The sequence below is a fragment of the Trichosurus vulpecula genome, chromosome 1, assembly GCF_011100635.1.
Source record: "Trichosurus vulpecula isolate mTriVul1 chromosome 1, mTriVul1.pri, whole genome shotgun sequence".
NCBI lineage: Eukaryota > Metazoa > Chordata > Mammalia > Diprotodontia > Phalangeridae > Trichosurus > Trichosurus vulpecula.
Window position 1 is genome coordinate 195,688,882 of NC_050573.1, and position 138,329 is coordinate 195,827,210.

The 138,329-nt window shown below is 37.7% G+C and overlaps 2 protein-coding genes, 1 long non-coding RNA gene and 1 other non-coding gene across 5 annotated transcripts; 2 read left to right on the plus strand and 2 right to left on the minus strand.

Annotated features, from left to right (window-relative positions):
• Positions 1-2,117: 2,117 nt before the first annotated feature.
• On the plus strand, positions 2,118-11,140 carry BLOC1S4 (biogenesis of lysosomal organelles complex 1 subunit 4). 2 transcript variants are annotated; one of them, XM_036741116.1, is made up of 5 exons: positions 2,118-2,562; positions 6,065-6,136; positions 6,790-6,891; positions 9,116-9,250; positions 9,620-11,140. In XM_036741116.1, exons 1-5 carry the CDS (start codon positions 2,248-2,250, stop codon positions 9,719-9,721), a joined length of 726 nt encoding a protein of 241 aa, XP_036597011.1. In that variant the 5' UTR covers positions 2,118-2,247; the 3' UTR covers positions 9,722-11,140. The 2 variants fall into 2 exon arrangements, with proteins under 2 accessions (XP_036597011.1, XP_036597012.1); XM_036741117.1 differs by lacking the exon at positions 6,065-6,136 and having other exon boundaries at positions 2,181-2,562.
• Positions 11,141-14,675: 3,535 nt separating this feature from the next.
• On the minus strand, positions 14,676-77,355 carry ADNP2 (ADNP homeobox 2). Its single transcript, XM_036741597.1, has 4 exons — positions 77,271-77,355; positions 66,603-66,720; positions 25,851-25,940; positions 14,676-19,301 (listed from the first exon to the last, which is right to left on the minus strand). Exons 2-4 carry the CDS (start codon positions 66,708-66,710, stop codon positions 16,239-16,241), a joined length of 3,261 nt encoding a protein of 1,086 aa, XP_036597492.1. The 5' UTR covers positions 66,711-66,720; positions 77,271-77,355; the 3' UTR covers positions 14,676-16,238.
• LOC118835126 lies at positions 63,857-64,018 on the minus strand. The gene has a single exon (XR_005009468.1). It is a non-coding gene; the product is annotated as a U1 spliceosomal RNA (small nuclear RNA).
• A 20,392-nt stretch (positions 77,356-97,747) lies between the features above and the next one.
• LOC118834071 lies at positions 97,748-133,637 on the plus strand. Its single transcript, XR_005009340.1, has 3 exons — positions 97,748-97,801; positions 122,306-122,351; positions 133,527-133,637. It is a non-coding gene; the product is annotated as an uncharacterized LOC118834071 (long non-coding RNA).
• Positions 133,638-138,329: the final 4,692 nt, after the last annotated feature.

Here is a 138,329-nt window from a genome sequence, read left to right on the forward strand (position 1 = left end):
CCCCCGCCCCCGCCCCATTTTCCCCCTATTCACTCTGCTTGTGGTTTCGTGGGGGTGGGAGTGGGGGGTAGATCTCAAAGATCTTGGCTTTCTCCTACACTGTACAAGGCATAGTTCACCAACCTAGGTCTCTGCCCCAAATCACTTTTGAGTGGTCAGAACTGGCCCCCATCTAGATGCTGTGCTCTTTTCCCAGGTCTCAGCGCAGAGTTGCACAGACAACTCCCAGATACGGTGTTGTGTCCTGGTGTCCTTTTTGATTCCCTCTGTTCCTTAGTTCACTGGCCCCACAATGGAGTTACTACAATATAGTCCATTCCAACAGTGCCAGCCACACTGAGAAGTTACTAATCTGGTTCTTTTGTCAAAGGATGTATAGAGTTTCCAATACACATCTGAGAGGATGGCTCTGAAATCAATGAAAAAATCCTTGAAGTATTGAAAAAGATAAAGGAAAGTCATGGGAATTGGATATTTGCATAGATGTTGCCAGGAGCTAGGAAATATTAATTTCTTACAATTAATGGAAGGAAGACTCTCTGGAGAGGCTATGCATACCTAAAGCTCCTCTCACCTTGGTGTATACAAATGCTATTCTTTCTCTCTTCTTAAATTTTGTTGTGGCACTATTAGGATTTCTAAAGTTGTTCAGTTCTTGGCAGAGATACTGGAGTGGTTTGTTATTTCCTTCTCCAACTCACTTTACAGATGAAGTACTCAGGGAAACAGGGTTAAGTGACTTGCCCAGGGTCACACAGCTAAGGTCTAAGGCCAGATGTGACCTCAGAAAGATGAGTCTTCCTGACTCCAGGTCCAGCACTCTATTTTGTGACCTAGCTACCTTTATTAGGAGCCGTATCTTTATTTGAATTCTCCCTCATATTGTATTTAATATAGTATATATTAATATATTAATATCCTATTTAATATACATTTTAACTCACCTGGTTAAGAGCTCCAAAAACTTTGACGACAAGGATTGTGCCAATTTTTTTCAGATTTGAATCCCTCAGGGCCATTACAATGCCATGTGCATGGCATTTAATCAACTCAGGAAAAGTTTAATTAAACTAAAGAGCTCTTCAACATTCCTGACAGGAAAAACAGACTTCTCCTACACTGCAGGGTAGTGATCAAATAAAATAATTTAGGAATTTCCTGAATTTAAGGGTCAGCTATTGTAATGGTTATCATTCTAGGGGGAAAATCTCATCCCTGACACTTACTAGCTGTATAACCTTCCTTTTTCCAAGCCTGTTTTTTCACCCATGAATAATATTTGCATTAGGTCCTCTTAAGACTAGTGTGAGAAAAGTATTTTGTGAACCTAAAATGTTAGCCAAATAGATAAATATTCATTAAGCACCCACTCTGTGCAAGGCACCGTGGGGATACAATTAATAAAAAGAAAAATGAGTGAGGACAACTCACAGCAGATGCATGTACTGAGCTGAAAGGCTATTTCTACCCTCTATAAGGGAAGGCATTGGGAGGAGTTTGGTGCTCCACCCTACATTCCTCTAATCAGAGGGTCAGTGGCATCGGTCGGGACTTGAGTTAGCAGTGTGGTGGTGTTCAGAAGTGATGAACTTATGCTGGCAGGGGTATCTTGTTTCACGGAGCTGAAATCCAGGCAGGGCAGCAGATGCCGGTGGAGGGAGCTTCCATAAAGAAAGGCATTGGGTGGAGTGGAGTGCTCCACTCCCTAGCCCTTCCATCAGTGGAAAGAAGAGGCGCAGGGAGGTGGAAGCCGAACGTAGGCTATTAAAGTCATTATGATTTCTTTCTCGGGGATTGCCAGCGCTGGTGGGCAAGGAAAGGTGGGTGCAAGAAATTTCCTCCTTACAGCTTCTCCACCTCTGGATGCAAACTCATCCACAAGGGCCCAGGCTTCAGCCCCGAAGCCTCTCAGCAGCCAATTAGCATTCTCCGGCCCAACGTGGTTACCCTCCTGGCATTTATAGCCTGTGGGACCGGTCCAAACTAAGAGCCCAGGCTGGTTTCCAAAGGCCCTCGCGTTGGCCCCTCCCCAGCACGTGACACGCCTCGGCTGAGAGGGGCGGGGAGGCTGGGGGGAGGGGCAGACGGAGCTCCCTGGGCGCGTCCGAACTCCAGGTGGGTGTGGCCAATAACGGGGGGGCGGGGGAAGAGGATTCCGGTGCGCGCGCCCACGAGCTCCAGCGCTGGAGCCGCGGGTGGGCGTGAAAGGGAGGGAGCGGCGTCGCGAGAGCCGACTGCTGCCAGGCCATGGAGAGGGGTCACGCGGGTCTGGGGCCGCGGGAGGGCTTGGCGCCGGAGGAGGAGCTCGAGCCCCCGGGAGCTGCGTGGAGCGGAGACAGCGGGAATGTCTCCCAGAGCCACAGCAGCGCCTCCGGGCTCTGGGAGGAGGAAGAGGAGGAAGCAGCGACGACCGAGGAGGAGGATGGCGGGCGGCGGCGGCCCGGGCGGGACCGCGAAGTCTCCGGCGACGCCGTCGGCTCGGACCTGCCTCTGCTCCGCCGCGCGGCCGCCGGCTACGCCGCCTACCTGCTGCCGGCGGCCGGAGAGGGAGGCGGCCCGGAGGTGAGCGGGCCCGGGGAGGGATGTCCTCCTCTCTGGGCCTCCCCCCCCACGTCCCACCGGACGCTGTCCGCAGCCTCCCGTCCCTTCCCGTCCCGCTCCGCTCGGGCCTCCGCCCTTTATTGCCCGACGTCTCCGCCATGAACCGCTCCCTCCGCCCCCAGGGAGGGGAGGCAGCCCGGTTATCCGATCCCGGATAGCGTAACCGAGCGGTCCACCCACCTGCGCCGGGGCTGAGTGCCCACTCTGTGAGTGCACGCCGCCCCTGTGGGCATCGTCTGTTTGTGTAGCCGCAGAACAGGCGCCTGTTCATGCCTTCTTAGGCCGTAGAGTCAGAGTTCATCCAGATTCTTGGGTTGAGAGAGTTGTATACTTAAATGTGTGTGTGTGTAATTGTATAATATAGTTAATATATACTATGTAATAATAATATATAATTAATTATATACAAAATCAATCTGCGGTGGGAGGCGCTAGAGGGTGACGAGATCAATAAAGGCGTCATCGAGGGGTTGTTAGCCGAGCGGTGCCTTGTAGACAAGTAGCCATTCCAAGAGGTAGGGGCGAGGTGGAAAAAAAAAAGATAATAAACATTTATTAAGCTCCTGTTATGTGCCAGGCACTGTGTCCCAAAAGTCCCGGTGCAGCTTTAAGCTAGTAAGGCTTAACATTTCTCGCATACTTCAGGCCAGGGGAGCAGCCCGTGCAAAAGCCCCAGCATGCTAACAGGCAGGGCTGCCTCGTTGGACTTTATAGAGAGCGTGAAGGGAGATAATGTATAACAAGCCTGGCGATTTGGCACTGCTTCCAATCCCACCTCCCCCATTCATCTAAAGGGAGGAAGTACACAAGCCTATATGAAAAGCATCCCCATTTCTCAGGACGTCCTAGTGGCGCCCGTGACCCAGCAGAAGTTTTTTTTAGATGTAAATGTGGTGCATTTTGAAACGCAGCACTTTGGTACCTAAGTAGGAGAGATGGAAGTGGGAAACGAAAAACAGAAGTGGAAGGAGTTCGCAGGGACTGTTAAAGTACGAGTGCCTAGAATTTAACAAGCTGTTTCTGTGTTCATGTATTGTATTCTTGTATTATTGTATTCTTATGGGTATTAAGTTTATAATAAAATATTCCCCCAAAACAGACTTAAACAGCTGAAGGATGATTGTGCTATTCAATTAAGTTGTTGTGTTTTCCTTTTAATTCCAACTAAATATTTCGTAAAATGTTTATGCCTTAAGTCTCAGAACTCGGGAGGCACATAGTGGAAGGAATACTGGATTTGAAGAGAGAATAAGGCTTGAATCTGGACTCCTATCATTTTACCACCTATATGACCTTGAACAAGTTCCTTCCTGAGCTTTTACTATGAAAAATGAGGGACTCGGGAGATGACACTAAAGTCGATTCTGTCCCTATGAGTCATTGAGCATTTTGTGGATAACCATACATAGATATGACTTTATATTTTTGTTACTACAGAGAGAAGTTAACACTAAACTGTAAATGCTGTCCGTTGATTTTTTTTTTTTACAAAATATAAAAATGCTTATCTCTACCAAGATGATTCCCATATATAGAAATTGAAGGTTTAACATTCCGAAATTCTGCTTGATCCCTCATGAACAAGTGCCTGCTGGTCAAATCTAGTCAACAGCTTAAACTCAACATGTTCGTAATAGGAACGTCACCCCTACCCTTCAATCTCTACCCTCCTTCAAATTTTATGTCTGTTGAAATAAGAGTTATACCATCATCGTCGCACTTTTGCAAAGTCTTAATATACTTCTGCATGTCTTACATAGTACCTTTCTCTCAGCTGGACTATTGTCACAGTGTCCTAGTCTTCCTGGGTTTTGAAGTTCAAATGAGATAACCTGCGTAAAGCCAAAATGTTTCATAGATGCTAGCTATCATTTCCAGACTCTGCATCTCTAATTCCTCTTCCACTTAGCTGCTAGAATAATTTTTCTAAGGTCTGACCTCTTGATACCTAAGGAATGTATCGATCAAAGGATTTAGAACTGGTAAGGAGAAGTTAAGCAAGGCATATTGCTAGAGTCAAGAGAAACAAAGGCAAACGTTTAACAATGTTTTGTCCACAGAGGGCCTAGATTTCTCTGGGCCTAGATATTTAGCAAAGTTTGATCTGTCATCTTCAATCAAAGATAATTTTCCATTCCTACCTTTTGCCCTTGAAGGGATTTTTTTCCCCTGTACTGAAAACCGGGCACTAACTTCTCATTACTACCCTTCTGTATCAGGTTCAGATCCTGAATTGTGGTTTTAAAGTTGTCAGCTCACCTATCTCTAGTTAGTGCTATTTTGGGGCATCTTGCATGTATTTTGAGAGGGACTAGAATAGGCTGTAATACAGGCCCCCCCTTCATTATTTGTCACACCCTGCTTTCCTCCTTTTGTGCCGTGTCTTACTTGCTTTCTGTCTTTCTTAGGACATATCTAATTTGTTGTTGAGTTGTCTTTTTTTCAGTTGTGTCCGAGTCTTTGTGACCCCATTTGGGGTTTTCTTGGCAAAGGCGCTGGAGTGGTTTGCCGTTTCCTTCTCCAGCCCATTTTACGGATGAGGAATTGAGGCAAACAAGGTTAAGTGACTTGGCCAGGTTCACACAGCTAGTAAGTGTCTGAGGTCAGATTTGAACTCAAGAAAATGAGTCTTCTTGACTCCAAGTTCAGTGTTCTGTCCACCATGCCACCTAGCTGCCCTCCCCATCTTACATGCATGCAATTTTCCCATACTTAGAAAAAGACTTATTTTCTAAAGTATATCCTCTTTAAAGGTCACATCTTCTGTAAATTTTCTCATTGAAGTAGGGTCCCGTTTGCTTAATAACCCAAGATAAATTTATATTTATAGCTGTATAGTGACTATTATCAACTAAATACCCATTTTCTAACACTCCATGACCTAAGTATCCTTTTTGTACCATACAAACTATACTGGCGTTTTACTCTATAGCCTCTTTGTAATATTGATGTCTCAATATCAATAGTCCAGTATGCTTGTAAGCAGAGAGAGAGAGATTGTTTTTGGTCCTTAATATTTTTGGAATCCTAAAAATACACTAATTTACCATATCAGAAAGCTAAATACAATTTAATAAACTGAGAAACATACTAATTAAGTTTTAAAAAATAATACAGTGATTATTTTTGTTAATATGTGAAATATAGAATTGGTTTTAATTTCATCAGCATAGTACCCACGATGAATTTTCTTTTTTAATCACTTAAAGCACAGAGGAGTTGTGATCTGTTGGTGAAGGGCACTCCACATTAATGAAAAACAAATCACTTGAAATAGAGTAATATAGTATTAAAAATCAGTATAAATAAACTATGGAAAAATAAGTCATTTTTACTGTATTTTCTATCCAGATATTCACTTGATGTTTAGAAAGTTGTCCCAAAAGTTTATTGATCCTTCAGTATGCTCATGTATGTCAATTGGAAACACATCACAGTTAAACGTTGTATTTTTGTGTTATAGATAGAAGCTTTAGACAGGAGTCTTGAGGACCTACTAACAAGAGTTGATGAATTTGTTGGGATGCTAGATATGGTATGTTTTGACTGAACTCATTTTGCTGTTCTTTAAATGTTTATAAATATACACTTGTATTGAAACAATCATGATGCTCTCAATTTCTATTCCATTTTCCAAGGCATTGTTCAGTGCTTTAAGTGCTCTGTTTCTACTAAAGTTACCTTGTTTACTTAGGTGATAACTCTCCAGTGGAATATAAACTTTTGAGAGCAAGAATTGTCTCTTTTGTCTTTGTGTCACCGGGACCCAGTACAGTGCCTTATAAAGAGTGGGAAATTGAGATTTTAAAATGGCATCAAGGAAATACATAAATGAAAAGGAACAGGCAGGCCAACCGCGTAATAAGAGCAAAGGATAGATAACAGTCTGTATGCTGGATTGGTACCTATATAACATAGAGACCTAAAGAAAAGTGTTGGCTCTCCACTTCCACCAGCACATTGGAGGTGTACTGCCTAAGAAATACTGCTGGGATGTCGCAGTATGAGGTGTGGATAGGTTGTAATATGTGTCATTGGTGAGGAATAGCCATACTAACAAAATCACAGATTAACTCAAGTAATGGAAACTCAGCACATATATTCAGTTTAGTAATGGTGTGTATATTTTTCTCTTATATTTATGGTAAAATAAAATGTGTCATTTATGTCATTTATATTTCGTTTTAGATCCGAAGTGACTCCTCACAAGTAGTCAATGAAAGTGTACCTCATATTCACACCAAAGCCACTGAAATGAGTGAGATATATAGAAAGATTGACAAATTGGAGGTAGGTAGTGACTTTTAAAAGTATGTATGATACAAATTAATTTTTGAAGGCGGTATGAACTTTCCATTATTTTGCTGTATTTATAGGCTTGCATTTTATTGAAAATTTATTTAGTTGTCTATTTTGTTTTAAAACTACCTTTTATCACCAACGTTTATGTAAGCATTATTTGAATACAGGAGGATTTTAAGCTCAGAATACAAAACATGAGGAGAGGAAATAAATAAAATTAGTTTTTACTAATGAAAACTAAACACTTTTCTAAAAGCTTGGAGCTTTTACTTCTGAGTTCATCACAAGAATTGGAGCTACTGTTGTTCAACTAATTCACTGTGGTAAAATGTTCACTTTTTAAAGGGCTAGCGTGATACAGAACAGGCATAATCAACTGTTCAAAGGATCTTTGAAGCCCAGTGAAAGGTTAACCAGGTCCTTTGGGGTTATTAGCAAAGCGAAATACAAATTTTGGGTCTATTTGTACTGCAGAATAGTGGTGGGATTGTTGGAATGGAATAGTAGGATGTGGCTTTGGCTGAATGCTTTTCCTGAATTAACAAGCCAAAAGCAATGTGACTATTAGGTGCCCTTTCAATGCTAGGTAGCCAGTGTTAAGTTTCCACTTACAGTATATGTCCTACTAGTGCTGCTCACGAATATGATCCAGTGATAGTATGTTAAGCAAATAAGTTGCAACATAATGAAAGAGGCTCTAGAATGATACCTGTTAATTAATTACTGATAAACTCACTGCTTCAAGACCTATGAGTGTATACGTGGGGAGGAGAGAGTCATACAACTTAATCTAAGGAGGATCGAAATCTGTGGGAATCAGTATCCAAGTAGATATGAAGTAGTGCTAATATGCGGTAAACACAAGCAGTCATGGTAGAGGACTCAATTGCGCTATGATCTCGTTGAGTAATGTGCATTGGAATTTCTGTTTCTTTTTAATGTGTAAGTGAGTGTGCGTGTGATCTGTGTGTTTGCATAAACTGGTTTAAAATTGAATTTAAGTGCAGATTTCAGAAATCTTTCTACTGAAATCAATTGCTTAAAATTTAAGAAAAAAATCTACCTTTCATTTATCTTTATGTTGGTACAAACTTCGTCTCAGCTAAGACAAATAGTATATAGCATCAGTATACAACCAGTAATAATCGGTAAACAGATTTAAACTTTGACATATAGGTAAAATGAATGATAATAAACTTCAAAGGGACATTGCATTATGTTTAGAAACTTCACTATCCTAGTACTTATCCAGAATGTATATTGTTCGTATTCTGACAGCAGTTAGCTGTTACTTTAAGCAGTTACTTTAAGACAATACTTATAACTAGCAGTATAGGCAGCATATTTATAATTTGTAAAAAATGTGTATTGACTGAAAAGACTGGTGGGCAATTATATTGCAGAGGTTCTGAATTTAACTATAGGAATTATATTAAGGACAACATCCTTGAGATGTTAATGGTGGGAATAACCAAATTTGGTGATTGCCTGAAAACAAATGGAAAATAAGATGGTTTTCTACTCTCAGAAGAAATCGATGAGAAACAATGGTTTAGGGCTTAACTTTTACCAGGTTCTTTATGACATGGTGGCTAAGCATTTAGAGATCCTGGAAAACAGTGAGATGGGGGCAGAAAATAGTTTGGGGCTTAAAAAATGTTGAGGATTGATTTTCTTAATTGGATATGAGATAAAATCTCACAGGCTATACACAGTCAAACTACAGACTCCAAAATCATCAATGCCAGTTTAATTTCACTTGTTTTATGGGTGACTTAATGTTCTTTTTTGGATTTCATCAAAACTAATTTTTAGTATTAATCAATTTTTTAGGTATATTTGTAAGAACCAGAGAAATGTATAGGTGAAATTAGGCAAAGCAGGACCTCATTTTGTCAAAAAAAAAAATCAGGTTTTAGCTTTCAAAAATGTTTAACTTAAGATATGAATTAGTTATTATAATCAGTGCCACTTATTAAACTGTTCTACCTTTTTTGTCATTCAACACAATGAACATTAAAAATTGCATATAGATTTATGTAAATAGGATTGGCAGGCAGGAGAAATTTTGTATTCTTTCATGTAGGCTTATTACTTTCTAACATTAACTTTTGCAGTCACCTGCAGAATTGGGCCATACACATAGTATAATACTGAAAAGCCTTCTGTTTTGTTTTTTGTTTTTTTTTTCATGTTTTTCCTTCTTACCTAGGCCTTTGTTAAAATGATTGGAAATTGTGTGACTAGAATGGAGGAGCAGGTGACGAAAGCAGAAGCAGAACTTGGGACATTCCCCAATACATTAAAGAAACTTTTGCACACAATTAATGTGCCATCCTTCCTTAATGTAAGTTATTAATTTTAGAAGTTTGACTTTAGTATATATAGTTTTTTTAAAGCCCACACTAGATTAAATTGTAGCCCTAAATTTGTACTTCCTTACCACTAGCTAGTTCCTTATGCCAATGAAATGCACCAGTGTGAGTGGGAAGAAATTTTAAAAATTTAGAATTAAATTAACTGCTTAGCTTCTCTGGCTGAAAAGAGAACAGGTGAGATGTTTTAAAGCTGTGGAAGATAATTTTTTTAAAGCAAGACCAAAGATAAATCTGAAATTTGAAGAATAATTTGGGGGGACAAAAGCTTTTGTTAAAAAGAGACCATGTTACCTGTTTCTGTGATATGTATAATTTTCCTTTTTTACAATTATTTCCAGAAGTCATATTCTACAAGGCAACAACAAACTGTCTATGAACCTCCTATCCTTTTCAGGACAGAAGACTATTTTCCTTGTTGCAAAGAAGGACCTCAGGCATGATATTACACAATACAACTACTTAGGAAAAGACTTGTATCAAAGGAGTTCTTATCTTGAAGAGATTATTATACATATCTATTATTTAGTGTATTTAAGGTTTTGTGTGTATTCAACAAGAAATATTTTAAAACAATATTTTTCATTTTGTGCAGAATGCATAGCTTCCCATGTCTTCTAATTCTAAATGAAAATCTGTTTAAATGGGGGAGTAAAATGAGTAAACATTTCCTTATAATTATCAAAATTGCTACTTTTATATTTATACCATCCTTATATGTCAACATTACGTTTTTTTAAGACTTAACCTTCACGAGGTCTTAAAGAAAAAACTACTGAAACATTAAAAAGCATTATTTGTTGGCATTCTTAATGGTTGACAGTATTCCTATAGTTTATTTTTTTAATGAACTGTAAATTAATATGAGTTAAGCTTTATACATTTTAAACTGTAAACTATGCAAGACTACTGACTCATTAATTTTGAAAATTATATTGAGACAGCTATAGTCTCTAGTTTGTAAATGACTGGGTAAACACTTTGACTTATAAATTAATTTCAATTAAAATTGAAGACTTATCTGCATAGATTTTCTCTTGAATTGCTATTGAGCAAGAACATAGAAAACACTGTTTTTATAGAAGTTATGTTTTATCTTGGATACAGATTTCTTTTTCCTCAATGGATAATAATAAAATTTAAGAACTTCCATAAAAGGTTTATGTGAAAAAAAATATACAGCTTAACTCTTACCTAATGTTTTAGCAAAATCATACAATTCTTTCAAGTCAAAGGATCATAGAAACATTAGAAAATTAGAAACGACCATGGAGGTCTGGTCCCCAAATCTCCAATGAAGAAACAATTGTACCTGGCTTCAAAATAGCTAAAGTCACAAGACTAGCTAGTAGAAGATTTTTATATGAGCAGAAGGGAAAAAAACCTGTGCCTTTCACACTTAAGAATAGGCTTTGTATTCTGAAAATAAGATTGAAGAGTTGGAAAGAGACTCCCTTATAAATGCTGTGACTTGCCAAAGGCCTTACCAGTAGTAAGTAGCAGAATAGTTTGACTCCACATTCAGTGATATGCTGTATCACACCTTTTCAGTTTACTATCCTGTGATTACAAGATGGACCTCCTTTACAACAGCTAAGAGATTCTGTCCTTTCTGTATAATAGATTTCAGCTTCCATTTCAGAGCTTGTTTTGTTTCCAGTGAAGAGGACAAATAGGTGCCCGAGTTCATTCTAGTAACTGGAAGTAATTGTAAATAATAGTAGTGCAAATAGAACCTAGGATAAGTTATTAGGACTTCATACTTTTCTAGGTATTTGTTACTGTTTGATACTGTGTCCTCATTTATTCTTAGTAAACCTTTTTGACAGTTCTTTATTAAAAGGCCTATAATTAATCCAGGATCTTGAGAGCTTTCTGTATTAATATAACATTTTAAAGTTTGCAAAACATTTTGTACACGTCCCATTTGAGTCTTAGAAACAGACGCACTTTACTCGCTATGCTACACTGTGGTCTTTTAGTATACATACACACACACAGGTATGTATATATGCAAATTAGACCAACTTAGATAATGCAGAGGCCTATACTGGGGTTCAAAATATCAAATGTTCAAATACAGGGGGAGAAAAGATGGGGCTCACACCACGTTGCATGGAAGAGACCTGGAGGGTTTTAGTAAAAGCTTAGTGAATTAACACTGATCTAGAACCAGAAAAACAAATATAGTAAGTTCCTCCACTAAAGTCTGACTTTAGTTTCTCACTGTAGTTCAATCGTGGCTCTTTAGGGTCTGACAGTGCAAGTCCAGTTAGTTCCTGTTGAGCTCGAAAGACTTCAAGTACACTCTAGAAATGAATTTTGTTTCTCTCATCTAAGGACTAGCTAAGTTTGGAGAGGCTTGCCACCAAGTTGGCTAATCAATAACAAAGATCATCTGGCCAAAGCAACTCAATTCTAACTTGTACAAACATGTGGGAAGATGCCAGCTACATTAGCATCCACCAGAAAACCAGGCCTACTTTACAAAGCCATTTTGCCATGGCCTCTGCTATTGCCCAGCTCCTCCCCCCTCCCCAGCAGGAAAAACTATCCTCCAGGCCTAGACACCATGTTTCTCCCACAGATCTCCCCACCCACTCCCCAAATTAGTCTCAGTGACTTAAGTCATTTCAGTTTTGTTGACTCTTCGTGACACCATTAGGGGTTTTCTAGGCAAAGATCCTGGAGTGGTTTGCCATTTCCTCTTCAGGTCATCTTACAGATGAGGAACTGAGGCAGACAGGGTGAAGTGACTTGCCCAGGGTCACACAGCTAGTAAGTGTCTGAGGACAGATTTGAACTCAGGAAAATGAGTCTTCTTGACCGCAGGCCCAGCACTCCATGCACTGTAACTTGGCTTTGGCAGTCCACCCTGAGGCTGAGCTATCATTATCGTTGAGTAAAACCTCACTTAACCCACTATCTAGTCAGGCACTGGACCATATTTCACATGCCATTCAGCAGAGGCATGCAGGAAGGGGATGAGAAATGGATAGACAGTCATATAACCCAGTTTGTGCGTATGGATATATTTGTCTATTGTGTTCAAAATTTTAAAAGACTAGAATGTCTTCATCCAAGTCCAGTTGTTCTCATTTGATCAAATAGAAGGTACAAGTTTCTACAACTTGAAGGAGACCCCCAAACGAAAACTCCCAGGACTATTGTACCAAAGTCCAGAGCTCCCAGGTCAATGAGAAAATATTGCAATCAGCCAAAAAACCCCAATTCAAACATTGTAGAGCCACAGTCAGGATTACACAGGATTTAGCAGCTTAGGTTAAAGGATCAGAGGGCTTGTAATATGATATTCCCGAAAGCAAAGGAGTCAGGATCATAACCAAGAATCACCTACACAGCGAAACTGAGTACAATCCTTCAGGGTAAAGAAAAGGATATTTAATGAAATGGAGGACTTTCAAGCATTCCTTATGCAAAGATGAGCTGAATAGAAAAATCTTTCAAATACAAGTCTCAAGCATAAAAAGGTAAACAAGAAAGAGAAATCGTAAGAGATTCAGTAAGGTTAAACTTTATATTCCTACATGGGAAGATAATACTTCTAACTCCTAAACTTTATTAGGACAATCAGAGGCAGAATAGAGACGAAGGACATGGATGTGAGTTGACTATGATGGGATATTTAAAAAAATAAAATTAAGAGGCAAGAGGGGGGGGTACACTGGGAGAAGTGGGGAGAGGGGGTAGAATGGGCTAAATTGCTTGACATGAAATATAAAAGAACTTTTACAGTGGAGGGAAAGATGGGGGTTAGCAGATAATTCTTGAACCTTACTCTCATTGGAATTGGCTCAAAAGAGGAATAATATACACTCATTTGGGTATAAATATCTAGCTTATCCTGTAAGGGAAAGGGGGAGATAATACAAGTGGAGGGCTGATAGAAGGGATGGTGAATTAGGGGAGGCAATAGTGAGAAGCAAAATTATTTTGAGGGACAGCGAAAGAGACAAAAGCATAACAGGGAAAAGTAAGATGGAGGGAGATATGGTAATCACAAGTGAAAATTTTTCACAGCAGGTTTCTCTTACAAACCCCTTATTTCTCAAATATGTAGAGAACTGAATCAAATTTATAAGAATACAAACCATTCCTCAGTTGCTAAACGGTCAAAGAAATGAAGAGGCAGTTTTCAGATGAAGAAATCAAAGCTAACTAGTCATATGAAGATGTGCTCTAAATCACTGGATTAGAGAAATGCAAATTAAAAGAACCCTGAGGTACTACCTCACAGATATCAAGAGTGGCTAATGTGACAAAAAAGGAAAAGGAGTCATTTTGGAGGGGATGTGGGGAAAATGGGGCACTAATGCAGTTGGTGGAGTTGTGCAAACTGATCTAATCATTCTGAAGAACAATTTGGAACTATGCCCAAAGGGTGTTCAGATTGTGCATATCCTTTGATCCAGCAACTACTAGGTCTGTATCCCAAAGAGATCATAAAAAAGGGAAAAGGACCCATTCATACAAGAGTAGAGCAGCTCCTCTTGTGTTGACAAAGAATTGGAAATGGAGGGAATACCCATAAATTAGTGATGTGACTGTAAAGGAATACTATTTTGCTGTAAGAAATGTGCAAGATGCTTTCAGAAAAAAACTGTGAAGACATGAACTCATGCTAAGTGAAGTGAGCAGAAACACCAGGAACATTGTATACAGTAACAGTAAAGATAATCAACTGGAAATGACTATTCTCAACAATAAAAAAAATCCAAGACAATCCTTAAGGATTTAGGATGAAAAATCTGTGTGTGTGTGTGTGTGTGGTCATGATGGAAAAAGCTATGCACATCCAGAGAAAGAATTATGGAGTCTGAATGCAAATTGAGGCAAACTATTCGCTTTTTTTCCCCTTCTTTTTTAGTTTCGTTTCTCCATTCTCATGATTCATTCCATTGGTTATAATCCTTTACAACTGGACTATTATGTAAGTTCAGTGTGATGTATAAGTATTTGTAGAACCTACACTGGATTACATGCTGTCTTGGGGGGAGGGGAGGAGAGAAATTTTGGAACCCAAAAACCCATGGAACTGAATGTTGTAAACTAAAAATAAAAATAATTTTTTTAAAAATGAAAAAAAAAGGGACCACTCTTGTTCCCAACCACAGAATGAAAACATATCTCACTTGCTTCTTGATGTTTTCTATATGATACCACCTAGTTTTTAAGCCAAAGGAAGCTATCAGTAAACTATCTCTGTCAGTTTATTCTATGGCTCTAATTAGCTAGTATGACAAATTATACAACTGCCTTTAGATTTTGCTTACTTCCTTTTCCCAATGGCTTTTTAATACCATATAAAAACTATATCAAATCACACATCAAGGTCATGATGATATTTTACAACTTAAAGAATGAAAAAAACATTTATTTTCAATAGGAAAATATGGAGCTTTAATTCAAAATAGACATTTTGAAAACAATTTATAAAAAAATTTTAAATGGGAAAAGTTCAGCAAGCTTCTTCTTTGAAGTTTACAATAGGAGAGTACATCAAGAATCACAATCCAATTACACAATTGCTTCAAAAGACGCAGTTGCATGCAGTATTATCCCAAAAATATTATGTAGAAAGTTCCACTGAATAATAGGACCCAAGTTCTCCATAGAGCATCCCAACTTTTCCATCATGAGTTTTAAGACCTACCCCTTTCAATAAAGAGCAACCAGAAAGATGCCAGTTTTCTTCCTCCACCACCCCCAACCCCCGCCCAGATTTTGAACAATACAACAGACTTAATGACCAGACTGGATACTTTGTTACTGGATCCAGCTCATTTAAATGATTTTAGATTTGCAAAAGATTCTAGCTGATATCCAAAGATCTCCATTTATAGCCAAAGTGTAACAGAATAAAGACCATATAATTAAACATCAGTATAATGACATACTAAACCAAACAGTTTTATCCTTCCATTTTTCAATGTGAAGGAAATTCCGGCACTCTAGTAAATTTTAATGTACTAGCTGCTGACAGATGGGGCCATTAGGCCTGGTTTAATTCTACTAGATCCACTGAAAATCTTACGTAGTCAGCATGTCACCACTACACTGACCTGGATATTAATTAGTAACCACCAAGTGGTAAAACATGTACATTCCTATTTCCTTATCTTGAAAAAATTTCCTTGTGCCCTTCTGGGCAGTTTCTGAGCAAATTAAGGGGTCAAGGAAAACTCTTCAGGTATTCCAAATTTCTCACTGATTAAAAGGCACTAAGAAGGTACTCCTTTATCTCTCTGCATGGAAAGTAATGTCAAAAAAGGAAAACTTATTCTGAAATGTATTTCTGGTAACTAGAGCACAGTACTTCATTTTTGGTAATAATGATGCTTTTTTAATATAAACTATATACCACATACCAAATTTTGGATTTGGGCAAACATTTCATAAATGAAACTTTCTGATTTTTATAAAATATAAAAGCACATCTGAAAAATTATAAATCAGTCACCGTACAGGCATTTTACAAAGGAGAAATTAGCAAAAGTTAAATGCAGCACACCATCACTGTGCCATATGCATCACTGGATTTTTACTTACCACTTCTACTGTCTCTAAGAAAAAGTTTGCTGTACCATTCACCACTAAAAGAACACTAACTACTGGGATGGATGCAAAAATGGGGGAAAAACAGAACAAAAACAATGTGGTTTAGGTTTCTAAATATCTTAACACTATTGGGTAAACAAGCATGTATAAAATATAAGAGATTTAATTTACAGGAAATGGAAAAACAATGACCTCCACAAAATAAAATAAGAACTACTCATACCGTGTGCCCAGAAATATCTAGAGATGCAGTGTAAGACCACTGTAATTGATGAGGTCATTACACTGTAACTTAAAATCAAAGTGCCCCCCCAAAACCACACTAAATTAAAAACTAGCCTTTTGATTGCTTTGTATTTGTGAGTTCTTAAATAGCTTTTTTTACAAGGTTTGTGTTTCATACTCAAAGTGTAATCTGTGCTTAACATTTTTCAGTTCTGACATATCAAAGCCCAAAAGCACAGAAGGTTTGTAATTTTTTATTGCTCTTAGGCATGTATATCTTCTTTTCCCAAAAAATGATGCAACATCAATTTTCCACACGCAGAGAAGGGATGATAATAGTTCTATCTCTCTTTTGCTAGGATATGGTCTCTTATGGAAATAATCTTTAAGGAACTGCTTTTTCTCTTCATATGAACGATCTTCGTACTTCTGGGGATTTAGTGCTAGCATATGAAGAGCATCATCATTTATTAGTGGACCTTCAGTCCTGTTTTCATTCTTTTGTTTTTTAGAAGGCACATTCACTGCTTTTTCAGAAACAGAAGTGATGTCATTATCTATGATAAGAGACTCCTCTTTATCCCTTTGGTCCTCTGCCCCAGAATAGGGATCACAAAGTTTTCTTTTGACAGGAAAAACAGAATCATGTATCTCACCATTCACTAGTGGAAGTTCTTTTTCGCTAAGATCAGGCTGGATCTGAAGATCTGAACTACTAACTTTGGGAGCACTCCTGCATCTTAACAAATGTACAGTAATTGCAGTCATTGTCATTTTTCCAGTATATACCCCACAGCAATGGATGCACTTGAAAGCAGGAGACTTTAAAAATGTATGTACAGTTGGCATGACATGATGTCTTTCCTTTAAATGGATTTCGTATGTTTCTGTGGTCACAAAGGTACAAAGACAAAAAGGACAGGTGCTGACTTGTTTTCCAGGATTGCTATGGTCCTCAAGAGTCTGTGGCCTTACTTTAATATAGAGTGGTACAAGTGTCTTGGAAGACATTCCAGCTAGTATTGCCAAATAAACTTCCCTTTCTCCAAGTTCTTCCTTTGGCAACATGGTAATTAAATCAATATGAGGAAATATTAAGTCACCATTAGCATCATTATCTAACTGGAAACCTCTGTTGCTATAATCCACAGATAATCTCTTCTTTCCAAGGTGAACAGTCCTATTATGATCTGAAAGACTTTTAATATTGTGGAAAGTGCATGGACAAAATAAACACCCCAAACCATCCATTAATAAATGACGCATAAGTTCTTCTTCTGATATGAAACATTTACAAGAGAGACAGCGAAGAGTTTTGTCTTTCCATCTTAAAAATGGTGCACATGCTGCAAGTTTTTCAGGCTCAAGTTTTTCACTGGACCTTGATCCATCGTGTTTATGAGCCACTTCCATGTGCACTTGGTAGACATTGGATGGAAAGAGTTCATTGCAAACTGGGCAGGTTTTCCACTGTTTAGCTTGTTTGAGATTAGGAGCTTGGCTTGTTTCTGGAGTAGATGAAGATGCCTGGACAATCATATTTTGAGAAGTGCTTATCACTACTGGAGGAGAGGGTGCACCAGCTGGGGAATGAGATATCTGTGTAGCTGCGCTAGACTGCATGAGCTGAATTGGCATCTGTGGTGGTGTAACATTTGCCACACCACCAGGTGGTACAGGCAATGTAACTGAAACTGGTGCTAGGGTATATGTAGGTATCCCATTAACTTGTTTTCCTGTTGGTATTAACTGTCTAAGGATAGAGCCTGCAGTTAGGAAAGCGGCATTTTGGGAGATACTAGGTCTGATTGGCTGATTGACAGGTAGAACACCTGGTGTAACTGGTTGATTAAGATGGAGTACTCCAGGTCTCACTGCCTGGCCAACAGGAAGAACCCCTGACATAACAGACTGATTGAGCTGAAGGACCCCTGATGGTACTGTCTGGCCCACGGGCAGAACACCTGATGGGACTGCTTGACCCACAGGAAGTACCCCTGATGGGACAGCTTGGCCCACAGGAAGTACCCCTGATGGGACTGTCTGGCCCATAGAGATCATCCCTGGTGGAACTGCTTGGATGACACCTGATGCAACGGGCTGATTAACAGGAAGCACATTAGGAGCAATGGGTCTATTTATGGGAAGAACTCCAGGTCCAACAGGTCTATTTATGGGTCCAACAGGCTGATTAAGGGGCAAAAGTCCTGGGTGAATGGTCTGATTTATAGGTAGAACCCCTGCTCCAACAGACTTATTGACAGATCCAACTGGTTGGTTTAAGGGAAGAACTGTAGGATTCACAGGTTGTTTAAGTGGGAGGCCACGAGAAACAAAAACAGGCTGAGGAACAGATGCCTGAAGAGTAATATTATTCTGGCCCACTGGCAAAGGACTGGATACAAGAGTTACGTGTGATTGGGCAGCAGCAGGGGCATTATGGGTAAGAGTCCCAGAGGCACTTGAGGCCACAGTTACCGCCTGTGACTGTACCAGAGTTTGGTTTTGATTATTCTGTGGCAAGGCAAGCTGAATGCAAGTGGAAGCAGGAGATGCTAGTGCTGGAGCACTGTTGCTAGTTAAAGGAGACATGGCCATATTTGCAGAAAGTTTAGGAGCAATGTGCATTTGCTTCAGAAGTCCTGTTTTCCTAATATGTTCTGAAATCACAGATCTGAGCCTATTTTCCAGATCTCTGTGTGTGTCTGATGTCAAAATATGATACATTAAAGCATCCAGGCTGCTGGCACCTATGTTACATTTTTTACAATAGTACTTGTCCAGAGATGAAATCGCACTGGCAGGTGAAGTGTTGTCATTTTTCACTTGCTCAGGAATTTCATCAGTTCTCATGCCAAAGTATGAGGTAATCAAGTAATTAAAATGTGCTATTAGTACATGCTTCTTCATGCTGTAGTACAAAGTGTTTGTAAAGTGACATTTTAAGCATGTGAAGTTTATCACATCACCCCTGGATGGTTTAGAGTCGTCTAAAATATTCATGGTGTAATTCTGCATTTTCCGATGAGAAGAATGAAACATCCGAAAGTGTTTTTCCACAACTTTGGGCTGAGAGGCAAAAACACATTTTGAGCAAGGAACCACAAGCTCTTGGTCAATTTCATCTTCATGGTAACGATGCAAATGATTTTTCAACGAAGAAAGTAGCTTTGTGGAATACTTGCATAGGCTACAACAGTACGGCTTTGTTCGATATCTCTGTAGAAAAAATAAAAATACTTTCAGTATTAACATTAAGAATGAGAAACATGTTAAAAAGACCAGAGCTAACTTCCTATAACCATAAATGCAAAGTCCTTCAAAGAAGCTACTTCCCTAGTTAGATCCCTAGAAGAAATTTTGAAAGCAGGGACCTTGCTCAATTTGACAAGACAGTTTTTTTTCTTTCCAAATAAACTGTTTATCCTGCATCTAGTACCTAAACCATTATTAACTATTATCAAAGACAAATAATTACAGGCTTTACATCTAGTTCTTTTAATTACAATGTTACTCCACAAAGCCCTACTCCAATGTCTTGTCATGGCAAAGGTGACTCTGGGCTCTCAAAGTCCATGTCAGCAGAGCATAATCGCTGACAGGTTGTACCACACTCAACAGCCAAATATGGTCTTCTTTCCCAGGACGACTGTAGCTAAGTACAGAGAAGCTTAACTGCAGCTTGAGCACTTAATGAATTTCGATCATGGCAAGCCACGAAAAAATGAAAAATACAAAATGCCTTTCTAGCCTGTGTGATGCATTTCTTTTTCTTCTAATGATTGTGAAAGAGTGGTACAAAAGGGTAGAGGAACTGGAAAATGACACTGTCTAGGAGACCATATATCATAAATATTAACTTAGTTTTTTTGATACTGTAAACGCGAGATTCTTGTCTAATAATCAACAAGCAGAGATATGTACCAAATTATATCAATCATGACATCTTCACTATCAATGAAACCAAAAGAAAAGATGTCAGAGAAACATATAACCACAAAAAATACCATTCACACAGCAAGAGTAAACAGACAAATGATGTGTTCCACTAATATATAAAATATATAATATATATTATATATTATTATTATATTTATATTATAGTATATTTATATATATTATATATTATTATATATATAATAATATATAAAAGCTCATGGACAGAACACAAGGAATGTCATTTTACTTTAAATTTTAACTGCCTCCATTAAAATTTATAAACAGTCTGATTCAATAACAAAACCACCCTGCAATTTTAAGCTGTATTAACAAAAGCATCATGACCAAAAGGAAGATTTTAATCCTGTTTCATTCTCCCTTGGCAAAAAGAGATTTTAGGAAGAACACATTGGAATCCTTCTACAGAATGATGACTAGGATGGTAAGGGGACTGAAACTAAATAGTAGGAGTGAAACAAAAACATTCCATGGAGTACATGAAAAGCTGTTAGATGGAAGAGCTGAACAGCAAGCAATGAAACCAAGGAAATAAGAGTGAGGACTTTTAGTTTTCTCCCAGAATCTCCAGTAAGGGACCTGGAACATAACAAGCATTTAATAAACATTTATTGAATTAATCAAGGAAACGTTCTGCTAAAGAGGTTAACTGATTTGCCTGTGGTAACACGGCTAGTTAAGTGTCTGAGGCCACATCTGAATTCAGCTCTCCGTGACTTCGGGCCCAGGGCTCTATGAAAAGCACCATCTAGCTGCCTCAAAAAATGAAACAATTCCTATTCTCAAGGAGTTTACAATGTAATAGAAAAACAAGTACATATATGAGTCTATATAAAATAAAGAGAGTAAGAAATCAATACAAAGCAATTAGGGCAAGAAAGCACTAGCAACTGAGGGATTAGGAAAGGTTTTATGTAGAAGGTGGTACTTGTATGTGTCTTGAAGGGAGAAAGGGATTCTGAAAAGTGGAAGTGAGCAAAGAGTATATTTTGGGCATAGCAAATAGCTTGTGCAAAGCCAAAGAAATGGGAGATGGAGTGCGTATGTTTGAAATTAAGAGGCTATTTTGGTTAGACTGTAGAGTACAGGAAGGATGATAAACAATGAGGCAGGAAAGACAGATTGTGGCCATGTTAAAACTTTAAAACTAAACTTTAATCTGCTAGGTAGTAAATGAGCAGTGCTGGATTTGGAATTCAGGAAGCCCTAAGTTCAAATCCTGCCTCAGACACTTATTAGGTCTGCTTTTGCTTGACCTTTGCTAAGTCACTTAAACCTCCTCTGTCCCTCATTTGTAAATTGGGGATAGTACCTACCTCCCAGGGTTGTTGTTAAGGATCAAATGAGATGATATGCAACATGCTTTGCAAACAATATAGCATTATAAAAATGCAAACTATTACTTATCTTATAGAGACAATTTCGAAGAGCTAGAAAAGAAGAATAAGTTGTTTTAGTTTGAGATGTCTCTGGAATATAATTAAAAATGTCCAACAGAGGGTTGAGGTGAAAGGAGAAAGGAAATATAGAATGTGTATATATCTACATATATAGATACATACACACACACACACACACTCTCTACAGATACGGGAGTCGTCTGTATAGAGATAATATTTAAACCTGTAGGGGCTGAGATCACCATGAGAGTGTAAAGAGAAAATAGAAGAGGCCCAGGACAAAGTATTAGGGATATACACAAAGGATGTAATATGGATAGCAAGACAACAAAGGAGACTGAGCAACTGTCAGAAAAGTAGGAAAAGAACCAAGAGAGATTGGTATCCTGAAACATCTAAGGACAGTGTGGTCAACACTGTCAATGCAACAGAGAAGTCAAATAGGATGAAGACTGAGAAAAGACCGTTAGAATAGGCAAACAAGAGACTGCTGGTAGATGTGGAGAGAAGAGTTTCAGTTGAGTGATATCTGAAAGTCAGACTGCACAGGTTAAGAAATGAAAAAGTGGCGGCAATGAGTATAGATAGCTTTTCTAGTACAGATGAGAAAGTGTACAGAGTATTGGATGATAACTTGAGGGTAATGTTCCCCTCAAAGGGTTGATGATGAGGGAGACTTAAGCCTACATAAAGAAAGTAGGGAAAGAGTCAGTAATTAGGGAGAAGTTGAATATAACAGAAAGGTTAAATGATTGTGGGAGCAAGCTTTTGGAGAATTGAAGAGGCAAAAGGAGGCTCACAGGTTAAGAGGCTAAGTCTTCAGGAAAAGGTTAGGGAGAGCACAGGTTTGAAAAATATTCTGAGGGAAGCAAAAAGCGGGATAAATCAAAAGGACTATCTTCCTACAATAATGGCCCAGTTGAAGTTAACATGAATTTAAAGTGTACTTCTGTGTGACCTCCCACAACAACATAGGAGTAGGAGCAGAGGATAAGGTGGGAATAATTCAGGACTGAGGTTTAGCATGGGTTATACAGTGGTAGGACAAGGGGTCAAGGGATTCCATGGTTAACTTCAGGATTGAAGTTGGGAAGGGAAGAAAGTGAAGGAGGAAAGGTAAATTAATGGCTTGGGTAAAGTCCCAAACAGCAGAAGGACTGAAAGTCATAATGAAAAGTGATGAGTTTAAAGGGGGTAAGACGATGAGAAGGATGGAATGATGGTGCTTATGGTAAGAGAGGGGAATGTGAGAATTTTTGATTAAGGAAGTAGAATATGGGTAATGGTGAAATCTAGGGTGTGATATAAGGATATTAAGGAACTCCAAGGTTAGGGAGTTTGAGGGAGTATCAACATGGATATTAAGTTCCTTAGTACAGGGAAAAGAGAAGACCATAATGAGCCAGTTATTGAACTGCTTAAGATGGGAGGGAGAATGACCTGTGTAATATTAGAAATCAACTGATATGAGCTGGGAAGTAAATTTTGATACAGAAAATTTCAAGGGAGAAGAGGTTGTTCAACAAAGGAAGCAAAAAGAAAGTCTGCAAACAAACAGCAGCGGGGAGACAGGTAGTATTCTAATTCTACCTCCAAGAACAGTGTATGTGTGTTGGTGGGGTGGGATGGGGAATAGAGGGGCAGGTAAAGGTACATTTAGTTCTTGTGAAGATGAGATGCAGTGTGGTCTGGAAGACATCGGATCTAAATGAACTCAAGTAAATGGAGTAAGATCAAGGTCCAGAATGAAGGAATGTTTGTTCATCATGAAACAAATTCCATGTAGGGGTGGGCAGAGTTGGAGCAGAACAAAAGAATGGTAGGATTGAGAAGAATAGGGGTGGAAGAGTAAGCGATAAGGGTATGGGATGGCCAGGAGCTGAGTAATACAAAGATTAGGAGACAAAGCTCGTGAGAGTCTGTTAGCCATAAGGGTAGCAGCAATGGCAGATGAATAATAATACAATCTCTAAGGGGTGTTGCCAGCAAAAGCCAAGAGCTTAGAGCCTTGGTTTTACCTCCTTCTTTTCCTCACGACTGACTTGGAGAAGAGAGGAGGGAGAAAGGAGTGAAGGCTGGAAAATGGATGAATAACATGGCCACGTTGATCTGATTAGTGAAAAATACAGTGGAACTTTGTACTCTTATTCTAAAAATGACATTGCAAACCTAGATTGCATTAGCTTTGTTTTGCCTGCCCCAACACACTTTGACTCAAAAGTAGACTTTGAGCAAAATTAAAATACCTATCTTTTTCAAGTGAAGTATTCCAGGGGTGGGGAACCTGCAGCCTCGAGGGCACATGTGGCCTTCTAGGTCCTCAAGTGTGGCCCCTTGACTGAATCCAAACATCCCCCTAATAAAAGGGGATGTAAAACTTAGACTCAGTCAAAAGGCCACACCCAAGAACCTAGAGAGCCACAAGAGGCCTCAAGGCCGCAGGTTCCCCTACCCCTGTCCAAAACACTCTTTTCTAGCCACTGCTCCCCTCTGTGTTGTCTCTCCTGTTAGAATGTAAGCACTACAGGGCAGGGACTGTCTTGCTGCTTGTATTGGCATTCCTGGCATATAGTACGTGCTTTAAAAATGCATTTTCATTCATTCATTCTTTATGACATTATTTGGTGCTTGCCATGTCTGCTGCTGTTGTTCATTCATCCTTTGTTCTTGAAGTGGTCAATGACATCACAAGGGTAATATCTTGACTTGCACATAAATTGGATCTGAGTGAGGCAGAACTGCGAAAGTTGTCAGCCTCACTCTCTCTTCCAGAGTCATCAAAATCCAGCGGCAAGACCAAAATCAAGACCACTGATGATGGTCCAGGATTTGGTGGTTGACCTTTGCCATGTCTAATTCTGTTCTCAAAAAAAGTATATGTGATACAGAAGGATGAACTTTCTGTATACTCTTTATTAAGTGGCCTTTCTCCACAGGATCACAGATTTAGCATTTTGCCAATATCCTCAGTTAGAAACGGTTAAGTGAGTTTCCTAGGGTTACAGAGTTAAAAAGAGTCTTGAGTAGCCCATGTTTTTCTATCTTCAAGTCTAGTGGTTCTATCCACTATGCCATACTGCCTGCCTTCCTTCCTTCTAAACCATGCTTTCCCTGATTTTCTTCATATTCACCATTTCCTATCTTCATAATCAAATCACCACTGTCAGAGACTATATTTACTAGACTTGGAAAGTCTTACCAAGTTCTCTGTAGAATTCAAACAATTGGTGAATTGAGGAATAGCTAACCAAAGGATGGCATGTTAATAGAAGAGAATATACAATAAAAAAATTGTTAACTATAAAGTATTCAAAGAAATAAAGAAAGCCTCATATGAAAAACTACAGAGTAAAGAATAAAGAACCAAAAACGTACATATCATGTTGTACACTGTCTTTAGAGGGTGTGGTATGGGACAACTGATAAACTAAATTGGGGTGGGGAGCCTGCAGCCTCAAGTGGCCCAGCCCTTCAGGTCCCTGACTGAATCCAAACTATAAAAGAACAAATCCCCTTAATAAGAGGATTTGTTCTGTAAAACTTGGACTCAGACAAAAGGCCACACCCAAGGACCTAGAAGGCCACAGGTTCCCCATCCCTGATAAATCATTTATACCCCTCATTTTTAAAAATTTCAGACTGCACTCCTATTTTTCTAGTGACTTTCATAACAAAACTTGAGCTGCAATCCCAAAAAACAAAACATCAACTTTCTTTTAACTATGGAAAGAGGTTAAGAGAGGGTCCAACCACATGGTGGTACACTAATTTAACAGGAAGTTTAACACTGTTAAAGAATTATAGTCCTTATCAAGTCATTATAATACACTTTTCCATTGCACTACTTTCCTAAGGTCTCTAAGAGATTACTTCCTTTCAATGAGGCAAAAAATTTTCTCTTGTACTAAGATAATTTGAATGTTTATTATCTCCAGAATTGCTATTCTTATCCATTTACCTACTAGGTATTTAAAACAAATCATGTAAGACTATCCCACACTTTACCATATCACACGATGTAGTCCAGCCTGAAATTTCTTAAATTTTAGGTTACAGAAGACTGACTTCCTTCATTTGGTCAGTACTCAAAAATCTATGTAGAACAACTATACAGTGTCCCAAAAGTCTTGGTGCAGTTTTAAGCTTTAATAGCTTAATATTAAAAACAAAAGCATTAATAGCTTAGAACTGCACTAAGACTTTTGGGACACTCTATTTTGTAGGGGTACACTATATTACCAAATGCCAAAAATGTATGGTTTTCCTTTCCACTTTGGGAAAAACTTATTACCTCTTCATTCACCAACATTCATTCTGGATACATCAGGTATTCTTCATAACTATGGATATATACTTATATCTAACTTTCTGTTTTAAAATAAAGCTTTAAACTCAACTGTCTAGTACATACCTTTCTTTTTCCTGAAGATTCCCAAGGGGAAACATCTTCCCATGACGTATTGTAAAAATATTTCTCTCCAGGATCATAACCTTTAAGGTCCTTTAAAAAAGAAAAAAAATGGTTAACTAAACTAAAAAACTGAAGAAATAAAATCATACATCTGTTTTGATTATCCAAAAAGTAGGCCTTCAACCTAGGTCCATAATATGAAGTAGCACATGTATTTTATTCATAAAGATGCCTTCAACTCAGCTTAATTCACACTTAAACACAATTTTTAAAAGCTGGAATTTCTGGTTCATCAAACCACATTGAACTAGAAAGCTAGGAGTGGGAGGGAGGGGTATGAGAATGTAGTAGATTCTAGAAACGGGTAAATAATAACAAATAACCAACTCCCTTAGAGTAGGGGAAGAAGTAGAAAACTATTAAGTATCAAGATGAATAACTGAAAAAGCACAGCTGTCTAGGGCTATTTAGTGGAGAACAGCTCTACTTAACTCAGAGACCTTAAGAATATCACACAAATTTATATTAAAAAGGATGACCCTGAGTCATGAAGAAAAAGGATAAAGAATATTCATCATATTACTTAAAAAGTAACAAAACACTGTAAAACTATTTCCAGCAAAAATGACTGAAACGAATATGTTAAAACTACAAGGACAGCCGAACAAACTATGGCATATAAATGAAAGGGAATACTATGGAATTGTTAGGAAATGATGAAAGACACTGTGTTTCAGACAAACTTGGAAAGACCTGCAGAGTGAAATGAGTAAGAAAACAATTTATATTATAAAATCAACATTGTAAAAATGAACAAATTTTTAAAGACTTGAACAATTGATTACCACAGCAAGCATAATTCCAGATGAACAGTATTTGTTTTGCCTTGAGTATAATTTCGTTTTATAATTATATGGGTGGTCACATTCCCGGATAATACAATATAAATGAAGTGTTATATGTTGTATTGAAAATAAGGCGCAGCAGAAAGAATGTCTGATCTGGAGTCAGATGACATGAGTTCAATTCAGGCTTCACCAGAACCATTATAGTGTGACCCTGGGAACATCACTTCTATCTGGGCTTCAGTTATAAAATGAGATAATCTCATCCCACTCTAGATCTACTTATCTTGTGTGGTTTGTGGCTGTGTTGTAGTTTGTCCTTTGTTCTCCATGAGGACCATGGCATCAGGAAGATGATACCATGACTTGCAAGTGAAGTAAGTTTAAGTGAGAGAGGGCTGTGCAAAGTCACCAGCCTCACTTTTTTCTCCAGCACCATCTGGGTCCAGTGGCCAGATATAGATCAGAACAACTGGAGATGGCCCAGCAGATCTACATCAAATGTTTTTTAAGACCAGAAGTTCTTAACCTTTTTTGTCCAATGGACCTCTTTGGAAGCCTGCTGAAGTCAATGGATCCTTTTGAAAATGTTTTTCAATGTGTAAGATAAAATGCATATGATTATAAAATCATATCAAAACAATTTTTTAAAAACAAGTTCTCATCCCAAGTTAAGAACCACTGTTCTAGACTGTTTAGGTTTGTTCCCCAAAGGGAAACCTCCAGAGTAACATTTTAAAGATAGATAGCTTCTGCCTTTATCATCATAAGAAATTAAATGTCCCATATTTTAAAAAATTCTATCTTTTCATATTGATGTCTTCTGTTTTTACATCACATTAATTTTCAAATAGCTCTGCCAATACACACACACACACACACACACACACACACGTGTTATCTGTATATATATGTATACATACCTTCTCTTAGAAAGCCATATTTTTTTTTCTAAAGTATTTTTAAGAAAAAATAGGCTCAGATTCAATCTAGCTCAGTAGACTGAATCTGGCCCGCTTGTGAAAACAGGCATCACTAAGGGTGGGATTTCTTAAGGCAACCCATTATGGTGAATCCAATAAACTTTGTCTTTTTTCTTTGGCTGACGAGGCTTGAGTCAAGTTCTTTCGGCAGGACCCGGCGTGTCGGTATTTTGGGGTCTCGAGCACCCCTAGAAACTTATGGTTCCCTACCATCATCATTTTGATTAAACCTCATTTTTTTTTTTTTGGTTCTCTGACCGGGAATACTGCTCATCCCAAGTTCTTCTCCAGTCAAGACTAGAAGGTAAGCCTCTCCTTATCCCAATCCCCTTCTCGCTCTCCAAGCAGTGCTAGGGAATGGGAAAACCCCAGGTACCTTTTTGTGTTTATTCTTTCCTGTCTTGTTTTATTCCTTTTTGAGGCTTACTCCCAGAACCTCCTTGCAGAGGAAGGGACTTCCAGCCCCACAGCCCACAATGGGTCAAACCTCCTCAACACCCCAAAATTCACCCTTGGGCTGTCTTTTACAAAATTGGAAAAAATTTAAGTGCTCTAAAGACTTAAAAAGAAAAAGCTGATATACCTTTGCAATACTGCTTGGCCACAATATCACCTAGAAGGCCATGAAGAGTGGCCTATTTTTGGGACTTCACAACAGAATTATATTGTCAGCAAGAAAGAAAATGGACAGAAATTCCTTACATAATGACCTTTGTGGAGCTCTCTCAGAACCCCGTTCTCAGAAAAGATTCTAAGATGCTCATAGCTAGAGCCCCCCCCAAAGGGGCAATGGGGGTCAACAGGACATTTTGGATAACCCCCTCCTTATGGCCCCCAGGGCTTCAGCCCCAGCCCCTCCTGTTCCCCAACCTCCCTGGAGCATCCTTGTTTCCTGTGCTCCCCCTTCCGTGGGCATCCCCTCCTTCCCTTGGTTTACTGTAGTGCAACCCCTCTCTTTTCCTGCCTCCTTCACAGTCCAAGTCTCCTACCCTGAATCTCCTCCCATGGCCCCTCCCGCCTTGGTGACCCCTGCTCAGGTCCCAGCCAAGGGTCTGGTTGAGGTGCCTCCCTCTGTGGCCCCTTCCCCTAAAGGGACCCCTACTCAGGTTCTGGCCTCATGGCCTGCCCCTATCTCAGGCCCTGCATTATCTACCACCATAGGCCCTACCCCTGAGGCAACTCCTACTCAGGTTCCAGCCTGGAGTCCTGCCCCCACGGCAGTACCTCCTCCCCTGGCCCCTCTCTATGAGGTGGCTCCCACTCAGGTCTCTTTGGTATCTCCCTCTCTGACCCCTACCCCTCCCCTCCTCGGGTACCAGCTGATCTTCTCCCTTGCTAGCCAGATGCCCTGGCCTTGCAGTCTAATCTAGGTCAGCTGGTACCCCCCAGGCCCTCCCTCACCAGAAGCAGGACTTCCTATATCCCTCCCCAAGCTCCAGGTCCCACAGTGCCTTCAAGGCTTTTTTCCCTGAGGGAAGTGCCTGCCTCCCCTACCAGGACAAGGAGAGTGCATGTTCCATTCTCCATTTCAGATCTCATTCAAATTAAAGAAAAACTGGGGAGATACTCAGAAGATCCCACTAAGTTGACTGAGGGTTTTAGGAATCTGTCCCTACAATCTGAACTTTCTTGGTGTGATTTGCATATCCTTTTCTCTACCTGTTGTACCACTGAGAAGAGGATGATCTGGGAACAGGCCCCAAAATTTGGGGATCGTTTAGCTAGCAATAACCCCATAAAATATCCCCCAGGTACAGCTGCTATACCCACTAGGGACCCATGATGGGATTACCAAAAGAGTGAAGACAGGAGAAAGAGAGACCATATGATAATTTGCCTGTTACAAGGCCTAAGAACTGCATTTCAAAAGCAAATAAATTTTCAAAAAATTAGGGAGATTTCTCAGAGAGAAAAGGAAAACCCTGCTCTTTTCCAAGCCTGACTAGTAGAAGCTATTAAGAAGTATACAAATTTGGATCCTGACTATATTGAAGGGGTGGCAATACTTTAACATATATTTAATTAATCAGTCTGCTCCAGACATTAGGAAGAAACTGCAGAAATTGGCAATGGGACCCCAAACACCTCAGGCCCATTTTCTGGACGTGGCCTTTGGAGTTTTAGAGATCTGGTTGCAGCAGAGGAAAGAAAACGCAGGGAAAGAGCTAGAGACAAAGAACACGCTCAATTCTTGGCTGCTGCCATGGCCAGGAAAAGACCCAAGGAGCGCCCCTCCAGGGGGCCCCCTTGGAGGAAGCCCTGCAACTTGGGCAGTGGGGAAACCTGCTTTCGATGCCACAAGGAGGGTCACTGGTCCAGGGAGTGCCCCTCTAGGGCATCCTGCTGGAGGAAGCCTCCAGGATCCACGCCTCCAGGACCATGCCCAGCATGTAACCAGGAGGGACATTGGAGGAAGGATTATCCCCGAGGTTGGAGAAGTGGTAGAGCCTCCTCCCAGTACCCTGTCCTCCAGTCTTCTCAAGACTCAGGAGGAGGGGAAAGCCTGGGGCTTGGCAGTGCTCCCACTTTATCCACCTCTCTCACGGAGCCCTGAGCAAAACTGAGGCTAAAGTTAAGGTTACCCACTTTATCACAGCTATGTTCTCTTGTTTTAACTAACTGCTCTGGCCCTACATGCCCCTCGACCCATTGGGTCATGGACATCAAGGATCTCTTGTTTGAACACTTCTTTTCTGGCCCTGCCCCCTTGTTGGGAAGGGCCCTGATGGTGAAATTGGGAAGCCAATTTTCTCTAGTTAAACCTCATAACTCCCTTTTCCCTCTGATTACCAGACCTCCCCATGTTCCCTCAGAGGTGTGGGAGAGGGCTGAGCCAATTGTTTGGGATCTGGGAATTCCTGGGCAAGCTTCTTCTGCTACCCCAGCCACAGTTCCCCTCCATCACCTTCAATATCCAATTAAGCCCAAGGCCTGGGAGGGACTGCAACCATTAATTGCCACTCAAGGCCCTGACTCACTCCCTCTAGAGTGGGGCCCTGAACCAGCACAAGCTTTTGAGACTTTGAAAACAAAACTGACCACCACTCCAGCATTAGCTCGACCTAATCTAGAAAAACCTTTCACTTGGTACGTTGATGAAAGGAGAGGACAGGCTTTGGGAATCCTAACCCAGTCCTTAGGACCTGACCCCAGGCCAGTTGCCTGTTTTTCGAAACAATTAGACTCCATGGCTGCTACAGCCACTCTAATTAAGCAAGCTTCTAAACCTCTAGCACACCAGCCTTTAGAAGCTCTGACTCCCCATAGAGTTCAGAGCATCCTAGAAGCAGATGGCCACCAGTGGCTAGTTAACCACAGGCTCACCAAATATCAAGCCTTGCTCTTAGATACCCCTGACCTAATTTGGATGTGCTACACACTCCTGAACCCCGAAGCAGTGTGGTACACAAAACAAGTGATTAGGGGAGCTAGGTACGAAATAGTCATCTTTAATAACCTCCAAGGAAATCGTCCTTTCTCTATACTCCTATACTGTCTGTTTGGTTGTTTGCTTAACCTCCTTGCCAGGTGTATCTCCTCCAGGCTCCAAGCCATCAACTACCAGATAACTGCTCAGACTATGTACCCCTTGAACTGGACCCATCGAGACAGGGACAGCTCTATGCCCCTGGCCAGCAGGAAGCAATTTCAGAAACTGAGACCTTCATCCCCGACCCCAAAAGAATTTGGGTCCCATTTGTTTGAGGGGGGAATGATGAGGGCACAGTCTCTGGGAGCCCCCTTGAACTCTCCTTGAATCTTCCGACAAGATCTGGCCTTCCCCTAAGGCCATAAGCCTTACATTATCTTTAGGCCCAAATCTCTACCTAGCCTTGCCCTTTGTTGTCCAGCTACTTCCCACCCTTGATACTATCAATATTCATTCCTTTAGCTACTTTCCACCCTTAATCCCATTTTCTTGCTTCCTGGAGTCTGACCTCATCTCCTCCTTAGACTCCTCCTCGAGACACTCCCTAAAGCCCTCCTCTAGTCACCCCAGACCATCCTTCAATCCCTCCTACAATCTTTGTGTATATAACCTCCATCTTGCCTCCATGAAGGAGCTCAGATTCAATCTAGCTCAGTAGATTGAATCTGGCCCGCTTGTGAAAACAGGCGTCACTAAGGGTGGAATTTCTTAAGGCAACCTGTTAAGGTGAATCCCTAATAAACTTTGTCTTTTTCCTGTGGCCCAAAAAAAAAAAAAGCAGTCAGGGGGGCGGAGCCAAGATGGCAGCTGGAAAGAAGGGACTAGCATGAGCTCCCCTCTGAGTCCCTCCAAAAACCTATAAAAAATGGCTCTGAATCAATTCTAGAACTGCAGAACCCACAAAATAGCAGAGGGAAACAGGGCTCCAGCCCAGGACAGCCTGGATGGTCTCTGGGTGAGATCTATCCTGCACGGAGCTGGGAGAAGAGCAGAGCCCAGCATGGGCGGCGCGGCACGGACCAACCAGACCAGGAGCCGGGAGGAGCGTGCCCTAGCGCTCTGAATCACTGAGCTGCAGCAGTTACCAGACTTCTCAACCCACAAACACCAAAGAAAACAGAGAAGGTTAGTGGGAAAAGCTGCTGCGGACAGAATGAAAGTTTGTGGTTTGGCCACCAAGCCGGGGGCAAAGGAGGTGGGGCAGCTACAGAAGTACAACTGCAGTTGCTTCTGGCCCCAGGCCCACCTGGTGGGAGGAATTAAGGGGCGGATCAGAGCAGGAGTGAAGAGCCTGCTGAAGATCCAGTCTGGGTTGGGGGTTCTTGGGGAAGGAGGAGTGCTGGTGGGGCAAAGCTGGCGCACCCCCAAGCTTGGAACATAGTTCTCCTAACTTTACAAGCAGTCATACCCCACCGAAAAACTCAAGGGTCAAGTTAGTTGGTTGGGAATATGGCCAGGCAGCGAAAACGCACCCAGATTCAGTCTCAGACTTTGGAAGCTTTCTTTGGTGACAAAGAAGACCAAAACATACAGCCAGAAGAAAGTCAACAAAGTCAAAGAGCCTACAACAAAAGCCTCCAAGAAAAACATGAACTCATCTCAGGCCATGGAAGAGCTCAAAAAGGATTTGGAAAAGCAAGTTAGAGAAGTAGAGGAAAAATTGAGAAGAGAAATGAGAAGGATGAGAGAAAACCAGGAAAAACAAGTCAATGACTGGCTAAAGGAGACCCAAAAAAAATACTGAAAAATATACTGAAGAAAACAACACCTTAAAAAATAGACTAACTCAAATGGCAAAAGAGCTCCAAAAAGCCAATCAGGAGAAGAATGCCTTGAAAGGCAGAATCAACCAAATGGAAAAGGAGGTCCAAAAGACCACTGAAGAAAATTCTACCTTAAAAATTAGATTGGAGCAAGTGGAAGCTAGTGACTTTATGAGAAATCAAGACATTATCAAACAGAACCAAAGAAATGAAAAAATGGAAGACAATGTGAAATATCTCATTGGAAAAACCACTGACCTGGAAAACAGATCCAGGAGAGAGAATTTAAAAATTATTGGACTGTCTGAAAGCCATGATCGAAAAAAGAGCCTAGATATCATCTTTCAAGAAATTATCAAGGAGAATTGCCCTGATATTCTAGAGCCACAGGGCAAAATAGAAATTGAAAGAATCCACAGATCACCTCCTCAAAGAGATCCCAAAAAGAAATCTCCTAGGAATATTGTCACCAAATTCCAGAGCTCCCAGATCAAGGAGAAAATACTACAAGCAGCCAGAAAGAAACAATTTGAGTACTGTGGAAACAAAATCAGAATAATCCAAGATCTGGCAGCTTCTACATTAAGAGATCGAAGGGCTCGGAATATGATATTCCAGAGGTCAATGGAGCTAGGATTAAAACCAAGAATCACCTACCCAGCAAAACTGAGTATCATGCTCCAAGGCAAAATATGGATTTTCAATAAAATAGAGGACTTTCAAGCTTTCTCAGTGAAAAAACCAGAGCTGAATAGAAAATCTGACTTTCAAACACAAGAATCAAGAGAAGCAAGAAAAAGAACAAGAAAAAGAAATTGCAAGGGACTTACTAAAGTTGAACTGTTTTGTTTACATTCCTACATGGAAAGATGATGTGTATGATTCATGAGACCTCAGTATTAGAGTAGCTGAGGGGAATATGCATATATATATATATGTTTATGTATATGTGAGTGTGTATGTATGTATATATGTATGTGTGTGTATATATATAGAGAGAGATAGAGAGAGAGAGAGAGAGAGAGTGAGCACAGGGTGAGTTGAAGATGAAGGGAAGATACCTAAAAGAAATAAAATCAAATTAAGGGATGAGAGAGGAATATATTGAGAGAGGGAGAAAAGGAGAGATAGAATGGGGTAACTTATCTCGCATAAAAGTGGCAAGAAAAAGCAGTTCTGTAGGAAGAGAAGAGAAGGCAGGTGAGGGGGAATGAGTGAATCTTGCTCTCATCAGATTTGACCTGAGGAGGGAATACCATACATACTCAATTGGGTATCTTACCCCACAGGAAAAAAGGAGGAAGAAGATTAAAAAAAGGGGGGATGATGGAAGGGAGGGCAGATGGGGGTGGAGGTAATCAAAAACAAACACTTTCGAAAGTGGACAGGGTCAAGGGAGAAAATTCAATAAAGGGGGATAGGTTAGGAAGGAGCAAAATATAGTTAGTCTTTCACAACATGAGTATTGTGGAAGGGTTTTACATAATGATACACATGTGGCCTATGTTGAATTGCTCGACTTCTTAGGGAGAGTGGGTGGGAAGGGAAGAAGGGAGAGAATTTGGAACTCAAAGTTTTAAAAACAGATGTTCAGAAACAAAAAAAAAAGTTTTTGCATGCAACTAGAAAATAAGATACACAGGCAATGGGGCACAGAAATTTATCTTGCCCTACAAGAAAGGAAGGGAAAAGGGGATGGGAGGCAGGTGGGGTGACAGAAGGGAGGGCTGACTGGGGAACAGGGCAACCAGAATATACGCCATCTTGGAGTGGGGGGAGAGGGTAGAAATGGGGAGAAAATTTGTAATTCAAACTCTTGTGAAAATCAATGCTGAAAACTAAAGATATTAAATTAAAAAAATGTTAATTAAAAAAAAAGCAGTCAGTAAAACTAACCAACTCACTGAGAGTGTCTGGGTGGCCTGTCTTTTCACACATTTTCCATAAAATCTCTAGGAATTATGATCTCATTTCAAATTACATTTATTAATAACAATTTCTATCACTATAACCTCAAATAACATGTTAAAATATTTATATTCAAAGCATAATAACAGTATACATAAAAGTATACATGATTCATAAGAATGGTATCACATGAAAAAGTTTTGATTTTGTAGCTGCGCCTTAATTGACATATAAATAAAACTTGGGATTCCTTCAAAGTACTTTGAATAAAGTCTTCAAAGTCTACTTTCCCTCAACCCATGGCTTACAATATTTTACTTTTTTCTACTTCTTATTTTAGGATTCTAAGTTTTCACAAGTTTCTTACTGGTTTTATTACTTTTGGGTTAAGTCAACACTAGATTAAAATAAATGAGCTTTGTTATCTATAGCATCCAAACAACTACTGAGGCACCAACATGAAAACCTAAACTGATCTCTATATTTTAGAAACAGGTAAAGGTAGTTGTATGTGGACTATTAACAACATCACTCTATCGTAGCATAACCCTAGTTATGGGATGTGGACTACAAAAGTGGCAACATAGATTTTAAAAAATAGTTTCCAAACATCTATACTACTAAACAAGGGCATAATGGGCTATTTTACTTTTTAAATATATAGGTAGCTAAGTATTATTCACAGTATACTCACTTTTCAGTAACTTCCTAAAATATTACAAAATTCTGGACTTCACAACTTGGAAATGGTTCATGAGTGAAATCAAGATAACTTTAATATAAGGAAGACAACAAAAATCAAAGACAGTTACATGCTTATGTACTGTGGGTATTTTTATCCAGACTTCATTTTGAGATAACATGAGTAAAATACAGCATGATACAACATATTTAGAATATTTTGTTCTGACTACACTCTAAAATAAATAGACATGCTCCGCAGATAAAACTGGTAGACAGGCAGTTGAAGTAGACTGAATTCTTGATATACAGTCAGGATGAACTGAATTTGAACCCTGCCTCTGACACTTAGAATTCTTCATCTATAAAATCAATATAAAATACCACTTGTAATAAGCATCTACCTCCAAAGGGTTATGAAATTCAGATGAGGTAATGGAGTACTTCATTAGATCTGGTCTGCCAACTTAAAATTTTGAGGGCCTAAATTTTGACAAGCCATTAAGTTAAGTGCTAGAGATATAGAAAAAACACTCTCTTAATGAGCTTATATTTTACTGAGTGTTGCAAGAAGAGATATAATCCATAGCCATACCCACACCCTCCTAAGTATCTAGTTAGGAAGAACACTAATAGCTTGAGAGGATGGAGTTTGTACAAATTCAGGAAAGGCTGCATAGATGAGGTGACATCTGAGCTGAGCTCAGAACAGAGCCAAATATTTTAAGTGGGTTAGGTGAAAAAGTGCATTTCAGGTGTGGTGGACAGCTTCTGTAAAGGCATACCGGTGGAAGACAGACTGTCAACTATTTCTAGACATAAATCCTGTTTGAGAACTTGTGTTGGTAACCAAAAATTTTGCTTTATACCATCATGCTTCTCTGTGGCCTCCTGGTTACTCTTGTGAGGCGGACTTATTGGGCCTGGAAACTTTTGATCAAAATATCAAAATGGGGATGCTGGTCTGTGGGTTGGTTACTGTGGAGCCTAAATATATGCTTTGATTCTTCTGCCTCCTACTTTGAGAATTCCTTATATCCTGCGGTTCTGAACCTTTCAGACATATATATGATTCTTTTTGAAATTATAAATTCTGCCCTCATACTACAGAACTGAAAACAGGCGCCTTATTGACATCAATGAATACAACTGGCCACAACTTACCAAGTAACTGTAGCTCTGACACATCTCTTATATGGATATCTGTTTGCTGTGCCAGTACAATATAATCCATGAAGACAGCACCTAAATATAAGCCATGTGTTGCTGTGTCACCCATCTTCCCCACCTACCCCACACAGCCTGTATATTGGACTATGCTTGGTAGCCATCCCAGGAAGTTGTCATTCACCAGAAAGGTAAGTTTGTGATGATACATCCAGTAATGCACATCCAATCAAGGCAGAGGATTAAGACTCCATCCCATTACCCTGGGGTATGTTTTAGAGCTACACACTTTACAATAGATATTAAAATAGATGGACTTAAGTACTTATGTTATAAACACTGTATTAGCCAGAAATATAAGGATGAAAACCAAACAGTCCCTGCCCTCAAGGATCCAACATTCCCCTGGGTAGAATATAGTTTAACACATAAATAAACAAAGAAGTTAACAATTATGTAGCACTTTCATATTTGCAAAAGTACTTCACATATCCCATTTGACCCTCATAATAACCCTGTGAGACAGGTGCTTTTACTAACCCCATCCTAAAGGTGAAAGTAAGGAACACAGAGGTGAAGTGACTTATCCAGAGTCAGCTACCAGAAGCAGGGTTCAAATTCAGATACTCTTGCCACCAACAGGAGTTTTCTATCTAGCTAAGTGCTCATTTAACCTTTGTTTGAAGGCCTTTAATAAAGAACAATGCTAAGATCCCTTGATAACTGAAGAAGCCACAAAGGCATTGAAGAATAAGAATCACTGATACAGGAATCAAATCTAGTATGCACAGTCTACTAAAACTGTGAAAAAGAAGTAGGTAACTGATACCAGCTTGCTTAATAGTACAATAGTGGAGTGTCAACAACTTCCAACCAGTAAATCTTGTCAGCCATACATTGTTTACCTACACCCAATCTGCCTCCCTATAATGGTATCACTTCCTCAAGAAAAAGGCAAAAGACTGATCAGTGCCTAGGCATATACAATGAGTAAGCCAAGTGAAAGGCATTCCCAGTAGAGCACTCATATGGTTAGTTAACTTCCAAGAAGGGACTTCAATTTTTAAAACTTTTCTAAGCATTTATGTGGACTACAGCCTTCCTAACGCACTAACCAGTAGCTCTTATCTTCTATAATTCAGCATAACTGGCATACCAAATGTTTGAAATGTGAATAAGTAGAAAAAAAACAGGTCAACCTAAAAGTGGATTTTGCTTCTGGCTTAGAACAGGCCTAACTCAGATCAGTCCAGTCCAGTCCAATCTTTCAAGATGAGGATGGAATGAATTCAAACTTTTGTGTACCATATAATACAATAAAAAATATACAATTACTAAAAGCAAATGCTGCTCCCCTCCACCCATAACATTTACCAAGGTAACAATGTTGGGTAAGAAAAGTAGCCTATAGCGCAGTGGGAACTGCCTGATTTAAGAAATGTTAAGCCCTACAAAGGCATATTCCTAATCTTCCACTCCAAAACAATTCAGAGATGGCCTCCTTGCCTCCTTAAAAGGAACCATCTTAGCATACATATAAAAAAAATGTTAACTACCACTAGTAAAATGAAAGATTTCAGGCAAACATAGCTTCCTGAGAAACCTCCGCCAACAATGAAGAATGCCATATGAAACAAAGATTTAATAAAATCAAAAGAAACAGCAATGAGCTTCTCTATTCCATAAAGTATACCAGAAAATGGGTACTGAACTCAGCATGATTTCCACTCAAGGCCATTTCAGATGTCTAGGCCAAAAGCAGAGGACCTTCTCAAAGACATACACAAAGAAACAAGGTCAAGGCTAGAGCAGGCAGGTTACCTGAAGGAAAGGACTGAAGCAGCAGGATAAGGCAGTGGGAGGGGATTGGTTCCGCCTTTTTCTTTGCAAGAGGAAGGAAAGCCAGGAAAAAAAAAGCTAAAAGAATGAAAAGGAAAATACTAATAACCACAAGCATGAATGTGATTGAGGTGACCTCACCCATAAAACCAAATATCTCACTCAAAATAAAAATTTACACAGGTACATGCTTATTGGGTTTGTCTAATGTAACCTTCCAATGAGACAATCAAATGGCTAAGAACTGAGACTGGAATCAAAAGGCCCTCCGTAAATTAAAGAACCTCATGAATTCAGCCAACAAGATGACAGAAATGTCCTAGTCCTGAAGGTTATTTATGGAAACAGGGGGGTTTTATGATGTCAGTCCAGGACCAGGTCACTGCCACTACTGCCATAATCACAGAAGGATTATTCTTAATGAGTCCCGGATAGAGATGAAGGCAGATATGCAATGAAATGAGAGAAGCTATACCACACATATTGCTGGCTACAAAAATTTAGCTCCTTCAAAGTACTTATCAAAGTATGGCCTAGTCGGTTTCCAGAAGAAATCAAAGCTATCAATAATTATTTGAAATTTTAAAAGCTCGTTAAAAGTTATAGAAATGCAAATGTAAATTGAGGCACCACCTCCTGACTATCAGATTGGCTAACATAAAAGGAAAGATTTTTACAAATGCAGGAGGGGATGTGGAAAAATAGGTACACAAATGAATGGTTAGTAGAGTTGTGAACTGGTCCAACCATTCTGGAGAATGATTTGGAATTATGACCAAAGAGCTTCTAAAACTATGCGCACCTGTTGACCTAGCAATACCACTATTAGTTCTATACCCCAAAGAAATTTTTAAAAAAAATGAAAAAGACTCATGTGTCTAAAAATATTTCTTATGCCATTTCTTTTTGCGACAGCAAAGAACTAGAACCTGAGGTTATGCCCACGAATGATTGAATAAGCAGTGGTATGTGACTGATCACATACTGTAAGAAATGAAGGGGATGGTTTTAGAAAAACTTAAGAAGACTTACATGAACTAATGCAAAGTGTGCAGAATGAGGAAAATACTGTACACAGTAAACAATATTTAAAGATAATCAACTGTGAAAAACTAAGCTACTCTGATCAATACAATGATCCATGATAATTCCAAAGGGTTCATGACAAATGCTACCCACTTCCACCATAAATGCAAATTTAAGCATATTTTCTCTTTATTTTTCATGTGTTTCCCCCCTCATATCATGACTAAAGTGGAAATATTTTGCATGACTTCTCATGTATAATGGATGCCATATTTCTTATCTCCTAAATGGGTGGAGAAAGAGAATTTAAAAAGGCAAATAAAAATTTAAAAATAAAAAGCAAGAGTGAAGCCAGGGGGTGGAGCCAAGATGGCCGGGTGAAAACAGCATCTTACCAGAGCTCTCTCACAAGCTCTGCTGGATACCTATAAAAAAGTGAATCTGAGCAGATCTGAGGGAGTCAGAAGTTGCTAGCAGTCTGAGTGGGGCAACTTTACAAGCCAGGAGGGTCCGAAAGGTCAACTGGACAGATCTGGAGGCTGGGAGAGCACTCAGCATGTGTAGCTGCACCAGACAGCACCAAAGTGGAAGCACCTGTGAAATCCAGCCAGCCACCCAGGTTGGGAGTAAGCTGGGCGCCTGAAACCAGCAGAGATTCTCAGGCCCCCCAACACAGGATGGCAGTCTGTAGAAGCGATGAGAGGCAGCAGCGCAATGCCACAAGTCCTAAGGCATGCAGCCCAAATGTATGAAACTCCTCTTCTTGAACTTCCTGGAGACATAATGGCCAGGTAAATAGCTCTAATCCCTCCCCACTGACCCAGAGAATTCCTCAGAGAAAAAACGCTTGAATAGAGGGGACAGAAGTGGGGCTTCAGTGACTGAGCAGTGGGAGTTCCTGAGTCCCAGAGGGGCAGAGCCAGCAGGAGTCAACACCAGGAGCACAGACTTACACTTGCACCCCCAGGGGAAGTGGCAGACACCAGCACAAACAAAAAACAGCTGAGACCATTGCGGAAGAGCCACAGTGCTGGAGAGCAGCCCCAGGGGAAGAAGATTCTTCAGGCAGCCAGACCCCTCCCCCACACCTCAGGAAACTGAAGGCTATAATACACAAAGCTAGTAGCTAGACTCACAATCCCCAGAACAAGAAATCTGGGACAGAGAGCACTGAGCCCCCCAAAGCAGAAATTCACGGTAAAGCCAAGAAAAAGCTAACCAACACGAAGAAGAACACAAAAAACCTGAGGACCATTGGTTCTTTTTATGGAGACAGGCATGATCAAAATACCAATTTGGAAGAGGATAGCATTGACACTATACCCACATCTGATACCTCAAAAGGGAATGCGAACTGGTCTCAAGCCCAAAAGCATTACTGGAAGAGCTAAAGGAGGATTTTAAAAACCAAATTAGAGAGGTAAAAGAAAAAATGGGGGAAAAAAAAAACCATTGATGAAATCAAGTCCTTAAAAAATAAAATTGAGAAAATGGCTATGGAGATTCAGAATCTAAATAGAGAAAAATGACACCCTGAGAGGTAAAATCAACCAACTGGAAAAGGAGACTCAAAAGCAAAAGGAAGACAGCAACTCTTAAAAATTAAAATTGAGCAAGTGGAAGCTAATGACTCTATGAGGCATCAAGAAGTAGTCAAACAAAATGTAAAGAATAAAAAATAGAAGAAAATGTGAAATACCTGATTGGAAAAACAACTGACCTGGAAAATATATCCAGGAGAGACAATTTAAAAATCATTGGTCTACCGGAAATCCACGATGAAAAAAAGAGCCTTGACAGTATCTTTGAAAAAATTATCAAAGATAACTGCCCAGAGGTCCTAGAACCAGAGGGTAAAATAGTCATTGAAATAATCTACTGATCACCCCCTGAAAGAGATTCCAAATTGAAAACACCAAGAAATATTATAGCCAAATTTCAGAATTACAAAGTCAAAGAGGAAATACTTCAAGCAGCCAAAAAGAAACAATTCAAATATCGTGGAACTATAGTCAGGATCATGCAGGATCTTTCAGCTTCTACATTAAATAACAGGAGAAATTGGAATATGATATTCCGAAGGACAAAGGAGCTGGGTCTACAACCAAAGATAACTACCCAGCAAAAATGAGCATAATTTTTCAGGCAAGGAGATGGACATTCAACGAAATAAGGGAATTCCAGACCTTCCTGATGAAAAGGCCAGAACTCAATGGAAGATTTGATCTTCAAACATAAAACTCAAGAGAGACATAAAAAGGTAAACAGGAGGGAAAACCCCACAAACCCTACTAATCAATAAGGGCAAATTATTTACATCTTTATATAGGATTGTATCATCTTATGTATGCTATATATACATATATATTATATATATGTTAATCTTGAGAATAGTACAGTTATTATGACAATTGAAAGGGATACACACAGACTGTGAAGTCTGTATAAAATAACTATATAAAGAGATGTAAGGGGAGCATTATGGGAGAAGAGGTAAGGAGGTAGTAGAAAAGGGTAAATTACATCAAATGAAGAGGCACAAAAACACATCATAGTAGAGGGAAAGAAAGGAGGGAGAAGAGCAGTACTTGAGCTTTACTCTCATTGGATCTGGTTCAAGAAGGGAATAACATACCGGGATAAGTATAGAAATCTAACTTGTCCTACAGGCAGTAGGAGGTAAAAGGGGAGAAAAAAAGGAGGGTGGTGGTCAGAAGGGAGGGAAGAAGTAGCAAGGGAGGAGAATCAAGAGGAAGGGTAAACTGAGGAAGGCAGTGATCAAAAGCAAAACTTTGTTGAGAAGTGGAAGGGGAAAGGGAGAAATAAAAGCGTAAATAGGGGGGAAATAGGATGGAGAAAAAGACACAGATAGTAATCATAACTGTGAATGGGATGAACTCTCCCATAAAACAGAAGCAGATAGCAGAATGGATTAAAAACCATAACCCTACAATATGCTGTTTACAAGAAACACATTTTAAACAGGGGGATACACACAAGGTAAAGGTAAAAGGCTGGAGTAAAATATATTGCACTTCAGCTAAAGTAAAAAAAAGCAGGGGTAGCAATCCTAATCTCAGACAAAGCAAAAGTAAAGATAGATTTAATTAAAATAGATAAGGAAGGACACTACATCCTGCTAAAAGGCACCATAAACAATGAAGCAATATTATTGTTTAACATATATGCACCAAGTGGTATGGCATGCAAATTCCTAGAGGAGAGGTTAAGGGAGTTACAGGAAGAAATAGACAGCAAAACAATAATAATGGGAGACCTCAACCTCCCCCTCTCTAAACCTGATAAATCTAACCTCAAAAGAAATAAGAAAGAAGTTAAGGAGGTAAACAGAATTTTAGAAAAGGCAGATATGATAGACCTCTGGAGAAAACTGAATGGGATAAAAAGGAATATACTTTCTTCTCAGCGGTACATGGCACATACTCAAAAACTGACCATGTACTAGGGCATAAAAGCCTCACAATCCAGTGCAGAAAGGCAGAAGTAGTCAAAGCATACTTTTCAGATCACGATGCAATAAAAATTATTTGTAATGAAGAACCATGGAAAAATAAGCTAAAAATTAATTGGAAACTAAATAATCTAATTCTAAAGAATGAGTGGACCAGAGAACAAATCAGAGAAACAATTAATAACTTCATTCAAGAGAATAGCAATAATGAGACAACATACCAAAACTTATGGGATGCAGCAAAAGCAGTTCTTAGGGGAAGTTTTATATCTCTAAATGCTTACATGAATAAAATAGAGAAAAAGCAGATCAATGAATTGGGCATGCAACTGAAAAAGCTAGAAAAAGAACAAATTGAAAATCCCCAACTAAATACCAAATTAGAAATACTGAAAATCAGGAGAGAGTAATAAAATTGAAACCAAGAAAACTATTGAATTAATAAATAAAACAAAGAGCTGGTTTTATGAAAAAAAAAAACAAAACAAAACAAAACAATAAAATTGATAAACCTTTGGTCAATTTGAAAGAAGAAAATCAAATTACCAGTATCAAAAATGAAAAGGGTGAATTCACCTCTAATGAAGAAGAAATCAAAACAATAATTAGTAATTATTTTGCCCAATTGTATGCCCATAAATTTGAAAACCTTAGGGATATGGATGAATATCTACAAAAACATAAATTTCCCAGGTTAACAGAAGAGGAAGTAAAATTTCTAAATAACCCCAACTCAGAAAAAGAAATTGAGTTAGCCATCAATGAACTCCCTAGGAAAATGTCTCCAGGGCCAAATGGTTTTACATGTGAATTTTATCAAACATTTAAAGAACAATTAATTCCTATACTTTGTAGACTATTTAGGAAAATAGGTGAAGAAAGAGTCCTACCAAATTCTTTTTATGACACAAATATGGTACTAACACCTAAACCAGGATGAGTCAAAACAGAGAAAGAAAATTATAGACCAATTTCCTTAATGAATATTGATGCAAAAATTTCAAATAAAATATTAGCAAAAAGATTGCAGCAACTTATCACAAGAATAATACACTATGACTAGGTAGGATTTATTCCAGGAATGCAAGGCTGGTTAGGAAAACTATCAGCATAACTGATCATATTAACAACAAAACTAGCAGAAACCGTATGATCATCTCAATAGATGCAGAAAAAGCCTTTGACAAAATACAACATCCATTCCTATTAAAAACACTAGAAAGCATAGGAATAAATGGAGCCTTCCTTAAAATTATAAATAGCATCTATCTAAAAACCTTCAACAAGCATTATTTGTAATGGGGATAAGCTAGATGCATTCCCAGTAAGATCGGGGTGAAACAAGGGTGTCCATTATCACCCCTACTATTCAATTTGGTACTAGAAAAGTTAGCTGTAGCAATAAGAGAAGAAAAAGAAATTTAAGGAATTAGAATAGTCAAAGAAGAAACTAAATTATCACTTTTTGCAGATGATATGACGATTTACTTAGACAATCCTAGAGAATCAAGTAAAAAACTACTTGAAATAATAAACAAATTTAGCAAAGTTGCAGGATATAAAATAAACCCACATAAATCCTTGGCATTCCTATACATTACTAACAAAGCCCAACAGCAAGAGATAGAAAGAGAAATTCCATTCAAAGTTACTGTAGACACTATAAAATATCTGGGAGTCTATCTGCCAAGACAAGCCCAGAGACTATATGAACATAATGATGAAACACTTTTGACGGGAATAAAGTCAGATCTAAATAAATGGAAAAATATCAGTTGCTCATGGTTAGGCCAAACTAACGTAACAAAAATGACAATTTTACCTAAATTAATCTATCTATTCAGTGCCATACCAATATAACTACCAAAAAATTATTTTACAGAGCTGAATAAAATAATAATTCATCTGGAAGAACAAGAGGTCTAGAATATCTAGGGTATTAATGACAAGAAATGCTAGGGAAGGTGGCCTAGCCATACCAGATATTAAACTATACCATAAAGCAGCAGTCATCAAAACTACCTGATACTGGCTAAGACACACAGTTGTGGATCAGTGGAATAGGATAGGAACACAAGATGGAGAAGTCAACAACTACAGCAATCTACTCTTTGATATACCCAAAGAATCCAGCTTCTGGGTTAAGTATTCATTATTTCACAAAAGCTGCCGGGAAAACTGGAAAATGGTAAGGCAGAAACTGGGCACAGACCACTATCTTACACCATATACCAAAATGAAGTCAAAATGGGTTCATGATTTAGGAATAAAGGCTGATACTATAAGCAATTTGGGAGAGCAGGGAATAGTTTACCTATCAGATTTAGGGAAAAGAAAAGAATTCATGACACAACAAGAGATAGAGAGCATTACAAAATGCAAAATGCATAATTTTGATTATGCTAAATTGAAATGTTTTTGTATAAAAAAAACAATGCAACAAAGATTAGGAGGGAAGCAGAAAATTGGGGGAAAATCTTTACAACCAGTGTCTCTGATAAAGGCCTCATCTCTAAAACATACACGAAACTGAGTGAAATTTATGGGAATACAAGTCATTCCCCAATTGAGAAATGGTCAAAGGATATGAACAGGCAGTTTTCAGAGGAAGAAATTAAAGGTATCTATAGGCATATGAAAAAATGCTCAAAATCACTACTGATTAGAGAAATGCAAATCAAAACAACTCTTAGGTACCACATCTCTCCTGTCAGATTGGCTAAAATATTCTAAGTGCCTGTATTATACAAAATTATCTCTTTCACTAAACAAAAGTTTATCCTATTATCTACTGTAAGTAAAACCCTCTGAATGGTGAGGAAGACAGGCATGCCCTCAAAAACCTTACTAATTTTTTTTTTTTGCAGGGGGGAAAGCAGAGCAATTGGGATTAAGTGACTTGCCCAAGGTCACACAGCTACTAAGTGTGTCAAGTATCTGAGGCCACATTTGAACTCAGGTCTTCCTGACTCCAGGGCTGGTACTCTACTCACTGTGCCACCTAGCTGCCCCCCCTATCTAATTTTAAAAAGGCATTTTCCACTCTTCTTCTGTCCCAATCCTCACTAGATTATATGATATCCACAAATTTAGCCATATGAACAGCTGTGCATACTATAACCTTTCCACCAATTTAATTATACATGTTAAGGATCTACTATATACAGGGTCCTATGGAAGTACAGTTGTGGGAAATAAAAACATTAACCACAGTCCTTGCTTTCAAAGAGTATTTAATATGTCTGGGGAATATAAAACAGGTACACAAGTAACTATGAGAAATTAGAATTTGTGAAAAGAAAATTAGGTATATAAAGTTCTATGTTATATTTAGGAGAGCTCACTTATGACTAAATCATAGATTTAGAATTGGAAGGAGCTTAAGAGCTTATCTAATCCAACTTTTTCATTTTACATGAGCAAGACAAAGGCCGAAAGAGCTTAACTGATTTACCCACTGCAACACAGGTAAATCACTTGAGCAGGGATTTCAACTCAAGATCTTAAATTCCAAACCCAGTCATCTTTCCACTTTATCAAGATGCCTTCCACTGTGGCCTGGAGGCAAAGGGGTAGGGAGAATAAGAGAGAGATTCATGGAAGAAGTGACGCTGAGCTAGGTCTTAAAGGATAATAAGATTTCAACAATTACAAATGCACATGCACACAGATATATAAATACACACACTCATTCATTTCATTACTATTCTGACAGAATGGAGATGAGTCTGGGTTCCTGAAGAAAGAAACAAAGACAAAGAAAATGAAAAGCATAAGGGAAAGCTGGAGTCTCAATTTGGCTTTAGAGTTAAAAATATATGTTGAGGAATAGTGGAGAGATAAAGTTGGTAAATGCAGGCTGAAGACAGAATCTAACGGGCTTTTGAAGTAATAGTCATTGAACAGAGGGTAATATTATCACCCAGAAGACTGGCAGAGAAAAGACACAAGATGGAGGCAAACAGATTCTGATGTGATCTATGGTGAGAAAATAAGTATTTTCTTCAGAAATAGGGGGTGACTATACTTACTGTCTGAATTAGGGCATTTGGCAGGAAGCTATTAATTACAGATAACATACCTGTAAATAGTGACAGTAAACAGGGCAAACCTCAGAAAAGCCTCTCAACAGCTTCTGCTTGAGTGGCAAGATATCTATCATTCTTCAAAGGAAAAACAGATGAGTCCTGATTTTTTTTAACTCTGAGGTTGCCACAAGTCTATCAGCCATGATTAGAAGGTTATGTTATTTTCTTAGTTTGCATTCCACACATGGTAGAGCATTTCCAAGGTTTTGTTGGACATGATGCCCAATATCACAAGAAACCTAGAAAACACTTCTGGAGATTATGAAATTTTGAATAGGAAACCTGGGAGCTTGGTTAATGTGTTTTTCAGTCACCGGGAAGGAGACAGGGCTTTCAGAATAAAGTGCAGAGATCCATAAAAGAACAATGTTAAAAAAAAGTATTGGTGAACAGGATTTGTATATATAGAGCAGGCCTGCACAAAATGCAGCCTGCCAAAGGATTTCAGGCCACCTGTGAAAAATGTAGAGGATATAAAACAAAGTAAAGATGTAATGAAATGCTTCGTCTGTACCCTGCTCAACCTCCCTTCCACTAGTCACTATTGTACCCATCATGTAACTTGTCAGGTGGGTTGCCACTCTCTCCTGTTTGCCATGTGACTCACAGCAACCAACCACTGTCAGTCTGTATCTAGTCTGGGAGGAGAGCTGTATCTTTTCACTGTGTTTTCAGTCATTACTGGACAAAACTAGTGTAGCCACGTGCCAATGCAGCTGCTGCCCACTATGCGATGAATGGCAACAATGTGAGGGCTTCTTCCCTTTCCTCACAGCGAGGCCACCCTCCAAGTTATATGAGTGTTTGGTACTCTCTCTCTAAGGTCAGACATACAATTCAGTTTTTCTTTGTATGTGACCAGTTACTACGGAGATCTTTTGGTTTTTAACATTAAAGTTTTGGGGTTAACTTTGTCAAATGGGTGATAAAAAGAAATGGAAGATCGAATTAGAAAATAGAGTGTTTAATCCGTAGTGGACAAATAGATACTTGTTTACTTATACAACAGATAAAATATTGTGCTTTCTTTGCCAACAATTAATAGCTGTTCCAAAGGAATACAATCTTTGTTACCATTTTGAATCAAAACGTCCTGACTTAAGCAAACTGGACACCAACAAAAAACAAATTAAAACGTCCAAATTGTTGAAAAATCTCAGTGGGGAACAATGGTTTTTCAAGAAAGTAAACTCAGAAAATGAGGCTGCTACTAAGGATAGCTTTCATATTTCTAAAGAAATCCATTTCAAACATGATTCCAGAGTATAATAAACTGATTGCTGACAAGAAGTGTAATACATCTCATTAACTAAATAACAGTAAGAAGACTTGAAAAATGTATGACCAATTGGCAAAGTAATTTTTCTAACATCAATGTGATTTCATGATAAATAACAATTTAAGTAATAAATGTAATTAACTGATATTAATTAAAATTTTCCCTTTTAAAAATATGATTTGCAAAATAGTTTAATCATTAATTATACCTTTACTTGGAAAGTGAGCTGCTAAAAACCTATCTGTGGCCTAAACAAGTTTAGTTCATTTTAATTTTGGTCCCTACCTACTGCGAAGTCGTGCAGGTCTGACATAGAGCATAGTTTAGGACACAAGAATTTTGTAAGGATAGAATACAGTGAACCAGAGATGGAAAGAATATTTATAATGGAAACTTGCGGATCTAATCACGAGGGCACTAAACTACAAATAGAGAAGTAGACATTGAGTGGAATTAAGCTCTTTGAAGACAGGGGCTGTTTTTTTTTTCCTTCCTATCACTTGTTCTTATTAGCATAGTGCCTTGCACATGTCAAGCCTCTAAACATTTGTTAAATTTATAGACCACATCAAGTACAATAGAGAGTAAAAGGTACAAAACTGGAAAGAATAATAGTTGTAGAAAAAAAGGCCCAATAGATCATAAAAGACAATATCTAGAAAGAAATTAAACACTGTTGTACTTCCTCAAGATGATACAATGAGAAAAGCATAATAGCCAAGTTCACTCACAGGATTCCAGCAAGAATGGGAAAAAAAGATCACCAGACTAAATAATAGTAAAGAAATAGGTCCACACAGAATGCAACCATTAAAATGGTTGAACTTGTAATACAATATAGTAAAATGGTAGAACCTGTAATACAATATTCCAGAAGGCAAAAGATAAAAGCTTATTACCAAGAATCTGTCCAGCAAAACAGAGTATAATCTTACAGATGAAAAAAAAACCAAAAAACCCAGAACTTTAATGAAACAAAAGCCCTCCAAGAATTCCAGGTGAAGACATACAAGCTGAGTATAAACTCTGAAACGGAAATACAAAATTCAAGAGAAACATAAAAACCAAAATATTAGGAACAAGATAATGGTCATTAATAGGGGAGTGAATAAACTAATTATGGTATGTGAATGCAATTTGATATTATTATATCATAAGAAATGATAAAGGGACAGTTTTCTGAGAAATGTGGGGTGACTTAAATGGCCAACAGAGATGACATTGACATTAATGATAACTTTACATAGAAAATTAACCAATATAAGTTAATTACCACAGCAAAAAGAGCCCCAGAAATTCTTAGTAAAAAACTGACTTGCAGTACTTGCCAGGTTAATAGATGGTGGCCAAGAGGAATTTATACATATTAAAACCTAGGAAGCAAACAACAGATGATATTGACAGTAGCTATGGTAATTTTACTCAGAAAACTAACTTAATTGCCTCAATTGAGAAAAGCCCAGAAAGTACCTTTGTAGAAAACATGGCTTATGATATTTAGCATTCAGAGAAATGGTAGCCAAGGGGATTATCTACAAAAATATAAAATATAAAAATTAACAGAACAATAAATTGAATTAATGAAACATTTATTAAATGCTTAATGTGTTTTAAAACATGGCTAAACATTGGAGATACAAATTGCAAAATAAGACAGCCCCCATTTCTTAAGAATAGGGTCTGTGGGATAGGAAGGAATGCTCAAATGGGTCAGGGGTTGAGCCTAATTTTGTTGTTGTCCAGTCATTCAGTTGTATCCAACTCTATGTGATCCCATGGACTTGTACATAGAGTTTTCTTGGCAAAGATAATGGAATACTTTGCCATTTCCTTTCTCTAGTGGATTAGGGCAAACAAAGGTTAAGTGACTTGCCCAAGTCATACAGCTATTAAAGTGTCTGAGGCCACTGAACTGGGCTCTTCCATACTGTAGGCCCAGCACTCTAGCCATCAAGCTACATAACTGCCTCCTAATAAGTATCAAGTACAGTTATTCTAGGATGATTCTTGTTCTGATTGTATCCCACTATGTGGCCTGGGATAAACAATTTGGTAGTTTGGAAACATCTCTCTGGTTAGACCCTTTGATTTGAACTGTCCTTCATTCAAAGTTGTACCTGTTTATTTGTGTACATGTATTATCCCCTCAGAGAGGAGCTTATGCTGTTTTTTATCCTCATATGCCCAGCACCAAGCACAGTGCCTTCAACATAGGATATGCACAAGGTATGGCCCAGCTCTAAGCTTGAAGAAACCTTTGAACCAATCATGGTCCACATCAGAATCCAACTGCCATTCAGTGAAATAACCTAGTGCGGAAAAAACATAATACTTGTAAAAGCAACAGACACAATAACATTTCACAACTTCTCAGGTAAGCAGCCATTTTGCCATGCACCAAGCTGCCAATTCTCTGTAGTATAAACAGAACCCAAGATCGTGACAGTGACATATTTTGATTAACCTGAAAATGAACTCAGGAACCATTCATTTTGTGTGGCCAGAAATAGTAACCTGAGGAAAGACCTGAGAATATGCAAATTTCACATTTACAAGCTGTCTAGAAACAGAGATGAACTCATCAAGAGATACCAGAGAGCCATAACTGGGCTCAGCTTTAAAAATGGACTAGATGGTCCTTAAATGGTCTGGATAAAGTCCCATGTCAAAAATGTCAATGTTACACTGTTTGAGTATACTATGATTTCTCACTAAGCAGCATGAACTGGAAGCATGCTAAAAAAATGGGGACCTTACACTGCCACAATTCTTTCTCAACCTGAGCCTGGTCCACAACTCTAAAGGTGAAGTCAGGAAGTTGGATAAGTAGAAGTAGGTTGAAAATAACCTCAAATGGTATTATCAACTTCAATAGCAAGGTGGTCTTGCACAGGATGGCCCTCAAGCAAAAACTTACTATGTAACCTTTCTATTAAGATGTGGGTATAAAGGGAAATGTTGGCCTGAGGTAATTTAAGAAATATAGTTGAAGGTCTTAGCTTAATTACAGGAATAAAAGGTCTATACTTCTGGCCACAAAGCAATGGAGAGACAGCGGGGAATTTTACCTACTATCTATGTTATTACTACCTCACAGGGGCCAGAGCAGAAACAACTTGTGCTGGCACATTTCAGAATTTCAATGATAGAAGTCAGAGCCAAAAAGGTAAGGAAAACAAAATAGAGAGGCAGAAACAAATCTAACTAAGGGACATGCCCTCAAACTACTAAGGGTCTAGGACCAGGTGGAAATATCTAGTAATGATCAAAACACTGTAGTAGGTTAGAACCTAAACAAGGTGGTCATAACCTGGATCTGCAGGCAAAAAACTACACAAGGGCACAGAAGGTCATAAAAGGGGTGAATTAAATAAAACAAGTAAAATTTTTTATCAGAAAGTTCAGTTAAGTATATAGTCAAGAGACTAGGCAAATGGACAAGCATCAGAACAAGCTATTCACTTTAGATTGCAAAAAGGTAACAAGACTTTCCTCTTAATTTAAAATGATAATGTTTAAAACCACAAGAAACAACAATCTAAAAATAATGCGCATATATGTAAAAAACAACACTGTCAAAGCACTGTCGATAGGACAACAATGGAAAAGCTCCCATACCATCAAGTGATGAGGTTAGATCACATCTTGGGCCTTAGTTTCCTCATCTGTAAAATTAGGAGGTTGGACTAGATGGGGAAAGAAAGGGAATAAAGTATTTATTAAGTGCCTACTATGTGCCGGGCACTGTGCAAATATCTCATTTCATCTCCAGCATCCCTGCTGGCTTTACTATGAGTCTATATTCTAAAAGACCACAGTCAGGAATAAAGTAACTCATGTTTAAATATTTTAAAGAAACAACTTGATAAAATACAACACTCATTTCTATTAAAAAACATTTGAAAGCGTAGATATAAAGGCATTTTTCCTTAAAATGATAAGAAGCATCTCCTAAAACCATCAGCAAACATGTAATGAGGATAAACTAGAAGCCTTCCCAATAAAATCGGGACTGAAATAAGAATACCCATTGTCACTAAGATTATTCAATATTGTATTAGAAATGCCAGCAATAGGGGCAGCTAGGTGGCACAGTGAGTAGAACACCTGCCCTGGAGTCAGGAGGACCTGAGTTCAAATCCGACCTCAGACACTTGACACACTTACTAGCTGTGTGACCTTGGGCAAGTCACTTAACCCCAATTGCCCTGCCTTCCCCCCTCCAAAAAAAATGCTAGCAATAAAAGAAGAAAAATAAATCAAAGGAATCAGAATGGCCAATGAAGTGATAAAGCTCTTTTGGTAGACAATATGATGATATATTTGGAAAATCCTAAAGATTCAACTTAAAAGTTTGTGGAAACATTTTAGCAGAATAACAGGATATAGAGGAAAAGTAAAGCTAGGGACTCACCTGAGCTTTCCCCAAACCCTTCCAAATACCTTTAAAAATTACTCTAAACAAATTCTAGAGGAGGAGAACCCATAAAAAAGATGGGAGTTAAAGAAATTTCCAGCCCAAAACGCCTTGGAAGGTTGGCAGGAAAGGTATCAGGGTGAGAGGAGCACAATTTAGCCCAGGCCATGCCAACACCAACCTGGTCCCAGCAAACCCAGAGCAGTCTTGGGGTGAGTAAATCACTGGCAGCAGTAGTGGTTTCTCAACCTCTCAGTGCAGACTCCAAAGACAATTTGGAAGATCAGCAAGAAAGATCTGTCCCACCTAGGTAAGAGTGCAACATAGTCCCATGCAGGCCACGCCAGCACAGCCAGCGTCCCAGCAAATCAGGAGCCACTGAATCAGCAGCGGCAGTGACTACTTCCAGAGCTCTCAGACCACAGAGAGTAAGGGGGGTCGAACAACTAGTCAGAAGGTGATTTGGGGTCTTTTTGCTAGCACTGAGGCAGGACCCTGTTGCTTTGCCTATATTCAAATCCAGGTCATAGTCCTGGGTGGGAGGACTTAAGGGTGAGGAGGAGTACTAACATAGCAAAGATTGTGGCACCAGTGGGGGGGGGGGGGAACCCTCCTCACAGTGCCAGGGCAGAAAGGAGTGCTTGTGGTCAACTTACAGACCACAGTACAGGACAGGAGAGGATTAAACACCTCTCCTTAGATCATACCACCTTGGAGGAACTAAAACCTTAAAAAAACTCTGACTATTGAAAGTTACTATGGTGACAAGGAAGATCAAAACACACACTCAGAAGACAATAAAGTCAAAGCTCCTACATCTAAAGCATCCAAGAATATGAATTGGCCCCAGGCCATGGAAGAGCTCAAAAAGGATTTTGAAAATCAAGTTAGACAGATAGAAGAAAAATTGGGAAGAGAAATGAGAGTGATGCAAGAAAATCATGAAAAACGAGTCAATAGCTTGGTAAAGGAGACACAAAAAATACCGAAGAAAATTATATATATTAACACCTTAAAAAACAGACTATACCAAATGGTAAAGGAGATCCAAAAGTTCACTTAAGAAAATAATTCCTTAAAAATTAGAATGGAGCAAATGGAACCTGATGACTTTATGAGAAATCAAGAAACAATAAAACAAAACCGAAAGAATGAAACAATAGAAGACAATGTGAAATATCTGACTGGAAAAATAACTGACCTGGAAAATAGATAATTTAAAAATTATTGGACTACCTGAAAGCCATGATCAAAACAAACAAACAAACAAAAAAAAAAAACCACTAAAGAGCCCAGATATTACCTTTCAAGAAATTATCAAGGAAAACTGCCCTGATATTCTAAAACCAGGGAGTAAAACAGAAACTGAAAGAATCCATCAATCACCTCCTGAAAGAGATCCCAAAATGAAAACTGCCAGGAATATTACAGCCAAATTCCAGAGTTCCCAGGTCAAAGAGAAAATACTGCAAGCAGTCAGAAAGAAACAATTCAAAAAAGGTGGAACCACAGTCAGGATATTACAAGATTTAGCAGCTTCTACCTTAGAGAACCAGAGGGCTTGGAATATATTCCAGAGGGCAAAGGAGCTAGGATTATAACCAAGAGTCACCTACCCAGCAAAACTGAATATAAACCTTCAGGGGGAAAAAATGGTCATTCAATGAGATAGAAGACTTTCAACATTCTTAATGAAAAGACCAGAGCTGAATAGAAAATCTGACTTTCAAATACAAGACTCAAGAGAAGCATAAAAAGGTAAACGGGAAAGAGAAATCATAAGAGATTTAAAGGTTAAACTGTTTACATTTCTACATGGGAAGATGATATTTGTAACACATAAGACCTTTCTCATTATTAGGGTAATTAGAAGGAGCACATATAGAGGGCACAGGTATAAGCTGAATATGAAGGGATGATATCTAAAAAAAAATTAAAGGCTGAGAGAGGAATGTACTAGGAGGAAGAGAAAGGAAGAGGGAGAATGGAGTAATTTATCTCACATAAAAGAGGTAAGAAAAAGCTTTTACAGTGGAGGGGAAAAGGTAGGGGAGGTGAGGGGAAGTGAGTGAACTTTACTTTCAACAGAATGGCTCAAAAAGGGAATAACATACACACTCAACTGAGTATAGAAATCTATCTTACCTTACAGGAAAGTAGAAAGGGAAAGAAACAAGAAAAAGGGGAAAGGGGTGATAGAGGGGAGGGCAGATTGGGGTAGGGGTTAATCAGAAGCAAAACACTTTGAGGAGGGACTGAACAGAACAATAAAAGGGGGAGGAGGATAGGAAGGAGGGAAATACAGTTAGCAACAGTAACTGTGAAAAAAAAATTTGAAGCAAAGTTTTTCTGATAAAGGCCTCATCTCTAAAAAAAAAAAAAAAGGTAGCAGGATATAAAATAAACCCACATAAATCATCAGCATTTCTATATATCACCAACAAAATCCTCCAATAAAAGATACTAAGAGATACTCCACTTAAAATAATTACATACTTTTACACTGTTGACAGTATAAGACCTCAGAGTAAGCCTAACAAAACAAAATCAGGAACTACATGAACATAAAATACTTTTTATACAAATGAAGTCAGATTTAAATCACTGGAGAAATATTAATTATTTGTGGGTAGGCTGAGCCAATATAATAAAATTGACAACCTTACCTAAGCTAATCTAAATTACTGAATGCCACCCCAATTAAATGACCAAAAAATTATTTATTTTACTGAGTTAGAATAAGTAATAACAAAACGTTAAGAACAGCAAAGGAATTAATGAAAAAAAATTTAAAGGAAGGAGGTTTAGCAGTACCAGACCTGAGACTACATTATAAGGCAGTAATTATCAAAACTCTCTGCTACTGACTAAGAAATAGAAAGGTAGGTCAGTAGAACAGAACATACAATGCACAGTAGCAAATAATAATTATAGTAACCTTGTGTTTGACAAATGTGAAGATTTAAGTTTTTGTATAAAAATTCATTATTTGGTAAAAGTTATTGGGAAAGCTGGAAAGCAGTTTGGCAGAAATTGGGTAAAGACCACTATCTTATACCATCTACCAAGATAAGGTCAAAATGGATACATGACCTGACATAAAGGGAAATATCATAAGAAAATTACAAAAACATGAAACATATTACCTATCAGAATTATGGATAGGAGAAGAATTTATGAATAAGAGATCAGGAGCATTGTGAGATATAAAATGAATAATTTTGATTACATTAAATTAAAAAGGTTTGTACAAATAAAGACAATGTAGCCAAAATTAGAAGAAAAATAGAAAACTGGGAGAAAATTTTTATGGAGTTTTTCAGCTGAAGGTTTCATATTTCAATATATAGAGAACCTTATCAAATTTCTAAGATTATGAGTCATTCTCTAATTGATAAATCGTCAAAGGATATAAACAGGCAGTTTTTTGATGAAGAAACTGAAAATATAGTCATATAAAAAAATGTTCTAAACTACTGATTAGAGAAAAGCAAATCAAAACAACTTTAATATATCATCTTACGCTGATCAGATTGGCTTACACAATAGAAGGGGAAAATGACAAATGTTGGAGAGGATGTGGACAAACTGGGATATTAATTCACTGCTGGTGGAACTATGAACTGATCCAGCCACTTCGGAAAGCAAGCTGGAATTATGCCCAAAGAGTTATAAAACTGTGTATACCCTTTTGACCCAGCAATAAAACTAGTATGTTCTAAAATATTTATAGTAGCTCTCTTTGTGGTAGCAAAAAACTGGAAATTGAGGGGATGCCTGTCAACTGAGGTATGGCTAAACCAGTTGTGATATGCAATTGTGATGGAATACTATTCTTCCATAAGAAATGATGAACTGGTCAATTCTAGAAAAACATGGAAAGATTTGCATGAAATAATGAAGAGTGAAATGGGCACAACCAAGAGAATGTGGTACACGGTACAACAGCGTTCAAAGAATAACTGTGAATGACTAAGTCATTCTGAGTATCATAAATATCCAAATCAACTATAAAGGGCCTATGAAGAAAGATGCTATCCCCCTCCAATGAAAGAACTGTTAAATAGAAATACGTATAGTATGGTTTTACATTAATCTATCTATCTCTCTATCTACCTGTCTATCTATACACATACACATATTTGTGTCTAATGGTAGCCTTCTCTAGAGTGGGGAAGGAAAAAAAATAGGACACAAAAGAGAATGAAATAGAACTTAGAAGGAAGCAATAAAAGCAGCTTTGAAAATGATGTATAATATTTATTACAGTTTTTCAAAAAAAGTAAACAGTGAAATGGAAATTTATGATTTTATATTAAATCCTCTTATGTAGTGTATGTTATGTACATGGATTTTTTTTTGGTCTTTTTGTATTTAAGTTCAAAATTAAAAAAAAAAACAAGTTAATTAAAGTACTATATTATTGACAATGCTTACTAAAGAACTAAAATAAGTGACTGAGGGGATGATGTAAAAAAGGATTATCATGGGCAAAAGACACTGTAAAAGCTAGCAATGTGGACACCATAACCAGCAAAATAAATTATATTTTGCTGAAATAAAGGACCAATTTCAACAAAGGTACTGAGTTAATAAAGCTATCAAGGATTTAAGACTGGATAAGGGGATAGGCCAGTAATGTAGTTGGAGTAAGGGATAGATAACAGATGCAATTCATGTGCTTCACTGGTTCCCATGTAATGTCAAGCCATCTGGAGGAAATTCCCCAGTATTATAATACTCTCTAGAGATTTACAGGTAAATTTGAACAAAAAGTGGTATAGGATTAAAAGACTTGGATGACTTGGGACCTACACCACTGGAGGGAGCACCCACATCAATAAGGTCACAGACCATTAAGTATTAAGGTATAGAATGCTAATTCAGGAACAATCCTCTACTAACCTTAAAAGCCTACTTCAATTAGGCATTGCTAATTACACCAATGTGCCAAGGAGGTAACATGAGGAATATAAATGTAACACTGATAGCCCTTGATCCAGAAGAACTCAGGCAAAGGCAGATGTTATAAGATACCAAAAAAAAGAAGGGAGAACATTTAAAGATTAGAGGGAAAGAACTTCCTACTACCTCAGGCTGTGGAAAAGGAAAAAAAAATCTATATAAAAACTGAGGAAAATACACCTTTGCAGACTATTTTAAAGTAGAGGGCTATTTCAAGAGCTACATGATCTGAAGGTATTTTACAACAAATTTCAACAGCTATAGAGAACTACATGAAAAGTAAATTAGAGGAAAAAGTCCAGAGAGGCTAGATTAATAGAAAAAGCCAAATGGAAAATTAAATAGTATATTTTAAATACTGTTTAGACTACTAAACTATTTCAAACTATAAAGATACAAGGATTAAAATATGGGTAAGGAATAGAGTTAATAAAGTTAATAAAGAGTTAACAACACCAAAAAGATACTATCTCCAGATAGGGTAATTAACGAAGACATCTACAGCACTTCTAGTTTCTCTCTAACCTTTCTTTATTCATTCTTTCTTAATCTTTCCCCCTATTAGTTTTGTCAATACAAGAGTCACCAAAAACTCTGACAAAAGTACATCAATTGTGGACAGAGTATGGATTTGGAGACAGAGAGACTGGAAGCAAATCCCAGGTATGCCCTAAGTTTCTTCTAGTTAGTTCTAAATCTAATAATCTTAATTCAGAAAGTACCAAGACCTGCCATGCTGGGTGGCAGTCTAAACAAGATATCTGAAAAGGTAGTATGACAAAGAGTAGAAAGTCTCTTGATACCTTTACTTCTAACTTCTTTTATTACATGGAAACCCCAATGCATGAGCGTGATAACAAATAAAGGACTATTGGCTTATCGGAGATTGCATGGCACAATATAAAGGGCATAGGCTCTGTATACAGAAGAGCCAAGTTCAAATCTTGTCCTCTGATTCTTATGACCTCTACGACCCTGGACAACTCACCTAACCCCCTCCCTGTGCCTCCATTTCCACACCTGTTTTGTTTTGTTTAAATTGAAGGGGTTAAGCAACACTAAATGGGTCTCTGAGGTCCCTCCTCACTGTCAATCTTTAATCCTATCATCCTTCAAGAATTTTATTTTTAGGCTAGCCTAACCTGCATCTCTTAAGGCCCCTTTCTTAAGTCTCAAGTGATCGTATTTTCAGTTGGCAAGATACCAACACACAAGGACAGGGGGTGAGAGAACAGAGGTTTCCCAGAGATTCAAGGAGTGAGAAAGCTTAGAAAGTGCTAATGAGTAAGAGAACTTGAACAGGTGGATATTATGAGAACAGGGTAAAATGCATAAAGGGCATCTGGAAATTTGAAGCTAGATAACATATGGCATCTAATATTCCTCATGCAAAGCAGACTTTTTAAAAAAATTAAATTCTGGAAACTAATTAAACGTAGGGTGAGTTAGAGTAGGGCGGTCAAAATGACACAGAAGTTGTGAACTGGGTGACTGGAAGGATGCTAGTGCACTTAACAGAAACAGGGAAGCTAGAAAGAGAGAGTGGAGGAAGATAATGAGTTTTGTTTCAGGCACGTTAATTTGAGGTATCTCTGTGGTATCCAGTTTGAAACTAAGGCTGTATAAGTATGTCTAACAGTTATCTGCATAAAGATGATAATTAAACCTATGGGATTTGACAAGTTCACCAAATGTGAGTGAGAGAGTAAATTCACTATAGGGGGTATTGTAAGGTGCCATAAGAGCCATTCTTACAATTTTTCCTGACATCTTAAAGATATAAATGTGGCACAAACAATGTCCATGTTTTTCAATGACAAATTTCTTTACTTCCTTTACTCTAGTCATTGTATTTTTTTTAAATGTGTCATGTGTCTGTCTTCTTATAGACACCACAAGCCTTCTCCACTGTCCTCTGAATGATTTAGAAATGATAGTGTTCCATGTTAAGTAGTCAATATTATAGGTACTATCAACTCAAATCAAGAGGATATAAAGATTCTAAATAACACTATCTCAGAAAAAGAAACCAGGCAAGCTGTACATCAAGCACCAAAGAGCTCTTGAACCAGAGATATTAGCATGTAAATTTCATCAAACATAAAAATAATTAGTTGCTATACCTAATAAATCAAAAAATAATGCAAGCATCCTTTCAATTTCCACTGATGAGGCAGATATGATCCTGATACCAAAACTAAGAAAGGACAAAAAAAGAAAGAACCATAAATGACGAAAATAAAAAACAGTTCATTATAACAAGTTGGACTGATACTACAGACAACAATATTTCAACATTAGAAAAACAATTGCCATAATCATAAAAATGATAACAAAATACATCATTCACTTATATGAAAAACACTGAAGAGCACAGTAATGGAAGAACTTTTCCTGAATATGATTAAAAAGTATTTAACTAAAACCAAGAATTAACATCTTCAATGGAGAAGTGCTGGACATTTTTCCATTAACTTCAGATTTTACAATCAAACGCTTCCACTATTACTTAGTATCACTCTAAATTCTGTCTACAAGAAGACAAGAAAAAGGAAATTAAGGGAATAAAGACAGGCACTAGGGAAGTCAATATTTTGTTATGGTTACTTAGAAATTAATATCTACAAAGAGGATCAAGATTGTAATTTAAATCATATGATATTTTAAATCTTCTGCATGAACAAAATCAATGCAGTTTGAACTAGATGATCTAGATTGGGAAGGAATCTTTGCAGCAAACTTCTAATACAAGTCTAAGACAAAATCAATACGGAACTGAAATCACACCATAATCCAATAAGAGATCAACATATATAAACAATTTTCAAAGTAAATGCCAGCATATGAAAAAGTACTCAAAATTACAAATCAATGTTAAAGAGCACGCATCTCATTTACAGTAAGAGATGTAGTAAAGGGAAAAATGAAAAAAAATTTAGTTATTCATACCTTTTCAAACACTGATTCTCACTACTGGGTTATACCCCAAGAAGGTTAATGACCAAAAAAAGTCACAAAATATTCATAGTAGTTTAAAAAGCTTAAAAATCTAACTAGAAAATGCCTAAAAGGGGCAGGTAGGTGGCACAGGGACTAAAGCACCGGCCCTGGAGTCAGGAGGACCTGAGTTCAAATCCAGCCTCAGACACCTGTTTGACCTTGGGCAAGTCACTTAACCCCAATTGCCCTGCTTTCCTCCCTCCAATAAAAAGAAGAAAGAAAGAAAGGAAGAAAAGAAAATGGCTAAAAAATTTGTGGCATACAAATGTAATGGAATATTGCTGAATTCGCAAGGAATTTCAAAAATAAAAAGAATCAGAGAACTATGGTAATATTTTATGAACTGATACAGAGCCAAAGAATAATAAGCAGGATAACAATAATGTAAATGAAGATATTACTAAAAGGCAAGTGAATTCAGGTCAAATATATTGGCCAATTTTCATTCCAGATGAGGAGGTAAAGCATACTTCCCTTTTGTTAAGAAATGCTAAATCTAAGAGTCAAATGTTACATGTACTGTAAATCAAAATCATAAATTAAAGGTTTGTGCTTATCTGCTTTTTGTGAGAAGGCACTATGGAGGGAGGAGTTGTTCATTGGGAAGAGATGTATCAAAACAAAATGTATCCCTGAAAGATGTGCAAACAAAATACATGCCCAATAACTGGAGAATAACTGAGCGAACTGTGGTATATGAACATAGTGAATTATTACTGTGCATTAGAAAAAACAAATATGAAAATTCAAAGTAACACAGAAGGACTTGAGCAAAGTGATGTAGATGAGTAAGCAGAGACCGAAGAATAACATACTCAATGATCACAGTAAGGTAAATTAAGTCATTACTAAACAACTACCAAACTGGTAGAATGTAATCAGTGCATGGGAGCAGTTCAACAAAGAGAAAAGAGACTGAAGGATAGAAAGAAGAGAGAAAAAGCTTCATAGGAAAGATGGCACTAGAATTCAGTCTTGAAGGAATGGAACGATTTCATCAAGCAGAGGTGCATACTGTCCCTTCCAGACATGGGTAACAATGCCCTACTTGAATAGGAGGTAGGAGATCAAAGAACAGAAAGTAGTCCACAAAGTTCCCATTAAAGGAAATAGTAGACTTGGGGGCTGGGTGCTGGGGAGAGATATGATGGTTGTTTAAGTATTTTAAAAGTTGTCACACACAAAGGGTTTAGACTTTTTTTGCTCGTTCCACCCCATACCTTCCATAAGATAGAACTAGGTAAAGGTTACAGAAGTAGACTTAGACTTGCTGTCAAATCTTTCAAATGTTTAGAGCTATTAAAAACTGGAATTGGCTGAGATCTTTAAGCAAAGGTTGAATGGTCACTTCCCTTATTTTTTTTTGTAGAGGATATTTCTCAAGTCAAGTATGGGTTGGACTAATTGATTTCTGGGATTCCTTCCAACTTTGACAATCTGATATTCTCAGTTAACTGCATCAAGAGGAATGGCAAATATGAAGAATTTTTTAAAATATAGGGAGATTTATTATACACAGAAAAAGACCCAAAAGAAATATAAACATCATGAGCACAACAAAGTCAACACACAAACTACTAAAGGATAACCAAACTCAGATTAAATACAATTGACATTGGTTCCAAAACTATTAAAGTACAAGTCCTTCTTTTCGGTTAAGAAAGCTGTTTCAAATTTTTGTTTAAAGAAAGAACATTTTCATAAACGAAGCAGAACAGAAAAGATGCTCATTATACGAAACTATAAATTTCTATTATGTCCTCCTTACTTTTAAAAACATATCTAACAAATTCAATATTACTTTCAAAGCTCTCCACTGCTTACTGATGTTTTCTTCTTAATTTCCTTCTCTTATTCTCTATGCATTTTTTAAAATGCTTCACAGACTCTTCTCTCTCTTTTTTTTGGGGGGGGGGACAGGGGGGGCAACACCACCACTAGTCTTCTATTTTCCTCACAAATCTCACTCCCAATTGAAAGAAAGAAAAACAAAATCTTTGTAACCAACAGCCAGTCAAGCAAAGTAAATTCACGCACTGGAAATGTCAAAAAAGAAATTTCTCATTTCACACCTCTCTGTCAGGAGATGGGCAGCGTGCTTCATCACTGGTCCTAGAATGAGTGTCTTGATGCACTGGTGGCCAAGTTCCTATCAGATGCTAACACAACCAATCAGCAGTATTTCACCATTTTCCCCAGCTCCATTCAAAAACAAAGGAATAGGACGGAAGGAGACTGAAAGTTGGGATTTAGAAAGGTGTGACTGGCTATAGATAGGACAAGGAGGAAAGGGACTCAAGAGTAGTGGACAGTGTAAAGTTAAATTGGTTCACCAAGCGGTCTGGATCAGAACAACTCTTTCTATACCTGAGGAGAGAGACTCAAAAACAAAAGAAACAAACAAAAAAAGGGCAAAAGACAACTTTCTGGTGATAAGCCACTCCAAACTAGAGAACAACAGTGAAAGGAATACTGGATTGGGAGTCTTGAAAATATGACTTTAAATCATGGCTTTGCCACTTATTGCTTTCAAGATCTTGGACAACTATGACCTCTAAGCCTCAGTAGTCATCTGTAAAAATGAGAGGCTTAGACTAAATGAAACCCAAACTCCTTTCCAGCTTTAAATCTATGGTCCTCGGATGACACATATACATAATTTATCACTAGACCCATACTCAAAGCATTCAAGCTTGGTAGAGCTTGTATGGTCTTAGTAAAGCTTGCAAAAACCCAGCATCAATTCCAAACCACAAAGAAAAAGCATGGCAATACTCTAGAAAACTAATTTAAATTTTCAAACTATAACTGTTCTTTTAAAAAAAAAATTTTTATCCATGTTACTGAAATTCTTTTCTTACTCTCCGTATCAACTCGGTAGTGGTGCTATTTGAGTACTAAAACAGCCAAAATTCAATAATGTCAAAGACTGACTGATACTTCTATAAAACTTTAAGGTTGTAAATTACTTTGTAGATTTATTTCATGTGATCCTCCATACCATAGAAAAACCTGAGGTAAGTGTTATTTTACTAGTATCAAAACTATAGCTCAAAGGTTTAGTGATTTGCTCAGTCACAATGCCAGAATTCAAACCTAGATCTCTCCCTTTTTTTGCTGTTTTTTTTTTTAAATCAGAGGAGAGTGAGAACATGCAGTCAAGTCCCTCACTATCATAAATTATGCGGTCAGTTTCCTGCATTTGGGGAAATCACAGGGGTTAGGCCATCCAGAGTGCAATGGATAAGCCTCTCCTTGAGGAAACCACCTCCATGATCATGAAGTCACCCCTGCCAGGTAAGTATCTAGATCTCTCCTGACTCCAAGTCCTATGTTTTACTATACCAATGAATAAGAAACAGTATAAAGGCAATTACCAGAGAAATGCACAATTGGAAGATAAAGCTGGCCAGTCATGCAGCAAAAACAAAAGATAGCTGATGGAAAGCTAGCCATTTGCTTTCACTGGAAGCAAAAAAAAAAAATATCAATACATTTGGAAGAAGGCTCCCTTTCTCTCCTAAATGGCTTATGGTGGAGAATTCACAGAAAGATATGGTAAAATAGATATGTTAAAAAAAAAAAGCCTCAGAATAAAAAGGTTGCAGATAGATTATAATGTGTACTGATGGAAATACAAATTCATACAATTATTGAATCTGGGTAAGGGAAAAATTAATTCAAGTCTTTAAGTTTACAACAATTCACCAGCCCCTGCAAACACTATATATGTATAATATGGACATATATACATATATAAAAACAATTTTCTACTGTTAATGTTTATCCTTCTATGGGCTACCTCTCTATCTACCTTATTTGCCAGGAAACATTCCATTCATCTCTAACTGAAGGTGAAATAGGCAACTGTTATGTTGCTCGTCCATAAAACATCAACAATTCACAACTGGGTTTTAAAAAGATTTAGAAATATCATTAACGCATTTCAATATTAACCCACTTCACTACTGCTTCTCAGCAGTAGGAGTTATTAGACAGATGACACCTCTAACTTCTCTAATCTTTAATAAAGTCCTTTATCTTTAAAAAGATTTTCTCCTTGTTGGATGAAATTCTACTTCATAAAACTACTATTTTAATTTAAGAAATTGGCAATCATTATTTTAAAGCATCAAAATTCTCTGCCACTAACAGCCCATCATTAACTCTAAAGATAAAAAAAAAATCAACACTTGCCAACAGTTTTAATAAAATCTATTTTAGATGTCAACATCCTTCTTAACACAAAAGGACATACCTCCAACTACAAGTTTTTAAAAATATCTACAGAGAGAAGTCTACATACATATATTTTTCTCATTAAGATCCAGTAGTTGAATTTTTCCAAAGTTCAAAGTAAAAAAAAGTTCTTTCTACTTAGAGATTTCCTTTAGGATCTAGATAATATAAATTATTTCCTCACAGTCAATATTTCTGGAGCTTTGATCAAAAATCGATTTTGACCACTAATTGTCCTAATACTCTTCTTCATACTATCTTTCTTTATAACATAGAAAAAAAGACTCAAAATCTCTAAGTCGTAAAAACTTACTTAATCAAATATAGTTTTAGTCATAAACATAACTAGCTAGAAGGGACCTGATGACATCAAATCCAACCTGCTTATTAAAAATATGAAGTAACAGAGGCCTGAAGAGGTTAAGTGCTGGTCTGAAGTCACTCAAGTAGCAGGAAAATGGTCTGAGAGTGAAATTGAAGGTGTTTGACTACAAATATAGGGTCCTCTCCACTACACCATGTTGCTTTTGTGTTTCAAAGAATATCTAGAATGTATATAACTATCCTACTCTGTTTGGGAGTCATTTATGAGGGACAAATTCCCATATCCTCTACACCAGTAATCTATAAAGAGCTTTATCCAATGTTAATAGAAACCTGGAAACTGATTCTCCATTCCCTAGGTTAGCGATATGAACTCAATGTGTAGGTACAGGGAAGTTTAGTTAGCTTACAATATCCAAAAATATAATCAATATTAACATCATCCAACAAGAAAGGTTGAGCTCTAAAACACAAGGGACACAGGTCCCTGGAATGAAGATTTGGAAAAAGTCTGTCAAATAGAAATACAAGCAGCCAAGATAGTTTAAAGACATTAGCTACTTACTGTTTCTACATTTTTATCAACTATGCCTGAAAAATTTGAGTAGAAGGAAATTAGTTACCAGAGAAAAATTAAATGTGATTTATGTGGAGTAATCATACCCATGACCTCACAAATCCTTAAACTACTAAATAAGTAATTCCTATTTTGGGGGCATGAACTGCATGTAAGCCACTATAACACTAAGAACAATATAGTCTAGACATTCAAAAGGTTTAGAACTCAATTCTTAAAGTATTTATTAAGTACTAACTATATGTGGGTTTGTGAGGTTCTGGAAATATAAAGATAAAAATGACACCGCCCCCATCCTCATAAAGTTAAGTTCATAACACTTAAAAAACCAATTTAAGTACCTATCTCTAGTATTATTTATGGCTACAAATACTCAAGGCTACTTCACAAAGAACTCATTGCTACAACAAAGACAAGCAGCAGTCCAAGTTTAACTTTCCCTTAGCTGAATATATGTAATGAAAGACCACAGGGGAAGACCTTATACTGAGAAGTTAAATTTAAGCTATCAGTTTATTCCACATCTTTACAAACCCTAATATGAAAATATATAACATATGTATCATAAACCATAAATTCCCTGTAACATGCCTGAGTTATTCTGAATATTGGAAAATATAATTAAGTAGTTCTTTCTCAAGTCAAATAATATCAACAAAACGAAATTTGCCAAATTTATAACTTTAATTCATTGTGACAAGATTTAAGTCAGTTTGATTAATTTGTAGTTATTACTTGTTCCCTCTTACCTTTAATAATTCCTTGCAGCTATCAAGGCCAATATCCACAAGAATGCCCTTCACTTTTTTCCGAACCTTCCTAATATTGTCAAGATTTTCAACAGGAATTTGAAACATTGTGACTTTCCTAAGGCAAAAGAAAAAAAACAGGAATATAATAAGCACATGTTACTAAGAAATTTTACTTCTCTGCAATTAAAATTTTAAACATTCCAACAGTTGTTTATTGAGGTTTGTATCTCCTAAAAGATAAATAAAATAAACTTCCATTTGTGGCAATAATATCAAAAGTTATGACTAGGAAAAATGAATTAACTAAACATGAACAAACTAAATAAAAGGAGTATTAAAGAAACTACTTATAGCTCTTACAAACTATGAAATAATTATGAGATCTTACACAAGAATAAAGAGTAATGTTTTTTACAATCAGTCTTTGATACAGATGGACTCCGGATGAATAGGCTCTAACGCCTCACCAAAAGAATAGTGTGTAGTATAATTAGTATTTTGGGATAATATCTGTACTTTGTCTATCCTGAAGTAGAAAATCTATATATCTAAAAGTTTTTAAGATGACTTCCTACTTTTAAATTTCATTTCAAAAGTTATGTTATATTGTAGACATACTACTACACTGTTGATGGAGCTGTGAATTGGTCTAACCATACTGGAAAGCAATTTGGAATTAGGAGTCTACACCCTTTGACTCAGAGATCCCACTGCTACGCATAAAGCCCAAAGAAGTCAAAAAGAAAAAGATCCCTGATACATCAAAATATTCATAGCAGCACTTTTTGTAGTAGGAAAACACTGATAACAAAGTAAATGCCCACTGAATATGGAATGAATAAACATGTGGCATATGGTTTACAAATATATAAGTAACTAGGAACAAGAATTCAAAGAAACTTAGGAAGACATATGAACAGATTCAGAATGAAGTAGAACCAAAACAACAATATACACAATAATTATAACAATTTAAGAACAAAAAAAAAATCTGAATGCGTAATTTTAAAGGCCAGATTTCATGAAAGAGAACAGGGAAACTACACCTCCCTTCCTTCATTGCAGGGGCAGGGGACTACAGGTGTGGAAGATTGCATATACCAGAAGTTCTCAAAGTACAATCTACGGATCCTTCGTCCCTCCCCCAAATCATTTCGGGGGAGTCTTAGAGATCAAAATTATTTTCATAACAATACTAAGACATTATACGCCTCCTAAATTACGCCTCTTTTTTAAACTACATATCTGTGTGAGGCTGGATTTTCTTCATAAATGTAAGCCAAAAAAAATCTATCATAACAGACTGAATGTAGAAGCAGACATGGAATCCAGCTGTGTTCTATTAAGATGAACACTAAAAGAGATTTGCAAAAATAATGAAACTTCTCTCAAAATTTTTTTGTAAATAGTTATTTTTCATAAAAATATGCTAACATGTAATTGATTTACTATTATTTTAAATTAATAAATATTTTAAAATTTCACAAGTTTAAATTGTAAATAAATGGTAAATATCAAAAGATGTGGCCAGAGGTACGTCGGAACCAGCTTGAACCAGGATTATTAAATTTTCAGAAATCAGTAAACATGACTAATCAAGGCCTGATCAATTGTTTTGCTGATTGTTAAACAACCAGAAGATGTTAATGATTCAAATTAAATTTAAACTGTGTTGGCTGTAAGTTTTTATCTCCTTAGGAGAGCACACTTACCAAAACACCCTTGCATATAATTCATATAAACAGTTCTTTGGTGTCCTCAATAATTTTATAGAGTATAAAAGGGTCCTGAGACCAAAAAGTTTGAGAACTGCTAGCAGATGCTATACTATTAAACTGCTGTTGCACTGGTTATTTTTGCTGAACTTTTGTTTCCTCCTCCTTTAGTCTTTGTTCCTAGGGATGGTTCCTTGGGGAGGAAAGGGAAGGACACATAGGCTTACCACGTATATGATGTAAACAGACATCAATAAAAATGATAATTCTTAATCATTTTTACTTCCTTTCTCCTCTTACTAGCTTTAGCTTCTTAACTCCTGTCAATTTGGCTTATTTTATTCAACTGAAAAAATGCTCCATGAAAAGTTACCAATGATGACTGACAACAAACGTCATCTTTCTTAACTTCTCTGCAACATGATATTGATGACCATCCTCTAGAGTGTCTTGGAGACTCTCCTCTCTGGGTGTTTATGACATTGCTCTACCTTGGTTCTCACTGCTGCCTTCTCAGTCTCCTCTAATCATCATCCATATAGTGTCCCTGTGGATCTTTGCCAAAACTCCTCTCCTCAGCACAATTCTCACCTCTCTACACGCTTAGTGACCTCATTTTATGTATCTGAGTGTGTATCTATATACCTATATACAGATATAAAAACACCAATTGACTACCAGACTTTTTAAATCAGGATATCCCACAGACATCTTATACTCAACATGTCCAAAAGAGAACATACTATCTTTCTTATTTCTGTCAACGGTACCTCCATCTTTCTGTTTACCCATATTCCCAATCTCCGAGGCATTTTCAATTGCTTACTCTTCCCTTAATCCAGCAATTGCCTAGCCATGTTTATTCTACATATAAAACATTCCTCTTACCTGTCTCCTCTCTACTCCCACCACTACCACTCTAGTTCTGGCTCTCATCATCTCTCACCTGACAAGGTCTGTCGATTTTATATTTGTAACATCTCTCACAAAAACTTCCTCTCTTTTGACACTGCCACCACTCTGGTGCAGGCCCTCATGCTGGTTGGTATCCCTACCATAAGTCTCTTTCCCATGCTAGTCAATCCTCCATCCTCATCTGTCAAAGTGATCTCTGTACGCAGATCTGATCATGTTACACACCACCCCCCCCTCCTCAATAATCTCCAAGGGCTCCTTATCACCTCCAGAATCAAACATAAAATCTTCTGTTTGTCATTCAAGCAATTCATGACAGGCCACCTCATCCCTTTCCAGTCTCTGTATACTGTAATTACTCTCCCCCCAACACACTCTGTAATACAATGATATTGCCTTCCTGTTCCTCCCATCTCCCAACTCTGGGCATTTTCACTGGCTGTTCCCCCTCTACATCTCTGCCTCCTGGCTTTCCTCAAGTGTCAGCTAAAATTCCACCTTCCACAGGAAGCCTTTCTGAATCCCTCCCAACTCTACTGCCTTCCTTCGAAGGATTATTTCCAACTTAATACTGTATATTGCTTATTCATAGTTGTTTGCATTCTGTCTTCCCCCATTAGACTGTGAGCTCCTTGAGGGCAGGGACTGTCTTTTATGGTCCTTTGAATCCCCAATGCTTACCACAGTGCCTAGAACATAGTAGTACTTAATAAATGATGACTATTACAACAGATTCCTAACTTGTCTCATCTTAAGACTCTTCCCTCTTCAATTCACTCTCCACTCAGGTGCCAAAATGATATTTCTAAAGGATAGGTCTCACCATATTACCATTGTGCTTGATACACTCCAGTAGCTCTCAGTTCCCTCTAGATCAAATACAGACTCCTCTGTTTGGAATATATAGCACTCAGAATCTGGCTCCAATCTACCCTTTTAGCTTTCTAACACTTTACTTCATTGTTGTCTACATTCCATCCACAATGTCCTTCTTGCTGTTCTTCATCTCTAGTCTCTATGTCTTCACAGTTTATCTCCCATGTCTAGAATACACTCCATAATCTCTACCTCTCAGGGGAGAAGGGAGGGAATATGCATTTACATAGCATCTGCTACATACCAGGCAATATATGCTAAACGCTTTACAAATATCATCTCATTTGATCTTATTCTTAAAGCTCAGGTCAAATATCACATCCTACATAAAGCTTTCTTGATTCTCTGAGCTGCCAGTACACATGCCAAATTACCTTGTATATATTTTGTATGTATTTATATGTGTACATGTTGTCTCCACAGGAAGAATAGAAGCTCCTTGACAGCAGGAGCTGTCATTTTCTCTTTATATCTCCAGCACCTGGAACACAGTAAGCACTTAATAAATGCTTGCTGACTGGAAGTTCATTGAAAGCATAATGATATGGTAGTGAAAAGACCTTGACTTTAGGCTGTTTTGCCACGAGCTTAGCTGGATGGCCTTACGCAAGTAATTTTACTTTTTTTGTTCTTTAGTTTCCTCCTCTGACAAATCAGAACAACTGTCCTACCTCCCTCACAGGTTTGTAGGAAGCCCAAAAGAGGTAATATACTTCAAAACTCTCTAAAGACTATATATAAATTTAAGGTTAAAACTACACAGAAATTCATTGGTAGAGATTCACTTCAACTTTTCAGGAAACACCTATTCTACCAAGTATAATAGAACTGTGAACAAATTTTAGGTGGCACAGGTTTACATGTGGACCATACTAACATAATATGGTTTTAACTTTTACAAGTAGAAACTTTCTAGCCCTAGAGGGTTTTCTCAATAGTTACATTCACATAGTGCTTTAAGGTTTGCAAAAGTACTTAATACCTATTTTTCAAAGTGTTTTACATATATTATGTATTTGATCCTCACACTAACCCTGAGAGGTAGGTGCTATGATTATCCCCATTTTACACATGGAAAAACCAGGGCAGACACAGATTAAGTGACTTGTGCAGGGTCACACAAATACTAAAACATGCTTATCTGGCTGTAGAAAAACTGCAAAGAATCTTCAAAAATAAACTGGAATAGAAAACTACACATTTTAAGGGTCATTTAGGAATAATTTTCAAGTACCTTGCTCAAAGATTTTACTTAATTTTTAGAAGTATTTCCCATGAACTTGGAGAATAATCAATAATCTTTAAATATCAATTATTTTTCTTGTATTTTCAAACCCCCAGAACTAAGAGCAATAGATATAAATAACACCAGAAAACTCAAAAGTGCATACAGTTCCTTTTGTAAAAAAAAAAAAAAATTCAAAAAATTTTATAACAGGAAAGAAGGCAATAACAATAATATCTAGCACTCAAGGCAGGTTAGAAATATTACCTCATTTTAAAAATATATACTCCAATCTTTTCATTTTACAGATTCCACAAAGGTAAAGTGACTTGATCAAGATTATAAATAAAAATATGCCCTACAGCTACACAAAGTATGAGTAAAAAAGTCAGGAGATTAGCTTTCATGAAGCAGTAACTCAGAGTTTCCAACTATATCTTGCCCATAGCTTAAACTGCTGTTAATAATAAAGCAAGTGCATTCTGGAACTGCAGATGGGTTAAAATAGGGAAGAAATGCAGTTTTACTGATGCTATGAAAAAGCTAAAATCCTTTTCATGTTCAGCATCAATATGACCTAGCAAATTTGTTACCAGAATGTTTATATCACTATGTTCTCACACCTGAGGGTCTTTTCTTGGGAGCTGGACCTGACAGACAGCTGATGTTCTTCTCATCTGCCGTAGATGGACATCTGATGCTCTCTTCCCTACCTCTGCTTCCTGGGTTTTAAAGACATATAGTAACACCTCATTCATCAGTGAAAGAGCTATTCTACATAGAACAATTAGATTTTCCAGATACTAATACTTATCCTCTTTAAATTTAAAGCATCAAAATATGAATTTAGCCAATCTATTGATCAAATCTTTCTAAAAATATATTTCATTAATTCTCTTTCGTAAAAAACATGTATACTGGCCCTTTCCCCCAAGATGGCGCCGAAGGCGAAGAAGGAAGCCATTGTCCCCCCCAAGACAGAGGCCAAGTCCAAGGCCTTGAAGGCCAAGAAGGCGGTGTTGAAGGGTGTCCACAGCCACAAAAAGAAGAAGATCCGAACATCCCCCACCTTTCGGCGACCCAAGACACTAAGACTTCGAAGGCAGCCCAAATACCCTCGGAAAAGTGCCCCTCGGAGAAACAAGCTGGATCACTATGCCATCATTAAGTTCCCCTTGACCACTGAGTCTGCTATGAAGAAGATTGAGGACAACAACACCCTAGTCTTCATTGTGGACGTCAAAGCCAACAAGCATCAGATAAAGCAGGCGGTAAAGAAGCTGTATGACATCGATGTGGCCAAGGTCAACACACTGATCCGGCCTGATGGAGAGAAGAAGGCCTATGTCCGACTTGCTCCAGACTACGATGCTTTAGATGTTGCCAACAAAATTGGAATCATCTAAACTGTGTCCAGCTATCCCACTCCACCTACAATAAAAAGTTTTCCAGTAAAAAAAAAAAAAAACAAAAAAACATGTATACTGAAGGTAATGTAATCTTTACTTCATGACTTGGGTCCATTATTATGAACATTATTAGACTGTCCTATAATATGGTGTCCTTTGAGTCAGGGTATGGAAATGAACAAGGTTGCTTACTAACAGTCCCAAACTACTATGCTCCTAATTCTTGTTTCTTCTCTTCTGTCGGTGTCATATTCTGCCCATGGGCACTGTCTCAGTAAACTCTGAGACTCTAATTGATAAGACAGTTGCTGATCTGCAGTGGTAGTTTCTTCCCTGGGCATACCTTAAACCAATGAAATAATTACAGGTACTACGTATTTATAGGCAGATGGTATGTGTGTGAGTGAAGGTATGTGCTGCACTAAGGCTTTTGAGTCATCTGATTGGCAGATAGCTAGATAAAAATTCATACAGTATCTGGGTTCTGGACCTAACAGGAAGATATTGTCTTTTAAAAATATAAAATCAAATAAGAACAAAATTGAAAAAAAAAGTTAAACTAGTAAACTGGCAAATCACTTACACACTGAATAAAAAAATTTTTTCCTACCCATCAATAAAGAGAAATTTTTGAAGCAACTTTCAATATACACCAAGCCAGAAAAGTAACAATTTATCCTACTCCCCTTCACCAATTTCAGGAATTCTTAACCTGGATTCTGCAAACTGACTTTTATAATATTTTGATAACTACATAATTGGTCTGTAACCCTATATTTTATTTTTATGCACTTAGAAACATGAGTCTAAGAAGGGGTTCACAGGCTTCAAACTGCCAAAGTGATCCATGATACAAAAAACATTAAGAATTTCTGATCTAGTATGTATCATCTCCAAATTGCCATGTGTAACAACAATACTGCTTGCAGGACTGCTAGCACAGGTTCTTTGATCCGCTTTTCTAAGAAAAGCAACCTTAACGGGTTTACAATCTCACTTTAATTAAACATACATATATCATTTACTTAGTTCAGGGGAAAAAGTCAGCCCCCTGAACTTCAGAGAAAACACAAACAGAAATCACAAGCAGAAATTATATAAACAGAGCAAATAACACAAATCAGCAGACAGGATTTCTAAGTGTCTGTCCATAGCAATACATACATAGTTACGAGAGAGAGAAAAAGAGAAGTACCAACATCCGGGTTTTCAAAGTGTGGGGGAGGGGGCAGCAGCTCCTTAACACTACCCAGTCTTGTCTGGCCAAATCAGACTAACACTCTTCCAATGAATGAGCCCCCCAAAGCAAAATGCTAACCTCTGAGTATATATAAATTTCTTCAGAGTCAGAGGACATCAAAACCATGTGACTCAAACTCAGGAGACTTAGGGTTTCTTGTGACTTAAGCAGGTCATCAAAGACTCTTGATTCAATCAAAGGAAAAACTCAATCAAAGGCACTTGATTGCCTTAGTGCTGTGAAGCACTCCAAAAGAAAAAACAGCAAAAAGTCCCACTTTGCTTGCCATTACACCATGATGACTGAGTAAATTACAAAGCAACTTACCATGATATATAGTGGTTACGAGATGACTGAAAACTAAGTAACAGAAAAGAGACCTGTTCTTAGCAAACCCTAAGATTGCTTAAGATCTAATTCTAGTCTCCATCTCCCAATGTGAAAGAACAGGTCACATTAAATAGGATCATAACGATTAAATGATGAGTTTATTAAGTAAATATTGTGCTGAAATGGAAAAATAAGTACTGAACTGGGAGTCAGAAGACTCATTCAATCCTCACTGTTATTTACTGGTACTTGGTTAAGCCTTAGTATTAGTACTAAGTATTTCTAGACCTCAGTATTCTAATCTCTTTTTAGAAAAATAAAGGAGGGGAAATATAGGAGTCAAATTTGGGTTATTATCCCAGTCTCATACTAAAAGCTCACAACATAAAGGAATCCCTAACAATCAACTTTTATTGTTCTCAGGCACTAATCACACAAGATAGTATTTATTAAGACAGAGGTTTTCTACACAATGTCCCCTCTATGGGCATTCAAATTCACTGTATATTCAAATGATTCAATATCCTCTGGACTGTTCTCTAAAGGTGTTCAGGCAAAAGTAAACCAGTATTAAAACCAGTGTTTTTGCAATGAGTTGACAAGAACAAATCATCAATCTGGTACTACCCTATATAAATATGTTATCATTAGTTCTCATATAAATGACAACCAAACCTGTAATTTCAGGTAAAATCACTAATAATACCAGCAAAAATCAAACACCTTTTCCTCACAAGCTTTAACTCTAGTCTAGACCTAGAATGCACGAAGCCTTGAAAGTCCACTTTTGAAGAAAATTATTTCATAAACCAATCTAAATGATTCAAATAATTATAAGTATCAAGAATTTTGAATCCCATGGAATTGAAGAACTGCAAGGCAACCTGAGAAGCCATTTAGTTCAACACATAATTGACCAAGAATTTCCCCTTATGATAGGGCCCTCCAACCTTCAGTGAAGGGAAACCCAGTCTAGTCCCTGCAAGGTAAACAAAACTGAATCTCAGCTGTTTATTCTGTGTAACTTTGCTAAGTTTCTTCATCTGTAATATAAGGGGGTTTTCCTTAAAAGAAAGTTCCCTATCTAGCTTTATAGCTTATGAATTCACAGCCGTCAGATCATTAACCTACCTACCAGAGCCTGGATCTTACATTTTACATAGGAAAAAAATAACTTGCACTACACGGGGTACAAGGAAAGTATTTCCTAAAACTATAGTGCAACATATTTATTACCTCTAAAGTCAGTGCCACAAAACTGTCCAAGCAGAAAAAATCTTAAGTGTGAGAACAGTGCTAAAAACCATCTCAGTTACACCGATGCAGTTTAAAGATTTTTTAAGAGTGAACTACATTCAAATTAAAGTCAGTTTCACACACTTATGGTGAAAATCCCAAACAAGTGGAAAAGGTCTTTGTCAATTTTTTTAATATAAGATTCTGGAAGAACTACTGAGAAGGGAAGATTTCCAAATAGCCTCTGAAAATGTTTACTCGAAGTAAATTAAGTCACAGAACTTGACTTCTGCAAATAAGGCAAGCAGAATAGTTAAGTAGCATTATTTTCTTAATTCACAACAACCTATATTCCTTTCAAGAAAACTTTGTTTCATTCTATTTTTCCTATACCAACAGTAGTGGTAAAGTTAAAAAAATTAACATTAGTTTATGAAGTAAAAAGCATCAGTAACAAGTGATATTAAATTGAAATAATTGACATTTATACTCAATTGCATTTCAAACTAAAAGGAAATGTCTCCTCTAAAACGTATTCAATATCTGGATGCTTCAGATTACTAATTTCACACTAATGAAATTACATTTCTTGGGCTTGCTGTCTAGTGCAACTTGGGTTTTCCTGAAGTTTCACATCATGCTTTAAAATACAATAACAAAGATATGTAAACAAAGGGAAGTATTTTAATTCAATACAGCCCAAGTAGAAGTGGGAAGTGAGACTTTAAAAGTCACTTAATATTTCCATAACAAGTACGCTTCGAAATTCACTCCAGAAAACCAAATGAACCCAGAATTTCATAATAAATCGTCCTCCCAGGTTTCAGAATTAACTTTTCCCAACTGGAGAAGGAAAAATAAGAAGCAAGAAACTGAATTAATAGAAAGCAGGAAAAGAGTCTTGAGCACCTCGAATCATCGGAGTCTTCCCAGGGATCGTTTGGAGAGCCAGGACCGAAGCCTCTAGACCTTGCTATCGTCCATGGCTCCTAGAAGTGTGATTATTTGGGTTCTTGCTCTCCGAGTCCACAACCCCAGCTCCTCGAGTGCAGTGAAACCAAGATAACCGAGGAATGTGGTTTGCCAACTGAACCGCGCTCGGGGCAAAACCCGCAGCCCAGGTGACCCTAGGCATCATTTTTTCCATCTCCCCTTTCCCCCCGTTACAACGCCTCCCTGGCCCACGTGACTTCCCAAGCCGGACACTGGGGGTTAAGGGCACCGAGGGGAGCGGAACGTTCTCGGGCTCCGGGGCCCCAAGGGTGCGCGCTGCCCCGCAGCCAGCGTGGAGAACGTCCCCCAGATTACCCGTTCGTGAGGTCACAATACGGCCACCTCTAGCCCGGGACAGAAGTGGAGCGCTGTGCGGGAGGCCGCGGGAAAATGCAGCGAACACTAACTTCCCCCTGACTAGAAGGCAATCCTCGGGCAGAGGAGATCCTGGCGTGGGGCGGGCGGCTCGCGCCCACCACCGGCCGTCAGACGGTACCCAGTCCCGCCCCGGGCTGGGACGCGCCCGCCCGGCTCGTCTCCCCGCCCCCTCCGTCGGGGAGGTCGGGAAGGCGGCGCGCGGGCGGGCCTCGCTCCGACAGCGGCGCGCGCGCGAGCGGGCGGCGCGTCTGACTGAGTGAGCGCGGAGCGCGGCTTTTCTTCCCTCTCAGTGCAGCCTGGTCAGCGGGCGCTACTGCGGGATGCTGCTGGCGACCACACTGTACCTACCGCTCAGCGCTGAAGAGGGAGCTCTTTTCCTCCTCCTCCCGCCGCCGTAGCCGCCTCCTCCTCCGCCCCTCACAGTACCATCCAGCCGCCTCCCCTCCTCTTCTCCCTGTCCTCCCCTCCTCTTCCCTCCCCTCCCGCAGATGGGCTGCTCTCCTTCCACCCGATCTAATGCCGGGGGGCTGCGCAGAAACTCCAGCGCGGGCGGGACCCTCGGCGTCAACGCCCCACGCCTCCTCTGTGCAGGCAGGGACCCCCTCAGCGCCTCACCACAAACCCATCCCTAACAGCAATACTGTGTCCCCTCCTCCCTCCACAGACTGAAAGAGAAAATGGCGCTCGATTTACCTCAGGAAATGACGTAGGGGCTCATTTGCATGCCAGTTAAGTTAGCCAATAGGAAGAAAGATTGTATTGGGACACCTTGGTTCTCCCATACAGATCACCTTGGGCCCCTGAACTAAAGCTGAATAAGAGGTCCAAAAATAAGTGAGAAGAAACCACCTGTTTCCTACCTACTTCTCAAGGAAAAAAAAAATACCCCCTACTCTTCCTAGTACACTTAGCTTCACTTGTCTGTCACTTGAAGTAGCATCTATATAAACTCTCGTGAGAGTTGAAGGGAGTTGGTGATGACATCATGAGCAAGGGGGTGGGGAGATGATGTCATCAACCATGTGATCAATCACATGTTACCATCAGAACATTGCCTCATTTGCATGGGATGGGGGTGGAGCCACAGGACAAGTTGAAGAAATTAGCTCCACCCATAACTGAGAGCCAATAGGAAACAACCTGTGAACAGAACCCTGTCTCGCCATTGGAGAATGTAATTTTTGATGATAGAACTTTGAAAAATATTTTTCATGACATATGTGGGTAGTAAAGTGATTAGGGGTCCCAAGCACTAACTTATTAATTCATATTCTGAGGGAAATCCATTTCAGACTCTTACATGAGAAATGTTGAGTTATTTTTAAATCAATACTTTGTGGTGAGAGGGTTAATTTCAAAAGTTCATATAGTCTTAAATGATCCAAAAGTTCCATTATGTCAATTAGAAAAAAGAAGGATTCTTGCTTTTCTGGAAGATTAAAAAAATTCCAAGCAATATTTTGTTGTCTTATACGGAGTGGTCGCTTTTGGAGTATCTTGGTTATCCATCTGTCCATCCAACCATCCATCCATACATTCATTCAACAAATATTATCAAACCCCTGCTGTGCTAGACATTGGGGCTAGTCAAGGTAAAGACACAGAGACCTCAAAATTTGTAAAAATAATATAGGAGATAACACATGTACTCAAATAATTACCCAAAAGGCAATAGCATATGTACATAATATGTATATAAGGATAGGGATTAGACCTGTAATTTCATTGTATAGGGAACAAAATATGGAATGAGAAAATTTCCTTTGCCAATGCTAGTCAGCATCTTCAATGCAACTTGGAAGGTAGTCTATTACACTAAGAGGTTAGGTGAGTTGTCTAAGTTCACCAGTATATGAATGTGATAACAGATAACTTGAACTTGGGTCTTCCTGGAGCTAAGAGCCTTATATCCACTATATCTCACTACCTCTCAACTAATGCATACATACACACACATGTATATGTATGTATGTATATATACATATATAGCCAGAGACATATGCTGTTCCTCTAAATAAAAAACTGATGCCATAAAGTCATAAAATCATAGAAACAGAAAGAACTTCCAAAAATCCAATACAATTTCATACTATATATATATACTATTATTCACATACTATATAAAGCAATAGACCTTAAGCTATTGTTCCAGAGGTGGTCAAGATTGTCAATGAGCTTATCTTTCTTCCCATGAGATCATCACACTACTGTAAAATTGTGATACACCATTGAAGATGAAACCTATGCCATTATTGAATAGAAATATAGACACATACATATGCACACCTACAAATTAGATATTTTTTTTTAAGAAATACCCAGAGAAATTCTGAGGAAAAGATTATCTCTTTGCAATAGCTTGAATGTAATCCTGCCTAGAGAACAAGGGACACTGTATCCTAAAGAGTACCTCTTGAAGACATTCTCAAGGCAATAGAATTTAAAAGGATCCCCAAAAAATACTTGTTCAAAGATGTTTCTATTAAAATATATGTGTTTATCTGAGTTAAGTACTACTAAAACATTCAACAAGTACTTATCACAAATCTACTTTATAGGAGCACTGTGGTAGGGAATATACCAAGTTTAGCCCTCTGATTGTTTGGCACCTCAAAGATCCTCCATTTAAGGAGGATGCCCAGGCTAGCCACATCTCTTTCCTCTTTCGGGTCCATTCCAAAGGACTTACTCTACTGCCCCATCCCAGCCTCCTTTTGTTTCTCCCACTCTCCTCCCCCATTTTCAGCTTCCTTTTATGTGTTGTCTTTCCCATTTGAATGTAAGCTCCTTCAGGGCAAGGGCTGCCTTTCTTTCTACTTAATATTTGTATTCTTAGCCCTTAGCATAGTGCTTGGCATAATGATAGCTGACTGACTGAGATAATACAAGGGTCCTGCCTTAAGGAAGTTTACAATGTTTTGGGAATATTTGATAAAAATAGAAATAATAAAGCAATACATAGAAAATTATGGTAAACACATGAGAGGTTTAAGCAAAGTACTTTGTTAGGAAGGATGGTATAATAAGAAGACTAAAATCAAAGAGCTAAATATGGGTTTGAAACCCATCTCCAACACTCACTAGCTATGGTATGCTGTATAAAATCACTTAGCCTCTGTTTCCTCATATGTAAAAATGGATTTAATGCCTGAAGAGGTCCTACCTCTCACAGGGTAGTTGTAAAAATTAAATGAAATCATAGAATTAAATCTAGAAAGGAACTTGGAGGCCTTCAAAAATATCCTCTTCGCTTTACAGATGAGGAAACTGAGGCACAATGAAGTTAAGTGACTTGCCCAAGGTCACACCGATATTCAATATACAAGATAATATATGAATCTAGGACTTCTGACTCTAAATATAGTAACCTTACCACTATGCCGTCTCAAGTAACACATCATGAGCTAAGTATATTAAGTGTTTTGTAAACCCAAGTGCATTTCCAAATGTTAAATATTATTATTGGGTCAAAGGTGGGAAATGTCATTAGTAATTATGGGGATTAGGGAAATCTTCATGGAAGAGGTAGTATTTAAGTCAGACTTTAAAGTATGGGTAAAAATTTAATAGCCAGGAGAACAGAAAAAGAAAAAGATTGTAAAAGGCATAGTGTAAGCAAAGGAACAATAGAAAAAAGCTAAATGTATGCTTAAGGAGATTATTCAAATATTACTTTGTTTTTCATCTGTTTTGTAAGAGGATCAGTTGTATCTGAAATATAATGGAAAAGTAAATAATTCAAAGATTGTTATACCAGTAGGAAAAAAAATCTTTGAGGCCACAGTCTTGTATTATAGTTCATATTAACTTATACATATAGATGCTGTTCTCATACACACATAGAAAGTAGAATGTAAGCTCCTTAAAGACATGGACTTTTCCTTTTTTCTTTTGAAATATTCTGTTAGTTCATTTTAAACATAGTAACAATGTAATGGTCCCTAGTTTCCATATTGTTCCCTGAATTTTAGTGAATTCGTCTTAGATGAAAAGTTATGAGTTTAATAACAATTGCTCTGAGCCCCCAATTAGGAAAATTCCTTATATTTAGGAAGAGATTTAATTCTTTGCCAAAATTTCTGTGCCTATAGATACATTATCTATCTCTACTTAACTCTTAGCCATTTTGTGTTTGAGGCAAATTTAAGATTCCTGGAGACTTTGGGATAACAGAGATTATATATGGTTTCAGTGAATAGGCAGGCACCAGAAGAAGTTAGGGAAAGAATAGAACTTATCTCAGGATTTCCTTCAGATCTGGAGTTTGTGAGTACACTGGAAGATCTAACACGTGTCTTTGGCTCCAAGATGTGCCTGAAGAACTCAGTTCTCCCTTCTATTCCTCCTTTCACTGGTTGCCCTGGGGCTACCACTATTGCCTCAGCTCTGTATGACCGCTCCTTCCTGTCTGCTTTCAGACACTTTCAGTCTCTATCTGATTCTGAGGAATCTCCACTTTTTTATACAAAATTCCTTAGGATTTAACCTAGCCTCTTATGAAATGGTTTCTGATTAATTCAAAGAGGTGTACAGGTCCTGTTCAAAATCAGTTCTGACTGGCAGACTTATTCAATCCAGAAATGTTCTTAACTAACAAAGGTAATTACTTTAAGTAATGGAATAATTAATAAAATTCCACTCTTACACTTTATCTTCATTATATCCTTAGTATAGTACTTAAATTAAATCATTATCTCAATCATGAAAATCTTTTTCTTCATTTTCAAAACTTTAAACATAAGTGTGAGAAATGTTTTTAAATACTTTTTTAAATCTTCCCCCAGAAGATATCTGTAGCAAATGATGTATAAGTGGTGCATATATGATTGATACATCAAAACCTCACCAACCTACCAATCTTCTTTTTAAATCTATTTCCTTTTCCTCATTTTTCACTTCTGCTTTTCTTTAACTTCCAGTGATTGAATTGTAGCTAATTCTTCATTATCCAGTTTATGAACAATCCTAGTTTCTTCAATTTAAAAATTTTGCTACCTGCCTTTCAGTTATTTTACTGCTTGTTAATGGCTCTACCAGTGAAATAGAAAAGTGAAGAAATATTTTAAATAATTTACTTTTTAAAAGTAACTCCTCTAAAATACTTCCATGTTGTAAGAAGTTGGAAATAATGACTAAAATGATATCCTGTCACCCCAAGCCTCTACCAAATTGAAAAATCAAGAGTTGGTGTGATTGTTGGCTAAGAGGCAAGTGAATGTCAATTAACTATTATTTATTGATTAATAGATGAATTATGACTGCTGAGAAAGAAAGCATTTATTAAATACCTACTGTGGTAGGAATAATATCCTACCCCCTTCACTCATGGAAGTAAGGCTAGTTTTTCTAAAAAGTATTGAGATCATCCCTGAGAGTTTAGCTCAGAAGACTAAAGGTTCAGGCTACTAACATCACTCCCAGGTCACCTAATTACAAAACAGCCATTAGAGGCTTAAAGAGCTTTCTCTGATATTTGCCAGGTGGAAGATGATGGGCAACTTGGGCAAGGGAGCTTTCCTCAGCCAAATCAACTAGAAGTTGTCCAATTTAGTGTTTAATTGGGGATTTTTACTTTGTTCTTTTTCTAGGTTTTTTAATTGCATACCCAATTCATTAGTTTGTTCTTTCTCTATTTTATTGATTTAGAGATATAAATTTTCCTCTAGTCACTGCTTTTGCTGTATCCCATAAGTTTTGATATATTTCTCAATATTGTCATTCTCTTTAATGAAATTAATGTTTCCTTGGTCCCTTATTAAATATAATTTTTATTGTATTATGATCTGGAAAAGGATACTTTTAATATTTCTACTTTTAACTATAAAATTTTTCTGTAATAATATATGGCCAATCTTCATAAAGGTACCATAAACCTCTGAGAAAAAGGTATATTCCTTTCTATTTCCATTCAACATGACCTAGATAGAAAGAGAAATTTTTCAAGAAAATTAGAAGAACATATTTTTTATTAGGCTTATGGATAAGTGAACAACTTATGAATAAACAAGACATAGAGAGCAAAGTTAGTGCAAAATAGAAAATTTTGATTACATTAAATTAAGAGGTTTTTGTACAAATAAAACAAATATAGCCAAGATTAGAAGAAAAGCAAAAAATTGGGGAGAACATTTTATAGACAGGTTATCATATCATTTCATTGTACTATGTTATGGAAATAATTGCTTTATTCCATAAATCAAAAAAAATAAATACACTTGAGGTGTTTCATCACTAAAATATATAAAAAAACTTTGTCAAATCTATAAGAATACAAGTTAGGGGCAGATAGGTGGCACAGTGAATAGAGCATCAGCCCTGGAGTCAGGAGGACCTGAGTTTAAATATAGCCTCAGACATGTGACACATTTACTAACTGTGTGACCTTGGTCAAGTCACTTAACCCCAATTGCCCTGCCTTCCCTCCCTCAAAAAAAATACAAAAAAAATAAAAGAATACAAGTCATTTCCCAATTGAGAAATGGTCAAAGGATAAAAACAGTCAGTTTTCCAATGAAGAAATCAAAACAATTTATAGTCATATAGAAATGCTCTAAATCATTATTGATTAGAGAAATGCAAATTAAAACAACCTTGAGATATTTTACACCTACAAGATTAGCTGAAATGATAGAAGGGAAAAGTAACAAATGTTGGAGAGAATGTGGAAAAATTGGGACACTAATTCATCATTGATAGAATTGTAAAATGATTTTGGAGATCTTGAATTATGCCCAAAGATTTAGTAAACTGTCTATACCCTTTGACCCAGCAATACCACTACTTGGTCTAGTTCCAAAGATGATTAGGGGAAAAGGAAAAGAACCTATATGTTCTAAAATAGTTATAGCAGCTCTCTTTGTGGTGGCAAAGAACTAGAAATTGCAGGGATGCCTGTCAACTGAGTAATGGCTGAACAAGTTGTGGTATGATTGTGATGGAATACTACTGTGCTATAAGAAATGGTGAGGTCAATGATCTTAGAAAAACATGGAAAAACTTGCATGAAATAATGAAGAGCAAAATGAGCAGAACCAAGAGAACATTGTAATACAATAACAGCAATATTGTTTTAAGAAAGAGTTTGAGTGAATAAGTTATTTTGAATATTATAAATACCCAAATTAATTATAAAGGACATAGGAAGAAGTTATCATCTGCATCCAGAGAAAGAACTGATAAATAGAAGTATGTGTAGAATAATTTTACAGATTATATATTATGTGTGTATGTATTATATATTATGTGTGTAATGGCAGCCATGGGGGGTGGGGGAGGGAAGAAAAAAAAGTAATTTACATGATAATTTTGTTGTATATTTGAAAGGAATAGCAAGTTGCGCATAGCAGATTTGCAGTTTCATGTACAATAATTTTTTTTATTGTACTATGTTATGGAAATAATTGCTTTATTCCATAAATTAAAAAAAAATACACTTGAGGTATCCTATCTATAGGATGCCTATCTACATTGAATATCCTTCTCTTACTATAGCTAAGTAAATTTTCTTTCATTAACTTTGTAATAATCATTATGTGAGATTTTTTTTCTAATATTAAATCTAAAATAGTAGGAGACCTGCCTGAGGCATACCCAGCTCAGAATGCCTACTATATGCTAGTTACAGCTCTAAGCTATATGCTGGTCACAGCTCTAAGGCATAAAAATACCAAAATAAAATAGTTTCTGCTCTTAAAGAGCTTACATTAAGTCAGAGGAGAAAACATATACACATATAAGTACATACAAAATAACTACAAGGCAATTCCAGGCAATCGACAGTAGTAGCTATGGAATCAGGAAATCCCTTATGTAGGAGTTAGTATTTGAACTGACTTTTGAAGAAAACTTGGAATTCTAAGGAAGAGGAGATAATTTACATTCTATAAACTTCCCTCCTAAATTTTCCACCTCTTATTGAGCAAACTTCTCCCCCTGAAAATGCCCCTGCCCCATGGCCCCATCTTCCACTTGCTGAGTTACTGAACCACCATTTAAGGAAGCATCTAAGACATCCATGTTTACTTATCTTCTGGCTCTGCTCCTGAATCTCTAGACTTTTTCCATCTCGCCCCTATTGCACCCTCTCCCACACCATTTTCCAGCTCCCTTTTATATTTTGTCTTTCCATATTAGAATGTAAATTCACTAGGGACTACCTTTCCCTCCCTTATATTTGAATTCCTAGCATTTAGCACAGTACCTAGAACATAGTAAATGCTTAATAAAACCTATCTATCATCTGTCTATGTATATTGGACAGCATATGCAAAGGAGATGGAATGTTGTATATAAGGAAGAGCAAGAAAGTCTGTTTGGCTGAAATGTAGAGGGTGTGAAGGAGGGTAATGCGTGATAAAGCTGGAAAGGTAGGGTGATCCCACTGTGGTGAAGAACTTTGAATGCCAAACAGAGGAGTTTGAATTTGATCAAAATAATAGGCAACCAAAGGTGTTTATTTAGTAGGCAAATGAAATGGCCAGACCTCTGCTTCACCAAGATCACTGTTGCTGCTATGTGGAAAAGGGATTTGAGTAGGGAGAGGCTTGAAACAGGGAGGAATTAAGCGTAGTCCAGATGAAAGAGGTGAAGGAGGAATAGAACTGGATTAGCGGTAGAGTGAGTGGAAAGAAGCTAACAGACATGAGAGATGTTAGGTAAAATCAATAAGACTTGGCAACTGATTAGATATAGAGGATGAAGGAGAGCTATGAACCAAGTGTAACACAAAGGTGATGAATTTTCATAATTGGAAGGAACTTCGTAACACTAAATGTAATTCAATTTAATTCAATAGAAATATATTGAGCATGGGCAACTAGGTAGCACAGTGGATAGAGCACTGGGTTGGGAGCCAGGAAGACTCATCTTCCTGAGTTAAAATACGGCATTTACTAGCTGTGTGACCCTGGGCAAGTCACTTAACTCTGTTTGCCTCAGATCCTCAATTATGATATGTAGAAGAAAACGGCAAACCTCTCTAGTATCTTTGCAAAAAAAAGAACAAAAACAAACCTAATGGGATCATGGAGGATCAGACACTTAAACAACTGAACAACAACAACAACAAAAAATATTGATTGAATTGGAGTAATTGGAGTGCAAAATCCTGTACTAAAGAAGCTTCCATCTAATTGATACGGGTGAGGAACAGGCTCCTCAGCCCCCTTGAACTCTCCTTGAATCTTCCCACTTGATAGGTGTTGTCTGAGGCCATTACCCTTCCATTATCACTATGCCCAAATCTCTGTTCCCCTTAACCTAGCCTAGCCCTCCATTGTCAAGCTACTTCCCACCCTCGATCCTATCAAAATATCTAAGACCCTTAAACTAGGCTAGCCTTCCATTGACTGTTCTCTCCAGGTAGCCTTCAGCTACTTCCCACCCTTAATCCCATTCTCTTGGTTCTTGGAGTCTGACCTCTAGTCACCCCAGTCCCATTAAGATCCTCCTTAGCGTTGCTGAGAAGTTGCTGGAGAATACTATCTACATCCAGAGAAAGAACTGTGTAGTATGACTGCAGATTGAGGCACACTTCATGCTTGCCTTTTTTTTTTTTTGGTTCTGTTTCTTCTTTCTCATGATTCACTCCATGGGGTCATATTTCTTCTCCACAACTTGACTAGTGTGTAAATTAATTCAATGCGAAGTTATATGTGGAAGTTATACGGGATTCCATGCCATCTTGGGGAGGGACAGGGGAAGGGGGCAGAAAATCTGGAACTCAAAATTACGTAGAACCGAGTGTTGTAAACTAAAAATAAAATAATAATAATAAAGGAAAAAAAAATCCTCCTTAGACTCTTCCTCAAGACCCTCCCTAAGCCTCTCCTCCCATACCCCCAGAACTGTCCCTAGATCCCTCCCACAGCTTTTCTATATATAAACTCCATCTTGCCTCCATGAAGGTGCTCAGATTCAATATAGCTTAGCAGATTGAATCTGCCCTGCTTGTCAATATGAACATCACAAATGCTGAGATTTCTTAAGACTCTTCAATATGGTGAATCTTTAATAAACTTTGTTTTTCTCTTTGACTGAAAGAAGGCTTGAATGGAATTCATTTGGCAGGACCTGGCATGTCAGTATTTTGGGATCCTGAGCACCCCTAAACCCTAAGCTTCAACATATTGTTCCCTGACCTCAACATTATGGTTCTCTGACCTTATCAGGGAGATTAATACATACACAAAAATAACTGTAAAATATAATACATACAATATAACAAATATAAGTAAGAGTATAATAAGTTGTTTTAACAATCCGGCTAGCAGCTTCTGTGGGGGTGTAAGATCCACCAACAACCAGCACCCAGAAAGCTGCCAACACACTGCAAAAGCACAGGTTCTTTTGATCTGCTTAACTAAGGAAAGCAAGGTTACTTTAATTCAGCATACAAATATCATTCACTTAGTTCAGGGGAAAAGACCAGCACCCTGAACTTCAGAGCAAAATACAAAGTACAAACATCAACAAACAGACCCAATGCAATTCATAGTTACCAACATCTAAGTTCAGCCCAGGAGCTCAGAACAAGGGCTGGTCCAGAGTCACGCACCACCATGGCTGTGGGTAAGAGCTGCAAAGAGCAGAAAGCCAACCCCTGGTTTTATATCTTTTTCAGGGTCAGGGGTGAGTCACACATGTGACTATGACTCACCCATGTGACCTAGAATCATCACAAAGAGGTGATTTAAACCCACGTGGTCTAAAAGACTCTGCTGTCCCAGACATGTCACTCAAACTCATGTGTAAACTAGGCCCTCCCCTGAGTTAGTCCCACCTTGGGCCCCACCTTAGTTACCAATCCATACCCACATAGGTTTTATATCTAATAGGGGTTTAGGCCTGGGGCTTAGCACCTAGTAAGGCTCAATGAGATACACTGAATTACTCAAAGGAAACAAAAGCCATAACTCTTCAAGGGCACTTGGTTGAATTAAGTGCTAAGAGCCCATTTTGCTTACCAACCCATAAGTGCATACAAATTCACTTCTATTTACTTAAATTCAACAAACATTTACTATAAACAAAATGGAAAAGATTCCAAAATGGAAAATCACTTGTGGCTGGGTAGATCAAGGAAGACTTAACGGAGATAGTTGCACTTGAAGTGGAAGAAAAAGGAGAATTTCAACAGGCAGAGACAGAGAAGATTCATTTGCGTGGAAAATGGTAAAGAATAAAAGGATCTAAGGGAGGAAAAGATAGGATTACATTAGGAAAAATAATTATCTGTCATAAAGTAATGCTACAATGGTAGATTTAAGCTAAATGGTATAGGACTTTGAGTGACAGGTTAATGAGTTTGTAATATATTTTAGGCGTTAGGTGCAGGATTGATTGAGTGAAACAATCAAATCAATAATTGACAAGATGATATATCTTGATACCTCTGTCATCAATGCCTCAATCAGAGGTATATCTTGATGTGAAAAAGACCTAGACGAATCTCTCTTGCATCAAATTAAAGGGTTGAGTCTACGTGTGAAAAGTTCATGATCAATTTAGAAGTCATTGAAATCCATTGGATAAAATGCAATGATATTGAACAAGAAGCATAGCTGGATTGGCTGAGGAGATTCAGTCATGCTGTTGAGGCCAGGTAACCATATGTTTTTAGGGGTAGCCAAGATCCCAAAATACCAGCATGCCGGGTCCTGCTTGAAAGAATTCAACTCTAACCTTCTCACAGCCAAAGAAAAACAAAGTTTATTAAAGGTTTGCTATATTGGGTTGTCTTAAGAAATCTCACCATTTGTGACGCTCATTTTCATAAGCGGGCCAGATTCCACCTGAGGTAGAGTAACCTAGTGTAGAGATTTGGGCCTAGCAATAATGAAAGGCTTATGGCTCCAGGCAAAAGCCTCATCTAGTGGGAAGATTCAAGGAGAGTTCAAGGGGGCTCCCACAGTCTAAACCCATCAATGCTTCCGTGTTTTTTCTGCAAAATGAGAAGTCAATTTGGAACTCAGGAACTTGAATGCCTAAAAGTAGAGGGAAGAGAGAATGATTCTAACAAAAATTGTAGAGAGAGATCCCCAGTCTTTGTCTCAGTCTCCTCTCTCCTACCCCTTGGCCGGGGTAGGATCTTGTGAACTTTGGAGGTTCATAGGATTTTGGACTTTCCTTCACCATCCTAGCCCCCAGGACAGCAGATACATTGTTTCCCTCAGAAGCCAATGACAAATTAGACACTGGAAAGTCAGCTTCAATACTGTACTATGACTAGCACAACAAAAAAGTTACTCTACACCTAAAGGGAATTTCATGAGTACTCTCAAGAAGTGGAGAAATGAACTTCCAGCAACCAGGTGTGAATTGCCCCTTTCCCACAGATGCTCTCAAAGCTTAAGTGTACTTTCTCTTGGATTCTGAATGTACTAGTGGAATAACATGTTACAGACTATTGGCAGGGAGGATGTTCTGTATTTTTGCTATCCCATTGGTGGGAGTTCATGGAACTAAAATACACGAGATAATATTTGTAAAGTGCTCCACATGCTACCTGGCACTTGCTTAATATATACTTATTCCCTTTTCTTCCTCTTTTTTCTCTGAAAAGGATGGGGTAAAAAGGAGAGAATGAAGTAAGAACAAGGGAAGTGTTGATATGTGGAGGGAGATGAGGAACTTCATTAATAGATAACATCAATCTTTTAAAAGTACATAAAATCATAGAAAAGAGGAGGAAATGGAAGTAGATTTGGGTTCTTGAAGAGAGAGGAGATGGTTTGTAATAGTAGCTCTGAAAAATATGACTTGGAAATGTTGTGGTTTCATGGTATGTCATAGGGTCATCTCAAAGAATTCAGATTCAGACCACCTTCAATCCAAGGGAAGGCATTTATTGAGGGTGACGCTCTCCAGTTAGCTGAGTTCCAAGAGGAGCCAGCAACTTAGTAAGACAAGACAGGCAATTTTATAGTGTAATAATACTGGTTACACAACAGAAATTATGAATATTAAAAAGGCAGGAGGAGTTTGTCAAGGGATTAGGTAATAGGGGAGGGGTCCCAGCCTCAGTGGAACTGCACATGCGATTACCCATAATGCATATAGAAAAACTCTTTTGGGGGGCATTTATGTATGATAATGATATTATAATAAATCTCTCGATGTTATAAATTCACCTAAAGGACAGCCTTTCCTATTACTGGGCAAGTGCCTACGTAGGGAAAGTCTCTTCTATTGTTTTGAGGTCCACATCCTGCTTGGGCATCCTGATGGTGCTGCTTTCTGATTGGCTGAGTATTGTGATCTTGTCTAAGGCTAGATGGATGTGGTTGTGGTTGAGTGCATAGACACACCTGCTGTTTCTGTGGGAAATAGGAGTAATGGGTCTGGGGCAGTGGCTAGCCAGAGGCAGCAGCTGGGATCTCATTACATGGACACACCTGCTGTTCTAGTGGGGCAGTGAGGCATATATGAGGAAGTTAGGACATTGAGTAGGAGGGGCAGTGGCTAGGTAGAGGCACTGGGCCTGCTGTTCAGTGAGGCCTATGATTGAGTCTGGGGTGGGGCCTGTGATATGGTTAAAGCTAGATTGTGTGGTTAAATTGGGGCATGTCTGCTGTTTAGTGAGGCCCATAAGGAAATTAGAATATTGGGGCTGGGGGCAGCTTTATTAGGATTCCATTAGAAATTCTCTAAGTTCTAGGAGACAGAAGTTTCTAATATTTTTTCTTTGCCACCATGACAACTCATCTGCCCTATCTTCTTTGTTGCCACCTAGTAGCCCCAACTTCAAATCTCTTGTCATTGGCTATTTTTCCTGCTGCTGCTACTGCTTGCTGCTATTACCTAAAAATAGCCTGAGCTCAGGATAAAATCAAGAATGTTTGGCCCTCAGCCCTCTCTGGGTAAAGATAATCAGAAGCTACGAGATAATTGTTAAAGACATAACTGGGACATTCTAACCATATAACTAGAAGAATGAAAAGAGTATTCAAAAAAGGAAGAAGAGCTGTGAAGACTGCAGTGGGCAGCTATTAAAAGCATTTTGTAACAGGAACAAATATTGAATTTTCTATACTGGGCAAACTCCAAAATCTTCCTCACTGTTTCCATCTCTATCTCCTTCCCTCTCTGTGTGAATGAGTGGTTAGAGTATCCTGTATTTGTTCTCCAATCCTATTTTATATTTTATTCTCTTCCTTTCCCAACTACCTTCTATTTTTCCAATATAAAAATGGAATTTTCAGTTAAAATCTAAAATCGGATCCAATCCTTCTTACTTGATCTTCTATTCTTCACTTTTCTTTATTGAGATTAGTTCCTTCCTTGCCGACTACAGACGGAGATCTTCTCTATACTTAAAAAATATTCACTTGACCTTAGCATGTCCCCAAATTGTCTTCCTAGAGCATTTCTCACTTCCTGTTTAGTTCTATATTTCATAGTAAAACTTCTGGAAAGTACTGTTTTCTGTCTAAACCATTGGGTTTAAACTTCTTGACTTCCCTGTTTTTGTCAAGGGCGACATTATTCTCCCATTCACCCAGATTTGTAACTTCAGAGTCATCCTTGACTGCTCACTTTCCCTACCCCCACCCCCATCTAATTAGTTATCAAGTTTTGTCAATTTTACTTCCATAGCATCTCTCATATCCATCCCCTTCTTGTAATCAAACACTCAGCAGTGTAGTTCAGGCCTTCAACACCTCTTGCCTATACTGTTGAAAAATCACCTACTATTTGACCTTCTTGCACCCAGCTTCTTTTTCTTTCCTACCTACAGAACTGGTAAATTAATATTCCTAAAGCGCAGGATTAAGTTACTCCCCTGCTCAAGAAAGTATAAAAGGCTACCTTTTACCCCTAGGATCAAATGTAAACTCCTATGTTTGGCAATTAAAGCCTTTCAAAACTGAGTGCTCAACCTACTTTTCCAGGCTTATAATACATTACTTCCTTTCGAGCACTCTAAGACCAGCCAAACTGGTCTACTTGTTGTTCCTGGTATACAACATGTGCCATCTCCTGCCTCCATGTCTTTGCATAGGCTGTAGCCCATGACTAGAATGCTCTTCTTCTGACCTCTCTGTGTCTTAGAATTCCAAGCTTCCTTCAAGGTTTAGCTCAAGTGCCACCTGCTAAATGAAGCCTTTCTTTTTTATAAACTATGCTTTCCCACTCCAACTTGAAATTACTGTGTATTTATGTATACATTTTGTTTGCCCTAGTAGAGTATTGTTTGAGATTCAGTTACTGTAGGATTATTTGCATTGGGTAGGATCAGGGAAGATTTCACAGGAAGGGTTTCATTTGAACAATGAAAAAATTTTATTAGGAATTCAAAAGGTAGAGATGGGAGGATGGCATTTGAAACACAGGGAAAGGCATTAATGAAAAAACATGGAGATGAGAAAGTACTGGACATCTAGAAGGGGCAGCAAGCCACTAGCAGTCAGGGATTGGGGAAGGGTCTACTAGGAAAAGCCTTCTAAAGAAGATGAGATTTGAGCTGAATCTTGAAGAAAGGGAAAAGAGGAAGTAAAGGTGAGGAGGAGGAGCATTCTAGGTGGGTGAAACAGCTACCAAAAAGCAGAAAACTGGTAGATAAAGTGTGTGTATGGAACATCTAGAAGGCCAGTGTCCCAGATCACAGAATACATAGAAGGGAGTAAAGTCTAAGAAGACTACAAAGCTAGGAAGGGGCAAAGTTCAGAATGACTTTAAAAGTCAATGAGAGGATTTTATATCGGATTCTGAAGACAATAGGCAGCCTCTGGTGTTTATTGATGAGGGAGAGGGGGAACATTGTCAAATCTGCACTTTAGAAACATCATCTTGGCAGCTGAATGGAAGATGGATTGAAGAGGGGAGAGACTTGAGGCAGGGAGACCAGTCAGAAGGGTATTGCAAAGGTCCAGATCTGAGGTAATGAAGACCTGTACCAGGATGGCAACCATGTGAATGGAGAAAAGGGGATATAAACTAGAAATATCGTGAAGGTAGAAACAACATTTTGGAAACAAATTGGATTGGGTAACTGGTAGGATGTGAGTGGCCTTGACAGTAGAGGAGGGGAAAATTTGGAGAACAAGATAATCAGTTATATTTTGGATACATTGTCTTTCAGATGTCTACAGGAAATCCAATTGGAAAGGCAGTTGGTGATTAAGATGGGACTCAAGAAGAAGGTTAAAGCTGGATATATACATCCATAAATCATTTGCATAGAGATGATAATTGAATTCATGGGTGCTGACAAGATTACCAAGAGAAATAGCATAGAACTGGAATTCTTATTCTTTTTCTGTTATGGGCACGCTTGACAATGTAAAAAGGGTCTGTGAGTTGCTTTTTAGAATGTTTTCAAATGCATAAAATACATAGAATTACAAAAGAAACCATTTATGTTGAAATACAGTTATCAAAATATTAGAAACACAAGTTCATAGACCTCAGTTAAGACTCTCTGGTATAGAGAAAGAAGAGAAGAGGCCTCAGGACAGACTCTTGAGGGGATGAAGATCCAGTAAATAGGACAGAAAAGGAGAGGTCGGACAGATAGGAGGAGAATATCATGAAAACCTAGAGAGAAGAGACTGTTGTTTCAACAATCCGGCTAGCAGCTTATGTGGGGGTGTGAGATCCACCCACAGCCAGCACCCAGAAAGCTGCCAACAGCACAGGTTCTTTTGATCTGCTTAACTAAGGAAAGCAAGGTGAAGGGGTTGACAAGCTTACTTTAATTCAGCATACAAATATCATTCACTTAGTTCAGGGGAAAAGACCAGCACACTGAACTTCAGAGCAAAGTACAAACAAATTACAAACATCAACAGACAGACCCAATACAATTCATAGTTACCAACATCTGGGTTCAGCCTGGGAGCTCATAACAAGGAGTGGTCCAGAGTCACACACCACCATGGCTGTGGGTAGGAGCTCCAAGGAAGAGGAGGCCAACCCCTGGTTTTATATCTTTTTCAGCATCAGGGGTGAGTCACACATGCGACTCACCCATGTGACCTAGAATCGTCACAAAGAGGCAACTTAAACCAACATGGCCTAAGAGCCTCTGCTCTCCCAGACATGTAAACTAGGCCCTCCCCTGAGTTAGCCCCACCTTGGGCCCCACCCTAGTTGCCAATCCACACCCACTAAGGTTTTACACCTAATAGGGGTTTGGGCCTGGGGCTTAGCACCTAGTAAGGCTCAATGAAATACACTAAATTACTCAAAGGGAACAAAAGCCAAACTATTCAAGGGCACTTGGTTGAACTAAGTGTTAAGGAGCCCATTTTGCTTACCAACACAACTGTCTAGGAAAAGGGGATGATTAACAGCACGAAAGTATTCAGAGAAGTTAGACAACATGATTATTGAGAAAAGGTCATTAGATTTGGCAACTAAAATGATTGAAATACATAGAAAAGAGCATAAGGAAATTGAGAAGCTATATAAAGGCTAGCTATTACATATTGTTTTATTGTTAATAATAGTAAAATAATTTTTTATGAAATAGAGCATTAACAACCTTTGAAAGGGCAATTTCAGTTGAATGATAAATTTGGAAGCCTGATCGCAGCAAATTTAGAAGTGAATAAGAGAAGAAATAGATACACTAATTATAGAAGGCTTTCTCAGGGATTTTAGCCATGAAGGAGAGGAGAAAAATAGGATGATTGTTAGCAGGATGGGTCAGATCAAGTGAGGATGTTTTAAGGATTGAGAAGGTATAGGGAGTTTTTGTACCAGTAAATAGAGAGAGACTGGATTAGCCAATAGTGATAAGGGAGAGGGGTCTGGAGAAGTCAGGATGCAATTGGATCAAATGCCTCTGGAACACTAGAAAAGGTCCACAGGATTTAACCTTTTCATCTTTGGAATTCCCCACCTAGAGCTCTGTTGTCATGATTAGTGACCATGTCATATGGCTCATTATGTCAGAACAGCTCCAGCCATGCTTCATTTTAGTCCACAGCCATTTCCTCCATAGCTATCTAAGTATATATCTTCTCTTAACCTCTCCCCACCATTTTCTAGTTTTGGACCATAATCAAAGCTTAATAGGTATGAGATTTCTCAAAGTTGTTTTAATTTGTTTTTCTCTAATCAGTAGTGATTTAGAACATTTTTTAAATATGACTATATATAGTTTTGATTTCTTCATTGAAAAATTGCCTGTTCATTTCTTCTAACCATTTATCAATTAGGGAATGACTCATAATCTTATAAATTTGACAAAATTCTCAGACCTTTATCCAAAAGACTATCTACAAAAATTCCCCCCCCCCACCCCCCAATTTTCTGCTTTCATTCTAATCTTGGCTACATTGGTTTTATTTGTACCAAAAAACCTCTTAATTTAATATAATCAAAATTATTCATTTCATATCTCACAGTTCTCTCTATCTCTTGTTTATTCATATATTCTCCTATCCATAATTCTGTTAGGTAATATGTTCCACATTCTTGTAATTTTCTTATGATATTTCCTTTCATATCTAGGTCATTTATTCGTTTTGTCCTTAGCTTGATAAATAGTGTAAGAAATTGGTCAATACCTAATTTCTGCCAGACCATTTTCCAGATTTCCCAACAATTTTTACCAAACAGTGAATTCTTACCCTGAAAGCTTAAATCTTTACATTTGTCAAACACAAGATTACTATAATCATTTACTACTGTGTATGTCTACTCTGTTCCACTGATCCACCTTTTTATTTCTTAGCCAGTACCAGATAGTTTTGGTAATTACTGCCTTACAATATAATTTAAAATCTAGCACTACTAAACTCTTCCCTTTACATTTTTTCATTAATTCCTTTGATATTCTTGACCTTTTGTTCTTTCAAATGAATTTTGCTATTTTTTTTAGCTCAATAAAATAATTTTTTGGGTAGTTTAATTGGGATGGCATTGAATAAGTAAATTAGTTTAGGCAGAATTCACCTAGGCTTTGTTTTAGGTTCACCAGGCTTGTGTTTTAGGTTTCCTTTGTGTTTTGGCTTTTCCAAAATTTTATTGAATATTTATATTTACTGATAGCCATCTCAATCTGCCTTGCATTTAAATTTCCCTCTCAGAAAAACTGGGGGCTAGACAGTATGCTCAAATATCCATGACACAATGCTGAAATGATGACATCCAGTATTCAAAAGGATTTTGAGATACTAAAATATTGGACTGAGTCTAATTCAGTGAAATTCAATAAGGATAAATGTAAATGCTTACACTTGGGTTCAAAAAATCAACTTCACAAGTATAAGATTGGGGAGGCATGGTTAGGCACCAGGTGTTTTTAAAACTATCTGGGAATTTAGTGGACTGCAAGCTCAACATGAGTTAGCGATGGAATGTGCTATGAAACAAGCTATTGATATCTTGAGTTTCATTAAAAGAGGCATAATTTTCAGGAATAAGGAGTTATAGGGTTACAGGGTATAGTACCATTGTACTCTGCCCTTGTCAGACCTCTTCTGGAGTCTGTGTCTATTCTGGGCACCACAGTTTAAGAAGAACATCCAAAGGAGGCCAATCAAGATGGTGGAGGGCCTTAAGTCCACATCATATGAAGATCATTTGAAGGAACAGGTCATATTTAGGCTGTAGAAGAAAAAACTTAAGAAGGACATGATAGCTGTCTTCAAGTATTTTTCTGTTTGGCTTCACAGGGAAAACCAGCAGCAATGAGTGGAAGCTGCAAAGAGCAAATTTAATCATGGTGTTATTAAAAAAAAAAAACTTCCTAAGAGTTGGATCTCTCTGAAAATGGAATGGGCTGGAACTGGAAAGGTGACGGGTTCTAGTTTTATTGATATCTTTTGTTTTCAATGTCATCATTAGAGAAGGGGTAACTAGAAATAAGCCTAGACAACCTGATCAGGTTAAAAGATGAGACCCTTGGGACTTAGATTACATTTCTCATTTAGAGGCAAGCGGGTATCATGGTGACTACAGTGCTGAACCTGGAGTTGAGAGAACTTGAATTTATGTACGGTAGCTAGGTCATTGTCATCATTGTCATTGTTCAGTCATTTAAGTCGTGTCTGACTCTTTGTAGTTCTATTTGGGGTTTTCTTGGCAAACATACTGGGGTGGTTTGTCATTTCTTTCTCTAGATCATTTTACAGATAAGGAAACTGAGGCAAACAGGGTTAAGTGACTTGCCCAGAATTTCACAGCTAGTAAGTGTCTGAGGCCAGATTTGAACACAGGAAGATAAGTCTTTCTGACTTCAGGCCCAGGACTGTTTCAGTAGGTAGAGTGCCACCTAGCTGCCCCCCAGATATTGGGTATATACATGGTATAACTCCCTATTAGTCATTTTAATTATCATTTCCAGAATAATGACAATTATCCTTTGTTGAGAAAATCTAAACAAAATATTAAATTATCAGTGTTGTTTTCTCTCCTGTCAGTTATTATGATGCCATCTACCCCAAGAAATGGTACTAATCCTTCTTTGATCTTTCTTTTTCTCCCCATGTAGCTTTAAAAAAAATAGCTGTTATTGTTCTTAATCTCCCTTAGCAGTCTCAGGCTATTTTTAGTTGAAGCATTTCTGATGCTATTTTTACTTGATCACATCACCTACTGTATCACACTACTATCTTTTGTCCACATTGCTCTCTTTAGACAAATTTCATTTCCTCTCCTCTTTGGATTATTTCCTATGGTGTATGTGGTGTGTGTGTGTGTGTGTGTGTGTGTGTGTGTGTGTGTGTGTGTGTGTATGCAAGTACTACTGCTATGTTGTGTTTTGTTCATGTATGTCCACAAAGGTCTGTCTCCCTGGATCACAGGGAGGCAAAAATAGATCTTTCGAGTCTCTTCCCTAATCCATTTTCAAGGGAGACTTAGTCTTGCCAGGAGGGAAAGTAGGATATTTGGGACCAGAGGCCAGCCTTTCTGCTCTCTTCAGCAGAGTAAGTATTGGGCTAGAATTACAGTTATCTGCTTCCTTAAATATTGTTAGTCTGGGGAAATACTTTTTAGATTCAGGCTATACTCCTGGTCATTATCTGTTAATGGAATATAACTTATATTGTTTTGTAACTAAGGCTTGATCCTTTCCCACCAGATGCCAGTTCTACAATGAACACACAAAGGAAATAGCAAATAAATCCAAACCCAAACAAATTCGTTAATCCAAACAATTCTATTTTAGGAGTAATAGGGAGGAACTGGAGTTTATTAAGTAGGATAGTAATATGTTCAAACTGTGCTTTAGGAATATCATTTTGGTATCTGTGTAAAGGATGGATTGGAGAGGTGACAGACTTGAAAAAGAAAGTTCAATTAGATGGTTATAGCAATAGTACAGGTGAGAAGTGATGGTGACTTGAACAAAGATGGTGGTTGTGTGAATGGAGACAAAGAATAGATGTGATTAGTGTTAGGAAGGCAGAATGAACAAGATTTGGCAAGTCACTGGATGTAGGGGGTGAGATTAAGAGAGATTGGTACTAATCAGGATAATCTGAAAGACAGTATAAATTTGATAGAAAAAGTGAAGTTTGGAAGAAGGGTAGATTTAAGGGGAGAGGACATAAAATTATGACAATTGGAAGGGACCTCAGAGGCCATCTGGTTTAATCCTTTCATTTTACAGATGACAAAACTGAAGTCCAGAGAGGTTCTGGTTTGGACATATTGAGATTGAGATGTCTCCAGGCCATAGTTCAAAATGTAACCAAATATTAATTATTAATTCACATTTATATATCACCTTAGATTTTCTGAAGTAAGAGACTTGAAGAAGGGAGGCTGTTGCAATAATCTAGGCTAGAAGTGATGAGGGCCTGAACTACAGTGATGGTGCTCTGAGTGAAAAGGAAGGGTCAAATGTGAGAGGTGCTGCAGTTTTATTGTGCCTGTCTTATGGACAGAAATATAAGCAAGGCTCAGAGAGATTAAGTAAATTGACCTTGACTTACCTAGTAAATATCAGAGATGTATTCTGAGCTGAGGCCTCTTTTGGATCCAGACCTACTTATCTTTCCTCTTTAAGATGCTATAAGTTTTTTGTTTGTGTATTTGTTTTGTTTTGTTTTGTTTAGCAATGCAGCTTTGTTGTTAAAATGTAGTTGGGTAATTGAAGGAATGACCAGAAATATTACATGTTGTAATCATGAAATAATATTCTTCTGTAACTTGCCAGTACTGTCCCTATTTTAAGTGATTCCCAATTCTAATTAATTTCCAGTATTTAGCTTGACAATTCAAAACTTTTCTGATTGATGACTATTCTCTATAACCACAAAACTCGCTCCAGTGACATACATTTTACAAGGTCTTCATTGCACAGTGAAAAGTGGAGAAAAACTATATGCAAAGTAATAATACATTCCAAGGCCTCGCAACCATTCACCCTTCCTTTAGGGAGAATATTATGCCTATGGTTGGGAAAAATCAGCAACATAACCAGACTGAGTCATATACTGGGCCAACAATTTTATTACAAAATTAAACACTATAATTGAAAGGAGGATAAATGATTTTGAACACTGATCATACCAATGTTCTTTTTTAACAAGAGCTAACTTCAGTTTTGAGATGACTATCTTTATACTGAGGATGTTTTCCAGGAAAGTAGGTCACAGTAGGAAAGTAGATTTAAAAACTGTATAGAAGATTTAAAAAAAAAAAAGGCTTTCTTATTCCCTTTATTCCTTTCCTCTACTTTTCTTCTTTATCTCTTCAATTTGTTCCTCACATAGACCCCATCTCACTTCTATTTTGTGCCTACTTCTTCTGATCATGGGCCAGTATTGTTGAGTTGGTAGTGTTTGGTGTATAATACAGATTATATTAAGTGTCTCATTACCCACAGATGCCATCTGTTCTCACCCCTTTCCCAATCCCACTTTCATTTATATGCACAGTTCAATACTGCTTGTTGTTTCCAAAACTCATCATTTTATGGCCAATGTTATCTTGGTAATTACATCTGACTGCAAATGGTGGAGCACCACAATCTCATAGAATCATGGAATCATTGAATTCTAGAGTTGGAAGGAACCACAGTGGCCATCTAATCCAAACTCCAGTCAAAAGGTTTGCCTCTGCTTTAAAGGAAATTTTTTATTTGAAGACTTCCAATAAATGAATGAAGAAATGAAAAAAAAAAACCATTTATTAAATACTTACTATATACAAAATGCTATGCTAACTGCTGAGAATACAAATAGAAATAAATGTAAGGCAGTTTCTTTTATCAAGGAACTAACATTGTAATAGGGGGGACAACACAAACAGGAGGTTTTAGCCTCAAGTCAAATGTAAATGTCCAGGGTTTCAATGGTATAGTGGCAAATCTGATGGTAACATATCTTCTTTAATATAATTTCCATTAATAAGAACATATCTATTTCTGAGAAAAAGGCATATTCCTTTCTATTTTCATTTAATTCTGTTCATATAGCTATCAAAACTGGCTTATCTAAAATTCTGTTCACTTCTTTAACTTCTTTTTTCTTTTTTTGGTTAGATTCATCTAGTCCTGAGAGGAGAAAATTAAAGTCCCTCAGTGTTATAGTAATACTGTCTCTCTCCATCTGTAATTTATTTAACTTTTAAAAATTTAGATGCTATAGTATTTGGTGCACATGGGTTCAGTATTTATAGTGCTTCATTGTCTATGGTACCTTTTCTCAAAATGTAGTTACCCTGTTTGTCTCTTTTAATTAAATCTATTTTAGCTATAACTTTGTCTGAGATCATAATTGCCACCTCTGTCTTTTTTGCATCAGCTGAATAATAAATTCTATTCCAAACCTCCATTTTAATTCTGTGTGTATCTCTCATTTTTAAATGTGTTTCTTGTAAACAATATTGCTAGATTCTGATATTTAATCCATTCTGCATATTCTGCAATCCATTCTGTTTTATGAGTGAGTTCATGCCACTCCCATTCAAAGTTATAATTACTATTTGTGAATTTCCTTCCATCTTATTTTTTACTCACTTTTTTCCTTTTCAGCCTCTCTTTTTACTGTTACCTTATCTTCTCCCCCACCCTCCTAAATCTTTCTTCATCCCTACAAGTTTTTAAAAATTCCTTCCTCACCCTGTCCCCCAGTTCTCTCACCTCTCTACAAGTCCAGAAGACTTCTACACCCCTCCAATTTGTCTGATATTGAACCACTTGAAAATGTCAGACTGTCATAACAAGAACTTTCATTTCCAGGTTTTTAATAGCTGTGCCTGATAGGAAGGCAGGGCTGTGGTACCTGCAAGGCATTTGATATGTTGCTTCGTCACAGGAATCATTCCGCCTGGATGATATCTACAGACAGATGATGTGTAGGTTGGTAGCAGACATGATGGTCTGGAGCTGGGCACTGTCATTCCTGGGGTTCCTGGGTTTGCCTGACTATAGTTGGTGGTTGGATGTTGGTATTAGTTATTATTATTAGTGATAATAATAGGTAGCATTCTTATAGTGCTTTAATGTTTGCAAAGTGCTTTACAAATATTATCTTATTTGATCCACAGAACAACCCTGGAAGGAGGTACTTTTAATTACAGATAAAGAAACTGAGGCAGATAGTGACTTGCTGAGGGTCACACAGCTTCTAAGTGTGTGAGGTCAGATTTGAATTCAGGTCTTCCTGATTCCAGGTTGAGCCTACTAGCTGCCTGGGTGTGGGGAGAATGGTAGGTCCCTTCTCCACTAGGGTAATGCCTCTTGATGATGGCTGCAAAGGCCAGGCTGGAAGCAGGACCATTAGTCTAGGAGGCACTGTCATTCCCAGGACTCTTGGGCTCTGAGTAGTGGGCTGTGTCCACTTGGATCTGAGGGGAGATGGTGGTAGAAGTGGTGGTTGACCTTTCTATGCCATCCCACCTCCACTCTCTCTTTTAGGATGCTTTCCTATCAATCAATTAATATACAAATATTTATTAAGTATCTACTATGTTTCAGTCACTGTACTGGATGCTAGGGATACAATTTTTTTTTAATGGTTCTAATCATTAGGACAACTTTTCTGACTTTAATACTAAATTTGCTTCTTTGCAGACTTCTCTCTTTCCTCTTAGTTCTGCCCTCTGGAACCAAAAAACAAAAACCAAAAAAAAACCAAACAACCCACTTTCAATCCCTCTTAAACAAGACAGCTTTCTGACAATCAACACAACTTCCAGGTGAGCTTCAGGGCTTATTCAAGGTATAGTTAAGGAGCAGTACAGACCAGCCCAGTCAGCTTCCCAGACAGAAGCAGAGCTTTGCTTTCTCCAATCAGCTCCCAGGAACTACTGAGCTCTTCTCCAGTAAGCTCTCAGCAGCATCTACAAAGCCTGTTTGGCTTCAGCTTCTTGGCTGGCTCAATTGGAAGCAACTTTTGTCTTCGGGATCTCCTACTCTTCGTTTCTTTCAAACAGCAGGGGGTGCCTCTTCTTTGCTTCTTTCCCCATTGTCATCTCCTTTCTGGCAGTTGGTACATCTTCTCATTCGTCAAATCTCTTCTCTAATTTGATCCGGCCTCTAACGCCTCCAACTAAGGCCTCCTTAGGCATACTAACCCACCTCTAACTTAGATTAAGAAATCCCAAATCCACATTTCTATCAGTTATATCAAAATAGATATTGTATAATATTGTCAAAATAGTTCTTTGATTTATAGTTTCTCAGGTATAACCTTAAAATCATCGAAAATGTTCTTGCAAAATTGAGCTGATGGACAACAATGCAGTATAACCTTTCCCACTTTCAGTCTGCATTGAAGGATGTTCTTTCACTTAGGTCCTCTCAAATAGTCTGTGTCTTCCTTCAAGCAAGTTTTATCTGAAGTTGTGTTTTTCCTCAAGCTACTTTTATCTGTGTTCCTCACATATATGTCCTTTTATTCCCTCTTTTAATGGATAAATTGTCCACACATGAAAGGAGAAGTATCTTACATTTGTGTATGTAGAGAGATCAGAACTTCTGTGCTGGATGGAAAAAAGAACAAGAGGTAGTGATTTGTTGTTGGGAAGGGAGAAATGGAACAAACCCTCTTTTCCCTCTTCTCCACCTAGCCCAAGCGCTATGATTTTTACACGGAAGATAGTTGAAAGCAAGCTCTCCACCACAACTTCATCCAGTTTCTTTGCAATTTCTTTTAGTGTAAAGCTGAGAATATTTTCCAATGATCAGGGATAGGATAACAATTTAAAAATTTTTTCAAACATAACTCAGACAGAGACTAGACTAAGAGACAATGAAGGAACAGAGGGATTAATTCAGAAGATAAATCTAAATATGCCTAACGGCTGCAAGGGGAGCTGAATTCGTCTTACTTAAAAAATGAGCTGGATATTCCCTAAGGCTATAATCTATAGTGCTACCAGATCCTTCTTCTGACAGGAGAAAAAATTAAATTATAGATAAAGGCCAGTAGAAACTAGCAGAGAGCAACAACAACAACAAAACCAGTAGGTGTACTGGAGACACTCAACAGAGAACAACAACGGGAGAGATGCTCGGCAGAAAGTGAAGATCCAGGAGAGGACCTCTAACTCAGTGAAGAAAGAAGTCAGTTAGAAACAGGGATGTACACCAAAGATAACTAATGCTCCTTTAGGTCTACAAGTTATTGTCAGCACTTTACCCTCTTGTTTTCTCTAAACTCTCCAACAGATTCTCTGGGGATAAAAAAAAATTCATCCTTTCTGCTTGACACAAGAAACTAACACTCAGCCCACCAGTTTACTCCTATCTTTCCTGTCCAAATCATCAATAGCGATTAACTATGGAAGCTGACTCCTTCTAGTTTCACAGTTGGGCCTATTTTTTCCTTACCTGAGAGAACACTCAGACTAACCTTTCACTATTGTAACCAGAATGGACTTTGTTTTCTTTGAATGACTCAGCTTACCTCATTGAGCTTCCCTGGACACTGGGGCTTGCTCTTCCGGGGCAGGAAGCCCAGCGACCATGCCAGGAATTGGAGAACTTCCTGTGTGATGAGTCATGGGGCTGGCTGAGGGGAGGTGTGTTAACCTGGTCTACGCTAGGGGGAGGGGCCAAGTCAAGGACCAATCGGCCCTGGTCGTTCAGGCGGCGCTTGATGATGTCAAAAACTCTATAAGAGGTGAGAGGACAGCTTGAAGATCCTCTCTTCCTTTTCCGGTTGGAGCCAGAGACGCCTACAGCTGAAGCTGAGCTGCCGGTAGCAGAGCTGACTGGAGGCTAGTGGGTAATCTTCTTACCGTAGAGGGGAAGCATGTATACAATTTTGCCTTATACCATCTCGCTTCTCTGTGGCCTCCTGGTTACCCTTGTGAGGCGGACTTATTGGGCCTGGAAGCTTTTGATGAAAATATCAAAATGAGGATGCTGGTTTGTGGGCTTGTTACTGTGGAGTGTAAATATATGCTTTAGTTCTCCTGCCTTCTGCCTAGAGAATTCCTTATATCCTGCGGTTCCGGACCTTTTAGGGACATATGAGATTCTCTTTGAAATCATAAATTCTGCCTTCCTAATATAACTATCCATTCAAGTTTCTCAGAAACTTAGCACAACAAAACATTGTATGAGTTGAAATGAGTTGCTGACTATCAGGATCTTCTATTCATATAGATATTATAGGAGAGTAATCCAAGAGTGATTTCCAGGATAGCGTTCTAAGTTAAAGCTGAATATAGTAGTCCCTGTTTTTGTCCATACTTCAGTTTTAGATGACAGAATCACAGGACTGAGGTGCTGGCAGAATGATGGACGAAAGCATGGCATAGATTGGCTTCCAGAAATTTCAACAAAATTTGAGTTTCAGAGAACAATCTGATCAACCAGAACCTGGTTTTCAGAATTAAGTCTTAGTATTCCCAGGAACCCTCTGAGCAACTTATTGAATCTTGGTTAAGGCTGGCTAAAATCTGAGGCATCATGACTATTCTACAGACTATTGCACCTAAAATCTACTGGCCATAGGAAATACAAAACCTAGAACACTTCCCAGTTACTCCACCTTAGTCAGGTTTTATCCCCCTCATTTAAGAAAATGAACAAGAGGATGCATTCACCCAGATCTAGCTTCACACTTCTTGTACTTCAGGAGAGTCAATGTTTCTGAGAGATGGCACAGTATAATGGAAAGAGACTTGGACCTGGAGTCAGAAACACCTGGGTTCAAGTCCCAGTTCTGCTGCTTGCTAGCTGTGTGACCATGGGCAAGTTGCTAGGCCTCAATTTATTCATCTGCAAAATTAGGGGTTGATCTAGATGATTTCTAAGATCCTTTTCAACTCTAAATCTTAATCCTATGATCTATACTTTCCTGTATCTTGTCTAAGCCCATAGTCTATTTTTTTTGGAGGGGGGAAGGAAGGGCAATTGGAGTTAAGCCTAAGGTCACACAGCTAGTGAGTGTGTCAAGAATCTGGATTTGAACTCAAGTCCTACTGACTCCAGGGCCAGTGCTCTACTCACTGCACCACCTAGCTGCTTCTGAGCCCATAGTCTTACTGATTTATTGCTACAGCTAAGTCAGGAGGGAAATAGCAACCCATAATGATGCAAACACATCATTGCTAGAGTAGGATTGAAAATATAACTACCATAACAGGCCAAAGTTTTGGGAAGACAGATTGAGTCATATTTTATTGCTGTTGTTCAGTCATTTTAATTGCATCTGACTCTTCATGGCCCCATTTGGAGTTTTCTTGGCAAAGATATTGGATTCGTTTGCCATTTCTTTCTCCAACTCATTTTGCGGATGAGGAAACTTTAGGGTTAAATGACTTACCTAGGGTCACACAGCTAATCAGTGTATGAGGCTAGATTTGAATTCAAGTCTCCTTGCCCCAGGCCTAGCTCTTTACCACTGTGCCACCTAGCTGCAATTGAGTCATATACTCCACCACTTTTGGAGAGAATGGCCACAAGAGGAGTAGCTCAAGCCTGGCCATTTTATCGGGAGACATGTACTAGAAATTGTTTAGACAATGTAGATCTGAAGTGAAGAGTAAAATGCCCAATTTTCAATCCTGCAAACTGCTTTATGTTTTTATGAGGTTTAAGTATCAGCTTTCCAGAAGACTGTAATGGTAGTTATAAGTTAAGTTACTAAATCCTGTTTAAATTGTTTTGTTAAAATATGCTGGAAGACTTTTATGTTAATTTTTTTGAGTGCAGGAATGCATTTCCTATCTCAAAAATGATTCATATTGTACACTGAGTATATTTTTATTCTTCCCTTTTTGGGGAAACCCTAAACATGAGCTATAACCTAAATTATAACTAAAATCATCTCCAGGGAGCCTAAACTCTCTCATTAGAGACTAGTCTCCTCCAGGACTGAACCTAGTCCAAACCACATGCTTAGGCAGAGAACAGGGAATGGGTATGGTGCCCCAACCCCTCTGTGCCTAGCAGAACTCTCTCAAGATTAGACTAGGATGGCCTTTCCATAGTTCTGAGGCTTGTACTAATATATATACCCATTCTATAAACTCAAATCCAGATTATTCAGTTTTATTATTATAGCAAATATCCATTGACCATATTGGATTCTTCAAGATCATCTCTTCAATTTGGCAATTAACCAACATTTATTAAGCACCTACTATGTGCTCAAAAGTTGCTACATCAACATGTAAGGTTTCTTCCCAAACCAAAGATTAGACTGGGAAGTCCAAAGGACTCCTGCAGTCACTATCTATCCTTCAATATCCACGTAATGTTGTTTTACTAGGTTTTGTCACTAACCTCCCCATTTTTCTCACTGTTGGGATTCCCGTCAGCCTCACTGTTGTTTAGGGATATCTTCGGCTTTACACACATTCACCTGTTACCAAAATTTCCAGTTCATCACGAACTTCTGGGATGTCTATCAAGTAAAATTTAATCTCTCCTCAAGCAATTCCTATGCTTACTATTCTCAGGTCAATGGACAGATTAAGTGTACAAACTGAATGTTAGAGTAGTATCTGCATTTACACCTCCTACCAAAAGGCAGTTTAGCCTCTCTTTTCTCTATAGCAAATTATCTCACAATAAAATGATCTATTTTTCTATCCAGAATTCCATGTTTACTTTATCAGTCTCTTGTCTCCCACTTCCTATATCTTAGTGGCCATTATGGACAACTACCTGTGGTGGGAATGGGTTTAAAGAACAGTCAGTATCTACAAAGATCTTGGCAGCCTAAAAAGACGGACTAAATTTAATAAGAGGAAATGTAATAAGAAAAAAATGTAAAATTCCACACTTGTGATAAAAATAATCAAATTCACAAGTACAGGATGGGGGAGGAATGGACAGAGAACACTTTGTGTTAAAAAAGAAAAGAGACTTTTAATGGCTTGCAAGCTTAAAATGAATGTGCCACATCATCGAAAAAAGCCAATACTATCTGAGGCATAGTGTCCAAAGTAGGAGAATTTCCCTCTTGGTTCATTAATTTGACTCCATTCCTTATAGTGGCTCAACCCATGACCATCTGAGAGTGATTGTTCTTGGACTTTAAGAGGGCTCCAGCACTCTTCTCTCCAAAGATAGAGCTTCCTAAGCATTGCTACTAATTATAGGTATCCTTTGTCCTTCAGCATAAAGCCTAGCCATTCATCATATCAACACTGTCTTGTTATGTGCTTCCAGGTTTCTTCAAGCTATCCAAATTCATTCAGACCTCCCATTCTGGATAAGTTCATTATTTTTTATCTTTCTCTTCCCTGCACTCATAATTTGATTAAAAAGGCTTCTTAAGTGTATTTCCTCTGGTAGCTCCATGCTTTGTCATCATGAGCTTTCTTGACTCAGCCTGGACATTTCCTCAATAGTACAAATGTAACCATATATCTTTCTTGGGAAATTATGGCACACATGAATGTACTAGAGACAATTACCATCCAAATCTGGGAAAGCCTGCTATGAAGAAAACATTCTAACTTTAATGACTTACTCTGTTTGGACTCTGACCTTTTCAAATTGATGTAAGGAATATGTATTTGACCCTCTTAGTAATCTAGATGGCAAAACAGAGAGATTGTACATATAAAAAAAGAATTCCTGGGTGAATGAGTTTGGAACCACCTTGTGGGCAGATGAAGCTACTTAATATGTATACTCTTTAAAGTATATAAGAATAAGGATAAGAGGGAAGACACAGAAACTTGGAGATACGGAAGCTGGCTTAAGTTCACAGCTAGTTCAGATGTTATGTGCTGAGCGTGACTAATAGAAAAATGACATACTCCAGCTGTACTATTTTGCAGTTAATGATCATATACTAGATTTACATAGTAGGTGAGACAACAGACATTTATTAACATTGACTATGTATCAGGCATTGTAGTAAGCACTGGATATACAAAACAGGCCAAAAAAAGTCTCTGCCCTCAAGGAACATTCATTCCAATGGGGGAGATAGCATATAAATAACTAGGTACATGCCTACAACTAGATACATACAGACTAGATAGAAGGTTAGTAGTTGAGGGGACTGGGAAAGGCCTTCTGCAAAAAATAAGTTTTGATTGAAGTTTTTTCTTTTCTTTTTTTTTATTGTTAGTTTACAACACTTGGTTCTACATAATTTTGAGTTCCAGATTTTCTTTCCTGCCTCCCCCACCACTCCCCAAGACAGCATGGAATCCAATATATCTTCTACGTATACCTTCTCATTGAACTTATTTACACATTAGTCAAGCTGTGAAGAAGAATTATGACCAATGGAATGAATCATGAGAAAGAAGAAACAGAACCAAAAAAAAACCACCCCAAAAACAAAAATGAAAGAGAGAAAAAAAAGGGAAAAAACAGGCAAGCATAAAGTATGCCCCATGACTCATCACACAGGAAGTTTTCTGCTTCCTGGCATGCTCTCTGGGCTTCCTGCCCTGGAAGAGCAAGCCACAGCATCCAGAGGCTCAATGAGGTAAGCTGAGTCATTCAAAGAAAACAAAGGCCATTCTGGTTACACTCCACCCCTCACAATGTTCTAGGATGCACAATCCAATCATAATTTAAATTAAATTATATATCCTAGAACATTGTGATCCAATTATCAGGAAACTAAAACATATCATTCGCAATAAAGCAAAACATATCATTCAGTGACATTCCCAAATATTGGTTTACAATTCAAATGTGATCCACCCCTAGGTCCCAGCAAGATAATCTCTTCAATCAATCATCCCCAAAATAATTATTAATAATTCAAATGTCCACCCCTAGATCTTTGTATCCTTTACATAGGATCAATAACATCATAACAATAAAACAATATAGCAAGGATAACACGAAATAAGTACTCAGAACACTATCATCATTCCCCCCTCAAACAATTGGGGCTCAAAATCTTGGGGTAAGGGGTGAAGGTCTCACTTTCCATAGCTTCTTCATGCTGAAATTGGACATAGAGCTGTGCCTGCCCCAAAGAGTCCCATTCCAGAGGTCAGTTCTTTCAGCGAGCTGGCAGGAATTCTAAGAACGCTACATGCTTAGGCAGTCACCAGAAAGTGCAGGGTACTTAAGCCTAAAGGAGACAGAACTAGCAACAAAGTTAACCAAAACAAAGAACAAAAAGAGTAGGCAAATATGGGCTATTATCCTTTAAATAAAATCATCTCAAAGAACAAACAAAAAAAAGTAGGCAAGTATGGGCTATTATCCTTCAAATAAAATCATCTCCAGTTTGGTTGAGATTTCAGTTATGCAATGATCCAATATCAGAAGCCAAACTCAGGTAGGAAATGTTTCTTTTCAAAAGGAACATGCTGAGGAAGCCAAGAGGATCCCACCCTAGATGGAGACTAGGATTGTCCTCCCAGCCTTTCCCCAGATGTACAAGCTTTCCTCTGTTAATCACATGAGGCCACCTTCCCTCCGAGTATGACTTCATCTGGCTTCCGTTTTACCCATACCTTAGCTCCCAACTTTATTCTATCAATGGAGCAAGACCCTTTTGCTCCTGTTTCAAAACTCCATGTACAATATAATCTCAGGACATTGGCTCTTTCAGCACAGTCCTCCGGGGCCAGGCTTATCAACTTAAGTCCTGGGAGGATGGGATTATCTCCTGCTCTGGGCCCCTGGGAAACCTCGCCTAGCACTTCCACTCACCTGTTTTCCTTCAGGCCTTCCTTGCTCCTAAAGCTCCAAAGTACCCGCCTGTTTTCCTTGCTCCTGAGGCTCCACAGAACCATAGCCACCTCAAGTACAAAGAGCAGTCCAAAAACAGGGAAACATTCAACCAACCCAGCACCCCAAAACGCCATGCTCTCTTGTTAAAGCCAGATACTGCCAACTATGCCATATGTTTTAACAACCCAGCTAGCAGCTTCGGTGGGGGCGTAAGATCCCTCCCCCACAGCCAGCACCCAGGGGGCTGCTGGGACCCAGGAGGCTGCCGGGACCCAGGAAGCTGCCGGGAAAGCACAGGTTCTTTTTATCTGCTTAAACAAGGAAAGCACGGTGAAGGGGTTGATCAGCTTACTTTAATCCAGCATTCAGTTAGTATACAGACAACATTATTTAGTTCAGGGGAAAAGGCCAGCATTCAGTTAGTTCAGGGGAGCATACAGACAAGCATCAAGAGACAGACCAAATACAGATTCATTGACTTACTTCAGGGGAAAAAACCAGCACCCTGAGGTTCAAAACATTCATTTAGTTCAGGGGAGAAAACAAACCAGCACCCCGAACCTCAAAACCAAAATACAAACAAATTACAAATATCAACAGACAGACCCAATACAATTCATAGTTACCAACATCTGGGCTGGCCCAGAGTCACGCTTGCTTGCCGCTGCTTCCCACACCAACCAGAAGAGGAAAAGAGAGAGCTTCAAGCTGTCCTCTCCCCTCTTATAGAGTTTTTGACATCATCAAGCGCCGCCTGAATGACCAGGGCCGATTGGTTCTTGACTTGGCCCCTCCCCCTAGCATAGACGTTAACACCTCCCCTCAGCCAGCCCCATGACTCATCACACAGGAAGTTTTCTGCTTCCTGGCATGCTCTCTGGGCTTCCTGCCCCGGAAGAGCAAGCCACAGCATCCAGAGGCTCAATGAGGTAAGCTGAGTCATTCAAAGAAAACAAAGGCCATTCTGGTTACAGTATTCCAGACACCAGGGACAGCCAGTGCAAAGACATGAAGATCCTTGATGGAGTATAATGTTTGAGAGATTGCTAACAGGCCAATGTAGCTAGATTTGTGTATGAAGGAGGGATAGTGGCTCTGTGAGTGTAGAGAAGGGGATGTATGCAAAAGTTGCTGTGAAGATAGACGTGGCAAGATTTGGCAATGGATTAAATTTCTTAGTTAATTGACAGTGAAGAATTGAACACGATACTGAAGTTATAGGCAAGGGATTGCGGTGTTCTTGGTAGAAATATAAAAGTTGGAAGGACCGGAGGGTTTGAAGAGAAGATAATGGTTTCTGGATTTTCAGCCAAGTTGATTGACTGAATGGAAATAAGTTTCTCTCCTTCCCCACACTTACTCTATTAAAAACCTGAAATTTGAACCAAATCAATGATCAAGAAATCCAATGAGAAACTGTAGTTAATGTTTTATTCTACTCCAGAACTGAATAAAAATTCAGGCAGCAGTCTACAGGCAATAGGAAAAGGAGCCTGCTCGATAAATAAGCTTAGCTACTGTGGCTATTACCTTAATCAGGTATCACCATTTTCCTTGTGGCAGCCATAATGACTGGAAAGGACTAAGATGCAAGCTTGTGTAGGACTCTCCCTGAAACTTCAAGTCCTATTGAAGTGGAAATTTTGTACCTATCTATAGAATGGTATTCCATACTCTTACCTCAATAATTGCAGGGAGCCTAGACTCTGATTAAATCAGTCAATGAAATATGAACTAGGAGTGAACAATGCTTCCACACCCAGTGAAATCATCAATCAATAAAAGTTTTTATAACGGGGGAGAAGACATTGATTAGGGTCTGGCTTAGGAGATGAAGGAATAAGGACTTTAAGAACAAGAGATACAAAGAATCAGTAGCACAATGGCTACAGGTAAAAGGAGCAAGAAAAATTAGGACTGAATTGTGGCAAGGAAAGGAGAAGTGCAAAGAGGACAATTGGCCCTATAGGATAAAGCCATCAGTTGTACCATCCTCCTTCAGGACTGAGGTCATTTCTAGGAAAAAGCCTACTCTTTCCCTGCTTTCCTTCCCAGTGCCTGTCTATCAGCAGACATTGAAATAAATTATTTCTTAACCCAAATGTTTCTGGTAACTTAAATTTTGCTTCAACCACAAAGAGGCCAAATGTAATCTAGAGATAAATATATATTTAAACTAAGGCAGAAATTCAAGCCTCTTACTAAATATTAGGAATTTTTCTAACTTGGGGCTCTGAACAATTGGGATTATACTCCTAACTTTCCATTAATATAAACTCCTTAAAGGAGTAGAGGAAAGAACTAACTGGATTTGAGGGGCCATTATATTTCCTCCATGCTTAAAATAAGCTAATTATCATAATAGATTATGACTGGTTATATCTCCAGAGACAAGGGGGTCGTAGAGGAAAGGATTGGATACCTGCATTCTTTACAGGAACACATTCACATTCATTGGTATTCCACTTGCTTTAATCTCTCATGAATTTTTAAATTCTCAAGACCTAACATTTACATCCTTCCCTTTCACTGCTAAACTTCTAGAAAAACTTGTCTACATTTGCTTCAAATTATTTTCCAACACTACTACTGGACTAAAGCTGCTTTCTCAATGATTTTCAATGATCTTTTAACTGTTAAATCTAATAATCCTCAGTTTTAAGCTTTTTTTTTTTTACTTCTCTACAGCTGTTAACCATGCCCTCTTCTTGGATACTCTTTCTTTCTTAAATTTCTATGATGCTACTTTCTGCTGGTTCTCTTACTTGTTTGGCCATTCCTCCTCCATTTATTCTGATGGTTTCTTACAAATTTGCTACCTCCTAAGCATGGGAGCTCTGCCACCAGAAATGTTCTACTTCCTAAGCTCTGTCCTGGACCCTTCTTCTCTATTCTCTTTATGTTTTTTCTCAGTGTTCAATCCATTCTCATGAGTTCAATGATCATTTTTTATGTGGATGATTCCCAAATCTCTATCTATAGCCCATAGCTCTCCTGAATGTTAGTTCAGGAATATCCTGCTAATGTTACAAAGTCAGTCTGCCTAAAAGGGACCTTCACCCCTAGTCTTACCTCCTCTAACCTTTCCTAATTTGGTTAAGGGCACAACTATCCTCCTAGTGACTAGGACCTAGTCAGTGAACCAGGCTGATAACTTCAAAGTCATCTTTGGCTCCCTCATATCCATTCTTTATTCCATCTCCTTCATCCCCATACTCAATCAGTTAATTCTATCTCCACAATAATTCTCATATTTGTTCCCTTCTCCACACTCACAGACCACAACCATGGTCAAAATTTCATCATCATTCATCTGTTAAACCTCCTAATCGGTATCCCTGTTTGCAGTATTTTCCCTCTCTTATTCATCCTCCACACAGCCATCAAAATTATCTTCCTAAGACAGAGGCCTGACCATGTCATTCCCCACTACATCTATAAAATTTCTTTAGCCTGTCATTCAAAACCCTCCACTATCAATCTTATTATCTACCTTTCTAGTCTCCCTTCATGTAGTCAACATTAAAAAAAAACACTAAACTATTCCTAGCTCTTCTCCAACCTCAATAATCCATTTCCTTCCTCTGAGAATTCACACAGGTTGTTCCTCATTGCTGGAATGCATGCTACATATCATTTCTGACACCTTTGTCTGTGTTTCTTGTTGCTCTTTCTCTTTTCAAATTACCTTGTATCATAATTACATGAGGAATGGGTGTTGGTTAAAAATATCAGTCAAACCATCCTACTTCAGTTAAAGTAAGTGATCAGATAACCTAAGACTTTAAATAGATGAAAACATTCAATTAATCAATCTTAACCATAGACTTAAGCTTTAATTAGTCAATCAATCAAAGGCTTTATATTATTCGTAGAAAAAAAAATCTTTGGAACTGGAGGGACTTTGACAGGAATCATATTTGGGTAGGATGAGAACACTTGTTTGATGACTAGCAGCCCTCTATAAAATATCAGGGGAGTTGAAAACTGGAGTAACTCCCTGTAACATAATGTCCAGGAGTTTGTTCAAGCCAGCTCAAACTGGCTCACCAAGAGCAGAACTGATTGTTAAAATTTCAGTGTGAGCATTTACAATTGGTGAATGCTATAATCAAGGCTTTATTTATAGTTTTGTTGATTGTCCAGACTTAAAAAGTGGTGGAGAAAGTTTTAACACTGATTAAATTTAAAAGTGCATTACATGTATGTTTTTGCTCCCCTTCCCAGGGCTGATTTTTAAACATTTGCTAGTGTACCCCTGCCCATGTAGATTCACGGCTCCATAAGGAATCCAGCAAAGAAACTACTCCATGTCTTTGGGGAACTTCATGACCATCCCATGTAGAAGGGACTTATAGAAAGCAGGAACTATAAGTTACCCCCTTTTCCACATGTGCTCTTTAAGCTTGAGCCCATTTTCCCCTTGGACTCTGTACGTACTGGTGGGAGAGTATGTCATAGACTTTTGGGGAGAATGGTTGTATGACAACTGTTCTTACTCTATCACCTTAGTAAATACCCTTACTAAAAATGAACTGGTTGATTGGCTGAGTCTGACTAACTCAATGATTGTCAAGTGATAGTTATGGTAGGAAGCACACTGGAATGGAGACTTGAACAGATAGTACTAGAAAGATAGTCATCAACCCTTTAGGGTTACCCCTAGAGCTCTGAGGGGATGTAGTGGTCATACTCTGGGGAGTATGGAACCCAACTCTTCAGTAAGACTGGGAGTTGGGATAAACTCTTCAGAGCATGTGTTATACTTATTTATGTAAATATACTCTCTCCCAGTGTGTAAGCTCATTTAGGACCCATTTATTGTTTGATCTAGTATAGAACCATCTTGCACTTAGTAGGTATGTAATACACATTTGTGAAATTGAAATGAATATGTTTTCTCCTTGTTGAAGCTTTTTTTTTTTGCAAATAAACAAAAGCAAAAAACACCCCTATCTTGTCAATTTGTTTTCTGCCCATTAATTCTTCTAGTCTTCCATATCAGTTATGCTGTAGAGTTGTGAAGAGTAGGTGGAGGGCAAAGAGGCTGTCTGAAGATGCCACTGTTGTCTTATTAAATCTTGTCCGCACTTCTCTCCCCTAAGAATATGAAACATTTTTGGAGACAGATGGTCTACTTAATTTGGTATATTTACTGGATCTATGAACTCATTATAGAATAAATGAAATAGGTCTGGCCCTGTGACTAGCATTACAATCTAAATAATATTAAAACTAATCATACACAAATAAGTATCTAATATAAGGGAGACAATCATACCATTCCATTCTGCCATGGTCACAACACATATAAAGTACTATGTTTAGTTCTAGAAGTCACAATTTAGGAAGGATGCCAATAAGTTAGTGTGTAAACATTGCCCTCTGCACAGAAGAGGGTGATTAGGGTAATGAAGGGCATTTAGCTCATACCATCTGAGGCTCAGTGAAATGAACTGAGGATTTTTATTTTAGAGAAGAGAAGACTTATCAGGGGTGGAGAGAACATGACAAATGTCTTCAAGTTTGTCCCAAGTAAGAGTAATGGATAGAAGTTGCAAAGAGGAAATTTAGGGTCGATGTCAAGAAAAAACTGCCTAACAATTAGAGCTCTTCAAAAGTTAAATGGGCTGCCTCTGGAGGTAGTGGATTTCCCCTCACTAGAAGTTTGCAAGCAAAGCCTGGGAGGTCACTTACTGGATGTGGAAGGAATTGCTATTTGGATATAGGTTGGAATGGAAGTCTGTGAGTTACCTTCCGTTGCTGAGATTCTGTGAATAATTTGTCCTCCAAACATCCTAAAAGTTAATAAAAATTGAATGGTTCAGAATCTTTTTATCCCCATCAATTATATGAGGATATGTCTAATAGGAAAATATTTGCCACTATTAATAAAATATATGTAACTCTAGTGCCAAAGCCCACTAGTATGGGACTCACCTCATTGGTGGAGCTCAATCTCCTACTCCAGAGTGACAGGAAGGGTAGAGTTGGCAAGAGCAGGAAAACTAAAATCTCTTCAGTCTTTTTGAGCTTTCAGACTGGAGTTACATATATAATATACTAATTTGATTTGTTCAGAATCATACACCTAAATATGTGTCAAAGTCAGGCTATAAGAGAATGATGAGTTATTGACTTATAAACCAAGACTCCCCCACATAGATGAAAACACAAGCCTGAACACTTCCAAAAAAACAAAAATGGAAATAAAAGGCTGTCTAAAAATGGAAACACTATAAATGGAGTAACTATACAATTATAGGTAACATAAATACAATAGTAAACATAATTTTAAAAACTAGTCAATTCATTTGAATCCTGCTATTGGGAATGAACAGTTTTTTAGTTCTTGTTTTGAAGGAATGGTACTTTACCTTTAGTTGACATCAGTAATATTTTTTTTCACTAAACCACATGTATCATGCCATGTTGATGACTATGACATTGGTGTCTGCATATTACTATAGATATACTAAGCTACAGTCAGTCAATAAGCATTTATTAAATACCTATTATGTGCCAGGCACTGTGCTAAGGATAGCTCCTGCCTTCAAGAAGTACATAGTCTAATGGAAGAAACAACATGCAAACAATTAGATACAGAGAAAATCTAGGTAGAATAAATTAGAAATAGATCAAGAGGGAAGTCCTTGGAATTAGGAAGGATTGGGAGAGGGTTCCTCTATTAAAGGGGATGGGAAAAGTTGTACTCAACAAATATCACAGCAATCTCAAACAGATTAAATTTTTGTTCCTTTGTAATGAATTTGTTAATATTAAAAGTTCATGCAAAAATGTTGTTTTGAAGAGAATTTTTTCGAATATTTTGAATAGTTCCTGAGCTTTTAAAGTTTAAGTAATATAGTCAAATAACATGTTTATTTTTTAAAAATGTAATTCAAAAATCTTAGACCATTAGCTTAATTCTACTAACCATTGGACATAAGAGAACAAATAACCCTTTTATAGGTTGACTACATTGTGTTTGTTGATAGCACTAAGATAATAGAATTCAAATATAGAATTCTATGATTTCATAAGTTTTCAGTCTACTAAGATCCAAAGACTTTGAGTGACCTGTTTACATTTATAGGATCTGTACTACAGGTCCTGTTACTTCAGGTAAATCTGGCTATTAAGAATCATATTATCTTGAGGCTAGAACCTCCTTGTCCAATGTCCTCGTTGTAAAGATGAGTACACTGAGACCCAGGGAGCCATGAGGTAACTAATGTACAGTCAGGTATTGTAGAGTGTTTAGAGCTTGGCCAGACATAGGAGATGCCAAGGTAATCCACTATATCCTGGGCCATTGCCAGTCACCCTGACTTTTGTATTACCACTGGACTTTGATGACTCTAGAAGAGAGAATGAGACTGACAACTTTGTGCAACCCTGACTCACTTAAATACAATTTACACACAAGTTAAGACATTGCCCTGGAATGTCACTCTTCTTCAAAAACAAAGAATAAACATCAACTTAGAGTCGGCAAAGAGCCCAGACCCTTTTATAACCTTGCCTGCGCTCACTTCTCTCTACTGTGTCATATAAGTTAACCTATATCTACATTATTTTCCTTTGTGAGCCAAGAACAAAGTGTTTCAGACAGAGGAAGAGGAGAAAGTAAAAATTACACAACTATTCATGAACTCTACCTTCTTACTGCTCCTCACAGGCAACATTGCCTCTCTCATCTTTATACCTTTCTATAGACCAGCCATCTTGCCTATGATTGCACACCTCCTCAAATCCACCTCTTAGAATTCCTTGTTTCTTTCAAAGCTCAACTCAAGCAATCACTGATTCCCTTAGGTGCTAGTGGTGCCCTTTCGAACTGAAAATTAACAGGTGCCTACAAGTAGCTCAGAAAACAGCTGTGCAAAAACCCTGAAGCTTGGGACAGAGCACTCTCCACTCTGGAAGCAGAGTCAGATCTTGACAAAGAGCTCAAAAGTCAAGTAATCGACTGGGGAAATGAGCACACAGCATAAAAAAAAACCTCAGACTATCAAATCTTACTTTGGTGACAAAGAAGATCGAAACATACAGCCAGAAGAAGACAACAAAGTCAAAGATCCTATGTGAAAAGCCTCCAAGAAAAATATGAATTGGTTGCAGGCCATGGAAGAGCTCAAAAAGGATTTTGAAAATCAAGTAAGAGAAGCAGAGGAAAAATTGGGGAAAGAAATGAGAGGGATGCAAGATAATCATGAAAAACAAGTCAACATCTTGCTAAAGGAGACCCCAAAAAATACTGAAGAAAATAACACCTTAAAAAATAGACTAACCCAAATGGCAAAAGCGCTCCAAAAAGCCAATGAGAAGAATGCCTTAAAAAAACAGAATTGGCCAAATGGAAGAGGAGATCCAAAAGCTCACTGAAGAAAATAATTCCTTAAACATTAGAATGGAGCAAGTGGAAGCTAGTGACTTTATGAGAAATCCAGAAATTATAAAACAGAACCAAAAGAATGAAAAAATGGAAAACAATGTGAAATATCTCATTGAAAACATCACTGACCTGAAGAATAGATCCAGGAGAGATAGCTTAAAAATTATTGGACTACCTGAAAGTCATGATCAAAAGAAGAGCCTAAACATCATCTTTCAAGAAATTATCAAATTTCAAGAAATTTCAAGAAAGCTGCCCTGATATTCTAGAACCAGAGGGTAAAATAGAAATGGAAAGAATCCACTGATCACCTCTTGAAAAAGATCCTAGAAGGAAAACTCCTAGGAATATTGTAGCCAAATTCCAGAGTTCCTAGGTCAAGGAGAAAATATTGCAAGCAGCCAGAAAGAAACAATTCAAGTATTGTGGAAACACAATCACAAGATCTAGCAGCTTCTACATTAAGGGATCAAAGGGCTTGGAATATGATATTCTGGAGGTCAAAGGAGCTAGAATTAAAACCAAGAATCACCTACCCAGTAAAACTGAGTATAATACTTCAGGGGAAAAAATGGATTTTCAATGAAACAGAGGACTTTCAAGCATTCTTGATGAAAAGACCAGAGATGAATAGAAAATTTGACTTCAAATGGAAGAATCAAGAGAAGCATGGAAAGGTAAACAGGAAAGAAAAATCATAGGGGACTTATTGAAGTTGAATTGTTTACATTCCTACATGGAAAAATGATATTTGTAAATCATGAGACCATTCTTAGTCATACATATATATATATGTATATATATATACATATATATATATATAGACAGAGGGCACAGGGTGAGTTGAATATGAAGTGATGATATCTAAAAAATAAAATTAAGAGGTGAGAGAGGACTATATTGAGAATGGGAGAGATAGAATGGGGTAAAATATCTCACATAAAAGAGGCAAGAAAAAGCTGTTATAATGGAAGAAAGAGGGGGGAGGTGAAAGAAAATGAGTGAACCTTACTGTCATTAGATTTGGCTTAAGGAGGGAATGACATACACAATCAATTGGGTATCTTACCCTACAGGGAAGTAGGAGGAAGAGGATAAGGGGTAGGGGATGATAGAATGGAGGACAGATTAGGGGAGGGAGCAGTCAGAAGCAAACACTTTTGAAAAGGGACAGGATCAAAGGAGAAAATTGAATAAATGGGGAATGGCATAGGATGGAGGGAAATAGTCTTTCACAGCATGACTATTACAGAAGTGTTTTGCATAATGATATATGTATAACCTATATTGAATTGCTTGCCTTCTCAAGGAGGGTGGGTGGGGAGGGAAGAAGGGAGAGAATTTGGAACTCAAAGTTCTAAAGACAAATGTAAAAAAATGTTTTTATGTGCAACCGGAAAATAAGATATACAGGCAATGGGGTATAGAAATCTATCTTGCCCTACAAGAAAGTAAGGGGAAAAGGGATGGGGGGGGGGTAGGATGATAAAAGGGAGGGCAGACTGGGGAAAGAGGCAATCAGAATACATGCCACCTTAGGGTTGGGGGGGGAGGGTACAGATGGGGAGAAAACTTGGAACTCAAAATCTTATGGAAATGAATGTTGAAAACTAAAAATAAATAAATTAATCTTAAAAATAAAAAATAAATAAGCAACACATTGAATTTATTATATACTGTTTTGCTGAATCATTAATTTATTTTTAACATTCATTTTTAAAAGTTTTTTTAGTTCTAAATTTTCTCTCTCCTTCCTGCTTCTCCCTTACCCATATAGAAGGCAAGCAATGTGATACCCATTTTCAAGTGAAGTCATGCAAAACCTATTTCCATGTTAGCCATGTTGGAAAAAAAAAAGAAGCAAGAAAAATAAAATAGTTGATTAAAAAAAATAATTTTCCTAAGGTGAGTCAGTGGTAATTTGGGGGTAAGATTTTGAATTATCCTTTTGTCTTAATTCTACTCTGCTCTTATTTGCTTCAGTGATCTATAACAATTTGCTTGAACAAAAAGTAAGGTACATTGAAATTAGTTAGTATTCTTGTTTTTGCTATAAATGAAAAAATACAGTAATTTTAGTTATCTTGTTGGAGTAGAAAGTAGGCCACTGATAATATGCTCTTGATTTAGACAAATGATTCACTATCTGAAAAATAAATATATGAAACCTGAAAATAACACACTTCAGTGATGAGATACTAAAAATTCAATGTTTCAATATATCATTTGGAAGAACAGAATAGCAGCAAGCCCAGGAGAAAACAGTTTTTCCCTTCCTGACCCATTTTCTTAGAGTTCCTAAGGAAATTTTGATGTGCAAGAATAGTTACGAATGTCTCCAGCCTAGATTATTTCTTTAAGTTCTGAACGGATATTTTGTGTGCAAACACGTTTTATTCATAAACATATCTATGCTTGTGCTGTCTATAATATACAACTGTTGTATGAAGACTGTCTTTGCCTAAACAGCATCAAGTGGAGATTCACTTGGCAGCTAGCCAGTTGTCTAGATGAGTATAGACAGCTAACCCAAATAATCCAGGCCCAGAATAATGAATTTGGGAGCAATCCAACAAAAATTTTGCAGAGCTATTCGAAAATCAAGGTAGAAGTTTTAAAATTCTGCATCTTCTTTTTGAACCCAAGCAAAAAGAATACTTGAAATTTCATATTCTAAAGATAAGGCTAAAAGATTTTAGGGAAAAATACTGACAATTCTTGCTCAATTCAAATGCATACATATTTAAAGTGGTTTAAAAAATAACCCATGACTTTGACAGGCCCCTTTAATTTCAAATTCAAATCCAGATTCTTTAGATTGTATCCTACATTTTGACCCTAAACAAACCTTAAGTGATATTTCCTGGGTTCCAGGCAAAGAGCCTCCCATGGGGCTAGCTTTCCCCAGGAATAAACCCAGTCTCTATAAAAGTCCAGAGCTAGGGGCCCCTTAGTTGAAGAGGACAAGCACCCCAATCCCTCTCCTTCAGCAATTCTGGGATATTGTTACGCTTCAGAAGTGATTCAGTGTCCTGCAGGTCAGGGAGGTCTCCTATTTCTCCCCACTACAAAGTTGTTTAAATATGTAAGATTAGAGCTATAATAGTTAATTCCATGGTCTATCTTCACATTTTTATTTTTTCTTTTAATGATCCTGATTTTTATCTTGGTTCTAACAAGTTGGTCTGACTATATATGGAAAACTGATTGAAAAATGACTCCCAAATTGGTCTGCACTCATTTCCTGTTTGAAAAGATACAATCCATTTCAATTTTTATGGTGTTTTTCAGGGCTTGCTAGGTCCAGTACCTCCTACCTCTCTTTCTGAAGATGGTATTCATGATATATAGGCAGGAGATGTCTATGTAGTTTTAAAGTCTTTAGTGTCTTTCATTTCTTGATCCTGACTATATTGTTCCACATATTTTCACCATCTTCTTTTACATTCACATTTGCAACTCACCAAGTATTAAAAAAAATAACTTTTTAATTTGGTAACATCATCCAGATCTTCATAGGATTTCTCTACTTCCTCATATTTTGCAACAGATATTGTCACATATGAAGCAATTTCCTTCCTGGTGGTCTTGTTGCAAATGCTCATCATTAGTATTAACTAACATGAATTAACTAAGTAGCCAATGAAATAATATTTCTTGTTGCATTTAGACATATGCAAAAGCACAACAGCTATCTCTCTTTTCTGCCTCTCCAGGAAGAATCTATGAACCACCCATTTTATTTAAACATAGCTTCCTATATTCCTCTGATGTTATTTATTGCAATAATGCCAGTTTTCATATGATTCAGTTTCTCCAGTCACGTTGATTTGTTGTTCCATGTACAAAGACACCCTCTTTGGAGCACCAACAGATAAAATTAATGTTTATTTACTTTGCTACAACAGTGATTTCACTGACATAAGGAGCTTCTAATGGGGACCTTCCTTTATCAATTTACAGTCTCTGCAATTTATAACCCCAGACAGTGCCTTGAGACCAGTGAGAGGTAAGTAACTTGCTCAGAATCACACATCTAGTATGTGTCAGATGTGAGATTTCAATTAGATCTTCTGGCCCTGGGGCTGGTTTTCTATCCATGATGGCATGCTCCCTCTCATTCTTCTATCCATTTGTTCTTTTCAGTGATTGGCAATGGGCCCAGGTCAGTGAGAAAAATGATTATTAATAACCAATGATTTGGAAAGATTCAGAGTCCCGCCCCCCTCTCACCCCCACCATTTTTCTAAAGTCCTGATTTTTAAAAGTTAAGTGTCTTGAAGTATACTACTAATAATGAGATTGGTCTAGGACCCCACCCTGGTGGGGTATACATTTTTTGAACAGATGGCCCAATGCTGCGCGTGGTCTGGGTATAGAGATAGTTTCTCTGTCCAAGGGTGACATGGATGTCACTTTTAGCCTCTCATTTTAATATAGCCCACCTCCCATTGCGCTAACCAATCAGACTTGATTGCCATTCCTCTTCCAAAAGAACATATAAGTCCTGAACCCACTGCCATGACTCTTTGCTCTAGGAGAGATGACCAAACTTCATTAAAATAATGTGCTGTTCTTATGAATAAAATGATTAAATTATTCAGAAATTATGCCTCTCAAACCTTTTTAATTGTCACATTAGAAATTCATTCCACCACTAAATGTCCTCCTCAGATATCTGAGATGTCAGAGACTATGTCTTGGAGTTCTCAAGGTCTTTCTAAATAGAGCCTAAGTTCTGGCAGTTTCTACCAAGCTGGAAATACTTTGAGTACAGAAAGCCTTAGATACTAGGTCATCAGGAGACCAGTCTCACTGCAAGGGGACATCAGGTGAGTAAGATTTTTAGCCACAGCAATTCTCAAACCCCTTTTTTGTGTTTCTGCTAATTTTCAGAGCGTTTAAGATCTCTTTTGTGGGAGGCAGTCCCTCCAGAAGTGAAATCAAGGCCCTTTTGCAGATAAGGCTTTATTTATTTTATTTGGACTCTATTTGCCATCTTAGTTGAAATTTTAGTTTCTTAATCCTTTTAACTAAAGGCTAGGCGTTCCAGTTTTTGCAAATAAGCAGTAAGATATCTGGGTCCTTGCTACATTCATTTCTCTCTCTTTTCCACCTTTATATCAAGTTATTTCTAAAAACAATTCTTTCTGGTTTTTTTTTTTTTCAGTAGTGTTTTGCACATTCAAGTTTCCCGAGGGGTTTGAGTCAGGTTAATTATACCTTATAAAGAGGGCAGGTTGTTAAACATTTGGAAACACCATCCTTCTCAGATTGGGTCACTCATATTCATTCTTAATGTAATTAATTTTTGTCCAGATGGATGCATAAAATCTAGCCATTTGAATTCCCTGCCAATATCAGCCAGTGATTTTGGGGGTACAACAGCAAACATGCAATGTAACACTGGTCAGAGTCTATATACAGTGGAATTCAACACACATTTATTAAGCACCTACTACATTGAAGGAAGTGTTCTGGAAACTAGGGATAACAAAGAACATTTACTAAGCTTCGGGAGCAAACTAGAAAGTGTCAGAAAGGAAAGGAGCACAGCTCTGAACTAATTTTAACAATTGACACTATGAATTTCAACTGGGGAAGTTGTTTTGAGGCAGGAATTAAGTAACTGAAACTCAGAATTCAATAAGATGTTCAACTCTCCTAACTCCCTCCTCTGGCCTACTTCTTCCTTCTCTAATTAATCATCCTTTTTTCAGCCTTTACTAATACATTGACATTGACACATCATTCTCCAACATTCCTTCTTCTTAGCCCATGTCTTTCCACATGCTCTCTTCTTCTTTCTGCCATTTTTTGGGCTTTGTGCCATCTTCTCAAATTACCCTCTGAGATTAAAATAGCTTTTAACTTCCAGGGCTCTCTATGTCTCCTCTTTCTCACTGTCTCCTCCTTCTTTCAGAAAGTACTGACTCAGAAAAATAGATAAAGCACTTACAATTTTAGTTAACTTTGTATAAGACTCTAAATCAGTTCAGACTCTACCAGGGCTTTTCTAAGACCTCTAGGAGCATATCTGGTTCTGAGCCCAGAGATGCTGAAGGAATTTTGGATCACCTTGCTTCGTATGAATATATAGTATGCATCACTTCAAAAAATTTGATAGATGGAATCTAAAAATAGACTAATTGCACAAAAGAATCATTTGATTTTGAAAGGATCCTTAAAATAGTAAGATAGCAACTCCCCTAGTAAATTCATGTTCATTTAACATATCATTAACTACTTCAAAAAGAGGAAAGAAATTGGAAAAATGGAAAACGAAAGGAGACACTGTCAAGTGAAGATAAATCTGAAATCAAAATAAAGTTACTCTGAAATTATTAATGCAAATAAATGAGAAGAGCAGCGTGGGGAAGGGCTGCATTGGGAAGCATACGACCTGGTTTTTACTCACTTATATGCCATCAATTTGCTGTGTGCCCTTGGTAAAATAGTTTCCCTCTCTGCATCTTGCCTTCCTCATCTGTTAAGTATGGCAGCTGGATGGGGAGATTGCAAAAGACCCTTCAATTCCATGATTGGATTTATACAATTTGGAATTACATGCTTTCCAGTAAGAGCAAGGTGTAAATTATGCTATAATAGCAAATTTTTAAAATGCAAAACTCATGGATTTTTAATATCTGTCATGCTTTTACAAAAATTTTCTTTAAAATCTTTGATATAATTTTTATATCACCTACATTTTCTAATATATCTTGCACCCAAGAGAGCCATCTCTTAGTCCAAAGAATTTTTAAAAATGAAAAGAGATAAACAGTTCAGCAAAACTAACAAATCAAAAAGTATGATAAATGGGTAAGAAAAAAGAGTAGTTCAGAAATACTAATGAGCAAATTAACTAATTCTGACAGTATATGAAATTTACTGTCCTCAATAGTCCTCCACCTATGTAAAGAAAGGAGGGAGGAATATTTACTCAGTTCTTCATAGCTAATCTATTAATCATATTTGGCAACATGTAGTGTTTTTTGTTTTTTAGTTTTCATTGTTGTAGTCATTGGGTATTTTGTTTTCCTGGTTATGGTTTTCCTGATTTGCATCAGTCACATGTCCTCCCATGTTTTTCTGAATTCTTCATATGCACCGTTTCTTATACTAGTAATGGTCCGTTATATTCATGTTCCATAATTGGTTTAGTTATTCTGCAATCAATTGGACACTTATTTCACTACCACAAACAAAGCACTGCTATAAATATTTTTATTTATGTGGGGACTTTCTTTTTATCATTAACCTCCTTGGGATCTGCCTATCAGAGGGCTGTCTAGACGAATTAGCTAGCCAACAAACATTTATTAAGTGCTTACTGTGTGGCAGTTGGGCAGCTAGGTAGTGCAGTGGATAGAGTGCTGGTCTAGAGTCAGGAAGACTCATCTTCCTGGGTTCAAATCTGGCCTCAGACATTTACTAGCTGTTTGACTCTGGGCAAGTCACTGAACCCTGATTGCCTCAATTTCCTCATCTATAAAATGAACTGGAGAAGGAAATGGAAAACCACTCTAGTATCTTTACCAAGAAAAACCCCAAATGGGCGAATCTGACATGACTGAAAAATGAAATAGCAACAGTTTGTCAGTCACTGTGCTAAGTGACGGGAATAAAAAGAAAAACAAAAAACAAACAAACCTCCAAACCCGGTCTTTGCCTTCAAGTAGTTCACATTCTAATGGAGAGACAACAAGAAGGGTATGGACATTTTAGTTACTTTTTTTCATAATTTAAAAATGCTTTTCCGAATAGTTGGAACCAATTTACAACTCTACTAACAGTGCATTAATGTGCCTTTCTTTCCTTCATCCTTTCAGTGTTGAAAATTTTTAGCTTCTGTCATCAATTGCATATGAAGTAAAACCTCATTTTTTAATTTACATTTCTCTTATTGGTGATTTGGAGCAATCTTTCACATAGTTCTTTTGCCTTTTCTAACAGAACAGTTCCTCCAGCTAGCTCTTCAGGATCTCTGGTTTTTTTTTTTTCTCACACTTATAGACTTGTTGGTACACTGTAATAGAACACTTAAGCTCATAAACCTGTTTCTTGTTCTCTCTTCCTCTCCCATATAATTATGATAAGAATTTGTTTTACTTTTACCTTTCAACTGAAACTGCTTATTCAATCTACTAATTTTGATGATACAATGAACAGACAAAATTTCTGTCTGTGGAAACACTGATAAATACCCAAAACCATTTTTCTACTGTAGTTTGGGTTGGGCCCCTCTGATAGCATAAACACAAGCTTTTTGAAAATAAGGATTATTTTATTTTATTTTTATTATCCTCAATGTCTAACACACAGTAGATAATTTAAAAATTGCTGTTGGTTGATTTTATTGCTTGATGTTACATGATTAAGCTACAGAAGGGTATAATCACACTAAGGTCTGCTTGTAATGCACTCCCTCATTATAAAATGCACCTGTGTAAAGTAGTGAGCAGCGAATAAAATATCCTATTGTTGTTGAGAACCAATTATTAAATCCTACTGTACTAAAATGAATGCAGAAGTACCTATGATTTTGTCAGATTGGGGAGTTCCCCCATGGCAGATCATAATCTGTCTACAACTTGGTAGGGAAGTCCCAGGGAGTTATCTGAGGTGAATAGGAGGTTTTTGTTATTGTTTGTCCTTAGTTTTCAGAGAGGATCAATGATATTACAGAATGATGTCTTGACTTGTAGGTAAATTGGATTAATGTGAGGCAGAGCTGCACAAAGTCATCAGCTTCACTCTCTCTTCCAGCACCATCTAAGTCTAACGGCAAGACAAAATTCAAGATGACGGCAGATGACCCAGGATGCAGCGAATGATCTTGGTATCTTCAATATCTGACTAAGCGCTAAGCACTCCACAGCTAACTTCATGGCTATTGGAACAAATTGTTCTTATCTGCACATTCCATCGGGGGAAGTCCTCACATGCTTGGGGTAGACATCCCCCCTAACTCACCCATGGGGTTGTGGACCATCAGTCACCCTCAACCTGGCTTAGCCTGTCTGCCAAAATGGTTTACCAGGGTGTGACTGCTGCACATGATGTAGCTTTTTGGAGCCATAGGTGAGGGTTGAGTACTAGGTTGACATCAATGGTGGATACTAATGGTGTATGAGCAGCCCTGAAAAGTGTTAAGCAAGTCCTCATACAGGAAGTGCTAGTCCTCCTTGAACACCCATATGCCATACCCACGAATGGAAGTGAAAAGATTTGTCAAAGGTCAGTTAGTAAGCATCAGAAGCAAAATTCGAACTAGGTCTTCTAGATTCCAAGCCTACGAATCTATCCATTATGTCATGCCAATATTGTACAGTACTGTATTGGATTGAGATTCATATTGGTATTGTAAAATAAGTGCTGGACCTGAAGTTAGGAAATCCTAGGTTCAAATCCTACCTTTACTTTTTTTTTAATTCAGAAATGACTGGTATCAAATTTCTTTTTTTTTTATTAATTTTTTTTTTTTTTTTTTTAGTTTACAACACTCAGTTCTACAAGTCAAAACCAGCCTTTAATACTAACTATGTGACTACAGACAAGGTCAAGTGTCTCAGCCTAGGTTTTCTCTTCTGTAAAATATGGCTAATAATACCTGACATACCTTTATCACAGGATTGTTCTAAGACTCAAGGAAGTCATTTATGTAAAATGCCTTACAAACTTTAAAATTCCCTATAAAACTTAGTTACTATTGTATTATATAATTTTACATTTCCCCATGAAGTAGATGGTATATAATGCATTGCTAATATGTTTCAATGGAAATACATGAGCCAATATCATGTAACTCTTGGAAAGGGTTTAGGGTTTTTCTTTTTCCTAACAAATGTCGACAGTAAGTTTATCTTGGAGAAGGAAATGGCAAACCACTCCAGTATCTTTGCCAAGAAATCCCAAATGGGGTCACAAGGGGTCAAACATGACTGAAATGACTGAACAACAAGGTTCATGAAAGGTAAAAGGGATAGTTTTGAATGCATAAAATTAAAACATTTTTGTACAAACAAAACCAATGCAGCCAAAATTAGAAGAAGAGCAGGAAACTGGGGAAGAGGGGAATCTTTGCAGCAAGTTTCTTGGAAAAGGTCTCATTTCTCAAATATAGAGGGAAATGAGGCAAATTTATAAGAATAAGAACCATTCCCCACTTGAAAATGATCAAGGAATATGAACAGACAGATTTCAGAGGAAGAAATCAAAGCTAACTATAGTCATATGAAAAAATGCTCCAAATCACAACAGTTAGAGAAATGCAAATTAAAATAACTCTGAAGTACCACCCTGTACCAATCAGATTGGCTAAGATGACAGAAAAAGAAAATGACAAATGCTTGATGGGATATGGAAAATAGGTACACTAATATATATGAGTACACTAAAGCTAGCATTGTCAACTATCTGGAGAGCAATTTAGAACTATGCCCCCAAAGCTATAAAACCATGCATACCCACAATGCCACTATTAGGTCTATAATCCAAAGAAATCAAAGATAAAGAAAAATGACCCATATGTACAAAAATATTTATAGCAGCTCTTTTTGTGGTGCAAAGAATTAAAAATTGAGGGGATGCCTAATAATTGGAGACTGACTGAACAAGTTATGATATATGAATGTAATGGAATAATATTGTGCTATAAGAGATGAAGAAGATGGTTTTAGAAAAACTTGGAAAGATTTATGAATGATACAAAGTGAAGTGAGAACAACCAGGAAAACAATTTACACAGTAACAACAATATTGTAAAGATAATCAACCGTGAAAGACTTAGTAACTCTGATCTAATGATCCATCACAGTTCTAAGAATTCATGATGAAAAACTGATGGCTTCAGAGTGCAGATTGAAGCATTTTTTCTGTTTCTCTTTCTCTTCTTTTCTTTTTCAAAATATGGCTACTGCAGAAATGTTTTGCATGACTTCATATGTATAATAAGTATGGTGTTTCTTACATTCTCAATGAGTGGGAAAGGGGTGGAGAGAGGAACAGAATTCAGAATTGAAAACAAAATTTTAAAAAAGGAATAAAAAAAGAAAAACTGGAAAATAATGTGGCAGAAATTAGGTATATACCAAAATTTCACCCCATATACCAAGATCAATTCTAAAGGGATACGTGATTTAAACATAAACATAAGTAAATTACAGGAGCCAGTCAAAAATTGTCCTGTGGACAGGGGAAGAGTTCATGACAAACATTATCACAGAAGATAAAATGAACAATTTTGATCACATAAAATTTAAAAGTATATGCACAAACAAAACAAATATAGTTAAAATTAGAAAGAAAATAGGTTATTGGGAAAATTTTGTTGCAGCAAATGTCTCTGAAAAAGTTCTCATTTCCAAGATATATAAGGAACTGATTCAAATTTATAAGAATGAGTCATTCCCCAATAGATAAATGGTCAAAGGATATGAATAGGCAATTTTCAAAGGAAGAAATCTCAGCTATCGACAGCCATATGAAAAATGCTCCAAACCACTAGTAATTACAGAAATGCAAATTCAAGCAATTCTGAGATTCCACTTAACACCTCCCCAGATTGGCAAAGATGAAAAAAGAAGAAAATGACAAATGTTGAAGAGATTGTGCAAAACAATCACCATTGATAGAATTGTGAATGGGGTCCAGCCATTCTGGAATACAATTTGGAACCATACCCCGAAAGTCATTATGTTTTATTCATACTCTTTGACCCAGTGATGCCATTCCTGGGCCTATACATCCCAAGAGAAACAAAGAAAGAGAGAAAAGACCTACGTGCACAAAAATATTTATAGCAGCTATTGTAGTAATAATAATAAGAAAATTAAGGGGGTGTCCATTTATTAGGAAATGGCTAAACACATTACGGTATGTCAATCAAATGGAATATTGTTGTGCCATAATAAATGATGATATAGAGAGTTTCAGAGGGAACTACAGGGAAGAACTCTATGCAGAGCAAAGTGGGCATAAGCAGGAGAACAATTTATACATTGATAACATTCAAAGGAAACCAACTTTGAAAGATAAGGACTCTTATCAATGCAATGAGAAACCATGATTCCACAGGACCAAAGGCATCAAAATGCACACTTCATGAGAGAATGGGAATGGACTTAAAATTCAGAATGAGATAAATATTTCTGGACATGGCCAATGGGAGGATGTACTTCACTTGGCTATGCATCTTTGTTATGAAGGTTTTCATTTTATTTTTTGTTATTGTTATTTAATTGGGAAAGGATAGAAAATGAATGCTCATTACTTTTTTAAAAATCACATTTTAAGCACTTCATTTTAAAGTGTAGCTGATTCTCTTTTATGTGGCTAAAGCAGGGTAACGGATCCAAAAGATATGGGTTTTGTTTCTGGCTTCAGTTCTATTTAGCTGTAGCCCCCAAATTCATCCAAAGACATCTTGATGAGGAAAAGAAAATTATCTTTCTTTTCACCTTTTCCTCCTTTTATTCCTTTTATCCACATATTCACCCTCACCCACTTGGATTCATCCTAAATCTCTTACCCTTTGCTTCTCCCTACCCTGAGACTTGCCCTATTACTAATAAGGCATCAACTTCTCTGGCCTAGTCCAAAACTGTTTCCTAAAGTCTAAAAGGAAGGTTATTACTTTGCACTCAAGTTCATACTAGTCTGTCATCAGACATTTCTTTTCTCCTCATGTAAAGAAATGGCCCCAGGATGTATAACATGCTGGATATGTCTGCAAAAGGGTTATTCAAGGCTACTTCCTCATCAACCTTCTTCCTCTTCACAAGAAGGAAGGGAAGAAGATACCAAAGTTACAAACAAAGTGACAAACCCAGTGAAGACTTGAGTGGTAAAAAACAGGTTAGAAATATAGTTGAGTTAGGTGACATCTAGTTTAGAAGCATGTTTGAAAAGTCACTGGGCTTGTAGGATTAAAATTCATTCTCAAAAATGAAAAACTCAGAAAGATTCAAATGGAGGAGGCACAAGTTCACTTAATACCAAATATAAAGATGCAAGAATTGTTGCATAATACATGAAACAAGAAGTGCAATGTTTTACTATTTTTTGAAGGGCTATGATGATATTCCAAAAATATTGTGCTATATCTAAATCAGTTCTGAAGACAATAAAACACAGATGGTCAGATATACTCAGGATGTGCGAACCATCCTTGGAGTACTTAAAAAAAAAGTCCTGTTCTTATAAACTGGCTTTAAAGACAGGGAGAAATAGGTGCAAATTCTGCCTCTGACAAATATTGACAGCAATGCTGGGCAAGTCACTTAATCCCTCAGTGTCCTGGCAATTAAATAATATTTCAGTTTGAGAGAAAGTGCCAGCTTGGGTTGGTAGGGGGATTTTGCTCAACTGGAAGTTCAATATACCAATAAAATCACAATTACAATACCTTTGTGGTATTGCCTCTATGAACTAGAACTGAAGCTTACTTTGTAATGGACGAATTCAAGTTAAAAGTGAAAGGCATATAACAAGGTTGATGTCTATATCTCTCTTATGTAGATCTAATAATATACATGAAGGATGTGTATATGCATGGTGTTGTGTACTGTGTCAACAAGTATTTATTAGGTGCATACTATGTACAAGGAACTGTGGTACGCACTGGAGAAAAGTACAACGAATGACCCAAATCTTACTCACAAGGAGCTTATATTCTAATGGAGGAGAGCATGAGGACTTAGAAGTATATGCAGATTAAAGAGAATGAGAATAATACAAGGTAGTTCTCTAGAGAGTGGGCACTCACAGTTGAGGGGACCAAGAAAGATTTCATATGGAAAGTGGTTCATGAGATTTGACAGTGGGAGCTAGAAGCCATATATGTAAAAACATAAGTCAGAAAAAAAGTAAATGAAAAATTGCCATCTCATTCCAGCTGTTTGAATATACAATATTTTCACTGTGTCTAGAATCATAGATGTGAAATGCCTCATCTTATTTCTTTGAATTGAGGAATAATTAAACGGAAACCTGGTAATTCACATAAAGCAGGGCAAGACATGCTATTCTGATAACATAGGTAATTATTAGAAGGTTAATATTCCTAGGTCTAATATTAAAGGGAAGAATGTTGACTAAGGCATATATATACCTCTACAAAGCCAAACTCACTTAACATATGACTTATGCATAACTTATTCAGTCTTATTACATGGAATAACCTAAAAATATTTATTATAAACTCAATAACAACAAACAAATCAAATAAATGTATAAAATAATGAATAAAATGTTATATGAAACCATCAGCCCTTTGAAAGGTAGAATCAAATGAAACAAAAAAAATGAGGGGGAAAAAAGTTTCTGTTTCATGATTCCAATCATTTTGCCTAAACTTCTACTATTCTTGCTTTTCTTCTTCTTTTTAAAAATGTAGTTGTAGAATACACACACACACACACATTCTAGTGATAATTTCACTTCATATTTCATTTTATATAGGCCGTTCCACATTCTTCATAGGTTTCATGTTTGTGGTTCCTGTGGTGCCATTCTATTCTATTACATTAATATCCTGTAATTTATTCAGCCATTCCCCAGTTGTTGAATATAGCTTGTTTTCTTTCTTTTCTTTTTTTGCTATTATAAATCAAGTATATATTAATTTTTTTGTACAAAAAGACTTTTATTCCCTTTGGACATATGTACTATAATCTCTTAGCCTTGTAATCACTAGGTTTAAATGTATCAGCCTTGTGACTCTTATTATATACTACAATCTTACTCTCCGAAATTAATATAAAATAGTTTTTGATTTCCTGAAGTCCCACCAAAATTGAATTCCATCATTTGGGGAGTATTTTTGCTATTCTAATGGATATCTAGTAATATGCCAACATTGGATATATATTAGGGAATCTCAGTATCTTGAAAGACAACAGAATATAGTAGCTAGAGAGCCAGTTTTGGAGTCAGGAAGACCAAAGGTCAAGTCCAATTTCTAACCTATAGTAAATAGGTGACACTGGCCAAATCATCTAACCTTTCAAGCAACAAAGACTGTAAGTTACGGAATAGTTGTTGATCTGCATTGGTAGTGGGAATTTTATCACCCCCTACAGTTTCCTAAACTAGTAAAACTATAGGTCTAGCCCTGAATCATCTTGTCATGTGATTATTATAAAATTTTTATTTCCTTTTTCAAAAACTGTCTGCTCATCAGAACTGAACACTGTATAATTATGACCAAGCTAGAGCCCAAAGATTTGCAGAAGTGCAAATGTGGTGCAGAGACGGTAGACTGTGAGTGTGAAATATTGACTATACTGGTGGATATGGGTAATGTGCTGGTTTTGATTAACTATTTTTTTATTTGCTTTTTAAATCATCATTGCAAAGGAAGGCTCACTGAGTAGGGGGGAGAAGGGACATATTTGGAAATGAATGTAATGTAAAAATGTCATGAGTAAAAAAAGAAAAATGTTTATTCATATCCTTAGTCTTTTGGTCTATTAGAGAAATTCTTTTTGTTGTACAAAATCCTACCTCTATGCAATTAAATCCACAAATTTTATCTCTATTAATTTTTCTGATTGATAAAAATGCCCTACCTCTTTGTAGTTGAGATAACCATACTATTCAATTTTCTTAGTTTTTATGATTAAAAAAATTAGATCTCTGCCAGTTCAGACTGGGATTTTAAAGGATAGAGTCCCCACACTCAGTTGATTAACTAAGGGTTTTATTGATGATGGATGAACTTAACTGCTATAAATATAAAAAAAAATATATGGACCCAATGTGCCTCACTGTTACCTGGAACTTCAAAAAAATTCTAGTCCTGAAAGTTAAAAGTGGCACATTTGAGTTCCAGGAAACTGACCTAGCACAGGACTGCAGGCTGATTCCTAGCAATTAGTTGAATAAATATTTTAGTAGTTCAGACTATAAAGAGATGGAACCTCTTTAAAAATGCGCCATTTCAAGATAAGCAGATCCAAGGCACCTTGAATATGCCAACCATGAATAGGTCAGATGAGAACAACACGGGTCTTGCTAAATTTTCTTTCTTAGAAAATTATTGCGAGGAGGCATGGATATAAGATAATAATTGTAAAGCACTTAGCACAGTGTAGTAAGTCCTATGTAAATGTTCTATTATCATTATTATTATCATTATATTTCTATGTCCCATCTCCTCAATGAAAGGAAAAGGGACCCAGTCTACTCAGACTGAATCAAGGTCACTCATCTTTTTAAGAGTTTATTGCCAAATACACTTTGAGGTTTGGGTCTAAACCCACTTTTTGCCATACAGCTACTCAGTTTTCCCAACATCTTTTATTAAAGTTATTCCATTCCTTAATGCTTCTTCAAGTACGGGCTTATCAAACAATAACTTTTTATATACATTGGTCTCTTCCTGGGTTTTCTGTTCTGTTCCATTCACCCATTTCTCCAATTCTTTTTCCGGTATCAAAGTTTTTATAATTATTACTTTTTAGAACATTTCATGATCTAACAATGAATATTCCATTTTCATCAATTTTCTTTCCTATGTACGTGAATGTATTTTAAAATATTCTTACCTAATTCCACATGGTTTTTTAAATTGTTAATTTTGTGAAACAACCCATTGGTATTTTGAATGGTATTGCCATAAATCTGTAAGGTAGTTTGGTAGTGTTAACATTTTAACTTCACTCAACCCAACCCCAAGCAGGGAATATTCCTTTATTTGTTCAGTTCTTCCTTGTCTTCTGTCAAAATCGGTTTGATACTGTCTTTTAATAGGTCTTCTGCATGCTTTGACAAGTCAGTGCCATTTACATTTTTATTACCATAAAGGGGTATTTCGCTTAGTATTAAAAGTATACAAAAATGCAGATGATTTTGTGAGTTTATCAGAATGAATTGTTTTAATAAACAAATTGTCATTTCCAAGTCTTTGATGCACAATACTTGACAACTCTTAGGAATATCTTCAACCCTCTGCCCCTCACCCTAGAAAGAGACATTTCTAAGAACTTTCAGAGAACATGTTCCCCCAAATATTCACATTTTTTCAGTGATTCGTTCTACAAATGCTGAGCCCTTACTATAGGGCACAGTACTGTGCCAAGTGCTAGGAAAGATACAAAGCTTAGATAAGAAATAGAGCTAACAAAGGTGACAACAGTTACCAGGTCAACCTTGCACATAAGTGTCCAAGTTACCTTTAACTTCCACTCTTAGAGGTAGAGGGATGGAGAAAACAGGAAGCCATGTATACCACCTACGTATGGCCTTTTCTTGTTTTATTTAACAGCTCATTGCATTGTCTCAATTCCCTTAACCATAAAGGACTGTATCAGCAGATTTGTGAGAGAGGTTTTGCTAAGATGCAGGTTATCAATTTGTTTAATTTAACACATGCAGATCATGACAATCAAGCAAAAAGAACAGGCGCTTGCTGAAGACTTGGCTAATTCTTATCCAACCAGACAATCAGAAGACAGATATAGAGCACATATTTCCGTTGAGTTAGTTCACAAGACTCTGGCTTGTTAAATTCAGCACAAATATGCAGTCAGTTTCATACAATGCATACCAGCTTTAAAATTATGATTTTGAATATCTTTATGAGATAAATGTATATGATGATTATTATAATGAGCATAAAGTAGTAAGATTCCTCTTTGCTTACTGCATAAAAAGTATATTACAATCACAATGCATGTGTGCAAAAAGCACTAGGTATCTCCACAGGCTGATTTAGTATGCTTAAGTCTTGAAACTTCTTCCCATTCACTAGCAAGGAAAGAGAAAGAAGGTGGATAATCATATCTAAGTTGGATTTGTGCTTATGGAACAGGTTCTGTTTGCATTAAGACATAGCAGAAATGCACTAATTGCCAATTAAAGGTAGAAGGGAAAATCATTCAATACTCTGTGTTAAGTAATAGTTTGTGATATTCTTCCTTCTAAGAGGGAGCAAGTCCATCTCAAAATAAGTAGTTTCCTGTGCTTGGAAAAATTATGTGGATCCTTAAGTCCTGCAAGGTCACCTAATAGTGGTCAGAGGAGTAAGAGACAATCTGTTGAGGAATAGTGAGGGGCTGTTTGACAGTGAAATATAAAAAATAGAAAGGTCTGCCATCTTCCTAGGGCATGTATCTGGGGCATGATGGAAAGCCTCCCAAATCTTGTCTATGACAACCCCTGAGGGGAACTTTCCTAAAAGGATCATTGTAGACACACAAAGAACTCACCGATGGACTTTGGATTTGTTTTTGTTTTTTTTTAAGCAACAAGGGAAGATGGGGCAGGTAATCTAAGTTCAGCACAAAAGCAATCAGGTGCTCAATGCCTAAAACAATCTGAAACCAGTCAAGAAGGCTTAGGAAAGATAAAGAGCTTTTAAAGCCATGAGTAGGAAAAGAGAAAGGAATAGGCATTTAATAAGCACCTACAAAGTACCCAGCACTGTGCTAAGTGCTTTACAAATATTACCTCATTTGATTCTGACAACAACCCTGTAAGGCAGGTGCTATTATGATCATCCTCATTTTAGAGTTGAGAAAAGGAAGGCAGACAGAGGTTAAGTGACTTACCCAGGGTCATACAACTTAGGAGGTGATTTGAGGCTGTAATCTAATTCAAGTCTTTTTGTTCTAGGCCCAGTATTTTATCTACTGTATCACCTGGCTGCCTATGTTGGAGGTGGGGAAGAAAACCACTATTTGGGGTAGATGGATGATAATAATGGATAACAGCAAAAAGACTGGATTGCTCAATTTTTATTTAACTTCTGTTTCCTCTACCTGGGAGGATAATATTTGGACTGGACAGGGCATAATACTGTCGAAAGGGAAATGAATTCCAAGGTAGGTAGACAGTAAGAGTATACTACCTGCCCTTGATGAAGGACTCAGCAAGTGCTAACACACCCCAGGATACTGAAAGAACTGGTAGATTTGATTGGCGGGTCATTAGACTGGAGAATGAGCAGTGTGGTCTAATGGATAGTACACTGAACTTGGAATCTGGAAAACATAAATCCCAATCCTGCCTCAGACAATGTAATATTTAACATCCCTTCAGGCTTTAAATAGATGACACTATGACAAATATCATGATTTTCAAAAGACAGAAGAAAATAAAATCAATATATAAGCCAAGGAACTTGACTGTGATTCTTGACAAATTTATGAAACCTTTTATGAAAAGGATGTGAATATCTGGAAAGGGAAGTGGTGATCACTAAGAGTCAGCATGACTTTATAAAGAAGAAACTATGCCAAGCTAACTTTTTTTTTTTTTTTGCAAATGGGTCATTCTATTGATAGGTCAGAGGAATGTTGTATACATAGTTCGTCAACAGACAAAGATTTTGAGGACAAGAGTTAATTCAACAATCATTTAGTAAGTACTTACCATACATAAAACATCATGCCAGGTACTGGCAATGCAAAGAACAAGTACCTATCCTCAAGTAGGTCACTTTCTTCCAGATTAAAAGACATCAGACAATAACAGCACAGTTAGGTGGATCTGGAACTTGATGAATGGCTACACTCGGAGAATATTCATTAATAGCTTAGAGTCAACTAGAGGTAGGTATATAATGGAGTGCCTCAAGAATTTATCCTTAGCCCGATTCCACTCAACATTTTCTCTCAGGGAATTGCACACAGGCACAGATGTCATACTTATGAAATTTGGAAATGACTTAAATCTATGAAGCATAGCTGGCATGTTGAATGAGAATGAAGAACCAGAAATATTTCAGTGGGTAGAATGGCAACGGGGTGGGGAGGGAGTAAGTAGCAAATATAATAAGATTAAATTGAGATAAATCTAGCTTTACATGGGTTAAAAAAATCAGCTTCTTAAATATGAAATAGGGGAGGCATGGCTAGAAAACAGCTCATGTGAAAGACATAGGGGTTTTAGTGGACTGAAAACTCAATTTAAGTCAGCTGTGTGATGTAGCAGGGGAAAAAAAGATGAATGCTATCCATACTGTGCTTAAAGCACAGTACCC

Excerpts from the sequence above, each read along its gene's own strand:
- BLOC1S4 (XM_036741116.1), top strand. The coding sequence starts at position 2,248 with ATGGAGAGGGGTCACGCGGGTCTGGGGCCGCGGGAGGGCTTGGCGCCG. Across the intron at positions 2,563-6,064 it reads GAGAGGGAGGCGGCCCGGAG|ATAGAAGCTTTAGACAGGAG; the intron begins GTGAGCGGGCCC and ends TTTGTGTTATAG. Across the intron at positions 6,137-6,789 it reads TTGTTGGGATGCTAGATATG|ATCCGAAGTGACTCCTCACA; the intron begins GTATGTTTTGAC and ends ATTTCGTTTTAG.
- ADNP2 (XM_036741597.1), bottom strand. The coding sequence starts at position 66,710 with ATGTTTCAAATTCCTGTTGAAAATCTTGACAATATTAGGAAGGTTCGG. Across the intron at positions 25,941-66,602 it reads GCTGCAAGGAATTATTAAAG|GACCTTAAAGGTTATGATCC; the intron begins GTAAGAGGGAAC and ends TCTTTTTTAAAG. Across the intron at positions 19,302-25,850 it reads AATCTTCAGGAAAAAGAAAG|AGATATCGAACAAAGCCGTA; the intron begins GTATGTACTAGA and ends TTTTTTCTACAG.